This window comes from Neolamprologus brichardi, chromosome 22 (assembly GCF_056152115.1).
Source record: "Neolamprologus brichardi isolate AB-2024 chromosome 22, ASM5615211v1, whole genome shotgun sequence".
Taxonomy (NCBI): Eukaryota; Metazoa; Chordata; class Actinopteri; order Cichliformes; family Cichlidae; genus Neolamprologus; species Neolamprologus brichardi.
Genome location: NC_142124.1, coordinates 24938845 through 25081939, shown reverse-complemented (window position 1 = coordinate 25081939; position 143095 = coordinate 24938845). Strand labels below are relative to the sequence as shown.

Below are 143095 nucleotides of genomic sequence, written 5' to 3'. Positions count from 1 at the left end.
TCAGGGAGCGGAATCGCTTTCCTGACCTCAACAGAGAGAACAGTCTGTTGTTGGGATGGCTGAGGTCCTTCATGATCTTCCTGGCCTTGGTCCAGCACCGCCTGCTGTAGATTGAGTGCAGGTCAGGGAGCTCGGAGCGGATGGTGCGCTCAGCTGATCGCACAACCCTCTGTAGAGCTCGTCTGTCCTGCATGATGCTGTTCCCGAACCAGGTTAAGATGTTTCCTGTCAGGATGCTCTCTATGGTGCACGAGTAAAAGTTCCTGAGCACCTTGGAGGGCAGTTGGAAGTCTCTCAAGCGTCTGAGGTGGTAGAGATGCTGACGGGCCTTTTTCACCACGGTGTTGATGTGACAGGACCATGACAGGTCCTGCGTGATGTGAACTCCGAGGTATTTGAAGCTGTCCACTCTCTCCACTGGGCACTCGTTGATGACGGGAGTCTGGTAGTTCCTCTCCTGCTTAGTGCTGAAGTCCACTATCAACTCCTTTGTCTTACTGACGTTTAGAAGGAGGTTGTTCCTCTGGCACCAGTTCTCTAGATTCCTAATCTCCTTCAGGTAGGGCGTCTCTACTATCTTATTTTCTTATATTCACCTGCTGTGTTCTGACTGTGTTATGACTGCAGTAAAATTGCATCACCTATCTCAGCTCCTCCCTCTTCACAAAGGATGCTCCAGTGTGGCCTTTGCTAAAGGAAACAATAAAGGAACTCCTTTTCTTAGTGTTTGGAAACTGGAACTGCTCTGATTATGGCTCCCACACAGATACACAGACAGGGTCATGTCTCTCAGTGAGGAAACTTCATCAGAAACATGGACTACTCAAACGCACTTTCACACAATGAACAGTAGCAGCCAGACTGGAGTCCGCAGCTATATGCATAAGAGCAGAAAGCTCTAAAGGTGAGCAGAAGCAAAGAAATGTAAGTAAGCACTGAGACAAGAGCAGACTCCTTCACTGGCCGCTGGCAGGGACGAGACACCTCATCAGCTCAGGTTAGAGCTGCAAAGCTGCAGATCTCCTCTCAGACTGAAAGGAAGATCGTCATTCTGAAGGTCACCACCAGGTTTCTCATTGCTGATGTTCTACAGATACTATGATCAGACCGAAGGCAGCGTATCTGATATGGGTCCGTGTTTCTACAGTCATTGGTCCATACCTGTGTTTCTCTGAGCTAAACTCAAATCACCAGCAGATTCTGGTCCAAGTCCATGAGGAGCTCTGGAGACCCAGGATGAATCTGATATTTGGTGATGGTGGCAGTCATCCCCAAAAAACAGTAACTCCAGTGCAGTAAAAGTCGAGGTCAGAGGTACTTTTACAGCAGTAACTGAGTGAGTATTAACAGAAAAGCACTGATTGACAAGTTTTAATGATGCTATTCCTTTTGTTCGTCTTCAAATTTCCAATTTAAAAAAAAACAGACATGAGAAAGTGTTTCTGGTTTACTCGTGTTTGCAGTTTTTAACGGACAGTAAAACCATTTGTCATGTACACACTCATTCTGCTGCTCTTCTCTGAGGTCACTACATTACATCAATCAAAGTAGTCAGACTGAGCCATGAAAACAACAAAACATGGCAGCAGTTTGATATAAAAGTTTTAAATTCACCCCACTGCTACAATAATGAACAGCACTGGCTACTGTTAATGTAATAACTGAAGAACTTTGTACTCAGTAGCTTCATTAGCGTGGGAGGAAAACTGGAAAATGAAATTAAAAAATAGAATTTTCTTTTATGAACTAAATTTTTATTTTTCATTTAAACGAAGTTTCTGTAGTTTTTCATTTTCTTATGAGAACATTTTATCAAACCAAGTTATTTATTTCTGAATGTTTAAATGTTTTGGGAAGAGTAAAATGCTGGAAAAAATCAGAAATGTGTCCTGTGGCCTCAAACATGTTTTGAGCTTATTAGCTAAAAACTTTTAATGAAAGTAGTTGACTCATTCACCCCAGGATTATTTTAGCACATTACCAGGAACTCAGGACTCAGTGGAACTCAGAATAAACAATCCTGGGTTAAAGAACTGGATCCTTTCAGGGCCCTCTGTTTTCGAAGCCCTGCAGGAGCTTTTTTTTTATTGCAAACACCAAAAAACATACATATTTAGGAAGATTTTATTTGGTCTTGTGAAAATATTTTCTGTCTCTGATCAGTTAGTAAAACCAGTACAAACTGGTCTGGACTGGTCTCTACAGCTGCAGCAGCTGTGGCTGCAAAGTGTCCTGCTCCCTGATTGGGTCGTCACTGGCGTCTGCGTGGACCTTCATGTGCACGTCCCGGGAGCGCTTTTCCTGGTAGCTCTTGCCGCAGAGCCGGCAGCTGTATGGCTTCTCCCCACTGTGCGTCAGCAGGTGCTTTTTCAGGTCATTCTTGGTGACGAAGGCCTTCCAGCACAGGTGGCAACTAAACGCGCGTTCCTTCCTGTGGAAGCGGAGGTGTGTCTCCAGGTAACCTTTGGTGCTGAAGCTCTTAGTGCATAGGCTGCAGCTGAATGGCTTCTCGCCTGTGTGTGTCAGCTTGTGGGCATTCAGCCCTCCCACCTGCCTGAAGGCTTTCCCGCAGATGCAGCACTGGAAGGGTTTCTCGCCTGTGTGGATCCTCCTGTGAACCTCGAGGACGTGGATGGAGGCGAGGCTCTTCCCGCATGTCTCGCAGGAGATGCGGTTGGATGGTTTGTCTCTGGTGTGGTTCCTGATGTGCAAGGTGAGAGCGCCGTTATCAATGAACGTCTTGCCACAGAACTCGCAGATATATGGTCGCTCCCCACTGTGGATTCTCTTGTGGCGCCGCAGAGCACCAGACCGCGGAAAGGACTTCCCACAGACACTGCAGTGGTACGGTTTGATGCCGGTGTGACTCCTCATGTGAGTCTCAATGTTCTGGTAGGTTTTCCCGCATACGTGACAGATTTTGCCGGCGTCTCTGTGACTCTGCAGGTGCTCTGTGAGCGTTTTTGATGGCGGCATACTTTCACCGCAGACCCCACAGACAGACTCTGCCGAGTGATTTTTGGCATGTTTTCTCAAACTTACTTTACTCTGAAAAGACTCACCGCAAACTTTACAGCGTGGCGGCATTCTGGCATTCTCTATGTCAGATGTCCTGGTCTGAGAGTGCGCCGGTGACTCGCCATCTTGACCCTCTAATGAGTGACTCTTTCTGTGAGTTTTCAAAGCGCTGCTCTCTATGAAGGTCTTGCCACAGCGGTTGCAAACATGCGGGCGCTCACCACTGTGGATCTTATTGTGGCGCCTAAGCGCACCTGGCCGGGGGAAGTGTTTGCCACAGACCAAGCAGTGGTACGGTTTGAAGCCCGTGTGGCTCCTCATGTGCGTCTCCATGTTCTGGAAAGTCTTTCCGCAGACACCACAGGTCCCACCAGTCTCTCTGTGTGACTGCAAATGTGTTAGAAGAACATCTGGTGAGTCGAGCTGCTGTCCGCAGATGCCACACATGCTCTTTGACTCCCTGCAGTGCATTTGGGCATGTTTCCTAAGGAAGCCTTGACTGTGGAACAAATCACCACAGACTCTGCAGTAGAGCACTGCCGACTTCAGATCTGGCATTGGTCCCTCCCGCTTTGGCTTCAGTGAGTCCGGCTGACTGTCCTCACTCCCGCTGTCTTTCTCATTTTGGTCTCCACCGTGCTCGTGGATCTTCAGGTGCTCTTGGAGAAGTTCACTCTGAGCAAAGCTGAGTCCACAGACGGGGCAAGGGTCAGTGCTCCTTCTGCTGTGAATCTTTTTGTGGCGCCTCAATGCTCCGGATCGGGGAAAGCTCTTCTGGCAGAGGACGCAGCTGAAAGGTTTAACTCCAGTGTGGCTCCTCATGTGTGTCTCCATGTTCTGAAACATTTTCCCGCAGACCCCGCAGGTCCCGCCTCCACCACTCACGGTTTCCATGTGAGATCTCAGATGGTCTGACAAACTGTCTGATGACTCAAAGCGCTGCTTGCAGACCCCGCAGAGATGCTCGGGGGAGTCTGTGTGCAATTTCACATGTTTCAACAGATTCCCTCGATGGCGGAAAATCTTTCCACAGAGGACACAAGGCTGATTTGTCGGGCGCACCAACAATGCCGTCCGCTGTCTCTGCCCACTGGACTTCCTGTCTGTGGTTCTCCTATCTGTCCCTTTAATGCAAAGTGAGTTTTGGCTGCCTCTCCAGTGGTCATCACTTTTAGCTGCACAGGTGATGTCCGAGGAGGCAGGGCTGGGCAGAGGTGAAGGCATGTGGATGGAGTTTGCCTGTGGGCAGAGACTTTCATTAGCAGCGACCTTACAAAGAGCAGATGTGTCTGAAAGAAAAACAAGAAAAAAACATCAACAGTTCATAAAAGCAATTGCGGCATGAAAGACACAGAAAGTAACAGTGAAACAACATGAAATACAGATGTTCAGTGTTTCCACTAGCACCTGAATGCACCACACATCTGTAGCTCCATTCATAATTTATTTATATAGCACTTTAAAAACAACACATGGCCGATCAAAGTGCTGCACAGCAGAAATATTTTTAGATTTTTATTTTTAGATGTATTTTTTGGAGCCATCCATGACTTCAATGACTTTGCTAAGACAAACAAGCAGGAGTCCAACTGAGGAGAAATCAGAGTGATTGAAAGGTAGATAAAGCTGGCAAATGTCAGCATATAGATGAAATTAAATATCGTGTTTTCTGAAAAATCGTACCCAGTGGCAGGAGAAACAATGAAAACAGTACTGGCCCAAGATCAGAGCCCTGCGGTACCCCCGATTGTAAAGGGGCCACAGAGGATGAAGCCGAACCCAACTTAAAACAAAAGTTCTGTTAGAAAAGCCGGAAATTCCCACACAGTGTTGTAGTCCAGAGATTAAAGTTGGGCGATATGTAAAAATTTTCCAACCGACAATCGTCAGTCCAATAACCGACGATTGACGATATATTCATGGATGCACAGACTTTTCGATGGGCAGAGTGATGTAATAATGCACGGACTGATTTGCCCGTTTAGAACACAGAAGAAGTCCAAACATGGACGAACTAATTGCCAACTTCCACACTGCAGGAGAAGGCGCAGATAGAAATGGACTGTTACCTCACCGAGGAGGTCGTAGACAGAGAAGACGATCCACTGGTTTGGTGGAAAATTCATGAATAACATTTCCTATTGATGTAACACATGGCACGGAAATATCTGTGTATACCAGCCACAAGCACACCTTCAGAACGCATCTTCAACACTGCTGGTAATATTGTTAACCACCTGCGCACACTACTAAAACCGGATAAAGTAAAAATGCTTGTTTTCCTGTCAAAGAATTTATAAGTTTTGTTTGGAGGGAATATTTTACCTTCTTTTCTTCTTTGTTTCAGCATTATTATTTGGATTATTCATTCATTTATTTATTTATTTGAGATGCGCCGAATCGCACAAAAGACTAAACTTTACATTGGGGATTCTTTTTTTAATATGTTCGCTGGAAGAGACATTTTGATTTTTAACTTATCTGTTGTTCGGTCGAGTGTGTAAGACAGATAAACACTAGAATGGCCTGTAAACACAGTTATAATGGAAAAAAGAGGCCAGTTTCTCTTTGTTTCCTTCCCGACCATTGTGTTTTTTAATTAAATAAAATGCTTTTCTTTCCTGAACATAGGCTACTGCGGTTCTTTCTTTCTGTTTGAGTAAATGAATCGCTGCTTCATTTGGGTGCAGTTAAAGGAGGGTGCTGTTAAAACAACGCTATTATTTATTTCTGTTGACTGCCTCTGTTAGCTTTAACCGACACTATTAGCAAACTTACTCACGGACAAATAAATAAATAAATGGCCCTTGTAAAAACTTTCGACAATAGGCTGCCCTGTTGTCAGTAGTCGATATATTTGTCCAATCGCCCAACCTTACCAGAGATCAGCACAATCATGATCCATCGTGTCAAATGCAGCAGTCAGATTCAACCAAACAAGCAATGCATATTTACCGCAGTCGATCGCCAACAAAATGTCATCACAGAAAGCAGATATTCGTTTTTTTGTTTCACATTTGTTGAGACTGATTCTAAAAGACACATACATTAAACACATCTGTTTAAACTGCAGCACGTGTTAACAGGCCAATCACAGCTCTCACTGGCTCTCTCTAATTTTCATGTTGCTGTTGCTGAACAAAGTGAAATTCATACTAGTACTACAGTGTGCCAGGACCGCAGAAGTTAAAGACAGCAACGAAAAAGGTGGATGAGGTTAAGTGAAAGCCTTAAATTTATGAGAAAAGAAAAATTATAATTATTATTATTATTTAGCAGATAGACTTATGGTATCAGTTTGAAAGTTCTAGGTGATCTTGTTCTCAGGTTATCACATTTACAAACTTGGGTGTTCATGCTGCCTGCCACCTGAAAGATTTTCACATCATGTTATGCACATGTGCTAAAGACTTGTCCACCATATAGGACACATAGCAACCAACAGTTGCTGTGCAATTGACAGTGTTTATACGCAAATCCATCACTTCCATTCAAACTATGAAGCAGCAATGTTTTAGCAAACAAAGAAGTAACAGGGAAGTAACCAGCAACCTTTCACATCCTGTGGTTGCTAGACGGTCTCAGACCAGTCTGTAGATCTGTGAGACTGAGACGTTTTTATCCTGATCCTAACCACTTGTCAGGTTAACCTGACGTGGTTTTTGACTACGTGTCTATAAGACCTCAGAAGAAGCCTTTGTAAAACAACGTGGTTTTTGTACATTTGCGCCATGGCATTTCTAAGACTTGGTTATTAGCCAATGAGAAAATAGTTTCAGTCAGACTTGCCTCTCCATCTCAAATATGGTTTCTTGAGTACAGAGACCTGATCTGAAGGCTTGAGAGCAGGATGTGCCACACCAGCAGCCGCCACCATGGTACCTACTGTCTCTGCTCTGCAGTGTGCCTGTATAAAGCTATGATGTTCCTCTGAGTATGTGCAGTAGGAGAATAGCCAGCAAGGAAAAAAAGCTTTCAAACTTTCTATTTTGTTTTGTTTTGTTTTAATAAAGTTGGTGTTTTAAAGTAGCTGCCCAGTGGCATTACAAGGATTGGTTCCTGAGCAGTCAGACTGAGGTTTTCTACGAGATAATGACTCTTTTAAACAGTTCATGAAGAAACTGTCTTTGTTTGTCTCTCTGCCATGTGTGAGGCTGATAAGCCGCCCTTTTCCTTTTACTCTCCGGTGCTGTTCCTGAACTACAGTAATACTCTTGTGATGTCACCTCTTCCCGATCAATATCGATTTCTGATTGAACAGCTCCGGTCCTGTTTGCCCGCAGAGCCACGGCAGCAGACACGGAGCTCACCTGTCCGGTTCAGCAGGACCACCGGGCTCAGCAGCGCCTCCAGCCGCCGCAGCTGCCGTCGGGACTCCTCCACCTCCCGCTCCAGCAGCCCGACGATCTGCTGCGCTGCCGCCGCGAGCCGCTCGGCGAGCAGCGGCCGCAGCAGACCGCCGGGTCCTCCGGAGGACCCAGAACCGCTGCTCTGCGTCTCCAACGCGCCCAGAACCTCCTCCGCAACCCGTGCCAGCAGCTCTGACACAGACTCCACCAAAGCCCGGAGTCCGCAGCAGCTTGGCGGGGATTCTGTCAGAGACATCCCGGCTCGGAGCTCTGCGGCTACAGGAAGGTAAACAGCCCGTAAAACCGCTATGCTCAGTATCGACGAGCCAGAGCACGACCCTGCTGGAGTGGAGGACGCATCGCTTCCCGAGAGAGACCGTAACGCAGGAACTATTCTTTGTGGAAAAAGTGTGCTAGTGTTTTTATATTAAGGCGGATAAATGTACCAGCTGAGCTGCTTTAAGTGTGAACCCTGTGTTTAACTGTCCAGACCTCTGCTGTCAATCAAAAGTACCAAAGCACGAAACAAACGAACAGGAAATGAGAAGTTAGATCAGAAATATCAGCCTGTATTTGTTTTCTTATACTTGTTTTTCTACTATATCTGTTGTATTTAGTTTTCTGTTTTCTTTCGGATTTGTTTAAAAATAAACATTTTATACACACACACACACACACCAGTTAAGAGGCATAGAAAAATGACCTTTCAGCTGTGATGACTTCAGTTTCCTCTTCTGGTTATAAAATCTCCAGCTCATCATCAAAGCCACTTCTTTACGTGAAGGTCCGTTTTGTGTGTTAAACGTGAACAGAAGCATAATCAAGTCTTCCTTTCCTGTCACAATGATGGATTTAAAGCCAAACCAAAGAGGACAACTTTATCCCTGGGGGGGAGGGGGGGGGGACTTGGGTTATGAGGTCAGAGTAATAGTAACAGTAATGTGATTACTCTGATCACTCTGATTGTTCCTCAGAACAGAAGATGAAGGTCGTCTGAGTGAAGGAAGCAACTGTACAGACAGGAAGTACTCTGAGCTAGTATTTTGGAAACTCCAATATTTTTATTTTATTTTTTTTTTAAACTTTATTTAACAAACAATGAGTATACAACATACGAACAGATGAAGTATACAAAACAGAACATGAACACAAAAAGCCAGGGGTAAAAGAAAAAGGTAACAATTATAAGAATACACGCAAAAATTCACATACATATATTGTTTTGAGAGCCTTTTTGTTGGTGGAGTCTGATATTGATTGAATGTACATTTCCACATCCTTAAAAAAATGACAGAAATATGGTGTTTTGTTAGTAAACTTACATTTATGGATAAAAAATTTAGCTAAAAGTATTAACAAATTTATCATAAAAAAACATTTTTCATACTTCTTGGGGAACTTAAAGAAACAGAATAAAACATTTTCCCATCGTAAAGAAAACTCCCTTAAAATATGGACAATAACAAACCTGCTAAATTCCTTCCAGAATCTCTGTGTAAAAGAACAGTACCAAAAAAGATGTGTCACAGTTTCTGGATGATCCCCACAGAAAGTACAATTAGTATTTATGTCCCTTTTAAATTTTACCATGTAGTGACTGGCTGGATAACATTTATGTAGAATTTTAAATGAGACTTCTTTCACCTTATTTACAATCAAATATTTATGGGGGATCATCCAGACTGTCTTCCACTTGATATCTGGAACATATCGGTTCCAATAAGATATTATATATGGGAGAGAGACGATATCTTCTTGGAATAAACTACGTATTCTCTTATTGCTGTTACCAAGTTCCTGTGAAAAGCAGATTTTTCCTATTGGTGACTCAGCTGGATCAGGGAGAGTGACTGAGGTAGATATTGAGCTGTCAGTGTTTTTATATAACATTAAAGTCCCTGAGGGTATGGCACCAAGCACCATTGAGAATTCCAACTCCAATATTTAAACCACACTAAAGAACAGAGATCAGGATGTCACGTGTTATCATCATTGTGTGGTGGACCACTGGAGGGCTCCACTCACACCCAGTTCTCAGGAAGTGTTGTTGCTGTGTTTTGGAGGGAAAAGTATTCAGTTGTGTGGTGATGAGTAATAAACGAGGAGTGCTCTCGTGTCGTCTGTGTTTACCTCCACAATTGCAATAATTTCATCTTTAAATACTCTGAGGCCATCACCTTGGTTGAAACATTAACACAACACACATCAGCTCACTCTCAGTCTCAGACACACACACACACACACACACACACACACAGAGCATGATGTGAAACAGCATCTGTGTTTAAACAGATGCACACAGACTCAGTGGGACACTTAGTTTCAGCTTTGAGCTGCTTGGTTTTCAGTCTCTCTCCTTTTTATCAGACTGAAGAGTCAAGCGTCACCTGCTCACAGAGGGAAGCTGCACATGCTCTCTCTCAGTGGCCTGTAAACAGTTTGCTGACCGAGGCCAGGCCTCCTCTTTGCAAACCTCAACCAGAACCAATCCACAGAAGAAAGGTCAGCATTATACACTGACTCTTCACACACATTTATTTCACAATAAAAGTCTCGAAACGTATTAAATCCTTCTGATTACTCATCACGCCAACATAAATTTTTTTTTTTTTAAATCAGCTAAAAAAAAAAAAACTTGAAGCCACAAAGACTGTGGATCAGTTTGAACAAACTCACCTGGTCACCTGTGGTGTTCTTCAAACATCATGTTTTTCCTTCTTCAAATGACTTCAGAGCGACAGCACTGGGTTCCCTTCAGACTCTCCTGACCTGCTGGAGGCATGAACGTGCTGCAAAGATTTTACTGATGCAACAGAGTCAATGTCAAATGTCAAATCAATGTTACCACCAGCACTCTGTTTACATACTCTCTGTTCTATTTTTTAAATCACAATGAGTCGACCTTTAAAAATAGAAACCATTAACCTCCTAAGACCCGAACTCTTCCATGGCATGCATTTTTAATTTCTCTTTGATATTTGGGCTGATTGGGACCTGATGAATGTAAAAACAAAGAATTACCTGATTTTTTTTTTTTTACCTAATTTTTGTTTCTAAGAAAAATGAGAGCCACATATGAGGATATTGATTTAAAATTTCAATAGAACAGTAGCAGTATAATGTCCTCGTAAGTGGATATCAGGCGCTTGTAGAGCAAAATTGAGTATTTTGGTCTACATAACCCAAAATGTGATGTCCACATATGTGGATGCCAGGTCCTGGGAGGTTAATATCATACGCATAAATGGATCTTTTCAGCTTTCAGTGTTTCACATATCCCTAAATTTTATTTACAGGACTTTTTGGTTAAGGTGGACTTTTTAGATAAGGTTGTATAAAAACATACAAAATTTAAAATGCTCAGTTCTCTCCAAAGTTAAAGCAGATTATCGCGAGTTTAGGACAATGGTTAAATATTGAAGGTTAAACCAAAAATCATAACTAGAATTGATGTCTGTGAAGGTTCTCAGTCATCCAGGTCATTGTAGTCAAAGGAGCTTGCAAAGAAAAGCGTCTGGTCTTCTTTAAGTTGCTTGAAGACGTTTCACCTCTCATCCGAGAAGCTTCTTCAGTTCATGAAGAACAAAACTGAAGAAGCTTCTCGGATGAGAGGTGAAACGTCTTCAAGCAACTTAAAGAAGTCCAGACGCTTTTCTTTGCAAGCTCCTTTAACTAGAATTGATCCCACTCAGGGCTGTGGGGCTGGAGCCTATCCCAGCTGCCACAGGGTGAGAAGAAGGGCACACCTGAACAGGTAACCAGGCTGACGCAAGGCTAACGCAGAGAGACAGACAACCTTTACACTCATGTCAGCGGACTCTCCACCAGCTGCTGAAGCAAAAACCAATTGTGGCACCTTGAGGGAAAATACATGTCACTTAAAGGAGGAGGAGTGCTTGATTTATGACAAGAAAAAAAAACTCCATAGTTGAAATAAAGCAGTGTAATACATGTATCCTCATTAACTTCTCTTCCTGGTTCACACACCGATGCTCAGAGCTGAGAAGATTCAAATGGAAGATATCTGACATTTTATTTGAATCAACTAATCTTTAAACTGACTGTTACAGATTTCATGGAGGAAAAAAGGGAAAAAAAAAAAGGTGAAAACACAAATTGGGAAAAATATAGCTACAACATTTGTGTATATGGAATTCCTGAAGACACTGTAAGGGACAAACTATGGGACTTTTTTAGAAACGTTTATTAAATTGGAGTTGTCCCTAAGTGATACGGAGCTGTGAATGCAAAGAAGTCACAGAGCTCTCGGCCGAAGCCGCCACCGAATGCCAGCCCCCGGTCAATAGTAACTTACTTTCTAGAACACAGAATTAAGAGAACTGGTGCTCCAGTCTGCTTGGAAAAATGAATGGAAAAGAAGGGCTTACACACCCAACAGGAAAGTCCTTAAAGAAAAAGAAATTTGCTCTGTGTCTTCTTCAGCGATGGCACCGTAACTTATTACAGCCAGCAGAGGCCACAGAGAATCTGAAGAGGAGGAAGGTTCTGGGAGCTTCACAGGAGAAGAGACCCAATCCACAGAATCCAGAGAAATTCAGTTCCTCTGTCGATTTGACTTTCCCTGGTAAGGCTCGACACTTTAGTTTAACAACACTAAATATAATTTAGTGTAACCATTTCAGTTTAATTTTATACTGGAAGTTACAAATGTCTGCCTTAGAGAGCTTGGAGAATAAGCCGCTGTTCTGGGAGCTTGTTTTCCTGTTTATTTTGACTACTAACTATTTTGTAATACTTTGATTATTCATAACCTTACCGAGGAGAGGCCCCTCGTAATGCTTTCCTCTCCAAAAGATTTTTGGGAAATTCTGATTTTGAGTAGAAACCACCATTCTCTCATTTGTTCTGTTTCAGTTAAAGTTCCAAGTTTTGTCAGATGTGTGTTGTGTTTTTTGTCACCCAAGGCTTACAATGTAAATGCTGTTTCTTATACAAGGCATGTCCTTTCAGCAGTATAGTTTACTAACACTTAATGTCAATGAGTTACAAAACCCAGTTAAAAGATGTAAACTTATTGCTGGAATGAAAGAAGAAAGCCATCATATAATTCTTTGGCAGGAGACCCGCTTTACCAAAAAAGGGCACAAAAACCTAAACACCCCAGATTTAAATACATATTTTATTTATCAAACACAAAGGGACCCAATAGGGGAGTTGCAATTCTAATTTTAAAACAAATTCCTTCCAGCTGAGGAAGGACTGTATATTTTGGTAAAAGGAATTCTAGACTCTATAGTAGTGATGCTACTTAACATCTACAGACCTCCTGGAAAACACAAATCATTATTAAGGACCATGTTTGATTTAGTTGCTACAGTGACATCAGGTGTTCTGATATGTGGTGGAGACTGAAATGTACAATTACACCCTACCTTGGACTCCTCAAACGTATCAAAAAATCAAAATCCTGAATCTCTTAGTACTAAAACAATTTGAATTCAAAGAACAGATCATAGGTTGTTTGAAATTGCTGTACAGTCGTCCAACTGCCCAGATAAAAATTTATGGAAATCTGTCTAGGACTATTACGCTTGAGAGAGGATGTCTTCAGGGGTGTCCCCTAAGCTTTACTTTGTCTGTACTCTTTATAGAGCCCTGGTTCAATAGATTAGAGAAGACAAGGAAATCGAGGAGTGGAGTATAAAATATGCTTATATGCAGATGATGTACTTTTGACCTTGTCCAATCCGGACTCTAGCCTCCCTAAATTGATGACTCGTCTTAAACAATTTAGCCAATACTCAGGTTGCAAATTAAATATACTACAAACCCAAACTCTAACTTACATCTATGTACCAAAAGAAAACATACGTAAAATGCATAATTTCAAATGGAATACTAACAAACTGACGTATCTTGGAGTCACCTTAACAAAGGATTTGACAGAAATTTATAACTTAAATTATAACGCTATCACACAAAATATAAAAGTGGACTCAGGAAGATGGGCACCTTTGACAGTTTGTCTGTATGGCAGAATAGAAATTGTGACCATTTTGTACTCCACAATTTTACCCCGTGTGTTGTTTCTTTTTCAGTCCCTGCCAATTGAAATTCCCCCGAAACAACTTAATGAGTGGAAAAGAATGATCTCACAACTTATTTGGCAAGATAAAAACCCAGGGTACAACTTGAGACTCTACAGTTACCAAAAGACCAAGTTAGATTGTCTTTACCTAACCTGGAGGACAATTACGATTACAGCTTCAGTACTTGGTTAGACTTTGTGATACTAGATACGAAGCAAAATGAAAAGATTTTGAACTTACCCAATTAGACAGGTTTTACAGTCTTTATTGGGTGATATAAGCCTACAGGAAAAACACGTGTACACTAAAGTAGCTTTAAATATAGGGATTAAAGAAGGTAAAAACTAATAATTTAGAAAGGAAAGTGTGAATACTAAGATGGGCAGGATATGATACAGACTTTACACTAGCACATTTGGAATGTGGTGTTTAGAGAAAGGACTTGGAAGGGTATTACAGCATACTGTAAAATCTCAGCCAAAACAGATATGGGCAGATTCTTACCACTCAGTGAAACTTACAGGTTAAATAAAACTGCTTTTTATAGACAATTGAGACACCACTTTAATAAAAATAATAATGTTGTAAGGGAGTGGGTGCCTCATTGACATATTTGTGAACACCTAGAAAGGTAAAGTACATAAAAGGCTAATCTCTAAACTGTATTCATATTTACAATCATTCAGGAAGCACTACACCCAATATGTTAAGACCAAATGGGAGAAAGAAGACAAACAATAGCACGTCAAGGTCCCCTCTTTGGAGGGAATATTCCTGGAAGAATAACATTAGATTTTACATTAACCCTAAAAATAAACCACTTCAGAATAGCAAACCTGAATCTAGTAACTGCTGGAGACAATGTGGCAACACCATGGCTGATCACTATCACATATTGTGGACCTGTCCTGCTATTAAATCTGATTGGAGAGAGAAAACGACGATTAAAAAGGTAAAAGATATTTTTGAAATGAAAAACATTTACCTTTTCTCTAAGACTCTGTAAAGAAGAAATTCAAAGATATGGTCATACAAAATGATTTTCCCATCTCAATCTCTTTTTCATTTAACTTTATTTCTTGGACCTTGTTTAGTGCTCAACTGGACTTTTCTCCATTTTGTGCTGAATGGGCACTTGTGTAGACACATACAACAATATGCAAAGTTTGTATGCATGTAGGTATTTGAAGGTGTGTGTATATGTATGTAGGTGTGGGTGTATTTGTACAGTATGTGTGTATATATGCACATGTATAAAGGAGCAAGATGCACTGTGTATTTCTAAAGAAAAAAAATAAAGTTTGAAAAAACAAGCAGTGGAATTGAGCAAAGGTAGAGGCAAAGATTAAATGGTGGAAGTTGTAGAAAAATAAATGTTGTACAGAGTTCACAGAGGAGGTGAAACAAGCTTTCGGTGGCAGGTAGAGTTAACAGAGAACTGAGTAGTGAGAGGAAAGAGGACAAGGAGACTTAGTGGAAGAATGAGGAACTACAGGAGAGGTTAGCAAAGAAAAAGTGCGATGATTGAAAAAAAAGTAGACAGAAGTACACAGGCTCAGTGGACAGCAATGGTAGAAAAAGCTTATTGTGACCTGTATGTGAGACTGGACACCAAGGAAGGAGACTGGCTAGACATAGAGACCAAGCTGTTTTGAGGTAATAACAAGTGAAGAGGGTGTGATGTGATGTAAGCAGTACATTGAGGACATGATGAATGAAGAAAATGAGAAAGGATGACAGTTAGTGAATGTGATGTTTGCCTTGAGAGTGTTGATGAGGAAGTTTAAAGAAGGTCAAAAGGAGCTTCACTGTGTCTTTGTGGGTCAGAGGGATCAGATGATTAGCTGTTCAGAGAGGAACTGCGATAAGTAAGGAGTGGCAGAGAAGTATATGATGGTGGTGCAGGACATGTATGAGGACAGAGACATTGGTGAATTGAGTGGTAGGAGTGACAGGGCGGTTCAAGGTGGAGGTGGGATTACATCAGGTATGCTCTGAGCCCCTCTTGTTTACTGTGGTGAAGGACCGACTGAGAGATGAGGTCTGTGGACTGCAATGTTTACAGATGACGCCGTGATCTGTAGTGAGTAGGTGGAGGAGAGCATGGAGAGGTGGAGGTATGCTCTGGAGAAAAGAGGAGCCAGTAAGAGGAAAACAGAATGCATGTGTGTGAATGAGAGGGAGACAGATGGACACGAAAGGAGTACAGTCAGTAAAAGTGGTACAACTACCATTATGAAAACATGACCAACTTTATAGAGATTCCATTTTGTCAGACACTTCCTGTCACCTGTAGTTTTCTGTGTTATTAGGAATAATGGGGAGGTGCTATGGTACTACAACTGCGTGAATCCTGAGTAGAAGCTGTCCTCTGCTGTCCTCTGCGGCTCTGGCCTCGAGTCCTCCTGGCCAGCTAAATGCACTTTAAGGTGCCCATTAAGCGAGCGTTTGGCCTGGAAACTTTTCCCACAGACCCTACAGGTGTATGGTTTCTCCCCGGTATGGATCAGCATATGTCTCTTAAGGTCCACATCCTGCATGAAGCCCTTCCCGCATACCTGGCACAGGAAGCGGCGCTCCTTGTTGTGAAAGCGGACATGTGTGTCCAGGGTCTGTTTTTGGGTGAAGCCTTTCCCACACAGGCTGCAGGAGAACGCCCGCTCACCCGTGTGGATTTTCAGGTGTGTCTTCAGGTTGCCACTCTGGTTGAAAGCCTTCCCACAGAAGCTGCAGCTGTAGGGTTTCTCCCCAGTGTGGATCCTCAGGTGCATCTGCAGTGCCGATTGGCCCGGGAAGCACTTCCCGCAGATGCTGCAGGTGCCACCAGCCTCGCGGTGGGAGCGCAGGTGGGCAGCAAGGCTGTCAGAGGACTCATAATGGTGTCCGCAGAGTCCACAGCGGCAGTCCGTGTCTTGCAGGTGAGTCGCCACGTGTTTCACTAACAGGGTCTTCCTATCAAAGGTGTCACTGCAAACTTTGCAGCGGAAGGACGGTATTGAAGTGCGGTTCGTCTTAATTCTGAGGCCGTCGTTCTTCTGATGACTTGCCATGTGTTGCCGCAGACTGTTCCGTTTACTGAACTCCTCACCGCAGACACTGCAGGTGTGCACTGCTGAGCTGCTGTGCTCCTCCATGTGGCGCTCCAAAGAGCTCATGTGACAAAAGGCACGGCTGCACTCTTTACATTTGAAGGCTTTCTCTTCTGCGTGGACACGCAGGTGTGACGTCAGGTTGCCCTTCTGACTGAACTTCTTGCCGCAGAAGTTGCAGCTGTACGGTTTCTCTCCTGTGTGCAACCGCACATGCATTTCCTGCGCCAGAATGGAATGGAAGGTTTTCCCGCAGAAGGAGCATGTTTTGCTTTTGTCCTGGTGCATCTGCAGGTGAGCCTTCAGGCCATCGGCAGAGTCCAGGCACTCCCCACAGTAACCACAGCGAAAGTCTGGGTTGCTGGCACAGGTGTGCAGGACGTGTTTGAGTAGGAAGCCTTTCCCTTGCAGTGCCCGGTCACACACGTGGCAGCTGAAGCTCTGAGCCAGACTCGAGCGCCTCCGGGTGCTTGTGACACTGAGCGCCGGATGGCTACGCTTCTTCCTCCTCAGAGGTCTGAGAGTCCGCCTATGTTCAATCCAGTCACTGTCCGGGTCTCCATCGCTGCTCTCAGAGAGGGGTGGGTGGTAGGATGGCGAGGGCGAAGGAGGTGATGATGGACAGGAAACGTTGCTGCCATCGTGCTCCTCTGGATCGGAGGGATCCTGGTCTGTGGGGTCGTTTGGGTCGTACAGCGTCACAGACTGCAGAGGATCTGAGGAGGAAAACAACAGTTGTCAGCATCAATCAGATCAGAACACCTGAGATGCACCCAGTGATGGCTGAGTTATTGCAGCTAGGGCTGGGCAATATGAGGAAAATCTGATATCACGTTTTTTGGGGGGGCTACATCACGATACACAATATATATCATGCTATGTTAAATAACCTCCAAAAACAAATGCTATTTTCATATAGTGCCCAAAATTGCACTGGTATACTCATTCAAATTGACAATTAAATTATTATTTTTTTTACTTTAACACAAAAAATCTGAATAAATTGAAATATTTTATTTTAACCAGTCAAAGGTTTTTCACAAGTGACTATACATTACAGTATAGGTATGTCATTCATTCATAGGCCGAATAGGACCTGGCCTTCGCGGTCTATGTGGGCAAGGTCCTTTGAAAGCCAAGTAAGCCAGAAGTGAGAGGCTGTTAAATGGGATGGTCTAGCTTTCAGATTTGCGTCACCAGCTGTCGCGGTGGAGTTTATTAAACTCAGCCGTCTGCTCCTTGCTCTCTAATATATAACATGACATTGGAGTAAATTCTGAACAATCTCACATTTCTGTTTAACCATTTCCTGTTTGACGTTTATTCAGCTGTGTGAAAACTATAACTTTAATCTCAGCTAAACCGATTTACTCAGAAACAAATAAAACACTAAAAAAAGGACCCGACCCATCCTTAAAATCTGGGGAAATGAAGGACACAGTTGTTGGCCGCATTTGGAGCAGCCTTCAAATTATGACAACCTCGTCGCCTGGCCGTGAGGTAATTGGCCTTCAAATGCGGCCTCTGAAGGATGCGGCCTATGAATTGGGACATACCTTATGTCTCTTTCTGTGGTCAACAATAGACCTTTAACAAGCAAAAGATCATAGAAACAAAAAAGGACATCAAGCAATAAATTCACGAGACAGTAAAACAATTGAGATGAAAAAGGTGCTCTTTTGTGCTTATAACATATAAAAACTGTAAAATAAAAAACGCGATGACCTCAAATTACAGAAATAAAAGTCTAGAAAGCGACCAAGAACCTTTATAGGTAATTGCAGCTGGTTTATTTAACATTTTCTTTAGTGTGTGGGGAGACGCTGACATGTGGAGTTTAAAACGTTCTTAATTTTGCAGTGGATGACGTTTCAGCTGGTAGAATAAATTTGTGGTACTGCTACCTTTTGCGGCAATATTTTTATGGCATGTTTTGCAAATTGCCGCATTTTATTCAGCATCGTCCTTGTGAAATCCAAATGACAGCGACTCTCATTCCCTCACTCATCTGAAACTCCCGCTGTCGCCATATTTTTTCCTATCTGTATTTTTTCCAACTGGTTTTCCAGTTAGGAGTGGGGATTAATGTTGCATTTGCAGCATGTAAAAACTTACAGTGAGTTACATGCAGACACTCTAATATTTCCATGGCAATTTATACCCGATGATTACGATTAAGTAATTTTTAACCATCATATGTGGAAAAACTTGCGATACACTGAGTATATTCAATATATCACCCATCCCTTATTACAGCATTGAGCATTTTGACATATGTTTTGATCCATTTTTCCTCAGAGGCCGCTTTCAAAAATCAAAACATGTACTGAATGAGTGAGCTTGTTAGATGAAAGTTAGACTGACTCAATGCTCCACCCTGTGGTGGAAACCGGTATTACAGTAACTACAGTAACTCTGACCCCAATGGTTCTTTCTTCATATTCTGTTTTAGTTACATTTACAAGGTTTTCAACTCCTTTTAAAAATTGGAATTTTAATTCCTTTACTCTGATTTTATTTAGGATAGGCCCTGACATCAGCTGGATGAATGCTTTCAGATGTAATGCAGATCGAAGCACCTTTATTTCCAGGTGTTACTCAGTCCAATCCAACAGGTATGATAATGCCGAAATGCCAAGTGTTTGGTCTACAGAGGGTCTTTGAATTTGAAAAAAAAATAAACAGGATTTTCTGTGCTCTTCCCGCCTTCCTCATCTACTTTGTGCAGATCAATGCAATTTACATTAACATATGGACCATTTTCACCCCAGAGCCCCGAGAATCACCAGCTTTGGTCTGAGCATATGCGATCCGATTCCTTTATTTGGAAAAAATGAACACAGAATCAGGCTGCGCGGTTTGTATTAACCTGATGCGGAAGCATCTTTAATTTCTGACTTAACCTGCTAAGATTTCCGGGCTACTTGGAGCATCAAACATACATCATACCCGCAGAGCAGTGAACAGTTTAATGTATATTTAATGTATATTTTTAAGATTAATATTGTCATGGTGATGATTCTGAAATACTTTAATGCACATACCTGCACACTGCACAGTCACTTTAATCTCAGCTGTCCTCTGACTGGCTGTTTGCACAATGGAGGTATTTTCTGTGTGTAGAAGAACCTTAGAGTTAAACCAGAGGAGAAACAAAACACAACAACAAATACACTGGATAATAATATAACAATATGTACATGCAAATCCTAAAATCTGTCCCACCAGCAAAACAAACACATTTTAAATCCCATCTATAAGATGACTGACTCATGAGTGACCATAAAAATCCACATAGGAAAGCTTAAAATAATCTATAGAATGTTTTTCCATGAAAAGCAAAGACATGAAAACGTGTTTTAACCTGATGGAGACCTCCTGTTCTTTAAGGTGGGCCCCTTTTAAAGAATTTCAAACTCCCCACGCAGCTCAAAGCTGCTCTGCTCACAACAAAGCTGTTGGACCTTTTTAAAAGTGATGCAGCAGCATCGAAGCAGCATTAAAAAAAACCCAAGTATGTAAATATCGCTGAATCATCATTGTCATGCTCACGATTTCCACATAGATTTGTGCGTGTGAACTGTTGGTAAATGAGGACCACAGCCTGTGAACACACTTCACCGTGCTATCAGCTCTGTTACACAAAGCGGAAGAAGCATGAACATGCTCCAGAAACAGCGCCGTCTCTTCGGAACCAAAAAAGCGTTTAAAGTGGACTGAAAAGTGGAGGGAACAGCTGATGACCCTCAAATGGAGAGTGTGTGTTACACATGGTGGATCTAGAGAAATTTTCTTAGGGTGGCAAAGAAATAAAATGGGGTGGCAAAATCAAAGCCTTTTTTTTTTTTCAAACACATATGCAGGTGGTTACATATGGTTAAAATAATTCAAATGCAGTAAGTATACACGTTTTTCATATAAATATAGTCTATAACTTGATTATTGTCTGTAGCCCAGATAATTACACACTTTAGTTACATAAAACATGTGAGTTTTGATCTTATGTACTGTATAGCTTGTATAATAAATAAATATGTAGCCCAATAAGTATAAAATCCAGAAAGCTACACAACATGGGGCGGTTCATTTACAAACACAAGTCTAACTTAAATTTCACACTGTTTTTTGTTAGAAAACAATCACATTGTTACAGCTTAAATTACACAAAATGTCAGAAATCTGCACTGTCATGAACAAAAATTTTAACCTAATTTTTCATGATTTGTTGGATTAACCCAGTAAGGTCTGAAATACAACCGGCCATTTTTGACTCCTTTTGAGTTTACGTTTGAATTTCACCCTCAAACATTTTGTAAACACAAACAACTTTTACATAAAACAACAAATTGCCGTTTTGTTTTGTTTTTTTGTACAACCATTTAAAAATATTATTAAAACTAAAATGAGAGAACAATCAGGTGTTGCAATAAGATGCCCCACAAATTATGTGTGCCAGTAAAAAAAAAAAAAGTTTGTCCACCAAAAGACAGAGGAGAACATCACAGGGATAAACCTGCAGGCCTGACAACAGGAGGTGTATCATTCCGCTGGTTTTCTACTTAGTGACAGTGTTTACGATGCAAATGTGCCTTAGTGACATTCACTAGTGCCCTCACTGACACACAAAACAAAACAACGACTACACAACAGAACAACTACACAAGACAACACAACACACTAAGTAAACACTCCACACTAAACGTCACAAATCTCCCACATCTAAAAACTCTCGCTCGCTCTGTCTCGCTGCCGTTACCGTCACTCCCAAAACTCTCAGTCAGTATTTAGAAAAAAAGCGTGGCTTATATATATTATCATAACTCTGGCTTTACTGGCCTGTAATTAAAATATAAAACCTTTGAAGTCCGAACTTTCAATGTGGGCTGAAATAGAGACTCAGCGTGGCTGCAGCTTGTTGCTATGTCAGCTTACATCAGTCATGTGATTTGGAGGTGCAGCGTGTCCGTGGACCACGGAGTGTTAATAACACTCACCTACCTTCCATTTCCACAGTGTAACATCCAACCACCTGTGTAAAAAGCGAAATTCCCATGGTGTTGTTCAAAATGTGCTCTGGCACAATCATAAACATGGCTTGCTACTGAAAACAAGAAAAAAGCCGGTCCTGCTATGGGCTGAACCATTTGTTAATGGTGGAGGGGGGAACACTTTGCAATATATTCAGTTTTAGCATTTATATTCACTGCTGACTGTAACTACACTCAAACTGTTAATGCTATCTTATTTTAATAAACAACGCTGTCATATGCAAAACTGGGGTGGCAAGGGATCATTTTAGGGTGGCACTTGCCACCACATGCCACCCTTCTAGATCCGCCCCTGGTGTTACACGTGCTGGAAAGCAGTGTGAGTAAAAGCATCGGCCCCAACAGACTGAAATAGTGCCAACCGCCAGTAAACCCTATGCAGAAGAAGAAGAAGACTGAAATAGTATTTCTGCAGTGGCGCTTACACTGAACCTTTATGACCGATGAGACTGCAAAAGCTTATTAATTCGAAGATCAAATATTTCATATTTCTGCTGACTGGAAAAAGAGAACGATCAGCTATGTCTCCGTGGAGCCAGTAACTCATTAATCGGTGACAATAACCAGCTGGTTAGCCCATACCGAGGGTCCTGTTTGTGTTCTACTTGGGTCCTGCTTGCGTTTAGCGCGACACTGACCTGCCGCTTGCAGCCGGACTTCGGGCTTGAGCACGGCATCGAGCAGCCTCCTCTGGCGGCAGATCTCCCGCTCCGAGCGCTCTACTCTGTCCTGGTACTCCGCCACGGTCTCCTCCAACAGAGCGACGATCTCCTCTGCGGCCGCCGTCAGCCGCTCGGTCAGCAGCGCTCTCATCGTCGGGAGCTCGGCTGCTTCTTCTCCCTTCTCCAGCCGCAGCAACAAGTCTTCGGCGGCGGCGCTGATCCGCTCGTGGACCGACACTCGCAGCAGCTGCACGGTGCACATTCTGCGGCTTCTCCCTGCCGGGAGCCTCCGGGACAAAGACAGCCAGCGGGAATGTAAACACGCTGCGAGTTCCGCGTCGAGGAGCGCAGTGCGGAGAGAGCGAACAGCGCCCCTGCTGAAGCGGAGGCTTTCGGAGTCAGAGGAGAGTTCCGGAGTCTCCTTGCTACTTTCTGGTTGTGCGGGACATTTTTAGCCAGAAGTTAACAGCATGTGAGTCAGCAGCTGAAGCTGGAACAGATCAGAAAGCCCTGAGAAAAAGGTTTCACATTCAGTGATAGCAAACCATGGTTTACTCCGAATCTCAGCAAGGTCATTCTGGTGATCCACTGACAGGTGCCCCTTCACCTGTCAGTGGATCACCAGCTTCCTGACTGACAGGCAGCAGCTGCTGAGGCTGAGGAGCATCACAATGCCACACACAGACCATCAGCACCGGCCTGCCCCAGGGGTGTGTTCTCTCCCTACTGCACTTCTTCCTCTACTCTGATGACTGCACCTCAGGAGAACCATCTGTGAAACTCCTGATCCAGAACAATGACAAGTACACATGCAGACAGGAGGTGATGCAGTCAGAGCCTGGAGCTGAACCCACTGAAGCCTGTGAAGATGACAGTAGACCTTTTGGAGAGAGTCTATAAACTACAAACTATTTTTAGTTTTCTTTGCTCTTTTTTTCCATTTTCTGTGTCCTCCTGCAAGTCTTTTGGCCTTTTTTCAATCAGCCATTTCCTCCTCTCGTCAGACTCCAGCTCTGTCTCTGTGGGGCTGTCTTCTTCCTACAGCCTTGTGAAGAACAGGTTCAAAGTATTTGAATTTTGGACTGATGTACTGCAGTTGAGTAGAACTACTTACTTACATTTCTCCGCTCTTACTCTCAGTAAATCCACCAGAATAATAGATTAAAATGTTCTTATACACAATAGAAAATTCAAGCAAAACATTAATGGAATAATGCAACATGATACCAGCTCTAGAGTTAAAAAAAAAAAAAACCCCACACACACTGGGCTGAACATAAGACCCTCCACAGAATGTCACATCACCCTCAACTCTTTGTTTCTAGTATATTTTTGTTTGTTTTTCAAAGAGAAACTTCCTTTTTAAACTTTAGCTAATTGATCATGCTTTTTAAGTTAATGAATAATAATGACTGAAGGCAGCTCAGGTCTGAAACCACCAGCTATAGGAGTTTGGTGCCCTGTGGATAGATACCGGTTAGGATGGAGACTCAGCAAGGCTCAGGGAGGGGCAGCTATCTGCTGCAACCAGATGGGGTGAGGGGTTGTTACTGAATGGCATGTTTATTTCTGTTGTAACTTACAATTGCTTTTCAGCAATAAAGCTATGTTGTATCCTGGAACTCTGGCAGTTTTTACCTTCAGGTTTAGATTTGGCCAGTCATCAAAGTCACCAAACAGTCATGTTTCTTACCATCACTGACTAGCTTTACTCTGTCTGCCTCTACTTTACAAAGCCATCTAACCACGATTAACCCTGACTTTGGCAGAAGTCGCCTCTCTTTATGCAGCACCCCCTGGTGATGAATAAACAAAGAGGATTGGCTTTCATGTGTTACTTTTTAGGCTCAAATCCGTTTGATGCTTGGAGGCTCACAGTGACATGAATTAATAACTCCTCCGAAATGCATTAGACCAGGGGTGTGCAACTCGGATGATCTGATATCGTCACAACAATGTGGTTGATCCTGGAACAACAGGATCAACCACATTGTTGTGACGATATTCTTTGGCGCGCCAAGCCATTCGTGCATTTATGAAATTCCAATGTTGCAAGGACAATATCAATTCTGCTTAGTGTTTATCAAAGTTTATTAAAGGGTTAGGGTTTTACGGCGGTTTTTCCCGAAGTCGCAAAAGTATGACGTCACAACATTCTGATTAGTCACTTGCAATGTTGATCCTGGAACAACATTTTGTGGCTGTGTCCCATTTCAGGGTCTGCACGCTTGAAGTACGCATTTTAAGTGCGGTTACGTCACCGCCACGCGACGACGGCTGTCCCAATTCGAAGTGTACTTGAAATGCATACTCCAAATGCGCCGTCGATTTCCCCAAATATCAAGCGTGGTCCGGTGCACGCTTCGTGGTCCCATATATCCCACAATTCATAATTCTTAATTTTGCCGCAAAATACGGCAGAAGGGAGCGGCCGAAAAGTGAACTGTCAAAAGTAAGTACTGAATATGACGTCACTTATTCATGTGCGAATGTTTAATAATGAAGAACATTACAACATTGCTGTTGGCCACATGTCGGCAAAGTTATGTGACACTAGTGATGTTTGTACTTTCAGCATTAACTTGGTTTTAAAGCCTCTACTTCTAAATATACATATAGTCGACCTTAATCTTACAGAGAATCTGATGATTTTATGGATAATTAAAGTCAGTCATATATCCACAAACACAACAAGCTGAAAGTCAGTGATATAGATTATATATATATATATATATATATATATATATATATATATATATATATATATATATCATAATAATCTGACAATACTATAATATTGGCCATATTATATTTACATTACCATAGTGAGATGACTTTAGTCTCATGAACAACATTAACTAATTATTATTTACTAGCTACTCTTAAATGACTGTTCAGTACAGAAATTAAGCCCAACAATCATGTTTTACAGTCCTGTGGTCTCAGCCTCAGATACTCAACTAATCAAAGTGATGTCATGACAAAAATGAATGACCAACAAAACAATTTTCTCCTTCATTTCTGTCAAACAAAGCTGTATGTAACGTGTCTCACGGTTAGTATCATGGTTGCTAGGCAACCTGAACAGCGCGACGAAGCATATACCGTCCCATTTCACAAGCCTCTCACTTCCGCACTTCTCGTACTTATAGTACGCACCGTACGTAGTACGTAGTGCGCGTACTTCAAGCGTGCAGACCCTGAAATGGGACACAGCCGAAGTTCTCCAGAGGCCTGTAATGAACTAATCATTTGATTCAGGTGTGTTGACCTGCAGGACACTGGCCCTTGAAGCCTGGAGTTGGACACCCCTGCGTTAGACCAAAAGAGGCTTTATTGAAAATTTAAGGAGCAGAAAGTACAGATATTTGCTTAAAATATATATGGAGTAAAAGTAAAAAGTATTCAGAAAAAACCCTCAATACTCAATTAAATTACAGATATTTTTAAAATTCTACTTAAGTACAGAAAGGAAATATTTGCACTTCTGTATACTGTATATTTCCCACCCCTGTCCTTGTTGCTAGGATGCTGTCTTTTTCACAGCGTTGCTAGGAAACAACAAACTGAACCGAGTTTGTTTCCTGTTTACAGAGCGAAATTGAGATTACTGTAACGGACGATTGGAGCTGGCTCTTCGGTGAGTTCTCGGTGTTTTAGCGGCAGTATGGAGATCGTTCATGTTTACTCGAAGCTCCGCAGCGAGTTCGGCCGTCAGTGTCTGTTTTCGGATCGGCCTGCTGAGCTGCTGCTGGATCTCCCCCCGGACCCGAGCCTGACCCTCAGCTTCATCCAGAAGAGCCCCCGGGACCAGGCGGTGCAGGCATGTTGGGAGACGTCAGAGCACCAGGTGAGCCTCATCCCAGCGACACATGACCTGCAGCCACACGCGTGGAAACCAGCTTTAGCTCATTTTTACCTACTGTCTCATGTGTGCGTTTGATTTCCAAGCGAAGCCGTAACACTTAAAGTTTAATAAATATAGTTTAATAATAAAAAAGTTGATTTCTGAGGGAGCTGTGCTTTTGACTACTGGTGCTGTACAGCAGGTCAGAGCTTTGAACTCCTCCAGTACTTTATTATCCATGTATCCAGTTTGAACATTCAGAGCGCTTCCTGCTACAAGTGTCTGCCTCGTAGTCACGCATTCATGTAAGCACTACTTTATAGCTATTCATGCACATTAAATAAAGGGCATGATCAATTCACTTACACACTCACTCTCCAGCGATGCATCGACTCAGGGTTCAGAATCTTGCCCAAGGGTACTTTGACAGGAGTAGGACTGGAGGAGTGACATAGAAAAATCACTATAATATTAGTGAAGATATGTTTTTCTTCACTTTTATCAAGTGCATTTGAGGGGGGGTTGGAGCTATTTGTTAAAATGTTGCTTAATGTTTTGTTTTGTTCTTGTTGTTTGTCTTTGCAAGACAGCCAGGACGAACTGTAGGGTTGTTTTCTATAAGCAACAAGCATGCACTGAGGTGGGCCTTTGGGTTGTTTTGGGTTTTTTTTTTACCAGTGCACGAGCAGCAGCAGGAAACAAAACTTTAAAAAAGTCACTTATTACTTCATTCCAAAAAGTTTGAATAGAGGTACAAGACCACAATATGTTACCGTGATCTGCCAGAACTTCTCAGTCCCAGTTTGTTATGTGGCCCCTTGGGAGAATTAATTTCCTGCCCATCACAGACTGTGAGCACGATGCTGATGGTTTCCTCTCATTTTCTACTGCAGTGTTTCTTTGTAGGTTGTAAAAATGGAGATGTTCTATTTTTCTGAAAACATCTCAGGCTATTGATGAGTTTTAGAAATTATTTATTAATTGTGGACACTGTCAGATTATCCTTCTTTACACAGAGAAATGTGAATAGTCTAGAGTTATCTTGTTAGTTTTGGGCTATTATGGAACAGTTAGAGTGCTCCAACCACTCTTGAGAATAACTAAAATGAGTGTTACGAGTGCGAGACTGCAGTAACTGATCACCTACACACATCTTGAACTGGATTGCCAGATGGGTTGAAATTATATACACAGTAAATGGACTGGTTCTTATATACACAATATGTCTCATTCACCGATTCATAAAAGCACCTTTTTTTTAATCTAACATCTAAAGATGTTCACATGCAATGAATACACCAGAAAGCAATTCAGGGTTAAGTATCTTGCCCAAGAGCTGCAGCCTGGAGTAGCCTGGGATTGAACAACCAATCTTCTGATTAGTGACCTGCTTTACCTACTGGGCAACAGTACACCATGTGAATTGCCTGTCTGTGTGAAGCTCAGGTGTTACTTGTTGTTTTCAGGTGAACACAGAGCGCTTTGAGACCGGAAGCTGTGGAATAAACCACATGGAGGGGGGGTGGCCCAAAGACATCAATCCTGCTGAGATGGAACAAACGATCCGTGTAAGAAAGAAGGTGGAAAAGGATGAGAGCTACATCAACAGTGTTCTGCAGCTGGGCAGCGTAAGTTTCAAATGAATCACAGCAGTCTACCGCAGTCTTAGTATTATGCACGTTGGTTGGATGGATGTTTGGGATGATGCATGTTGGTTGGGTAAATGAATGTTGGCGGGCCAGTTGCTGGCTATATGGATGTTTAGGTTAATGCATGTTGGTTGGCTGGATCAATATTGAATGGATGCATGTTGTTTATGGATGTTGTGTAGCCCATAGTAACAAACAGATAAAAGTAGAAACCTTCCGTTGGAATTATTACTCAAGTGGTAAATGCCTTTAACTTTTTCCTGTTCAGTTACACAGGTTGGGCGATATGTAAAAATTTTCCAACTATGATCAGTCCAATAACTGATGATAGGTGATATATTCGCATAGCCACAGACTTTTTGTTAGGCAGAGCAAAGAAATCATACATGGACTGATCTGCGCTTACCAATAAACTCCTCAACATGCACTCAAATCAGTTGTCGGTTGAAAAGCTTTTCCCACGGAATTGTTCAAATTTTCTTCTCCTTCTAAACATTGCTGGAAATTCCTATTTGGCTTATGAGCGCCACTGGTGTTTGGACTTGGATTTATATCCACCTGTAATGTGATTGTCGTTTTTGTCCAAAGGACAGATTAGTGACAGGAAAAGGGCACTTCAGGGGGCCAATCAAATTTCAGCTTGGGTCAGTGCCTCTGTGGCCCTACCCCTAGAACCGTCCCTGGGTCTAGAACATATTGAATTTAATTTTTTCCTGGGCATGGACCTTCTTCCCAGTTTTCCTTAATTAGTTCCAACACTTCCTGGGACTTCCTGCCAAACAGCAACTCAAAGGGAGAAAATCCTGTGGAGCCCTGGGGCAGTCTGTACAATCTGAACAACAGATGGTCTAACCTGGGATCCCAATTGCTTTCATCCTTGTGATCAAAGAGTCTGAAACAGCGCTTGCGCCACACTCTTGCAGAAATGGTCAGTGCTTTGGGATATTGCATTGCATAATCCACCAGAACTAATACAAAGCAATACCCACATGAACTCTACTGAAATGGTTTGACGGGGTCCATGCCAATGTGCTCAAATGAAACCTTCATTAATAGTAAGGTGCAAAGATGCTCTCAGAATGGCTGGCTGGTTTACCAGCAGATATTCCGGGCAGGAAGTTTTTTCATATCCCATGTAACCAGCCATTGGTTTGTAATGAGTAGAGTTGGATGTCTCAAGACCACTTTTACGTGGTCTTGTCTTTGTCTCGACGGACTTTAGTCTTGGTCTTGTCTTTGTCTCGACGGACTTTAGTCTTGGTCTTGTCTTTGTCTCGACGGACTTTAGTCTTGGTCTTGTCTTTGTCTCGACGGACTTTAGTCTTGGTCTTGTCTTGGTCTCGGATCCCTCGGTCTTGTCTTGGTCTCGCTGTCTCGGTCTTGCTGTCTCAGATCGACATAGTGGTCGGGAGATTTGGAGTCAACAGTATCCATGACACACAACGTAACATTCGATAATGTGTCACGCGCAAAAGCATCAGCTCTAAGAGCTGTGCTTAGAGAGTGCTTTGTAGTGAATCAGAAGAGTCTACTCCCATTGAGCGAGAGCCGGCTCCTCACTTAATTTCCTTTAGCTGCTCAGCTCTCACACAGTGGCTTAGCTATGCTCCAATCCCTCCATATTGTGGCCAATCACATGCGAGGATATAGGATAATATCATTATGTGAAAAACAGAGAGGGTGAGAGACGCGACAGTCAAGTGGAGCGTGTGCCTGTCCTCTCAGTAAGTGAGTGAGACAGTAGACAGTGGTGAGGAGGGCTGTGTACGAGTGCGTCGCAAAAACACATAAATATGCCTGACAACCGTAAACGAAGCAGCATCTGGCTGCAGTTTAAAGACTTTTTTTGTCTCGGTCTCGTCTCGACTTTGTCTTGGTCTTGACTCGGTCTGTCTTGTTCTTGTCTTGGTCTCGATACCCTCTGGTCTTGGTATTGTCTTGGTCTTGGTTTAGGCAGTCTTGACTACAAGTCTAGTAATGAGCCACCTGGAAAATAATTTCCCACCAGCTTTTTGGCACCATCAACTGGGAGTGTGCTTGCTCTGTGCAAGCCTTACAATTCAGTTGGTATAATCTATCCCTGATAATCACAAAATAAAATGTTAGTGCTTTGTCAGGACGCACCATTAATTTATATCACTTGGTCAAAATCTGAGCGTAGAGTATCGTCATGGGACTTCTCTGGTGAAAATTCTTCTATGGAGCAAATTACAGGCCCAGCTGTTTCCTCCTTCCAATGGTCAGTGTTGGATGACCTCGTGTCACCACTGAGCGCAGCACAGACATCATGCACCAACCTGTTCCCAAAATTAAGGTGTGCCTTACGAAGAAGCCATTCGCAGCCTTTAGTGTATATATTTTGCCCCTTTGTTTAATTTCCACTGGTCTTTGGCCAGTGTTATAGAAAGTTTGAGGCTCACGCACCGACATCAGTGGACCCACTCCGCTGTTCCTGCCGGGAGCCCCTTCACAAATTGTTGCAGTACATGGAGGTTCGCAGCTCTCGTCTCCTGGTCCCAGCTTGCTACTGAAGTAGGTGGGGCATGATTAGAAAGTGACTGCCAGCCATGCTGGCCAGTCTTCCCCAGAACTGTCCCCTGAACCCACAGCCTCACCCCTGGATTTTGCCTTGCACAGCAGAAGAGTACATAACAGACTGTGACATTTGGGATTTGATTAGCTGAATGTCTGTGTATGATGATACAAACCAATAAACCAATCAGTGAGTGTTTCTGGCTCATTCTATGATCTCATTCTAATGGTATCATTTTGTCCAGGTCATGGAGCACTGCATCAGACAGAACAATGCTGTGGACATCTATCAGGAGTGTTTCGAGGATGAGGAGGTGGTGGAGGAAATTCAGGAGCCACCATCAGCCAAGACCGTCAATATCTTCAGGTATGGCTGACACAAGGGTTACATTTTCACTCTAGTGACTGATTCCAATAAGAGAAGTAATAAAAATTAATGACAGTCATATTTTTTTTTAATGAAAATCATAAAATTATAATATTTCATAACTCTGTAACAATCAATAATCATATGCCCGAAACTCGTGAAAATATGGTGATGGAATAGGCTGGTGAATAGGATGTTTGAAATAGAAATTAAAATGATGGAATAATAATTCATAATGGTGGGCCACCTGGTGTGTGTGTGTGTGTGTGTGTGTGTGTGTGTGTGTGTGTGTGTGTGTGTGTGTGTGTGTGTGTGTGTGTGTGTGTGTGTGTGTAACCATAATAGAAAGGTGATGGGGGTGGGCTGGAGGCTGCATTCCCTACTATTTTTTATTTTTTTTATTCTTAAAACTCTGTAATTTTAAAACTGTGTATATACTATATATTCTGTGTATTTATTATCTCATTCTTATTTCCTGTTTATGCCCTGTCCTTATTTTCAACGTCATGCTGCTCTGTTGTATGTTAATTGCCCCTTGGGGATAAATAAAGTCTCACTGATTCTGATTTATTTGTGTTTGTTTAATTCAAAAAAGGAAAATCATAATCAAAGTCATTGGTAAAGGGTTGGGCCACCTCTATTTTAAATGGCTTTATTGGTGGAGCAGGGAAGAGCCCCAGCTTGGGGTTGGCACCGTGAGTCAGAGAGAATTTAATCTTTGCTCACACTGGCTGATGTGTGAAGACACACCTGACTCTCTTGGGGGGTCCTTGATCCGATACAATCACCTCGTGTTGTGGTGGAGCGTGTGTAAGTCTGACTTTGATTCTGATTTTCCAAACACAAATAAAACAATGCTTTCAGCGGAGCATGCAGCCTCCAGCTCCCGCCTTCCTCAGAGCTCTCTATTGTTCCAAAAATGCCCTTTTTATTGTGATATAACACATCCCCCCCCCCCCCCCCAACACACACACACAGCCCCCCAATAAACTGTTGTCTAAATAGGTGGCCCTGTTTTGTCAAAAGCTAAACCTTTTTGTTTAAAATGACAACAGCCCACCAATATGAAATATTATTCCGTAACTTTAATTTCTATCTCAAACATCCTATTCATCAGCCTTTTCCATCGCCATATTTTCATGATCAGATTTTTGGGCATTTCATAATTGATTATTCCTGAGTGATCAGATGTCATAATTTTATGATTTTCATAAAAATTATGACTGTCATTAACTTTGCTATTTCTCTTATTATGTGCTCAGTTATAAATCACTGGGTTGACATAAGGTACATAATATCCCTCCTGATGTGCCCTCTTGCAGTGTCTGGGGTATCTGGGGAAGTAGCTGAAAACAAAATGAATCTTAACTAAAAGAGAAAAAAGACAAAACCTAGAAGATAATTGCTAAACAAATGTCAAAAATGTTAAATGAAAGCAAATACACTCCTCTCCACAGAGCATGAGTAAATCATCAAAACTTATACAGCCACCACACTGCAAAGGGACGCCAACACTGGAGCTTTCGTAAACACAAAGTTTCATTTCATCTATATGCTGATGATTGCCAGCTTTATTTTCCTTTCAGTCAGTTTGATAGCTCCCCAACTCCCTTTTAATAGGGGTTGGACTGGGCACTCTGACACGCCTGCAACTAGTACAGAATGCTGCGGCACGGTTTTTATCTGGTAAAAGGAAATTTGAGCACATTACTCCGGTTCTGCCCTCCCTGCACAGGCTTCCAATTGAATTTAGGATTCATTTGAAAGTTCTTTTATTGGTTTTTAAATCTTTAAATGGTCTGGCACCTGCATATTTGTCTGATTTGCTCAAGCCCTATGTCCCCACTCGTTCGCTCCGGTCAGCTAAGCAGCTGTTGCTCTCAGTCCCCAAATCACGGCTGAAACTGAGAGGAGACCGAGCGTTCTCTATCGTGGCTGCTAAGCTTTGGAATAATCTTCCTCTTCATATTAAGCAGTCGACATCAGTGCTGGTTTTTAAATCCAGATTGAAAACACATTTTTATTCACTGGCTTTTGACTCAGTGGTTGACTGACCTGTATTTACTTATATTTTATTGTTTTCGCTATGTTTATTATTTTATCGTATTTATTATTCTTATGGTATCTATTATGTTTGTATTGTTCAGCCTTGTGTGTTTTTAAAGTGCTATATAAATAAACGATGATGATGATGATGATGATGATGAGCTCTGCTGTCCCAGCCTAAATGCAGAGGACAAACAGCTGCACACAAAGGCAGGAGAGAGATCAAAAACATGCACTGGGTCAAAATCACAGCATGTCATGCTAGGCCTATAACCCACACACACCTTGTCTGATCCTTGGCCAATCAGCAGTCCGGTTGGTAATTGTTGTACTTTCTGTGTCCTCAGAGATCCTAATGAGATCAAACGTACTGTCACCAGCCTGTCCTGGCAACCTGATGGGGGCAGGAAGCTGGCGGTCGCCTACTCATGCCTTGAGTTCCAGAAATCATCCAAAGACATAAGCCTAGACTCCTACATCTGGGACATTGGTGGGTCAGAGAGGCCACAAATTGACTTAACACCACATCAGGATCAATATGTTCACTGCACAATGTTTTCTGTTTCAGAAAACCCGAACAGGCCAGAGATGATGCTGAAGCCAGCGTCTCCACTTGTCTGTCTGGACTACAACCCCAAAGACTCCCACACTCTGGTGGGGGGAAGCTATAACGGACAGATTGGTGGGTTCAGGTCTACACATAGTCAGAGAGGTGAGCTTCTCTCTGTCACCAGGTTTATTTACCTACACGTGTGTTTTGTTTAGCGTTCTGGGATACCCGGAAAGGGAATCAGCCAGTGGAGTTTTCTTCTTTGGAGCACAGCCACAGAGACCCAGTGTACAAGATCATATGGCTGCAGTCCAAGACTGGAACTGATGCCTTCTCTGCCTCCACCGATGGACAGGTAGACTGATAGATGGTTTGGCAAACCCTTTGAAACCCTTTAAAATAACCCTTTATCTGTCTGTCTGTCAGGTTTTGTGGTGGGATGTCCGCAAGCTAGCTGAGCCCACAGAGTGTCTAGTCCTGGACCCAAGCCGGGAGGGGAACCTGGACCAAGCTTTAGGGGCTATATCTCTGGAGTTTGAGCCCACCATGGTGAGAGCTGTTTCCGTTTTAAGTATTTAACAGTTCTCTACTAATGTGGCTTCAACTTCATCATTCTTACTGAATGCGTTTGGTTCTGTTTGGTAAGCTCCAACAGTGGACTTGTGGGTATCCCCACTGCTGCCTGCTGCCTTTCACACTGGATATCTTCATTCTGGTAGTTCGGTTTCAGTGATGGCGCTATGTGTAGGGTGATCCTAGATACATCCAGTCTGGATCACTCCACTTCCTGCACCATGATAACATTTAAAATGATGTGAGGAATCCTATTATCATTTAAACAAAGAGGAAGATCTGTTCGCTGATTATAGAAAATGTTCTGATACATAGATAGTTGCATCCATTCAGGGTTGGACAGTGGGATGTGTTCACTCTGTGGATAGTTACTGATTCAAAGTTGAACTTCGAAGCAGACTAAAGTCGTGAGTAAAAACAGCTGAAGCCATAATGGCTGTACAGCAGACAATTTATAGCAGTGAGGTGGATCAAGTTTACCTGAGCACTCACTCCTTTTGTATAGTCAGTTTCACTTTCTTATTCTGGACAAAATCCAAGAGTACAGAAGAACAGGCAGTAGAAACAGCTTGGGTTCAGCAGCATCACTCTGTAGAACAAACCACAGCTTTGATATCCTACATGATGCTGTGTGGAGCTTCAGTGTGGTGTGTTATGTTCATCTGCTGTCTGTGTTTGTTTGGAAACTATGCATGTGAGGATTGGTACCTAATCTACTACATTTCATTTCATTTATTTATTTATTTCACACTTGGTACAACAATTCAAACAAACCAACCACACTTTCTATCAAAAAGCACTACAACCATGTGTGAAAAGGAGCAGGAAGAAGAAAATATTTTTATTAAACTCTGCCCCCTATCTACAATCCAATTTATATTACAAGTGGGCACCAAAAATCAGGGAACAAACTAACATTAACATTTATCTCCGGTCCTAACCCAAACCAAACAACAAATTTACAATCAGAATATACCACTCCACATAGTAACAAGGAGAAAAATACAATTAAAATAAATAAAACAAAAAATTATAATGGATCCTTTTTCAATTAACTCCAATTTTATTCACATTCTTCATATTGAGTTATGGTTTTAAGCATGTAACACTACAGATCAGGTCTGCAGTAGATGGGTTTCTTTCAGGATTTTCTTTGTTCAGTCATGAACTGCCAATATAGATAAACTTGCAATTCAGTTTCAATTATATAGAGCCAAATCACAACAACTGTTGCCTTAAAGCACTTTCCTTGAAGATTGTGGGCCAACATGGTTTAATTTTTCTTCAACTCAGACTCCGAGATATTCCAAATCATTCCTTTTAATTGCTCAGTTAAGAAATCTTTAGTAGAATCTGCTACTGTAGGAAAATGTTTTGTAGCACTGTGCTGTCATACTTTTATTAGCTCAGTTCAATTCAGCTTTATTTTTATGGAGCTAATTAACAACATTTGATTTTAATCAACCTGCTGTATAGTGTTGGATACATTATGGCACAGAGACGCTGCAGGAAACATGGTGGTGGAAGTATAACTCCCAATACTAAAACCTCTTTAAATAATTACTTTGAGAAAGTAGATGATAAGCTCCTGAAAGAGGAACTGTGATGGACAGCTCAGCGTCAGATAGGCTGGTTTGAACATGTGCAGAGGAGGGAGAGTAAAAAATCTGGACAAAGGATGAAGAAGATGGAGCTGCCAGGCAGGAGGAAAATAGAAAGACCTCAGAGGAGGTTCATGGATGTAGTGATTGAGAACACACACAGGGTTGGTGTGACAGACAAGGATGCTGGGATAGGAAGACATGCAGGTGACCTGCCGTGGAGACCCCTAAAGGGTGCAGCTGGAAGAAGAATAGTAGGCAAACATTTCAGAATTTTTAAAACCATATTTGCCTGGTGACTTCAAAACATGCAGGTTTTATGTCCTGGTGACCATTTAAATAAAAGTTAATTTCAATAATGCCCAAATAGTTGCCCAGAGCAATAAAGAGTTGTCTGTGAAGTTGTGAGAGCTGCTTCTTTAAGACAGTGTATAGCATGTCCTAGAGGCTCATTGTTGTCTCACAATGTTTTGTCCTAAAGTGAGCCTCCCAGGATCATGGCTTCACCAGTTTTAGGTGTTTCAGTCTCTGTCATTGATGTCTCTGCAGCCAACTAAGTTCATGGTGGGGACGGAGCAGGGCCTGGTCATCTCCTGTAACAGGAAGGCGAAGACCCCAGCTGAGAAGATTGTCTGTACATACGACAGCCACCACGGACCCATCTACGCCCTGCAGAGAAACCCTTTCTTCCCCAAAAACTTCCTCACTGTCGGGGACTGGACGGCTCGCATTTGGTCTGAGGACATCAAAGAGTCATCCATCATGTGGACCAAGTAGGAATCAGTGATTGCAAACCTCTGATAATAATTCAAAACAAACTTCCCCAAAAGTTGATTCTGTTCATCTGGACGTAGAGTTTTCAGTGGGAGAAATGTTTCGTCACTTGGATGTCACAATGATGCCATAAAGTTTCACAAAATAATATGCAACAAAGCATTAATGCATCATTGATGCATTGTTGCTCTTTGATCTTTTCTTATGACCTCCAGGTCTTCCTTCCAGATGGTCATCCTGCTCAGACTCAGCTATATCTTTCTCTTTGTCTCTTTGATACACAGGTATCAGATGTCGTACCTGACAGATGCCTGCTGGAGTCCAGTCAGACCTTCTGTCTTCTTCACAGTGAAGATGGATGGCGTGCTGGATGTGTGGGACATCCTGTTCAAACAGAGCGACCCCACGCTGAGTCTGAAGGTGCTCCGGCGTGTCCTACAGCTGGCTGATGTTGCCGTTTCTTGCTGTTTCTGATGTTAGTGTGTGTTTTGGGCTCCAGGTGTGTGACAAATCTCTGTACAGCCTCAGTGTTCAGGACAACGGGCGCTTGGTGGCCTGTGGCTCTCAGCTGGGTGAGGCCACGCTGCTGGAGATCTGCTCTGGGCTGTCGAACCTGCAGAAGAATGAAAAGAGTCTGCTGGCTGCTGTAAGGAGACACAATGACAAACTGACCTGAGGTCTTCTGACTGCATGACGAGCAGCTGTGTTTCTCAACACTTCTACAGATGTTTGAGCGGGAGTCTAAGCGCGAGAAGATCCTGGAGGCACGGCAGAGGGAGGTCCGTCTAAAGGAGAGGAGTCGCTCGGAGCAGAGCAGAGAAGAGGAGGCGGGCCGTGAGGAGGGAGAGGAGGACCCCAAGCAACTGATTGCTAGAGCTGAAAGTGATTTCTACAGCCTGGTGGAGGCAGAGGTGAAGAGGAGGGAGAAGAAGGACGAGGTGATGAAGGTTAGAAGGAAGAAGAAGAGTTTTTCATTTGGTTCCTTTAACTCTGTTCTGACTGCTTTTTGGTCATTTGTTTTCCAGGAAAAAGATATCTGTGAAGAGAAAGATGAAGAACAAAGAGGAACATCAGAATGAAGGAAAACATGTTTCTTTTTTAAAGTTAGCAACTGTTTTCAAGCAGATTCTGTCACCGTTTTACATTTAGTTCAGTAAATGGTGATCTGTTTAATGAGCACTTTGTAAGTAAGTAAAGTTTATTTATTAAGTGCTTTTCATAGACAGGTAGTCACAAAGCGCTGCACACAAAGATTAAAATAAACAGTACGATAAATAGCAAAATGCACAATATACACAATATAGAGTTTAAATGTAAATTAAAAATATAAAAATGTAAAAAGCATTGGGTGTGTTGGACTGTTTTATACCAGTATTGATAATATTTTGCCTGTCTTCTGTGTTCATGGGGTGTCTAAATTTCCATGAAATGAAGTCTCAGATTTTAAATAATTAACTTAGTGGTGCTGTTGAAGCTTATCAGAGTGAGAACAGTCCACATGTAGTCATGAAAACCATCTCATACCCAGTGCTGTGGACACCCTGAGACTTGGATATGTCTCAGCTTTGGCAGGTGGAGAATCATCTTGTTATGTTTACAAGTTCTGATCCTATACGCAACTTCCTGCAGATCATTATCACATTCAGTCTTTTTATATCTGACTGCACTTCGTTTCTTATTCCAGAATTTACTTTGGGTTCCTATATAAACCAGCTGCTGGATGGGCAGTTTCTTTGTAAAAGCCACATTAATTTAAACACAAGCTGCAGTTTCATAAAGGATCTTAGCTGCTGAGAACACTAAAGGGTTATCAACAATGAATGAATATCAAGGATCAGATTAAGCTGAATACTTTAACCAGATTAAATCTTCAATTTTCATCATCCTGCAGGGCAGCCGGCTGGCCGGCAATGTCACCATGTTTGAGACTGAAGTGGTTTCCATCCCTCCACCCATCCATCCATCAGTTCTCTTCTGCTTTTCCTGGACCAGCTATCACAGGGCAAGGCAGGGTTAACCCTGGGTAGATCACCAATCTGACACAGAACTAAGTGGCGTAGGAGCTTCAAATTGATACCGTAGGTGTATGGTATCAAATGGCATGGTATGGTGTCCTCTTGGACAAGTTCAAATCTCAATGACCACGACCTCAAGGTCAAGTTTTCTGACAGTCTTGTGACTGTGATAACTTGGGAACGAGGTGACATGTGCTCTGATAAATAATAGGACAGTAAGCCAGAAATGGATTTATAGATAAAGTGATACCAATGAACCATCATGCGTAAGGCCAGTGAGGACCAGCCAGAGAATATAAAGTACAGTGGTGATTCGAGCCAGTTATAAATCTTAATGCCCCTTGATAGACAGACTCCAACAGATGAAGAGAGTGAGCAGAGGCATTCATTTAATTATGTCACCGTAATCCAGGAGAGGCAAAAAAAAAAAAGCGGCAGCAACGGTAAAAGAGAAACATGATCCGTTTCTGAAAAAGAGCACGAACTTCGGCCTCAGTTTCTTTAATATATGGTCAATGTGTGACTTAATGAAAAGATTGGAATCAAAAGTCAAAAGCTTTTTATAGATCAATAAAAACAGGTGGCTTCATAGACGCCATTCAAAAGTTTTAAGGAAGCAGTTACAGTACTGTGCAGTTTCCCAAAATCAGATTGGAAAGGAGATAAAATACTATTTTCATCCAGATAGCTTTTAAGTTAATTATTTACCAGCCTGTCAAGAACCTTAGTTAAGATAGGGAGTTTGAAATTTTACCTGTAATTATTAACTATTGAAGAATTACCACCTTTCAGTAGGGTAAGTTTGGTAAGATCCAACAGTGGACTTGTGGGTATCCCCACTGCTGCCTGCTGCCTTTCACACTGCATATCTTCATTCTGGTAGTTTGGTTTCAGTGATGGAGCTATATGTAGGGTGATCCTAGATACATCCAGTCCGGATCACTCCACTTCCTGCACCATGATAACATTTAAAATGTGAGGAATCCTATTATCATTTAAACAAAGAGGAAGATCTGTTCGCTGATTATAGAAAATGTTCTGAAACAAAACAGCTGAAGCCAGAATGGCTGTACAGCAGACAGTTTACAGCAGTGAGGTGGATCAAGTTTACCTGAGCACTCACTCCTTTTGTATAGTCAGTTTCACTTTCTTATTCTGGACAAAATCCCAGAGTACCGGGAGGAGCCCCCCAAGTAGTCCTGGGACACGCTGGAGAAATGAAACCTATTGGCTGGCGTAGGAACAACTCAACATTTCCGTAGATAAGTTGGAGGAGGCAGTGACAAAGAAGTCAAATCCTTCCTGCTGCTGCCCCTGTGACCCGAATTCAGATAAGCAGAAGAAAATAGCCCGATGTTTTATTGTGTTGTTATTTTAAATTTGAACTTTTATTGACCTTGTTGTCATGAATTTTTTAAACAGCATGCATCATTCACAATGCATGGCACAAAAATGGATTGCATTTATATAGCGCTTTTCTTGGCACCCAAAGCACTTTACAATTCCACTATTCATTCACTCTCAAATTCACACACTGGTACAGGCAGACCACAGCTGTAGCCACAGCTGCCCTGGGGCAGACTGACAGAAGCGAGGCTGCCATATCGCGCCATCGGCCCCTCTGGCCAACACCAGGAGGCGGTAGGTGAAGTGTCTTGCTCATCTGTAACGAGCATCCCAAGTCCCTGAACCACAGTCGCCCTAGCACCACACCTTTCAGCCACAGTTTATTAGTTTTTCAGTTATTAATTTGGCTTATTTTAATAATATGCCCACATCTTGAGTAGTAACATGTTTTCGTATTATATTGGTTTATTTTCAGTATATTTCTTTGTTGTTGACTATTTGGAATACAACCTGTAATGTTGATAATGGATCATGAGAGGTACTGCACAGCATCATGATTCATTATTGAAGAATGTGATAAATAAATGCTTTGGTTTAGCGTTTTTGAGATTAAACAGTTCTCAGATTTAATTTATCTGAGTGTTTCTTAATTTTAGACTAGTCAGCTAGCATGTTTCCTGTTTATTTTTTATTTCTTTATTTTTAAACTAAAATTCGAATAAGCACGGTTATATAAGATAATATCGACACACCTATGCATTTCCATGAAGTGGAGTTAACAACCTTCTTTTCCTGTGAGGTCTTTAATCTGTCAGACCTATGATGAACTCACAGAAATGGACAACTCTCCAAATGGAGGATCTGGAACATGGAGAGTGGAATACGGAAACAAATCTAAACAGTTTACCTAGAACAACAGAATTTGAGATACCAGAGAAGGTGAAACTAGCATCACACCCAGCTGTTGCTTCTACAATAACAAAGTGTGGAGGGAGGACTTGACATTTGTTGTTGTTTCAGGTTATTTTACAGAGTAACATGAAAATTAAGTATTAACAAATTACTTTTTCCTGGGAGTAATTAAGTACCGTACTGCAGATTGATTGCAATGTGTTGGTGATATGCCTGCATTTCTAAATTAGACAGCAATTATTTGCAAACCTTCATGAATCAGCCTTCCAACAGGAAATCTCTGTCTTAAAAATGGTCGTCACAACTTCTTGCAGTTGATCACTGACAGCAAAAAAAAAAAAAGTACTAAATGAAATCCACGGGAAACACCTAGTTTGCATGCTGTAACCTAGAAGTATGCTTTTGTTTGACCCAACATCCTGAAAATGCTGCATGTCCCCAGTTGGAATCACGGTAACTTTCTCCTTCTAGTTCACTATCACTTCCTGTAACAGCACATCCACAATAAGCCATGCTACATGCATAAGTCCACTATTTTAAGATTAACTACACTACAACTATTAAAGCAAATCGTGATAGTTGACAAATAATATCAGTCCTATTCTCCAAACCCAAGGTGATATATGGAGCAAATACAGCACACCAAAGAACAAATCAAACGGTACTAAACAAATACACATTTTTGTCACTCTGCAGCAGTATGAATAAAATGAAATAAATCACTGTAGCTGCTCCTTTCAGACAACTCCTGTTTGTAAACTCAAGAAGACAGGACAGTTGGTGTGTTGCATCAGTGACCTCACTTCAGTTATTTTTGTAGTTTAGTGTATTTGTCATTCACAGAAAGTTCCATTTGTCAAAGATCCTTGCATGCACTGAACAACTGAGAAACATAACTATTATTGACTTACTAAACTTGATAATGATATACAAGTAGTAAAGTTTATGCCTAAATATAAACAGTTACTGCTGTACCCATGCACCCATTTCAGTGTTCTGGGTGTTAATTATGCATGTGAATACAGCTGGCTAATTCAATTTAAATTCTCAAAACAAACTTCAAGATGACTGTAACAGAACACGTGTTCAGAGAATCTGATGCAGGCAATCACATCTGAATGTCAATCTGCCTTTTGAATTAATGATGCAAGTCTGCAAACTCAAGAAAAGAATATCAATGTACCAGTTCAGGAACTGATATGAAGCATTTTTGCCAAGGCAATTTCACTGGTCACTGAAATTTAACAAGGAAAACATTGCATCATTGTTCATCGTGATTCACCCACTCTCTTGAAATAGTAATAAGACTTCATTTCTTAACCAAAAACCCTCTTTCAGGTTTTCCAAAGTCCTGTATGCCACACAGTTAGGAAGCCATACAAACACCAGTGCCATCAAGCACCAGTAATGCCTAACATTCAATGCAATTATCACATTGTTGTTCAGACTGCCAGTTGGGTAAAATGAAATAACATGTCAAATTAGGCACATAATGGAAGTACAAGTGCATGCCCATATTTAAACTTCTTAATCAATCAAAAGAAATAAAAAGTAAGTGAACTCAGTGACAACAATAGTGTCCTTTGCTCTACACGTTTGCACTTAAAAACAACACACCGATTTAAAGGCATGATTCAGAATAGAGGGCTCTTTACTGCAAATTACGAAGAGACAACTAAGTAGTGAGGGAATTTCTTACTACAAACTCTCCGTCCCAAGAGACAGCAGCCATAATCTAAAGGTTCTCAGATCTTTTTAACGTTATGAACCTAGGGCTGTGCGATATGACCAAAATCACATATCCCATAACGATATAAATCACAAAAATTTAACATTTTCTGTAAATTCTGTGAATCTCGGCTAGCAGAAGTGTGTCCAGCTGGGCGTCATATACCTGGAGTCCAGTGTTTTAACCGATGCCTGAAACTACACATTTTTAGACCTAAGTTGCAACGCCCACCGTTTTCTTTGTGAGTATTTATTACACGGCGTGCTGCGGGGAAAAGCCTGTTCTAACGTTTGAGTCTAAGGTTTATTTTTTAGCACCTGACGGCTCTTTTTTGCTTCTCATCCGTAAACACTCTGCATACTCTTTCATGTGTTTTCATATCATCATCTGATATATATCGTTATATCGAACAGCCCTATACGAACCTTTAGAGGATAGGAACACCTATGTGAGTTACATATAAATGGAAAAACAAACAAACATCCCCACAGCAGTCTATTAACATTGGGGAGCTTTCACAGTACTGTACATTAATGAATTTTTGGTTTAAGCGAACACAAATGACAAGCTTTTGCTGACCAGCAAACAGTTTTCCACTTTGCCTCAGTTTTTTTTAAATGCCATGACAAAAAAGATGCTAAAGCATTAGCAGCTCTGCTAGCTAAACAGCTGAACCAGTCAAACACAGGAGAACAAGTTTTCACTTCATTTCAAAAGGGAGAGACAGTATAACACTTATTAAACTGTCAAAGCTTCCCATCCAATAAATAAATACATAAAACAGGCAGCGTACACAATAGCAGCTGAGGGCAATGCCAGCTCCATAGTATACAGCTGGATGCTTCACACTTGGTATTGCTTGCCCTTGTAAAGGCAGGATGTGTGAAATGGGTGCCATGTCTTTGTTGATACATATGCCAACATGTTTGTCATGAGAAGACATCACAATACTGAAAAATAAAGTAAAGCTTTTTACTGGCTGTTTTAGAAGTTTGGACAGGGGAGACAGAGATGCTTTTATTGCTTTTATAACTTTGAATGAATCTAATTGGTTTAATTTATCACTCTGTCCAGTTTCACTACATTTAAAAGTACAGTTTAGTGACTTTGATGATGATGATGCACCGAACATGTGCTCAGGAATCAAACTTGGAGTGAGAACATTGTAAACTGCTGTCCTAATATGACATATGTGCACACATCAAAAGGGACTTATTTCACAAGACCTCACTTCTTCCTGGTACTTTTAATATCACACTGCTGACGGGAGTAAAGGCAATCAAAGGGAGGGCACCAAAACTCCACCCGACAGCGCTCTGAGCCCAAAAAGTTACAAAGTAAATATGAAATGGTATTTTAGTGCAGCAGAAAGCACTGCTGAAGAACTCGGCTTACAAGGTCACTTTCTTCAGGGAGAAAATACCCGCTCACTTCTTGTGATACAACAACAAAGTAGTAATTACATCACACGGCTTTTCTGCCCTTTGATGTGTGTAAAGCTGTAGACTGACATTTTTTTTCCAGCAGAGCTGTTTCTAAGAAGGCTTGTCCCAGCAACACCCTAGGCAGAGCTGCAGAAGTCCCTTTGCTAACATTTAATATTTTATACTGTGAGTCTGCTTCATCTTGTTCCCACCTCATCTCCCTTATTCTCCCTCCCACCATCCATTCTCATAGTAGCCAACCAGGGATTACGCTGGCCTCTTTTGTGTGGCCAGTGAAGAGTCTGGCTTGCACAGCTTCATCTCCTGGCTGCTGCCGCAGGATTTCTGGTCAGAGCACAATGTTGCACTCCGGCCAAGAAAAAGCTGGCTTTGTTGTGTATCGCATACTATTAAAACTCGTGGTATTACGCTGCAATCACCAGGGGACAGGTTGGCTGCGTCTAGATTTTTTTTTTAAAGGCAGGGCATGAACCACGCAGGTTTTCAATTCTGCAATGAAACATTAGTGCGTTCTGCTTAATTTTAAGTTTCCTCCTGACTGTTTTTTGTGAGCTGACCTTGATCAGACAGGAAATCCAGCATGGCCTGCAGCAGGAAGGACAGGTGGCGCACAGACAGGGCCGGGTTACCCATGCGACGGGAGGCGTAAACCAGTTCATGCAGGAGGCGCATCTGTACAGCAGCCCAGCCTCTGTGGGTACCTGGGGGAGAGGGAGAGAGATGACAAAATAAAAGTCAGATTTACAAGGCTGACAAAGCTCATTGCTGACATCTAATGTTATGCAGATATCAAATCAGATTAGTCCACATGCATCGGAGACATATTCTGCCTGACGCAGATCAGCTAAATCTTTGTTGTCCCATGTCATACATTCACATTATCATCTCCCATATTGTTTTCAAATTGTATTGAGATCTTTATGCTGATATCTGTCTGCATGGTGTTGAGTTTTATTATACTGATGCTAATTCGTTAATCTTTATCTTTTAACACATTTCCCACCCTGTCTGTATAAGCTCTTTGTAAACATATTCTATAAGATCTCTCCCTGTTACTCAATAAAAGCTGTTTTTCAATCTTTGGATGATCAGCTTTAAACACAAAAGGTAAATGTCATAAAGTCAGCTAGAGTTAGGTCATAACACTGAATCATTTTGTCGGAATAATATCAAACATATCTTGTTATCATATTCCTGTTGAAATTAAGGATTTCACTGGCTATAACTCAATCAATTCATTTTCTCCCGTTGTCCAACTCGGGATTGTGGTTTGGATGGAGGAGTATACCAGGAGGACAGTACACCCCGGACTGGTCGGCAGTCTATCAAAGGGTGAACACATAAAGACAGAAAAACCACATTCAGACTTGGGGCCACTTTAGAATCACCTATTAACCTAATATGCATGTCTTTGGACAATGCACATGTTTTTTGTTTCTAACGCATTAAATCTTAATTTCCCCCTCAAATTTTTCCACCTGCTAAGAGGTACCATGATGAAGAGATAATCAGGGTTATTCACTTCAAGAAAAATTCAAAGTCACAGGAAACAAAAGACCAAAAAGCAAGAAATATTCAATGATTTATTTTATTTTTTTTAATTGTCAAGCAATGTTTTAGGGGTTGTGTCGTGGATGAGAAGGAGGACCCAAACGCTGGACTCACAGGTAGGTAGGTGAAGGTTGGTGTTTTATTATCGATGGAGTGAACAAACAGAACAGAGGAAGGAAATGGCTGGCTGGCTGGCTGGCTGGCTGGCTGGCTGGCTGGCTGGCTGGACGGCTGGACGGCTGGACGGCTGGCTGGACGGCTGGCTGGACGGCTGGCTGGACGGCTGGCTGACTGGAATGGGAAGAGGACTGAACATAATGCACACAGACTAAGGCTTAAATACATGACTAACAATGATAACGATTGGAGACAGGTGAGTGAACAGCTGAACGTAATGAACTAATGATAAATGGGAAGAGGACTGAACATAATGCACACAGACTAAGGCTAACACAATAAAACAGGAAGTGGAACAGGCAGTAGATAAACGGTGAACGTGAACTGAAAATACTTACACTATGTTAGAAATATTTTTTTAAGTTCTTTTTTCATAAACCCGTAAAGGCTCGTTTTGGGTAACAATCAGAAAGACAGAGAAAAACATGCCTGTGTGTGTGTGTATGTACAGTGGAGCATCTACCAGTCAGTCAGCAACTGGGGAAGCACAAGAACAACTACGCCAACATCTTTTTTTTTTTTTTTTTTTTCTTCGCCTGTCCCATTTGGTTCTTTAGCCGTCAGAATTGTTGTCTGAAGACCAACAAGGATACCCAATGGATTTATTTTGCCAAATGGATCATCATGGCATTGCTATATTGGTCCATTTGATCGACCTTTGTTTTTATTATTTATTTTATTTTATTTTCAGTTGTTACAGACGGGACAGACATGAGTGAGGGATAGGAAAGGGAGAAAGAAAGAGGAAGGAAAAGAAAAACAGAAGGGGAGAGGGACAGTGAGAAAGGGGGGAAAAAAATATCTCCTGGATCACCTGTTGAGAGAAAAAGAATAGAAAACAAGCAAAAAAAAAACAAAGCAAAGCAACATACTAAACACAACACCATCGCATTAATCTAGCTAAGTGTAAACAGCAGTAAATACTAAATATTGAATGTTGTTGTGCAGCACGCAGGACAGACAGCGCACAATGTGCTTTGAAGTAGCAGCCAAGAAAGGTGTGATTTAAGTCTACTACACCAACATCTGACAACCAATCATCCAAACAAACTTTAACTCAGCGTTACACTTCCTCGCGTCCCAGAAATACACCTGGCAAGTTTCAAGCAGATTAGTCAGTTGTCGAGATACATGAGGAACAGATGGTCACGCTGACCTACTGAGATGTCTGGAATAATTAGTAATTAGCACTCATTTTGAGCCAAATTCCTCCAACTCTGATCTGATCACAAACGTCTTGTACAAGCACAAAATTAGCTTAAACTAATTCGCTGAGGCCATCAATTCAAAGTATTCATGTGTAAACTTTGGCTTGCTAACTTAGCTGCCGGTGTTTTGTTTCTGCAGAGCACCACAGGACATCTTAATAGCATTCTATCTTGACACCAACAGTTACATAAGGCCCTCAGCCCCCCACGAGATGCCCTGCTCCACTCCCAGCTGTCTACTGTTGACTCACTGAGTGGGAAAGAAAAACTAGAGGGTAGATGCACTGGAGAGGCTGTGGGGGCCAGAGGGAAGGAAGGAGGATATTTGGTAAACACTCTGATGTTTCCTCGGCTTAAATACCACTTCCAGTAACATCAAATCGTGCCCATGACGCTTTTCACTTATCAGCGTTTTTCTACCATGGCTGTTATTCATCCTGACTTCTTCTGCCATCTGAAAAAACTGCAAATGCCATTCCTTCATAAGGGATTTTTTTTTTCTGTCATGAAAACTGCACCCACTAAGCAGTCTAAAAATAGCTGACTTCCACCTGTCTGCCAAAAAACGCGCTTATCTGGAGGACAGTAATCCAAAGGACACATTGGATTTTCTGAGCATGTCGCTCTCGCTCAAACACGAAAAACGTGTTCATTTGTGGTATTTTCAGTGCTGAACTGGAGGTGTCTGGCAATCCAATTAACACACCACCAAGATAATGAGTGTGGTGCCACGGCCAAGCAGTCACACTGACTCAAAAGGCACTGTACTCTCAAGCTGCCTCAGATCTACCGTGTAGGGTGATGAGATGGCACATAGAGCCATTGTTCTCCTCAATTATAAGCATCCAAATTATTACAAACAGAGAGAACTCCAAAAATTCATTCAACAGAATGACAACAGAGCAGCGAGAGGACAAAAGATGACAGAAAAATGCAGTGTCCCCATTACTGCCAGCAGAAAGGCGTGGTGAGAAAGGGCATATGAACCACTTACAAAGCCATTTGCTCCACTGTGTCTCTGGGCACAGCAGCCTTATTGCAATGCACTATTGATCCCCATTTTCTTTCTCTTTTGAACTTGCAACTCTACTGTATTGCCTTATAAACTCTCATCTGATCCCTTCTGCTAAAAGGCTTACTTCCATCATTTCCTACTTTCCCATCAGCCTTGTGGGAATTGGTACGTCAGCTGGGAGAGTATAGCTAGAATATGTAACGGTACTTCAACAAATCCGGCATCCAATCTGTGTGTTCAGCCGTCAGCCATTGCAGCAGTGGCAAATCATCTTGAGGTGGTGATATCTACTCAAAGTTATGCGAGACCAGAGCGTCATCAAACGTACTAACAAAGACACTTATGTTATGTTATGAATAGCCAAATTATTGCATGTTACATTTTAAGCAATGCCACTTTTAGTTACCAGAATTGCTGAACTTGCCCTTTCCACCGTGTTTGTGCTATCGGTGGTTTTAGGAGGATTTTGATGAAACAGTCTTTGATGAAATTATCTGATAAATAATATAGCCTGCAGCGTGATAGGGCTAATCCAAAACGTTCTAATACACGTCACTACTCCCAAAAGTTTTAGTACTTACTACTTTAGTATTAGTTCGATACTTAAAACAAATGATAGATATCCACGTCCTACTACATTTGTTGCATGTATTTATTCATTGTATAAAATGATTACATCAATAATATCATTAGAAGCCCATGCTGCATCACGATCAATAAATTAATCTTAAATGTTAAAGTAGGCAGCTGCACACTACCATAGACTTTGTATAAAACGTAAAGTGCCCTCCATAATTTTGGGGACAAAGGCACAATTTTTGTAGTTTTGCCACCATATTGTGAATCAAACGGATTGTAAATCAAACAATCAAGATGATTTAAGTGCAGACTTTAAGCTTTAATTCAAGTGGGACAAACCAGAACTCAGCGCTGGCACATCACCAAATATTGTTCTCTTCAATTTCTCCACTAGACCTTCGGTTGCTGTTTTCGTGTCTTTAAATGCAAAATAGTTCCTTCTTCCACAGGGAAAAAATGAATCCTGAATGTACGGAAGTACTAATTAGCAGCACAACATTTTTGTTAATTTCACTAGTTACACACAGATTAATTCTACTTTCACAGTTGATTCTAAGAGAAGTTAAATAACCATGTTTCTAAGTATTTTCCCATTTACAAGAAATCCTAATTACTCCCATTATACCTGTCCTCCTGGCTCTGTGTGTAAACAAAATGAAGAACTTTTCTTTTAATGAGTTACTGTTATTGATGACAGACTACCTAATTCAAAGTATGACTTTAGTGCCAAGCAGCAGCGTTGCAGTGCAAGAGGTGTGACACATGAGAAGTCAAATTTAAGCACAAAAGTAACTTAGGTGGTGTTTTTCCTAGGAAATGTTAAAAGTAGAACCATAGATGGTATAAAAAGTGTACATAGCTGTTGTAACATCTCCAGGTGGTTTGCGATCTGTTATTTTGAAGCCTCCAGGTGAGCATGTCCACCAATTCCATCTTGGTTTAAAAAAACTTGAATATTACTAGAAAAGCTGTTTACAAGTTACGGCTCTTTGTTTAATGTGTTTAAGCCCGAAGTCTGGAGAGTAGCTAGTTCAAGTTCATTGATAATGTTGAAACACAGGCATAGGTTGATTTAATGTTTTACAAATATAATGTCTCAAGCCCAAAATATAAATGTATCTAATGCAGTCCAGTTGCTCATACAAACTTCTGATGGTGGACACAGATGTTATTAAAACAATTTATTTGTCAGTGAGATCATTTTTTGTTTTTAGGCTTTGCAAAAAACATTCTTATTTAACAATCAGCCATCTTCATACTTGCAAATGGGATGGGCAAAGCATTAAAAACAAACATAGGGTTTAAACTATTGAAGTCTGAATTCATGGGTCATGGATTGCACTAGACTGTACAAGTTTAACCAACAGGGTAGCCACAGTGTTCATGTATCCATGAAATTCATAGATGTAAAATCAATAATGAAACTAAATGAGAAAAAAAAGTCCTTGTTGTGTTGGCGCAATGAAACATAGACGAGACTTTATTTGCAAGACCTGTGTAGTTTGATCCTAATTTCAAGACTTTTTATAACATTTTGTAAAACCTTCCAAGGTATTTTGTTTTGTGATATTTTATTTATTCTACTGCATTAAGATGTTTTCCAAGTTTTGGCTGGTGTAACACAGTAATATGCCAACGTTTAGGATAAGTTCTTATCGCATTTGGTAACACTATGAAGTAATGGATCTGTGACTCAAATTTCTTTGATCAAATGTCTCGATGGCGACATACCCCATCAATACTGCTGTCAGGATTAGAAGATTATTCTGTCTTTATCCTTTATGCATTGGAAAACATGTCTGATCTGAATTAGTTTATGTTGTTTTCTTGAAAACAAAGAAAATCCTTTCAAATTATTCCCATTTCATTTTCAATTTTACATCTGTTTATAAAGATCTTGTGATTGTAAAGAACCCTTAATTTGTTTCCCCACTTTTAATAATTTTTTTTTTTTATCAAATTAAATTTCTGTTGGAATAATTTTGCTAGCAAACAAGCCAAACAAATTACGTTACTCTTTGGCACTTATTAGCAATCTCAGCAGCCTGTACTACCTGGTGGTGATCACAACAGGATGTGAAATTAACTGTCTGTAGGAGTCTGAAGGGAAAAATCCCAGCTTGTGCCCACTTGGCTGGAGTGGAAGAAAAAAATCCTCTAAGTTTCAATTCTAGTCAGTAAATCTGTGGCTTTCAAGTTTTCTTATAAATGCTTAATCGTGTCCCCTTGAGTAACTATTTACATTCCCAGTACACTCAGCCTTGTTTAACAAGGCAGACTGAGGTGACGTAATGACTGCATCAATCCCTAAAAGCAGACACTACCTCACTAGAGAGAAGGCTGCCTAAAAGCTGAGCCACTGAGGTGCCACTGCTGTGATTTAAGCGCTTACTGCTTTCACTTCATGACATTACAAGCTTTTTTTAATAGCAGAAGCATCAGTGATAAGCTACTCGAAACAGCTGATCTGTTTTCTGCCTTTAAAAGGTTCATTAGCTTGTTGCATTAACAATAACAAACCAGGTGAAGCATAGTGAGCAGCACTGTTTGAGTTTTACTAACAGAATGCACTTATCCCTTTTGATTTGTCTCATGTCACTATAGCATGAATATTATTTGTGATTACTTTGGCAACAACAAACGTTTTATAACAAAAGCCAGACAGCAGACATTTCTATTAAATTTGCTTTTTTTCCGCCATGACTGAAGAAAATGATTAGTCCATATTTATTACAACTATCTGGGCTGACCTAAGCTGAGTAAATGAAAGAGAAAATAAAAATCAAAACGAGTCATTTTAACAGAAAGCAAACAGATACCCAAACTTGTTTGTTGAAAGTATGAAAGAAGCATCTGATGGTGACCCCTCTGAAAATGAAAAGCTGGCGGTTGTAGTAAAAAGCACCACTTTAACGGAAAATCGATAAAGCACAAAGCAAAGCTGTGTGTTAGCGCTGAAGTCGTGTGGTGACTGAGAAGGAGAAGCTGCCTCGCCAACCTAAAGGGTCACCTTGATGAGAGAAGAAGGAAAAGTGACCCTGTGTGTTTGTGTGTTTCAGAGAGCTGGTTTTGTACAGTGGATAAATGGTTGTTCTAGTGTACCGACAGTCACTTTGTCTGGGTTACAGGGGCGCTCTTGGCAGCTTACGTCATTCTGTCTGTCTACCAGCGTGACTCTACAACACCACCTAAGGTTCCCAGCTGCCATGGAGATGTGAAAGCTTCAGTCTCCATCTGTGAACTGATCAGTTTACCTGTAGGTGGGGAGGAGATGGTGGCATATCTGACCTTGTCTGTGTGACTAATTCACCTTACAACATACTGGCATAGTAGCATCTTAAACCTCTTCCCTTGGGCTTTACACAGCTTTTTGACATTATAGAGTAGGTAAACACAGGTGTTACCAATCACATTAATGCAGAACCCTAATTAATATGGTTAGTAACAACTGTGTTTACCTAATATTTCATGTTAGACATAATGGCTCAACACAGCTCCATAACCATTTATTGAAAAAGTAAAATAAGCACTTACAAGACATTTTTGACACTTCTATAAATAAACTGAAAACTAAACAGTGTTAAAACAATGGATTTAGCCAGGCATCATTATGCAACAGTAGTTTGCGGCAGGAAATTTCAAATGCAGAGTTTCCGAGCTCAACAAACATCAGCAAACACACAAACTGTTTATGTGCAGTTTGTCTCATAGTGTGTTGCTTAGCTAAACTACAGCAGCTCGTCTGTTGCCTCGGAGCCTGCCTTCGCTCTCCATGTGCATTTGCTGCCCATGATCTGTGTCTGGTTTACCTCTGCTTCTTTCTTGGACCACTTTTGATAGACACTGACCACTGCCCATTTTTTCTGCATTCAACACAACCCTCTGAGGACAAAGGTTTTAGTTCAACTTGAATATATCCCACCCCCTAACAGGGACCACGATATAAATATATAATAACAACTAGGCTTCTTGGCACATGATGATTTGGTATTGCACTGCAGTATACAGTTCAAATTTCAAACAGACTACAAAATAACCAACGCACAATAGCACACCATAAAGTGAACACTGAGTGGTCAGTTCAAACACAATACATAGTACTTAGTGTGCACAAAAACACTCATGCTATTAAAATTATTGTGCTTGTTTGACTCTAAGCACACAATTTAACCCACAATTCTGACTGAAACTGTGACTTTTTTCTCCTTTGTTCTTCCAGTTTATCTTTAATATACCATCTTTATACTTCACTGAGGAGGTTTGAGGGTTTAGGAATCATCTGTTGGATGATAACATAAATGTGTATAATGTTTTCTCCTATTCCAGAGTGATGCTGTCTTTCCAGATATTTGAATATGGATTCCTCCTGGAATCAGCAGAAAGACAAAATGATTATTATTGTGATAATAATAATTTTTGTCATATGTTTTTTTTTTTTTTTTGTTTTTTTTTTTTTTTTTTTTTTACAAATGCACACAACTTTGTATTTACTGTGAAAGATTATATAAAACTGGGGGCAACAAGAAATGTTGTAGTTCAGCCACCAAATGTTAATGATCTCTAACTTTAAAGTTTCTAAAGAATGAACTGAAGAAGCCTCTTGGATGAAAGGTGAAATGTCTTCAAATAGCTTGAAGAGTCCAGTCACCTTCTGTCATTATTAAAAGCCTACACAGACTTAAAGATGCTGATTTAGTTTAGGGTTTTTGTTTTCAACAGTATGGCATATCTTAAAAGTCGGTGTAGAGAAATGATATTTCTCAGACAAATATTTGGCTTGTTACACATAGAAATGCAAATTCAGGGACAAGTGGACTGTGACTATTCCTCGAGTTACCAGATGTTCCAAACTGCAGGTTGTCTGCGTCTCCTGTAACAGCATGTGCCATTATGTGTTGATGCAGCATGGCTAAATCAACCAGCAAGACTTGTCCAAGTCTGTTTGGCACCAGCTCTGAGATGGCCTCCGCAATTAGGAGTCCACTGTCACTGCTTACGCTCTGTCACAAAACTTTCACGGTAATTTGTTCTCGACTTTCCAAATAATTAAAGCAACATCACTTTTGACATGTAATGCATTGTGTACACTCCTATATGCCACTGCTATCTAACAGCATAAAGCAAGGCTTTCCCCTGCTGGCCTTTTATCAAACCTTCGGATTGCTTTGCATTTCAAGGAGGTCCCACATCACTGCATTCATAAACAGAGACAGCAGTGAGCAGGAAGAAAAGCAATTTATTGGGAAATGTTTTCCACCCCTTGACTTGATAAAGTGGCTTAACATGTGTGCATGAAAAAAAGCAAGCGTGACAACGTTTGTAAGTTAGAAACGGATGTTGAAGACGTAGAGATCTATGCATGAGCTGGAGATACATTGACTATTAAATATTAAACAATCTGGTTAAAATGGTCTCTTTTAAAGTAGAAATGAAACCCTGTCTGTATAAAGACATCATGGTGTCTTGCTCTCTAAAACATACACATATTTAACGCTGTCTGTGAAGCTGCATTTAAGAAATAAGTGCCTAAAGTTAGACTTACATTAGTTTAAGCACTATTAGCATCAACCAGCCAATAAACACAATAGTTGGCTGGTTGACTGTGCTGGTTGGTTAAAACCTTGAGCACTGATTTCTTAAATCCAGCTTCACAGGCAGCGTTAAATATGTGTACATTTTAGAGAGTATGGCTCTATAGTGTAAATTAGCCTTTATATATGATATGTGTTTCATGTCCACTTTAAAATATTTTTTTCTCTCCGTAAAGAAAAGGAAAGGGAACGGTCGACCTCTGAAAGGATGGTGAATAAAGCAATACAAGCATCATGAGATGGATCTCTCACTGGAGGAAGAAGAGCTCTCACAATCAAATGCAATCATTCCCAAACTCATTTAGAAACTGTCAGAAAAAAGAAAGATTTTAAGGTAGGATAACTAAGCAAACAAGAATAACTGAAAACCAGTATTATTAAGAACTTATTACTATAGCAACTACTTTCTGTGCTTTGATATTTACCATGATTATGGTACACTTGTTAAGGTTACGTGTCATAAATCAACCTACCATGTTTTCTACACGCAGTTCATAAGGCATTGGGTTGTAGACCATGAGCTGCACTTCACAAACATCCCCTTGAACCCACTGGAAATCTAGGGAAAGATGGACATAAAAACATTAGATTTTAGCGGTTTTAAAACCCAGGTGCACTTAATGGTAAAATCCACCATAACACTATGACGCCATTCATGATCAAAGGCAACAATCACTGTTTAAAAAAAAAAAAACCAAACAACCAAGACTTTTCCATTCCTGCTTGATATACGTTTTCAGCTGTTCAAGCAGTTTGTTGCATCTAGGGATGCAACAATACCAATTTTTTCAAACCGATACGATACCAATACTTGGATCTGAGTACTTGCCGATACAGAGTACAAAAACCGATACTTCTACCACACACACACACACACCGGCATTGGCTGGTCATCCAGAGCGATAAAATGAGTCAGAGCCTCTGTTATTTTAACTGCCCGTGGATTTTCTCTTGACATTTTTCATTGCTTTTCCAAAACCTGAGTTAAAGTTGCCTGTTCCGGTCCACACTGCTGACATTTTGTTTAGCCTAGCTACAGCAGCCTCCAGTTTCTCTTTTTTATCTGGAGCCGCCAGTCTCACTCGCCTAACCCTGTGCCTGTTTAGCGCGGGATGTCCCCCTAGTGGCCAATCTAAAAAAGTACAACAGAAATGACAAGCCACCCTCTGATTAATGAAATAAGTTGGTATCGGTTCATGGTATCGGTTAACTTTTATGAGTATGAGTACACACATATTTTACAGTATCGGCCCCGATACCCGATACCAGTATCGGTATCGGCGCATCCCTAGTTGCATCTTTTTCTTTCATTACCAAACAGGAAGTTAATTAAAAAAAACTTCCTGGATTTTTCAGCTAAGCAGTGATGACGTATACAATGCCACACAAAACGTATAACACTTTTTTGATTAGATGACAGATTACAAAAGGAACTTGTTTTCTTTTCATATGCTGTTAAAACCTGTGATTCCCCAACAGTAAGCAATCGGTGCCTAAAACTAGCTTGTACGCATTTGCTTGGATCTAATGGTTCAACTAATTTCCATGACCTCTCAGTAAAAGGGGGAGAAAACCTGTAAGAGGCTGACAATCGGTCACACTAACCATGACAAATGGGCAACAGCTACGCACTGACACATTCCAATAGACAAGAAACAGGACAGAGCAGAAGAGCAGATCCTCTTGTTGAGCTTGTAACACACACCTTTAAGTGTACAAGGACCCAGAGTGACTCTAAAAAGGCTGTAAATTTGATTCCTGTGGCCGTCAAAGCGGGACAGATTTCCTGTTCTTCCCTTGACCTTCTGAGTGACCAGTGATGCTCCAACCACACTTCTACATTTTCAAACATAATGATAGCGAGTTTGGTAAACTACAGTTTTGCAAATATTGACAGTATAAACTTTAATTCATAGGTTTCCATTTCTAAAAGCAATTAATTCTGTTTACTTACTGGTTTGTGAGTTATCAACATCATTCTGATGGTTACTTAAGCTGCAAGTAATGTTTCAAAAGCTTTGGTAATGCTTGTACTGTGTGGCACACAGTATTGTAAACATCATTATGAAAATGATGTTTACAATACTTAACATGAAGCACTAAACTCAATAACTTGAGTTTATTATATAATATTACACTACAGAATATTTCTAATTAACTAGGCAGCCCGTTCTCTTGATGATACTTTAATTCTGAGGTCAAGTTGAAAGAAAGGCAGTTGTGAAATGTAAAAATGAGGTGACCAAATATGGCATTAAATTTCAATGCAAACTATAATGTCATATTTAGAATCCCCATATAGCATTCCTCTATATACCTCAATGTTATATAAACAATAGCAGTAAGAAACAGCATGTAGCATTATTATATTTTTGACCTTTTTATTAGTCTATTGACTTTAAAGTAGACTTTAAAGGAGAGGTCAGAGGTAAATGTGTCATACATCAAACATCAAGTGTTTCAGCCCTTCCCATGAAGGTGGCACGGATGATTTATGAGTGAGAGCTTCTTCCCGTTGCTGCAATATACACAAGTGTCTCTGAGATACCAGCAGCTTTGACTAGACTACAGTATTTGAAAGAAACAAGAAAAGAAATCCTTGTGTGTTAATGTTATCAGAGTGGACCTGTTAAGGACTCTTTTCAGAAACCGCTACAGCTGTGTAACACACAACAGTAAACACCCTGTGGGCCATGTTATGAATACAGATTGTGTGGCACAAAATCCACAGTAATTTGAATTGATGCACGCGCTCTTTAAGGCTTGATAGATTTCTTTTTCTTTTGTTTTAAATGGATCATTGTTAATTCACAGAAAGAAATTTATTAAGCTGTTGTGATGAGCTACCAGCAGTGACATTGAGATCAAATTACACTAGAACTTAATTAAAAAGATTCAAGAGAAAAGGGTTTTTAAAGGGCAGGGTAAAAGGTGTGCTCGCATTATGGTTTCTGAAAAAGATTTTCAAAGTACCAAACAGTCAGGAAATGAACAGAGTAATTGATCAGGCACTGAGAACCTGACAGAAAACATTTCTCCAACTTTGAGAGAAAAGTATCCATGATTCCTGAATAAGATATTTAAAGTATTGGGGGTGGGGGGTTAAACGCATTGAAATGCTACTGCAGTAGTCTCATCTCCATTTTGAAATGTAACACATTCTAGTCCATTTGGAGAGCCCTTTGCTGTAAATAGACTTGCAAAAGAGGGCCTTAAAATCCTACCTCAGAACCTGGCAGGAAAAGGGATTTATGGAAGGCAAACTGCAGCCATGCACCCTGGGAAATTAAGCTAGTCAAAAGAAAGATATCTATAACATGAATGTCTGGAAAGTCCCACACAAACTCAGGTCTGGCTCACAGGCATACTCTCATAGCCAGCCAATTAAGTGTGAAATACACCTCAGAAAACGGAAAAAAAAAGTGGATTGCTTCCATCTTATTTGTGTTGCTTCAGTCTTAGCTCCTCAAGTGACCATTGATATTCAGCACATATCTCTTTCAAAACTCTTTTTACTTCCCACCTCAGCTGCTTGTAATGAAGTACAAATACTTCATATTACTGTACTGAAGTAGAGTTTTTAGGCATCTGTACTTTTCTTATGTATTTATTTTTGTCAACTTTCTACTTTTACTCCCTACATTTTTAAACACATCTGTGCTTTTTACTCATTACATTTTCAAAACAGACTTACTTGAGGGAAAGTTTTATTTCCCATCACTGAAACATCAAACTAATTTGAGACTAAGTGGAGGGGGCAATAGCCCATAAGACCATACACGCCAACCCTCCCGCTTTTTCTGGCAGAATCCCGAATTTCAGTGCCCCTCCCGAAAATCTCTTGGAGCCACCATTCTCTCGAATTTCTCCTGACTTTCCTCCCAGACAACAAAAATGTAAAACCATATCCCAGAATTCATATCGCGGCCTAGCCAATTCCAGTTTCCAAAAATGGCAGCAGCTATTTCATTTTAATATTACTCTTATTACTCTTTCTGGGTCGCAAAATAAACTTTTAGCATATTTTCAGGCGAGAATGTAGGTGTGTAAACTTCAAATGTAGCTGAGCCGACGAGAACAGCGAACTCCTGGCACATCCTTTTCAAACCCCCGCGGTCTTTCGCTACTCAGGTTAAACATGATAAGTCACTTAGATAACCTAAAAATGTTATTGTTTGACTTTTTTCAGTTTATTAGTTCCTGAGTAAATTGCTGTGGCTGAGATTAAAGTTATTAGATTAGATTAAATAAAACTTTATTAATCCCTCTGGAGGGTTCCTCTGGGGGTTTTCACACAGCTGAATAAACGTCAAACAGAAAACCGATTAAAGAGAAGTGCGACACGGTCGAAAATTTACGCCAGCGTCCGGTTATACATTTTGTTTTTTGTAAGGTGACCTTGGGTTTCTGAAAGGCGCCCTCAAATATGCAAATATAATAAATGCATTATTATTATTATTATTATTATATTTTAGATAGCAAGGAGCAGACGGCAGAGTTTCACTCCACCGAAAGAGGTTGTGACATAATTCTGGAGGCTAGACAGTCACAGTCGCTCACTTCCAGCCTACCCGGCTTTCGAAGGACCCGGCCCACTTAGACCACGAAGGCCGGCTCCTCAGGTAGATGCAGCCTGTGTATTTGGACAGCCCCAGCTGGAGGACAGCTATAACGGTGACATTTAACTTACTTTAAATAAATAATTACTGTAAAATTCAAGTTGTTTGTATTAGAGATGGACCGATCCGATATTAGTATCGGTATCGGTCCGATACTGACCCAAATTACTGGATCGGATATCGGCGAGAAATAAAAAATGTAATCCGATCCATTAAATATCAAAAAAGCATCTCACAAAACTTGCTACACGGCGTAACTCGGCTCATAACCATAGCACTTTGCAGCAGTGTGCATCACGTGATAGAGCGGCTGTGTGTATTTGTAGCATCCTACCAAACCAGCATTTCATCTCCGAGGAAGTTTTCCCAGGGAGAAGTAAAGCAAGTGTGTAAGTTCATCTCTGAATGTTTGTAAAGCTTATGGAGCGACTGCCTCTCTCTCTCTCCTGCTGCTGCTTCAATCGTGAAACTGATCAATGATCAGCTGATCGGCTTTTCTGTCGCGAGTCTGTCTTTCTTCTTAGTTTTTGGCCCACTTCTCACCAGAAAGAGGAAACCAGCGGCTGAACAACAGCAGCACGTTTAAGCTTGATAAGCTGTTGTTAGAATTTATTTATTAATACTTTCTACACCAGGATCCTTTTCTACATAGCTGACTGCTGGTAACTGTGCAGGGGCGGATCTAGCAAAGTTTAGCCAGGGGGGCCGATAGGGCATGAACAGGGAAAAGGGGGCACAAAGACATACTTTTCTTTCTTATTCTCATTTAAAATGTCGAGATTTTAATAAATAATTATCTGACTCTTACACCCAAAGTTTTAATCTGATGTAAAATATATAGAAGTCCATTACTGTATATAGTAACTGTTAAGTCTAATATACCCTAGTAAGCTATAGTACTTTTTCCTTTGGGAAGGTACCATCTGTGCAGTCTGCAATTCTGTTGAAGAAAGATGTTGAATCTATTTAATTATTCTTGAAAAATAATTTCTTTCTGTGCATTTTTCCCCCTGCATCAAATTAAATTTGATTACATCGATTAAGCATCATGAGCTGGAGGGTGGGGGGGGTGGTTCCCTTTTTTTTTTTTTGCTGGGAGTTTGCAACCCTATTAGTTAGGTTGCTTAATATTTCTGCTAAGTACTCTTTAAAATACCAGAATAGGGAGGATGGAACAGGTTTAAGGTTATTAGTTTGATCAGTATTGCTGAACTATAAAACATTTTGGGCGCAGTGTATTTTTTACATACAGGTATAACAGAATAGCTTTAGTGTTGTTATTTATTTAAACTTGAGTATGAACTTATACAAAATGCAGTAAGATATTAAAAAAAACGTTTTATTGATTAAAAAACACACTATATCGGATTCATATCGGTATCGGCAGATATCCAAATTTATGATATCGGTATCGGACATAAAAAAGTGGTATCGTGCCATCTCTATGCAAAATATAAAAAAAAATGTACCAAATAGTTATTTTTAAAAAAGGTGCTTTTAATACTGAAACATGAAGACACTGATGAAGGAGGAGCTGATAGTTTGGTCTCCTGAGCATTACATGTCATTGCTGCTGAAGTTCATCCCAGCTTTAAAGAGCATTTGGGAATAAGAAGGTGCTGTTTTGTGATCTGTCTGGCTGAATGGCACAGATCAGATCTCATCTCTTTATTCATGAGATCATGTGCTACATTCCAGCCTGGCACAGCAGCTCCTAAGACACGAATCAGATGAAAGTTTCCATAACTGCAGATCTAGTTTGATATGTTTTTTTTATTACTAAGCAGTCTAGTTTCCTACCAGAAATAATTATCAGAGAGAAAACTGTTCACAAGCAGCCTGCTGAGCATTTGTATGAATATTTAAACTGCCCAAATGTGTGACACAGTTCTCCCAGAATAGCTGTTCCTGTAGATTTCTATATCCCTGCTTCTAGATGACACTCCTAAGAGAATTCTGCCCATGAATTCACTTCACCTGCTGATCCCTCATATTGTTTTCATTCAACCTCCTGTTTTTCAGACGTCTCAAATGTCTTGCACAAGGCAGCTAAGTTCCCTGTGTGTCCTGGTAAAGTTGTTACCTCCTGTGTGTTCTTGTGCAAGGCTAAAGGCCAAGGGGTGGTAGGACAGCTCATACTCTGTCCTTGTCTTGTTGCTCTCTTTTGTTTTTGCTCTCCCTCCTAATATATCCTCATTGTAGAAGACTCCCCACCCCCTGCTGACATAGGAAATTACAACAGCATAAGTCAGAGTTGTTTTTGTATTCAAACAAATCAATTGCCAAAAATCGAAACATTTATTCCAGATTGAATTGACACACTTGATCCACCCTGCTGTTGTCTGAAGAAGTTTTTTGTCCTTCCTCTTTCTACTCGTTTCCCCTCAGGCATTATAAGAAACGATGTCTGGGACGGATGAGGAAGCACGTTGGGGACTTGTGTCTCCAGGCAGGCATGCTGCAGGACGCGCTGGTCCACTACCACATGGCTGTGGAGCTGCTCAGGGGAGTTAATGACTTCCTCTGGCTAGGTGGTAAGTTTGGGAGGAAGCAGACTTAATACTACAGTTGTTGACGAGAGTAAATACTATAGCCTTTGCTCGCCTTACAGGCAGATCTCAAAACTTTGAAGCAAATAATCATTAGTGCAAACTGATCTGAGTGTGTTGTGTGTGTGGTTTTTTTGTTTGTTTTTTTTGTCTGCAGCTGCACTGGAGGGTTTATGTTCAGCCTCTGTCATATTCCACTACCCTGGAGGCACAGCGGGGAAGATGATGGGGCGCAAACAGAGTATCTCCCAGCCACTAGATGCAGGGAAACACCACAGAGCAGGTGAGCACATCGCTCTGTAACCGTGCTGTCAAGCGGTGGCCTTGATGACTGTTTTCTATGTGTGAGTTGTAACTGAGTGAGAATATCTCTACTGATCAGCAGCGCAAACACTGCTAAGCTTTGCTTGCTCAAGAAAGCTGCTTACTTTGTGTGTAGAGTACCTCCTCAAACCTCCAAAGCTTTTCTCACCTAACCCGATGACTGCTAATTTACAGTTAACATCATTTATTCTGCCTGCCCTGTTATTAACTTGCTTTTAACTTGCTCTAATTTTAACACAGCGTTGTGTATACCTTAAGTTAACTGAATCTGTAGACCGTCTGCTAAACACAAAGACTATTAAAACGCATTTGTCTGAATGAATCTGAGGATGTGTGGATTTAGGATTGGAATTTTTTTTTTTCCTAACAATAAATTTCCAGATAGTTTTAAGTATTTATAAACTACATAAGGCTGTACAACAACATTAAATGAATGATCAAATTAAAATAACTAAAAAAAGGGAATTTCAGTGACAGTAAAAATGTAACAGCAAACAAATTAAAGCTAAATGTTCAGTAAAAAGGAATTCAGCTATGCACTAGGGCTGCACAGTTTTATTGAATTTGAATCTTGAACACGATTTTAGCTCTTAACAATTAAATAATTGTGATTGAGTACTACTAAAAATGTATGCTCCGCAAACAGAACGTAAAGGAAAATGGAATCGGAGAGCTCCCTAAATGAGCGTCTGAGTATTTGCCTGCCTGTCCCCTGCACTGTGCAGCTAGAAGTTTCCTGATTGTTGACTGGATGAGTAACACTGAATTAAAGACAAATGCACAAGAAAGTTCAAATATCTGGCACAGCAGAAGGCAAAGAGCTTGTCCTGCGAAGCAAAATATCATCTATTTGGCAATACTTCGTATTATTTAGTTCAAGTGATGTTAATCAAGAAGTATTTTAGTGTTTGTGCCACAACTAACTTACTCAAACACCTGAAAACTTGCACTCTGGGGCCTCTGGATGTCTGGGGCCTGGATCTCCCCCATGCCTGCTTCATGCCCTGGGGGACAGGGCTATGGCTCTCTACATCCTCTTGCAGACCATTACATGGGGAAACCATTTGAATACAAGCGCGCCGATCCACACAGGTGTGGACACAGGTGTTCGCTGTTCGTAGACTTGAATCACACCTTTCTTGGCTGCTACTTCAAAGCACATTGTGCGCTGTCTGTCCTGCGTGCTGCACAACAACGTTCAATATTTGGTATTTGCTGCTGTTTACACTTAGCTAGATTAATGCGATGGTGTTGTGTATAGTATGTTGCTTTGTTTTGTTTTGTTTTTTTGCTTGTTTTCTATTCTTTTTCTCTCAACAGGTGATCCCGGAGATATTTTTTTCCCCCCCTTTCTCACTGTCCCTCTCCCCTTCTGTTTTTCTTTTCCTTCCTCTTTCTTTCTCCCTTTCCTATCCTTCACTCATGTCTGTCCCGTCTGTAACAACTGAAAATAAAATAAAATAAATAATAAAAACAAAGGTTGATCAAATGGACCAATACGGCAATGCCATGATGATCCATTTGGCAAAATAAATCCATTGGGTATCCTTGTTGGTCTTCAGACAACAATTCTGACGGCTAAAGAACCAAATGGGACAGGCAAAAAAAAAAAAAAAAAAAAAAAAAAAAAAAAACCACCTGAAAACACTTTACAAACTGCATGAAACCATTTCCAGAAACAGAGAGGGGTCTCATGTCGCTATGAGTTTTAGTCCCGTCCCTCTGAAAATGTCTTTTAAATAAAAGGAATGTAATGCAATGTAAATGGCCTGTATTTGTATAGCGCTTCACTTAGTCCCTAAGGACCCCAAAGTGCTTTACACATTCAGTCATCCACCCATTCACACACACATTCACACACTGGTGATGGCAGCTACATTGTAGCCGCAGCCACCCTGGGGCGCACTGACAGAGGCGAGGCTGCCGGACACTGGTGCCACCGGGCCCTCTGAACACCACCAGTAGGTGAAGTGTCTTGCCCAAGGACACAACGACCAAGACTGTCTGAGCCGGGCTCAAACCGGCAACCTTCCGATTACAAGGTGAACTCGCAACTCTTGAGCCACGATCGCCCGTAAGAATGAAAGTCGTACCCCGCGCTGATTTAATTTTGTGTTAAGTTTGGTGATGATTTTTTTTTTGTATGTATGTGTTAGGTTGATAAGGTGGAATACGTTTATTTTGACGCAAATAATTTCACACTACATTGGCGTTAATATGTTTTGTTTTTGGCAATAAAATGATTGATTAATCCTGAGAAATCATCAAAATATCAGTGTTGTAAGTAATCATGATTATCATTTTGAGCATAAGCGTGCGGCCCTGATATGTACAGTATGGGCCAGAATTATTCTAGGTTTTGTACTACTTAAATATTTTGTTTTCCGAATTTGTCAAAAGTAGAGTTCTTCTTTTCAGTTTTATTCAGATATATTTCTTCATTTTTTGAAGATGATCAGTTTGGGTTTATTAGTTTCATTAATAATATTAAGTTGAAGTTTGTTTTGATGATGATGATGATGAATAAAATGGAATTGGGAGAGGATTTGCCATAGTCCTAAAACAAAACTTTAATTATTGACAACTCAATTCATCACAAGAGTTAGAAGCCATTGCTGTACAAGTATTGGTGAATAAAGGGAAATAAATAAATAATAAATAAAATAATGCATTTGTATATCCCATGTAGGCAATTAGAAAAAAAGTCTCAAGTATTTTGCAGACTCCAAGAGGTTTTCTTCCAAGATTGCCCTGTATTTGGCTCCATCCATCTTCCCATCAACGCTGACCAGCTTCCCTGTCCCTGTTGAATAGAAGCACCCCCAGAGCATGATGCTGCCACCACCATATTTGACAGTGGGGATGGTGTGTTCAGAGTGATGTGCAGTGTTAGTTTCCGCCACACATAGCGTTTTGCATTTTGGCCCAAAAGTTCCATTTTGGTCTCATCTGACCAGAGCACCTTCTTCCACATGTTTGCTGTGTCCCCCACATGGCTTGTGGCAAACTGCAAACGGGACTTCTTCTGGTTTTCTGTTAACAATGGCTTTCTTCTTGCCACTCTTCCATAAAGGCCAACTTTGTGCAGTGCACGACTAACAGTTGTCCTATGGACAGATTCCCCCACCTGAGCTGTAGATCTCTGCAGCTCGTCCAGAGTCACCATGGGCCTCTTGGCTGCATTTCTGATCAGCAAAAATGTTTGGAATCATGTATGATTTTCGTTCCACTTCTCACGTGTACACCACTTTGTATTGGTCTTTCACATGGAATTCCAAAAAAATTTATTCATGTTTGTGGCTGTAATGTGACAAAAGGTGGGAAAGTTCAAGTGGGCCGAATACTTTTGCAAGCCACTGTATAAGGAGTTGGTAGTTTTAAATACTGGATCAGAAGATCAATAACAGTTCCGAGGACAAAGGTATAGAATAAAAGGGTCAAGGAAATAAACTGATAATTTATGACATTAATTAAACATACCTTTTCCCACTTATTTCCAGACAGGACTTACAACACATCCTGCTGATATCCCAGCTGCACATGAGCCCTACCAAACAAACGGTGCGAAAAATAACACGACACTGCTACCCAGGGGCGGATCTAGAAGGGTGGCATGGGGTGGAAAGTGCCACCCTAAAATGATCCCTTGCCACCCCAGTTTTGCATATGACAGTGTTGTTTATTAAAATAAGATAGCATTAACAGTTTGAGTGTAGTTACAGTCAACAGTGAATATAAATGCTAAAACTGAATATATTGCAAAGTGTTCCCCCCTCCACTATTAACAAATGGTTCAGCCCATAGCAGGACGGCTTTTTTCTTGTTTTCAGTAGCAAGTGATGGTTATTATTGTGCCAGAGCACATTTTGAACAACACCATGGGAATTTCGCTTTTTACACAGGTGGTTGGATGTTACACTGTGGAAATGGAAGGTAGGTAGGTGTTATTAACCCTCCGTGGTCCACGGACACGCTGCACTTCCAAATCACATGACTGATGTAAGCTGACATAGCAACAAGCTGCAGCCACGCTGAGTCTCTATTTCAGCCCACATTGAAAGTTCGAACTTCAAAGTTTTTACATTGGATTTACTGGCCTGTAATTAAAGAGTTATGATAATATATATAAGCCATGCTTTTTTCTAAATACTGTCATCACGTTTTTGTGTGTGTGTTTTAGTTTTCTAAGGACAGCTCGAAAACAGTAAAGAAAGAAATAAAGCCACATGTTTCCTATCGGTGGAAAAATTTACCATGTCAACCAATTTTAAAAAAAAGTCAACACGTGGAATTTGGTTGTTTAGGAAGAGAGGAAAGTTTTGGGAGTGACGGCAGCGAGACAGAGCTAGGGAGTGAGAGAGTTTTTAGATGTGGGAGATTTGTGACGTTTAGTGTGGAGTGTATACTTAGTGTGTTGTGTTATCTTGTGTAGTTGTTCTGTTGTGTAGTGTTTTGTTTTGTGTGTCAGTGAGGGCACTAGTGAATGTCACAAAGGCACATTTGCAACGTAAACACTGTCACTAAGTAGAAAACCAGCGGAGTGATACACCTGTTGTCAGGCCTGCAGGTTTATCCCTGTCCTGTTCTCCTCTGTCTTTTGGTGGACAAACTTTTTTTTTTACTGGCACAGATCATTTGTGGGGCATCTTATTGCAACACCTGATTGTTCTCTCTTTTTAATTTTAGTAATATTTTTAAATGGTTGTACAAAATTTAAAAAAAAAACAAAAAAAAAACAAAAAAAAAACGGCAGGTGTATTGTGCATTTTTAGATAAATTGTTGTTTATGTTTACAAAATGTACATTTTATATTTGCATTTCAAGTTATAAAAATTTACTCAACATGTCTGTGTTTTGTTTTTGTTTTTTTACAGTAAAGAAATACTACTAGGATTTTAAGTTCTTTGTGTGATTTCAGATCAGTAATACTAATAGAGTATGTCAGTGAAAAAAACAACTAAATTCAGTTGAGCTTAAAAGATACCAAACAAGGCAAGGGGGAAAAAAAATAAAATGAAACAATTTGAGGGTGAAATACAAACGTAAACTCAAAAGGAGTCAAAAATGGCCGGTTGTATTTCAGACCTCACTGGGTTAATCCAACAAATCATGAAAAATTAGGTTTAAATTTTTGTTCATGACAGTGCAGATTTCTGACATTTTGTGTAATTTAAGCATCTAACAATGTGATTGTTTTCTAACAAAAAACAGTGTGAAACTTAAGTTAGACTTGTGTTTGTAAATGAACCGCCCCATGTTGTGTAGCTTTCTGCTTTCGGGGAGCATAGTTTTTGCTGATATTTTTACATTTTTGAAAGAGACAGGAATTTTAATAAGAAAATAACGGTGGTACTGTAGGTTCTGATAAAAATTACAATCTAGTACGTGGCGCTAATGCACCTAGAATTTGTTTGCCAACCGCCATGAAACTGAAGAAGAAGAAGGAGAATTACGCCGCTCCACACGTCACAGTGAGGGCGCCGGAAATGTAGTTTTTGGAGGCAGACTCGTCTGACGTTGTGGCGGTAAGTTAGTCTGTGCTGCACCAGACCATGCCCGTTATCGTGTGGGTACCGAGAACGGACAATAAGGCCTGCTGCCCCGTGCACTCTTGAGCTGGATCACCCCCGCGGCCCACGGACCTCTGGGGCTAACGTTAGCAGCTAGCCGGCGGGAGGCGGGACGAAGAGCCGAAACGGCTAGCAGGTAAACACAGGTGAATTCAGGTAGTTTAGCACGGTGGCTACTGGTTCCTTGTCTGCCCATTCCTCTGCTGGTTCAGGTCTCATGTCTCTCGGTCTTTAACAGCATGTTCACACCGACAGGAGCTGCGAAAAGAAGCAGATAACCTTTTAGATTTGCTAAAGGAGGTCCACCCTGCTTGCCTGCACCAGGGTCTCCTTCTGGGGCTCAGTTCAAAAACAACTGTTATTGATCTTCTGATCTTGTTTGCTGTGATTGGTCAACTTTTGGAAGCCTGCTGAGGGGCAGGAGTTACAGCTTGGGTGTCCCTTCAATACTTTTTATTCTAATCTGTATAAGTGTTTGAGTCTGATGTCACTGTTTCAGAGGTCATGTTTCTGCACGATGAACTCGGGCCGAAAGTGTCTTAAACTCAGCCTGTCCGGCCCAGCTCCTGCTGTCACTGCTACTACACAGCTGCAGTTCGCCTCCCATGATGCTTTGCTACAGGAGAAGGAGGAGGAGCAGCGTTACCAGCTGGCGGAGGAAGACACCACTGACTCCAGACTCGTCATCACCATGGGTAATGCACACATGCACATACGCTGGTGGCTTTGTGAGGACCTGTGTCTCTGATGGACCGATCTCTCCATCAGAGGACAGCCAGGAGGAGATGAAGGCTGCCAAGAAGAAGGCCGCCAGAAGGAGGAAGAGGAAACTGGCTGAGGAGGAGGAGCCAAGGGATGGGGCCTCAGAGAGCGAGGAGGAGGCAGGAGTGGAGGTGGAGATTGACAGACAGCTGGATCAGTCACTGGAGACAAAGTCCAAACAGCACAACCTGACCACAGTGAACGTGAAAAACATCATCCACGTGAGTGCCTCCACCCACACGCCTGGAGAGGGAGAGGGTGTGATCACGATTTTTGATTGCATTCAGGTTTTTAAGCCTACTGTCTTTGAAGCAGTTTAATTTGAAGTATTTGTCCATGAAGTGTCATGTGACTTACCCTTTAATGATTTGGAGTAGGATGCCTGTTAGATGGTAACGGCTTATTAAAGAATACTGTCAGTCTTTGACAGTCTTTAGTACATTCAGTTCTCTGAGGTTACTCTGATCTCTTTTAAAGATATGAAGTGTAACAAACTCAAAGGCTTTCAACAAGAATATGGGAAACTTACAGTTTAAACGTTGGCCTTTGACCCACAGGAAGTGATCACCAATGAGCATGTGGTGGCCATGATGAAAGCTGCCATTAATGAGACTGAGGCTGTCCCTCCATTTGTGAGTCTATCATCCAATCAAAATCAATCATTCACTGCCATCATGTGAGTCCTGACCCTGCTTACAGACTTTCTTTCTTTTCTGCAGGAGCCCAAAATGACTCGATCTAAGCTGAAGGAGGTGGTGGAGAAAGGCGTAGTGAGTCCACTGACAGCAGCCAACACACATGCACACACACACACACACACACAGAGAGCACTCTGAACTTTTTGTTTTCTGTCAGGTGATTCCAACCTGGACCATCTCGCCCATCAAGAAAACCAGTGACATCGTCAAGGTAAAGGTCAAACCTGAAATCCTGACTGCACTCTTTATAAAGTCTTCAGCTAAGTGTAACTTTTCAAAATCATCTGAAAAACATTTTAATCCCTGCATTTTTTCGAAATGTTTTAAAATGACGTAAAAGCTTTTAATGGCATTTTGTCAGCATTTGACTTGAATTCAATTTTTAACACCGTAAAGTGTTTTAAATTTTTCATTGGCATTTTTCATTTATTTAATTTGGGAGAAATAGCCATCAAATTAATTCAATTACACATTAATTCAGTTCTTGAAGGTTAAACAATTCAGATTTAAAATTCTTATTTTATTTTAGTTACATCTCTAGATATTAAAAACATTTAAAACTAACATAAAATGTAAAAAATGAGTTTGTAATTTTTTCTTTTTTTTTTAAGTAGATTATGTAATTGTTTTAATTTTTAATGTTAGTATTTTTAAAAATATATATTTTTAACTGTGTTCTTGACGATTTGTAAAAACTGCTTTTATACCTTTCTTCATTTTCTCTTGATGAGCCTCATGAGGTAGTCATCTGAAATGGTTTTCCAACAGTCTTGAAGGAGTTCCCAGAGATATTGAGCACTTATTGGCCGTTTTGCCTTCACTCTGTGATCCATCTTGTCCCAAACTATCTCGATTGGGCTTAAGTCGGGTGACTGCGGAGGTCCGGCCATGGCGCAGCACTCCATCACTCTCCATCTTGGTCAAATAGCCCTTACACAGCCTGGAGGTGTGTTTGGTGTCATTGTCCTGTTGAAAAATAAATGGTAGTCCAACTAAACATAAACCGGATCGGGTGGCATGTCGCTGCAGGATGCCGTGGTAGCCATGCTGGTTCAGTGTGCCTTCAATTTTGAATAAATCTCCAACAGTGTCAGCAGCAAAGCACCCCCACCTCACACACATCACCCCTCTTCCTCCATTTTTACGATTGGAACAATGCATGTAGAGACCATTCGTTCACCTTTTCTGTGTCGGATGAGAAAGACACGGCGGGTGGAACCAAAGATCTCAAATTTAGACTCATCAGACCAAAGCACAGATTTCCACTGGTCTGATGTCCATTCCTTGTATTTCTTGGCCCAAACAAATCTTTTCTGCTTGTTGCTTTTTCTTAGTAGTAGTTTCTTAGCAGCTATTATAAAGGCCTGATTCACGTAGTCTCCTCTGAACAGTTGATGTACAGATGTGTCTGCTACTGGAACTCTATGTGCCATTTATCCTGGACTCTAATCTGAGATGCTGTTAACTTGCGATTTATCCTCCGCAGCGGTCCTTGTGTGTGCCAGTTTCATCGCAGGGTTTCGTGGTTTTTGCCACTGCACTTGGGGACACATTCAAAATTTTAGCAATTTTCCAGAGTGACTGACCTTCAACTCGTAAAGTAATGATGGACTGTCGTTTCTCTTTACTTAGCTGATCGGTTCTTGCCCTTATATGAATTCTAATAGTTGTCAAATAGTTATGTCCGCTGAGTACCAACCTGACTTATGCACAATAACACAGTTGGGGACCATCAGTTGTAAGAAGACAATAAATGTCACAAATGAACCCTGAAAAGGCTCACCTGTGGTGAAAACTTTTTCAGGTGACTACTCGTGAAGCTCATTGAGAGAATGCCAAGGGTTTGCAGCGCTGTCAACAAAGTTTGTGTCTATAAGGCATATTTAGAGTTATTTATTTTGTTTTGCTACATTTCTATATATCTTGCTTTATATATTTGATATCTTCAGTTTGCAGTTACAATGTAGAAAGTAGTTCAAATAAGCAAAACCATGAAATGACAAGGTGTGTCCAAACTTTTAACTGGTAGTGTATATCTGAGTATGAACAGTTTTAAAGCAGGTTAGCAATTTAAAAATAATTAAAAGTATAAAGAGGCATTTTTAAAGTCCTTTTTTCTCCAACTCTAGTGTTTTTGTAGTAGTCATAAAGTGTGATTCTTATTTCTCTGCTGAACGCTGAGACTAACGCTGTAGGATGTGTGTGATCTCCTTTGTTTTCTGTGTGCAATTACAGTGTCAATGAAGTTTCAGCTACATGTGTCTGTCTTCAGGCTCCGCAGTTTGTCGACATCCCTCTGGCTGAGGAAGACTCCTCTGATGACGAGTACCATCCTGAGGAGGAGGAGGAGGACGAGACGGCTGAAGACGTGAGGCTCCAAGCGTCTGCAGCGTGCTGTGATGTTGATGATGACTGGCTACTGATTTTTCATTGGTTGTGTGTCTGTGTAGACGTTCCAGGAGAGTGACATGGAGAGCACAGCTTCGTCTCCTCGAGGGACTCGGCTGCCCCGAGCTGAGGAGGACAGCTCCAGCCCATGGCAGGTCCTCAGAGTGTGATCATCGCTGTCAGTCTGCTGATCAGTCAGAGCTTTAGAAGTGAAAATGTGTGAAACAATCAGTGTTTGGCTGGTCCCTCAAACGTCAGCTTGTTAGAAATGAACAAATTCAAAAACTTTATTGATGACCAAATGGCAAAACTACTGATCAAATTATTTCTGTTGATCTAATGGTAAAACATGGAGATCTGAGTGAAAACAGGAATGTTCAGCAGTTTTAAACACACCAGTTTATGAAACCCGAGTATAAAACATTGTTTTTATTTGCTGATTTTCCTAAAAGCTCTGATTTTACTTTTTTCTAAACCTGTGAATGGGACACTGTCTACCTCAGGGGTAGGGATGGGTACCAGTATCATGGCACCGGTTCTGACATAAACGGTAGTAACCAGACCGAAAAGCAGCGCACATTTCGGTGCTTTTTTTTTTCCTGAGATGTCACACACTTTGAATTCTAGCCAATCATTTTACGTTTCCAAGGATAGTAGGCGGGTCCAGGTACATACGTTCTTTTAGAGCAGAGCTACAGATTAAAAATGCCCAAGGCGAAGTGGTCAAAAGTCTGGCTGTACTTCACAGCAAAAGATGCAAACTTAGCAGCCTGCAACAAGTGCTTTAAGGTGATACTGTCAAAGGAGGTAACACCTCAAATCCGATGAAACACCTGGCGATGCATAGCGTTTTTTTTAAAAGCCGAGAAATACGCCGTATTTGATAGCTTGCTGCGAGACCTCACACAGAGAGCATCTACTGCGGGTGTGGTGCCTGTTATCGGACCCGGAGCCCTGCTAGTGTAGCAGAAATGATGAGGATGATGATGGCAGCAGCAGCCGTTCTTCTCTGCGTGAGTAGCTTAATGTTGTTCGTGTGTAATTTACGTTGAGTAGGCTAACCACGTTATTACATTAATGCATGTAAGGTGAACTAGCAAACACCATCGTAGTTACATGCAGCTGTCTTCTTGTTTGATGGCAGATACTCCCTTCACCCTGGCCAAAAAGGCTAAAATGTCCAAAGAAAAAGTGGAAAACAGCTAAACATGAGAGGTTTTTGGACAAAGTTTGTGTTTTTTCCATTGATTAAGCACTGCTTCCAGCCAACAGTGATACCATATATGCCCCATAGCTGCAGAAAAGGCTAACATTGCTATCTTTTTACAAAAAAAACAGCTGAACATGAGAGGTTTTTGGACCAATTTTGTGTTCTCCATTCTTTAAGCACCAGTTTGAGCACCGTTTAAGCACCAGCACCGTTTCAAAAGTACCGGTTTGGCACCGGTATCGGATAAAACCTAAACGATACCCATCCCTACTCAGGTGTCTCAAACTCCAGTCCTTGAGAGCTTCTGTCCTGCAAATGATAGATGCATTCTTGTTCCAACACACCTGAATCAAATTAAGGGCTTTGCCAAACTTGATGGCAGTTGAAGAAGTAGCTCAACCATTTGATTCAACTGTGTTGGAGTAGGGATGCATCTAAAAGCTGCAGCACAGTAGCTCTCGAGGACTGGAGCTGGAGAGCCCTGGCCTACCTAAACTTTAAAGCCTGCTTCCTGTCTTCCGTCCTATCAGAAGTCGCGGAGTCGGTCCAGACTTGTGAGGGCAAGGTCTGTTTCCATGGGGCCGCCTCCTCCCCCCAAAGCTCCACTTCCTAAACCTGTGACTGACAGGACCTTCCTGGAGAAGCTTCATGCTGTGGAGGAGGAGCTGGCTGTTTGTATGGAGCCCTATCAGGTAACCATGGAGACAATCTGGTCATGTGATGCATCAATATACGATAACGATATAGATAAAACGACAGATCAGTATGGATCATCTCTGTGTCGTCAGCCTCTGTCTGAGTCGGAGGATGAGGCCGGTCTCATGGCGTCTCGGACTCGGTCCAAACGTCCTCTCAGGGATGTCCCACTGGGCCGGCTGGAGGCAGAACTCCAAGCTCCTGACATCACACCTGATATGTACGACTCTAGCTCCACCCACGAGGACAGGGAGTGGACCGATTGGCTGAGAGGGCTGATGAGCTCAGACATGGACAATGAAGGTGAGGGTTTATAACAGAGCAGGGATTCGAGTTCTGACTGGACTCAAACTGATCAGGAATCTTTTTCTGACAGAGGAGTGTGATGATGAGGATGATCCAGAGTACAACTTCCTGGCTGACATTGACGAGCCCGACGTAGAGGATTACCGTGATGACAAGGCTGTCCGCATCACCAGTAAGTACACAAACACACATGTGTTCAGATTTTCCCTGAATTTACAAAGGAGCTGCTCAGTCATCTGTTTAAACTCAGTGCACACCTTCGACAGGGAGCCTCAGGTAATCAGCCGTAATATCTGAGAAATCAGTAATCAGTGGGCGGCTAACAATCAAAGGTCCATGGATTTTTAATTTTTTTTATTGTATTTTTTTATCCTCTCCTCTCCTCTGGTCTACCCTCACACACACTCTGATGGATGCATCAAGGGTGCATCCATAACATGGCCAATATTAAATGTATCATAAGCGAGCAATAAATGTGATTAATACCTGCTGAAAATGATAATTTGTGTTTATGTCTTCAGAAAAGGAGGTGAACGAGCTGATGGAGGAGCTCTTTGAAACGGTATAAAACACCTTCAGGTTACCTATCTCTTCACCTGTCTCCTCAGTGTCTCCTCACCTGTCTCCTCACCTGTCTGTGTGTCTCAGCTGAAAGAGGACCTGGCTGGACAGGAAGTGGATGATGAAGGCCACGAGGAAGAGGAAGAGCCACAGGAGGAAGCACAAACATTTCAGACCCACACACCTGAGGAGCAGCAGGACAGGTGCGTAACTAACACATGCACACAGTCGGGTACTCATATATTGTGGGGACATCTAATTGCTTTCACTAGCAACGAACCCTGACCATCAAAAATGAATGCCTAAACCTAACCTAACCATAACACAATTGTAACCCTGACATTAAAACCACATTTTGATTCTCTAAAAGGCCTTCAAACTTGTGGGTACTGGGATTTTGGTCCGCATGAGGGCTGTTGGTCCCCACAAGTATAGTAAACTTCCGATTTTTGGTCCCCACAAAGACATGAATACATGCTCACACACACAGATACATCACTGTCTGTGTGTTTTCACATCAGAGAGTGTCCTGATGATGAGGCTGAGGATGGACCAATCGCAGAGCTGCGCACGGTGAAGCAGCAGCTGGCATTGATAAGAAGGAAACAGCTGACTGGAGTGCCACATGACACGCACACAGAGCTGATCGTGTACAAGTTGAACGCTGAGCAGAGGAAATGCCTGCAGCAGCAGCTCCAACAGGTAAACTCTACTCTTTCAGCATGGCGGCTGAGAGCTGTTACCATGATAACAGCAACTGAACTCACCTGTCGTCTTTCTTTCAGCATGTCCAGCTACTTACTCAGGTTTACCTGCTGACCTCACTTGTGCCCAGACTGCACAGCGAAGCGGAGACCTGCCGGCAGTTCCTGGTAACTCACCTGGATGTGTTGTGATGTACTTCCTGTTGTTAATGCACCCATTGAAGCTCACTTCCTGTCTTTCAGTGTGAGCTAGACTTGCTGGCGCAGCGGGCCGAGCTGATTGGTTTGTTGGCTCTTCCTGGTTTCTGTAGTGTCTTCAGAGCATCCAACCTGCAGGTGGCGCTGCAGCTGCTGGATGAGCTGCGTCAGGCTCCCATCAGCTACCAGCCACAGCTTCGCCCCCGCGATGCCCGGGGACGGAGTGAGTACAGGTGGGGGCGGGGCTTCCTGATTGATCGACTTGAAACTTTGATTGAAACTTGTTTTTACATGCTAACAGTGCGCTGCTTCCCCGTCATGCCGGCTGAGCTTGCCTGGCTCTTTGCCACACGGCCCGTCTTCATGTACCCGGAGCTGCTGCCTTGTGCTAGCCTAGATCCCGCGCTGTACTGCCCCCGGAGGACAGCAGCCTTCACTCCGGCTGAGGACTGGTGAGCACACACTCACTGTAACACAAAGAGGCCTGAGAAAAACCTTCACCATGCCCTTAGTGTGTGTGTGTGTGTGTGTTTCAGTCTGTTGGTGCTCGGCCTCAGGAATATGGAAGGGTCATGTGACCCGCCCAAGCTGGTGTCCCAGTTCCTGCTGAGGAAATCTCTGGTTCAGGTTCGACGAAGGATCCTGCAGTGCTGCCGGCCAGGTTTTCCTGACAACGTTGTCAAGGTAACGCAGACATACATACACATACATGGTGCGTCCCAATTCATGGGTTGCATCCTTCCAAGCACCTGGCCTTTTGAAAGCGAAAATTATGTGGGTTTTTTAATTAGATTTTTTTGGTTTGTGAAGTATCTGAGGCTAAGACCACAGGACTGTAAATACAATATTGTTGGGCTTCATTTCTGTACCCAACAGTAATTTTAAGATTAACTAGTTAGCTAATGTTGTTAATGAGACTAGTGTCATTTCAGTTTGGTAATGTAAATATAACATGGCCAATTTTAAATGTATTGCATTTAATTAAAAATGTACAGCAGTGAACTTTAACTCTGTTTCAAATCAGAGAGACAAATATTGTTCTTTTAATATATTGGCAATACCAAATTTGTCTGAAAGCTTACCTATATGGGTAAAAAGACAATTTACGAGTTGTGATAACTATGTGTTTGTTAGATAAAATGAAGAGTAGATTGATTTATTGATTTGTCAATTTTGTGAAAAATTTATTTTGATTTTGAGAAAATCATCCCATAACTGTTTTAAGTCATATTGAATAGATATCAGAGCCTTAAACAGACTGACCTGGCAAAAATGATTAAAAAAACATAACATCCTTATAAATTATAGCACTATAGATCAACTTACCCCAAAATACATAAAGCATATAAACATCTACAGCAATATAATTCAACAAACAGCAGTACTACTAATCCAAAACACTCTGTTTCATATAACTGAAAGAAACACAGACTTTTATTTTCAGGTGCATTCTGCTGCTGATATTTGCGTACTTTAAGTTTCTGAATATAGAACTTTTTACTGCCTTTCATAGTTTTTACTTGAGCGCCCTGAGTACTTTCTTCCACACTGAAAACACTTTGATAGATTTAATGATGACTTTACCTAATAAGATTGATTTAGGACAGATAATTAGTTATTTTAAACTTTTTTTTTTTTAAGTAGTCCCTCTCATAGAGAGAACAGTCTGTCTGTTCTCTTCATCTCTCAGCTGGTGCTGGCTCTTCCTCACACACTGCTGAATTTGTCCTGTATCATCAAGGGTGGAAAGCCTCGGTCTCATCAGCTGTCCCTCAGAGATGATCGCAGATGATCTGAACACTTGCAGTACTCAAACATGGAAATCAAATGTGTGCAAAGCTACAGGATTAAAACACGAATTTAACTTAACAGCTCATTTAAAAAAAACACAGACACCACCAAACCGAGCCAGCAAAATAACCGAACTAACATTAACAGTGCTATGAATCCTGCTAGTACTGTGATATTCAGGTTTGAAAACCAGGCAGCATTCAAAGATTGTCTACATTTCAGCATATTTTGTTTTTGGATATGTTACTGACTTTAATTATCCATAAAGTCATCACAATTTCTGTAAAATTAAAGTCAGTTTTTGAACAATATGCCTTTTACAGTAAAGGCTTTAAAAGCAAGTGGAACCTCACTAACATCACTAATGTCACATAACTTTGCCGACATGTAAAAGTAATGTTTTCATGTTCTTCAGTATTAGAACATTTGTGTCGCTGCATAAATGAGTACTTATTTAAAAAGTTTATTCTTCGACCGCTCCACTTGAGCTATCCTTTATTTTTTCGAAAAATGATCTGCTTTATCACACCTCTGTACATAAAAACACACAGTCCATCTGTCTGTCTTCTGCAGACCTTCCGGTACCAGCGGCGGGTTCTCCCAATGCCAGTGGCATGTCGTCCTGTGAATTCAGCAGACTGGCGACCTCCTGTGGAGAGAGAGGAGAGCGTCATGCCTCTGTGGCTGCTGGTAGGAAGGCTGCTTGTGTTTCCTTTGTTCCTCTCTGCATTTTTCCTGCCCGTCTTCTCTTTATGGAAAACTAGTTCCAGAATAAACACTGATGACATGGTGTCAAACAGTTGACGGAGGAGACCCAGGTGACACTGGAGAGATGAAGCAGGTGCCGGGGGAAAGGGAGGTCTGGGAGTCTCTGCTTAGACTGCTGCCTCCATGGAATGGATTATAAGAGAAGAGGGAAATAGCAAACGTAGTTAACTAGTCAGTAATCAGCCTTGTGGTCCTCCCACTGTCTCCTCTGTGTTATCGTGCAGCTCAGCAACCAGTTCCCCATCAGCTGCAGGTTCTGGTTAGAGTGTTAGAGTGACTCGTCATCAGCCAAAGTCCATCGTGGAGGAGGAGTCCATCTGCAAATGAGACATGTCACAGGAGGGGTTAGCCACATCAGAACTGTCAAAGAGCAGTGGTATTGTTTGCATTTAAATAAAGGTGGGAAGTTCTCCTGTGTGTGAAACAGGAAATGTGAGCCAGTCCAATCAGTGAGGCAGAGATGTGATGGTTAGAAGTGACGTGCAGGATGGCGACCTCAGTGAAGAAGTGTGTATGTGTTGTGTGTCCAAGTATGAAAAGCAGCAAACACTCAGCTTTGACATCACATGAGGGAGAGTAGCTGAGTGGGGTCAGTCTCATTTTACAGTCACTTTGTTGTTATGTGCACCAAGTATGACGTCACCACTTCCCCAGTTGTAGCTTACTCTGCTGCTTGGGGTGTGCCACAATCACTGCGGTCTTCTTCTGAACCTGAGGTGTCAGCACTGAGAACAACCCTCCCTTTCAGTGCTGGTAAAGGAGTAGAAAAGGAACAGGAAACAAAGCGATCAGTTTTCCCCAGAAAGTTTTCCCGCTGTTGCAGTTTCTCCCTCTGTGTAATCTGAGAAGCACTAGTTCTGATAGGTATGATGTTCACCTAGAGGTCATAAAAACGAACAGTATTTTAGATTCTGAAGAAAGGATGTGATGAGGATTATCTGATGCTGCTGTCACAGGCCGTTTGTGATGGAAACAAAACCAACTGTGACCTTTGAACTTTTTGCAAACCAAACAGAGAAGTTCCACACTTTATTTCACACTAGATCCTCCTGCAAAAATGGAATATTTTCTTTGAACTACCAAAAAATCTGTTTTGTAATTGGAGCGTTTCTGTGACTTATTGCAGCAACTTTTCCTTTTCTAATGTGGAATCTTGACACACTTTGTTGAAACTGCATTTGTGTTTGTTGGGATGCCTCAGCGATTAAGAATGTGCTTAAACAGATTTTACAGTGAATCAGAAGAGAACACTGCTTTCATGTTTGTAATCTGTTTGAAGTCTGAGTATGTATGTATGTCCATATATAAAAACATCTCTTTTCTGTCTTCAGCGCTCTCTCCCCGTCATCCATCCAACCATTAGGCACTATAATAGCTCCGCCTCAAACATCCCCACCCCCTCCAGCTCCTACAGCGTCCCCCCTGGGACCCGATACCCACCCCGCCTCCCTCAGAACCTGGACTTCAGACGGATCGGCTTTGTATTGCTGAATCAAAACCACAACCCCCCTCATCCCCCCGACTCTGCTCCCACTCCTCCTCGAGTCCTCCTTCACCGCCTGCTCCTGACCAGGACCGATTCCCCCACTGACATTTGCACTGCCACTGTGTCCATGGCAACCAGAGATCAAATTAGACGCTATAGTCAGAAACTTGCAGCCCTGAGGAGGGAGAGGGAACACAAATCCTTTACACCTCCTTCCTGTGATGACCCCACCTCCCATCAGGTGACAGGGGATGATGTCATCAGAACTGATGAAGAGGAGGAGGAAGAGGGCGACATCATCCTGGTTCTGTCTGAATCTTCACCCAGTGCTGCAGGAAGTGTTGCTGTCAGTGACGATGTGCAGGAGGTGGGGTCAGAGAGTAAAGAGGACGGAATCTTGACACCACCTAGAGGAGCAGAAGAAGACAGTGGTGATCCTGATGAAGATGGAGACAGAAAAACTCAGCAGGTGAAACCTTTAGTAGCCAAAGTCAGCTCTCAGTCAATCAACCAATTGATATCTGCAGATATCTGATTTCCTGTTTGGTTTCAGCCACTTTCAGAAGAAAGTGATGAAGATGATCAGAGAGAGTCAGAAGACGTGCTGTTCGCTCACGATTATCTCTACAGGGTGAGGCTTTAATTCTGAAATTGAATTGTATTTAGAAAGATTGTGTAACCGCAGTTGTTTGTATTTCCTGTTACCTGGTCAGGTTTATGAGGCGGTGCAGATGTATCCGGGCTTGTGGGAGGAACTGATGTGTGTGTTGGACGAGTTCTCAACTGCTGCAGTTGATGTCCTGTATGACAGAATAAGCAGCGTTCTGCGGCCGTGGCCTCAGCTGCTCAGAGACTTTGCCGCCTTCCTGAACCGCAGACAAGCTCGCCGCTGTGGCCTGGTGGGTGCCATCACTGTGACCTCGCAGAGGTGTGCTGTGACTTAGGTGCAACTCATCAGCTCTCTTCATCTCCGCAGCTTCTGGAGCAGCAGCTATTTGAACGCAGTCGAGTGTTTCTATGGAAACTGAGATGGAGCCTGGGAGAAAGCTCCTCACTCTACCAACAGGTGGTGTCAGTACTGCAAGGAAGCTCCGCCCCTTTACCTGAGGACATAAACAAGGTAAGGTAGATGACATTTGACCCCTCAGCTGATCTGACCTGAGGAAATCTGTCAATTAAATCTGTCTTCTACTGATGAAATAATTCAACACTGATTATTTTCCTCCGGAATGATGGGTTTATCAAGTTATTGATAAAAAATGGAACAGAGAGAGACAGAACTCTGATCCTCTCTTTGTTTTGTCAGCTCTCTTCTTTGCTCTGCCATCATCCTGACCTGCAGCAGGAACTCCGCCAGTTCTACCAAGAGTTCCACACCACAAACTCTGCTGCCCAGAGTTCCCCTGACAGGAACCAAGGCACCGACAGAGAGGAACAGGATGAGGGGGAGCGGCAAGCGGTTTGTGCCAAAAACATCACTTTGACAGCCACTGGGGAGAAAGTCGTCATGTGGACACGGTCAGAGAAACATCCAGAAGCACTCAGGAAAACACTAAAAAAACATTATAACGATGAAACATCATTTCAAGGTTCTGAAACTATTAGAGACAATAAACTCCTGAAAAAGTGTTGGCAGGCATTATTCAGATGTTGTAGAAAATATCAGAAAGTCATCAATAAGTGTTGCACCAGCCACAATCACACACTCAAAATCTGTGTTGCATAAAACATTACACATCCTGCAAATGTTCACGTGCTCTGGAAACGTGTTCTAAAAACAATATTCATTAAATGCTCCATAAAAAATCCTTAAGGAATAAAAATGAGACGGAACATCTGTAAACCCAAACAATAAAACTTCTGAAGCATACATCTTCTAGTAGCAAAGACATTTGTATTGTATAAAACTGTAAATGTTGTAGAAATGTTTCATTTGAAATGTTCTACAAACATAAACGCTGATCTTGAAACATTGTGAAAATAAAATGAATTTAAGCATCGAAGCTTTCAGAGCCAGATGTTTTAAGATGTTTCTAAAAGTAGCATAAGAAAAGAGGAAAAACTAACTCTGATTGTTCCTGTTCCAGCGAGGTGGACCGAGCTATCCTGACTGCCTGTCAGGAGAGGGGAGCCACCTGGAAAACGTTCAGACAGGTGTCTACCCACCTGGGAAACAAGACTGCCCAACAGGTGAGATGAGGCAACGCCTCAGCATGCAAGTGTAGAGCTCTGAGCTCTGTCTGTGTTTTTCTTCTAATTATTAAATCCGATGTTTTCTTCAGGTACGCCTTCGGTTCCTCGACCTGATGAAGCTTTTCCACTCTGCAAAGTCCACTTCCTGTTCCTTTGAGGCACAGCCAATGAGCAGGCAGGATGCTCCAGACTGAGTCCTGGACCAGTTAGAGACCTGCAGATAGACTACAGAGTCCAAAATGATGCGAATCCGCCGCTGTCCAACTTTGAGAATCCAGAGTTTATTTAGATGAAAGAATGGAGTCTTGCAGGAGGCGCTCTGCTCACCTCTGCCAGACTGTTTAGAGAACGTGTCTAGAATGTGTTGAGACGAGAGGATCAAAGAGTTCCATTCTAGATCAGAGATAGAATGATTCAGGATACATGTGAACCTCCTTGGCCGGCCTTTGGTTCTGGACTTTAGGTTTAGAGACTTAGCTGTGGATTTAAAATCTAGAACCAGCCTCAGGATAACACTCTCTTCCTACAATCTGGGTGATGGTGGATTCTTCAGACCTTTTTTCTCTGGAGCGGATTTGAGGCTAATCAAAGAGTTCATTTGCAGGACTGTAGCTTACTGTGAAAGAGTTCAGAGACACTTCCTGTTTATACTTCAACTCCGATTTGTTAACCAATCAGAGCAGAGCTTTATTTAAAAATTATTTATCATTAATTTATCTCCTCTAGAGAGGGAGGGGCCTCTGTGGTCACATAATACAAAGAAGGAAAGTAGAAACCAGCTCCAGTTGGCGTAAACTGGGTCATGTGACCTTGGTGATGGGCCTGTCTTCTGGTTTCCCATAATGCTCTGCGTTGAGGGCACCTCGTCGCTCCCATGATTCCATGCTCTCATGTTGGTGAAGGAGACATTGTGTGAAGCTTTTGTACAAATGTTTATTCACATTGAATGAAAATAACTCATTAAAATTTTTTTACTCCTTAAAAGTGTTTGTAAACAAAGTGTTTGTTTGTGAAGGCTAAAGAAAGAAATCTTTAAGCTTTAGGGAGGAAAGAAAGTACTGATATAATGAATTGCCCCCTCTATTGGAGAAATGAAAAGAGCTCTGGGTAGAACCAGGATAGTGCTCCAGGGAAAGATGAGGTATGTTATATTATGTTGAAACATTTAAGTAATGTAGCGTTAAATAAATTGTTAATGTTATTTAATAAGATATGACAAGTAGGGCTCTTCCCATATAGATGCAAAAAGGCAATAATTATGCCAATAAAGAAACCTGGAAAAGGCCATAGTAATCCTGGGAAATATAGAACCATTGCTTTGATTTTCAATATGTGTAAATTGATGCAAAGGATGGTGAATGAGTGGTCGGTGCAATTTTTAGTCAAGAAATATAACAGCGCCTTATCAGAGTAGTTTTCATAGCAATGGATCCTCTTTTATGTCTGGAAGATGATATTAAGAAAGCTCAGAATAATAAAGAAATTGTAGTTGCTATGTTTTTGGATGTAGAAAAAGCATATGATATGCCTTGGAGAAAGGGTTTACTGATTAAATTACATCAGTTAGGAATAGGAGAAAATATGTTTAGTTGGTTAAGGGATTTTTTATGTGACAGAACTATTCAAGTTAAAATAGGATCACATGTGTCAGAGCCAAGAAAAATAGAAAATGGAACTCCTCAAGGAAGTGTAGCAAGCCCAACATTATTTTCAGTTATGATCAATGGTATTTTTAAAGATATGTCTGTAGATTATGGTAAATTACTTTTTGCTCATGATGGAGCATTATAGGTAAGGGTGGGAAATGTAGACCATCTCATTAAGAAATTCCAGGAGGGGATAAGTAAAGTGGAAAAATGAGGTGTAGAATGGGATTTTAAAATTTTTAGTTGAGAAAACTAAAGTCATGTTTTTCACAAATAAAAAAAAAAGGGAGAAAATAAACAGTTTTACTAGTATGGGAAGGGGCTAGAAAGGGTTGATTGGTTTCGTTTTTTGGGTCTAGTTTTTGATAAGAAATTAACTTGGAAAAATCACAGAGCACATTATGGGGAAAAGTAAAAAGGTACTTAATATTATAAGGGGTTTAGCAGGGTTGACATGGGGTGCAAATTTGATGCCACATTAATTCACTCAAGAATAGATTATAGGTGTATGGTATATTGGTCAGCGGCTAAAACTTGGATATTATCCAAGCTCAACCACTGAGACTTTAAGCAACACCAGTATGTGTCCTACAAGTAGAATCAGGTGAAGTGCAAATACATTAATGTAGATAGATCATTATCAGATAATAAGAAGACAAGGCCTCCCACTGAAAACGCTACGTCCAGATGAACATATATATATATATATATATATATATATATATATGTATGTATATATATATATATATATATTTACATATATATATATATGTATATGTATGTATATATATGTATATGTATGTATGTATATATATATATTTCATCTCACTGTAGTCCTGTTTGTATAAAAACAAGCCCCCAAGGCACTTTGTCCTTATTTTGGCTTCCTGTACCACTTGGGCTCAGGAATAACAGTAAAGTTGACCCAGCTTGGACACAGTATAAATAATGTTTATCCTATACATAATAACCATATATATATATATATATATATATATATATATATACATACATACACACATGGTTATTATGTATATATTGTGCTATTCTTACTTAGTGTATTGTCTTTCTTTGTTACTGTTTGTTTATACTGGAGCACTTTAACCACTTTAACCACTTTAACCAAAAATAATTTCCCCTAGAGATCAATAAAGTATTCTGATTCTGATTAACCATTCTAACAAAATCCACAAAAATGTATTTGCTATATGTATGTATGATATATTTTTGGGGTTTTTTTTATCTTTTATTTTTGTATTGCATTTGATATATTGGGCATTTTGGGCACGTTTTGTTAACAATAATGTTAATTCTAGACAAAAAATGAGTTTTTGAAATTATGGCAAGTATTTATCATGTTGATGAGATAGCGGTCTCAGAAACTCATGCATCAAAAATAGGATACAAAGGGTAAGGTGTTAAGGAAATAGAAGCGATGTAGCAGTATAAGCCAAGAGAAGGCAGTAGTACAACTATGTTGAATGCAAGCTGCCATTAAAACGAAAGAAGAAGACGACACCGGAAACTACCGAATCTGCAGTAACCAGACCTTCATGTGTTGCCAGGTTTTTCCTCTGGATTAAAATGGCGTGGATTGGTGTCTGTAAAGGCTCTCGTTTTACACATATTTAATTTCCCAATAAAGATGTTTGATTTTAGTTATTACACATTTTAAATACTATTTGTTACGGTGAAGCGTTTTAATTTGAAGGAGGTCACCGGAACACCGCCTCATTGTAAGAAGTCTCCAGTAACGATCACCGGTTTCATCCTTCGTTCTCTCAGCTCTTCTTCTACTTCCGTCATGGCGCCCACTTTGGGCTTTTTTCCTGTCGTCACGTTGGTGGTGCTGTCCGGTTTTCCCGCCGCTGTGTCCACGCGAAGGGACGTGCTCGAGCTCGGGGACGCGGACTTCGATTACCTGGCAACAGAGCACGAGACCATGCTGGTGAAATTCTACGCTCCTTGGTAAAGAAGCGGCGTTAGTTTAGCCCGGCCGGCGGCGGGAGATTTTTCCTGAGTTTTTTAAAAATGAAATCATTCCATCTTTATTGGTTTTCTGCTGTTTTTAAATCGTGTCTCTACTGTTAAGGAGGCACTAACAACCTGCTTGTCCTCTTCCATCTCTCGTTCCATTCCTCCACCCCTTTCCTTCGTCATTTCCCTTGATTTAATTATTTTGTATTTATTATACTGTGGCTCTTATTTCCTTCATTCCTTCCCTCCCCTCCCGTCTTTTCCGCATTCCTTCCTTGCGTTCCAACTTCCTTCCTTCCCTGTTTCTTTAAACCCCTTCTTTGTTTATTTCTCCTTCCTTTCCTTAATCCCTTTATTTTTTCTCCTTCCTTCAGGTGTGGTCATTGTAAGAAATTGGCCCCAGAGTTTGAGAAAGCAGCTAGTCGACTGAAAGGAAGTGTTCAATTAGCAAAGGTAATGTGTCCATCGTGTTCATTACTGTTGTGAACACCTGTTTTACAACAGTCTTATCTGTTTGTCTCACCTGTGCGGCAGGTGGACTGTACGACAAACTCTGAGACGTGCAGTCGTTTTGGGGTCTCAGGTTATCCCACCTTGAGAATTTTTAGGTATGGCAAAGATTCCGCCCCCTATGATGGTCCTCGCACTGCAGGTAGGAAACACTATGAGTCATCCCAATCCTGCTCTGTTACTTGAGTCTGTGATGTAACCTCTGTCTGTGTGTGTGTGTTTGTGTTCAGAGGGGATCTACGAGACCATGAGGAGGCAGACTGGTCCAGACTCGATGCACCTGAAGACCAAAGACGATCTGAAGGCCTTTGTCAATAACCATGACGCCAGCATTGTAGGTATGAGGTCACGTGTTGCCAGTGGCGGTCCTAGCCTGTTTGGCGCCCTGGGCGAACAAACTTGACAAGCTTGTGTGTGAGACTTTAAATCATCAAACTGTAAATTTTGCTCCAGCCAGTCAGAAAATCCCCCGCCGCCCCGCCCTCTCCTCTTTGCGCCGCAAGCAGCAGGCGCACATCGCAAACGAAGGGCGCCCTTACTCCCAGCAAATGGGCGATAGAAAACCGATCGGTGCTTATGCCATTCCCAATATGCGCTGGCTGACGTCGGGGCAGCACGAGTACGAGCATCTTTTTTTAAAAATTTATTTTATTTTTTTTGCCAATGCCCGTGATGCCGCCCCCCCACCACGATGCCGCCCCGGGCAACCGCCCGTGTCGCCCGTATCTAAAACCTCTACTGCGTGTTGCTGTATGCTGCATCATGCTTTAGGCTGAGTGCTTCTTATTTGTCAAAGTCAAGTTATACAGACATTAAAGAATAAAATCAGTATAAACAAAACAGCAGAAGACGAAACAAACGACGAGGAAATGTAGCTGTTGCTTGGTCACTGGTGAAAGTTCCAGGCTCTTGTTGCCTAGGTAACCCTCAGTTCAGCTTAATTCAGTTTTATTTATATATTGCTAAATCACAACAACAGTTGCTTCAAGGTATTCAAGTTGCTTTATATTGTAAAGACCCTACAATAATACAAAGAAAACAGAAAACCCCAACAATCCGATGACCCCTATGAGCAAGCGCTTTAGCGACAGTAGGAGGACAACCTCCCTTTTAACAGATAGAAACCTCCAGCTGAACCAGGCTCCTGGAGGGGTGGCTAAAAAAAGAGGGATGTAGTCTTAATCTAATCTTGTAAGTATTTATTTACCTTAAACAGTTCAAACAAAACATGTACTCCTTCAATCAGAAAACCATAGTCTTCAAGCAGCTAGCTGCTAAAACATTCCCGCAGTTCAAATAGTTGTTGCGTGTTATCTGGCTTGATGGATAGGTGAAGTTGGGTGTCATCTGCTATGCCTTTTAAGGGAAGCAGGTATAATGCAAACAGAATTGGTCCTTCCACAGAACCCTGTGGTACTCCATAATTAACCTTAGTGTATGAATTCTTTGTATTTTTTTTTTTGTATTTGTAACCTTCACTAAAGCCATGTCTGTATGGTGATGAGCTCTGAAACCTAATTGAAACTCTTCAAATAAACCATTTTTGTTGAATTTGTTCACACTGTTGCAGTCTGGATACCTGTACACCTTTGAGGTTTTATTGCTTGCATGGCATGATCACCTTAAAGTAAACTTGGCCATGCTAACTTCAGGGTCAGACAAACACATGGTGTCTATGGTCCTCTGACTCTCCTTTAGCTCCCTTACCAGTGCATGTGTCTGCATCAGGTGTGTTCTCAGGTTCGGACAGCCCCCGTCTGGCTGAGTTCCTGAAGGCAGCCACTCTACTCCGAGAACAGTTCCGTTTCGCTCACAGCACCAACCTGCAGCTCGCCGAAGAGCATGGGGCCAACTCAGAGTGAGTTCACACCTAAGTGATGTCACATTTTAAAGGTGTTATTCTCACTTCTGTGCGTGTGTGTCTCTCTCTCCAGATGTGTGCTGCTGTTCAGACCTCCCAGACTCGCCAATGCTTTTGAGGACAGCATTGTCATCTTCAGAGACTACCTGACCATCGGCTCACTGCGGCGCTTCATCAGAGATCACATGTGAGTCTTTAAGAGATAAGAGATAACTCTTTATTGTCACAGTCATATATAGTACAATGAAATTGGAAAACTGTCCTACGTCATTAGAGGAACCACAGCCTCATTCTATCTGTGTGTCCACCTATGTGCAGCTACGGTCTGTGTCCTCACATGACAATAGAGAATAGAGACCGTCTGAGAGTCCGGGACCTGCTGACGGCGTACTACGATCTTGACTACCATCACAACATCCCCGGCTCCAACTACTGGAGGAACAGGTAACGCAAGCACACAGAGGGGATGTGTTCCAGATGTACAGCTTGATTGACTAAAGTGTTTGTGTGTAATCCTCTCCCCTGTGTGTTTTCTTCTCAGGGTAATGAAGGTGGCGTCTAAGTATGTTGGGCGGGGTCTAACCTTCTCTATAGCCAATAAGAAGGACTTCCTGTTGGAGCTGGAGGAAGACTTTGGAATGGGGACGTCAGATGGAGGGGAGCTGCCCTTTATCACCATCCGGACCCGACTGGGTCACAAGTACACCATGAGGGAGGAGTTCACGTGCGTAGCCAAGTCATACCACTATGTCACCTGTTCTGCAGGTGAGGGGGTGGGGTCACAATAAACCAGAACTATCTGATCCAAGTCTGTTTCAAACTTTTGGGGGGGCTGACCCGCATTTCTCAGCTTTCTGACCTCATTCACAATGAAAGCACCAACAAGTAACTGTGTGTGTTTGTTTGTTTGTTTTAGGAGGGATGGTGCGTCTCTGCAGAGGTTCCTGGAAGATTACTTTGCAGGTCGACTCAAACGTTACATCAAATCAGAACCGATACCTGAAAAGAACTCTGGGGCTGTCAAAGTGAGTAAAACAAACACGCCAAAGCCTCTTGTGTGAGTATCAATGACGTTGTAGACCTCTTTGTAACCTCTGACCTGTGTGCCTCAGGTGGTGGTAGCAGAGTCCTTTGATCAGGTGGTGAATGACCCGGATAAAGATGTTCTGATCCAGTTTTTTTCTCCGTTGTGTCCTCACTGTAAGAAGTTGGAGCCAGTCTATGGAGAGCTCGCTGAAATGGTACGCTCACTCATATACTGAGAATATAATGTCCACTCTCGCACTCTGTCGCTTTAGCAGTAACTGGGTGTTCGCTGTTTGGCTAGCTTCACTCAAACAGGAAAATCCAACTGTAGCCGTAATGTGCGGATTTGTAAAGCACTTTATAAATAAGCACTGTGTGGTGAAGACCCTGTCTTAGTCACCAGACCAACAAGCTTGAGTCCACACTCTAGCTTCTCTGCACCAGGTGTACCATCCTGTGCAATCAGCTGGCAAAGCAGATGTTTGCGAGGTGTGATCAATGCTATTTTACACAATAAAATATTCTCTCTTTCACCAAACACAACCAAACAGATTACTACAACACAGGTTACTTACTGCATGCGTATCACACCAAAAACACAACTGCTTCCTATCAAAGATAATTGCAAATCCCATCATTCATCAGCATTTCTGCAGGAAAAAAAATCTAATCTCCACGTTACAGTCTCCTTCACTCACATTTGAGCTCCTTCCTCACTTCTAATATGAAGTAATCCAGTCAGTGAGATGATGTAAGGATAAAAGAAAAGATCTCCAAAAAGTATAACATCTCTTTCTCAGAGTGTCTGCTTTTTTTTTTTCTTTGTACACTTGAACCTACTTGCCCCGCAGACTTGCCGATGGCATTCCCGATTGTGCTTCAGTAAGAAACTGCATTCTGTTTGTGGTGTGGTGTGCGTTAGGGCTGCCACGATTAGTCGAATACTCATGATTACGTTGACGACTAATTTACTAGTCGACGCGTCATTTGAAGCTTTGTAAGATCCCAAAAGACGCAGGAATAAGTAGTAGGATTTAAGAGTGTAATAACAGACTGAAACAGAAGATGGCAGCACTGCATGTACAAGGATGCCAGCTGCCGTTAAACCCCGAAGAATAAGAAGCAGTGTCCGGTATCGTAGCTGTGTCCAAATTCAGGAACCGCATCCTCCTGTGCCTGCATTTGTAGGCCGATTACGTTACAGCGACACGACGAAGACTGTCCACATTCGAAGACTCCGACAAATTCGGCCGACAAATGCGCCCTTCGTTTCCCCAGATTTGAAGGATGGGTCGGGTCTACACTTCGTGCCCCAACCTATCCCAGAATTCATAGCGCGGCCCTGCTCAGTTTCCAACAATGGCGGCAGCTAGTTAGTCTTAATATTACTCTTATTATTCTTTCTGGGTCACAAAATAAACGTTTAACATATTTTATGAGTCCCGGCAAATCGTTTTCAAACCCGCCGCCGTTTTTCGCTACTCAGGTTAAACATGATATATAAGTCACTTAGATAACTTAAAATTGTTATTGTTTGGCTTTATTCAGTATTTTATCTGTTCCTGAGTAAATCGGTTTGGCTGAGATTAAAGTTATAGTTTTTACACAGCAGAATAAACGTCAAGCAGATTATCAGAAGTGTGAGATGCTCAAGAATATACTCCGGTGTCCTGTTATATTTTAGATAGCAAGGAGCAGACGGCTGAGTTTATTAAATTTAAATGAAATTTGCAGATTGTTTCAGTGGAGTTTAACAAACCATCATCTTGTCTTTATTTTTAGTTAGCACATACCTTAAACACTTAAAGCTGTAAGCTAATGATAGTTATATAAGAGCAGATGCTGCTGGCGCAATAAGCTGTACGTTTTATGTCCAGTGGATACATAATCTGATTAGTCAACTAATCGCAAAAATAATCGGTGACTAGTAAAATAATCGTTTGTGGCAGCCCTAGTGTGCATGTACTGGGCTGTTATGTTCTATCTCAATTTGCTTGGGAAGAGAAAGATTATTTTATGGGGTTACATAACTAGCTGATGATAAAATGCTAACTAATTGAAAAAGAAGTGTATATATTCAATTTGATTGTATCAAAATAATATGATATAATACATTATGTCAAATAGAGAAATTCCAAAAATCTTTTTTTGATGAAGTGTAAATTAAGAACGTCTGCTCTGGCTCAAACTCCCATCCTCAGATCTCAAATCTCCCCTAGAGATTTATTTGTCAGTCACATTTTATCTCTGGCTCATGTTACAGCAGCTTTCATGTCAAAATGTGTGCAAACAATGATGTTGCTAGGCAACCCACCATGCTACACTTGTGGTTTTACATTAATTTCTATGAGTTAAAAATACCCTTCTTGGTGGTTCGAGGTAAAAGTGGTCATATTAAATATCAATATTTGATGAAATACCAGTCAGAAAAAGTCATGAAATCTGAGATGTCTGTGAAGGTTCTTAGTCATCCAAGTCATCGTAGTCTAAGGAGGTTGGAAAGAAAAGCGGCTTGAAGACGTTTCGCCTCTCATCCGAGAAGCTTCTTCAGTTTTAGGGTAAAATGGTGGAGAGTCCCAGTTTTTTCTTTCCAAGCTCCTTAGAAATCTGAGATGATGGTGTTTTAGATTTATCAGAATCAGAATACTTGAATAATCCCTGAGGAAATTATGTAAATTATTTAACAGAGTTACAGTTGACATTTAAAATGAACCCCTTGGCGGTTCTACTATTAACTATACATTTAATCTTCAGTATAAGAAAAGTGCAGTTTGAACAGTTTCTCTACACAATAAGGAAATGGTGCTAGAATAAGAATGGGCTGGGTCTTAAACAGGTAGTATATTTGTGTGACATGGCCTTCCTGCTCTCAACACCAGCTGAGCACCACAAATAAGCAGTCGCACAACAAACCACACAAAGCTGCCAGCTCATGCTTCTGTAGCATTGTGTGTGGTATTATGAACTACTCTCACACTGCAGCTGCATTTAGGCTCTGCCCCTCTGCCCCTTCCTGACTGTGTAAAACATCTGCAAAAGGTCACATGACATTTTAGAAACTCTGAAACATCTTCCGTCTTCCTCAAATGGGGACTTGTCTCAGACCTGGTGCTGGTTCCTGTTTGCCTATGAGGTCTTGTGTGCTGTAGCTCCACCCACTAAAATGACTTGTTGTACTGAAGGAGATGTTACTGGTTTATTTCTGTGTGAAATCATTGTCAAACCTTTGTGTTCTTCAGCTGCGCTCTGACCCCAAAATCGTCATTGCCAAGATGAACGCCCTGACCAATGACGTCCCTCTGGGTTACGACGTCCAAGGGTGAGATTCAGGTTTCCCGTGACATGCTTCAGTCATTGCCAGGTGTGAGTCTGATGTCGCTGTGTCTGCCTGCAGGTTTCCCACCATCTACTTTGCTCCAGTAGGCAGGAAGGACGAACCCGTCAGATACCAGGTAAGACACCTGAGTGCATACCCAAGACTTGAGGCTAGATGGACCTCAGCTACAGTTTTAGATGAAGTTGCTTCCTCTCAGTTTATCTAAGGTCAATGTTATCTGCAGCAGCCCACTCCCCTGTGCTGTAGTTTTCCCTCACAGCTGTTTGAGCTGCCTTGTCACGGGGTTTTATGGGTAGTTAATTATGCTCTGTGCTCACCTATGTGCACCAGCTCAGGTCCACACCTGTGGAGCAGTCTGCAGCTTCTCTCAGCATATGTCAATGGGATTTAAAAATTACATTTTCTCATTTACATACATCCTGTTTGTCAACACAGAGTCTGCCCATTCATACTTCACATTTAAATAATTTTCTAACCCCCTGGGTCAGTGTGAGCACTGCAAAGTACAGACACTCATTTTTCTCCACAGCCACTCATGGTCAGCTTAGAAGAAACACAGGACATAATTTGGTCCATTAAACTGCACCTGCTTCCACTTGTACAGGCTCTTGACTGATATGATACAGGTACAACGACATCTGTGCGCAGATCAGAAGAGGCGTTTTCTCAAAGTGCTGAAGTGAGTCATTCAACGATTCAGTGCAGAGAGGTCTATTAACACATAGTGAGTGAGAAAGGTGAAGAAGACTCAGTGCATCATGGGAATCCCCCAGCAGCCTACACTTATTGCAGCATAACTAAGGGAGGATTCAGGGTCACCTGATCCAGCCTAATGATATGCTTTAGCAAAAAGGAAAGTTTTAAGCCTAATCTTAAAAATTAAGCAGCCAATAACACCACTGTGCTTTTTACTGCTCTCATTTATCATCCACAGGGCATACGGACACAGTACCCTCAAGGTCTGCCGACTGGTGCTAAAGTCCTGATTTTATACTAATTAATTAAATCCATTTAATTATCCTTATTATTCGCTTATCCTTTTCAGAGTCGCGGGGGGCGCTGGTGCCTATCCCAGCTGTCATAGGGCGAGAGGCGGGGTACACCCTGGACAGGTTGCCAGTTTGTCGCAGGGCCAACACACAGGGACAGACAACCATTCGCACTCACATTCACACCTAGTGGCAATTTGGATTATCCAATTAACCTATCCCCACAAGCTGCATGTCTTTGGACCGTGGGAGGAAGCCGGAGTACCCGGAGGGAACCCACGCAAACACAGGGAGAACATGCAAACTCCACACAGAAAGACCCCGGCCTGATGGTGGAATTGAACTCAGGACCTTCTTGCTGTGCGGCAACAGTGCTAACCACCGTGCCACCTTAATTAATTAAATCCTCATCTTATTCCTCAGCTGGTCTATATAAATAAAAGTGTGTATTTATAATAATAACTAATGTGAGCCTGTAAAGGGCTGGATGTTAAAAATCCTTCCTGGTGACAAATATTTGCTTTGATTACACTGTAACTTCAGGCTGTGGTCTTTCCTGAAAAACCCAACGTGTTTATACTGTTTGACTCAACATTTATTGTTCAGAAACAGCACTACAGCTGTTTCTGAACAATAGGCTCATACACCACCAAAGAAGAGCCTACAGGGATTATAAATGAAGAATTTTACTTTGAAAGTCTGTTGTCATTTACGTACACACAGCCACATTTCCTGCTCGGACCAGTCTGTTTTTTAATACACCCTCATTCATCCAGAGCTGCAAGTGTTGGAAGTGGAGCTAAAGTTCAGTGTTTAATAGTTGGTAGTTTGCTGAAGCTCACACAGACACTGTGAACACTGCAGTTTGTGAAGGCAAGGCTTCACAGCAGGGGTGGGCAATTCCAGGCCTCGAGGGCCGGTGTCCTGCAGGTTTTAGATCTCACCTTGGGTCAACACACCTGAATCACATGATTAGTTCGTTACCAGGCCTCTGGAGAACTTCAGGACATGTTGAGGAGCTAATTTAGCCATTTAAATCAGCTGTGTTGGTTCAAGGACACATCTAAAACCTGCAGAGACACCGGCCCTCGGGGCCTGGAATTGCCCACCCCTGCTTCACAGTAAGGGTGGGGCTTGAGCCACTGACAGGTTTTACAAGATAAAGTCTTTATGTTAACGTCCTTCTGGGGTCACATGACATCTCCCATGTGCTTTCAGGGCACCCGCGAGCTCAAAGACTTCCTCCGGTTCCTCAAGCGAGAGGCGAGTCACAGCTTGGTGTTGAGTGGCTTCAAAGATGAACTCTGACACCCCCAACAGCAAGGAGGAGAGCCTTAATCTGGAGCGCCAATACCGGACATTACATCAGGACACTCGTTGCATCAAATCAAATCGCTCACTCATCCCTGAAACACACCGCTATTAATCATGCCATTGTCAGCCTCGTTATTTATTTATTTATTTTTATTTATTTATTTATTTACTTATTTATGTGTTTGTTTGTTTGTTTAACTTCAGTCGACCTCCTTTCATGCACAAACAGGTTGCAGATGTTTTTCTTCTGTTTTTTGGGACAATAAAGTTTTGTATGAATTTCAGAGACTTGGACAGGTTTGTGCTCGTTCAGGCCCACAGCTGCTTTAAACCAGTACAGCTTATCGACCTGTCGTCCCAATATGCTTTAGGCACATGTGATGTCAGTGGACACAGGTAAACACACTCATGGGAATATCCACGTGTGTTTTCAGAATGCAAATCAGTCAAAATTGATTCTCAGCTTGGTGTACAAATAAGTCACAAGAAATGCAGAAAGTGCTACATGAGCACAAGTCCTGAGTCTCCTCAATGAAGGAGACATTCACAATCAGCCTGTTAGATATAAGCATAATTAAAATCACATATGACTGCTCACATTATTTGCCACATTTAAATGACGGTAATCCCACTTTTTATTGTATTTATGATTGGTTGGTTCTTGGAACCAACTCTCTGATGCATTCATGAGTCTAAATGTTACATAGAGTAGAAAAGCACTGTAGTCCATTTTCCTTTGGTTTCTGCTTTGAGAAGTACTTAATAAAAATGTTTTGGGAACCCCCGGTCAAAAACACCCCCTCCTCCCATGCAGCTTCAATAAATAAAACTATTTATTCACCTCATGCTTGCCATGGATCCTAAACTAAGGTATCACACAATATCAAAGGTGGTGGGGCATTCTGTCAGTCATTTTAAAGAAGAAAGGCTTCATTGTTTCATGAATCACCTGATCCAGTCTAGGAATTACCAGAACACTGGAGATGTTACTGCATTAACCTGAGACAGCTGGGTCGGTTCCTGGTCATGAAACCCATGAAAGGGAGACGTGATGCTGCTACAACCCTGCTGGGAGTGAGGAAGACTTCTGATGTGACTGCCCACTGCTCAGAAAACGAGCTGAAAAAAAGTGTAACCTTTGCTCCTTAACAGACAGGAAGGGAGAAAGTGGTAGCGCCTGATGTTTTTGGTTGTTTCCGGTCCTGTAGAAAGATTGGTTTGCATTACCAGGACTAAGGCTGATTTAATAATAATACATTTTATTTATAAAGATCCTCAAAATTACATTAGTAAAACAAAATAAATGATAAAAATAAGAAGACCAAGTGATATTATTTCTATGTGCCGTGAAGGAAAGAGTGCTGTCAATGATGACACCAACACTGTTAACCTGAGGGGAAGGTATGACAAAAGAGTTATCAATGGATAATGAAAGATTTATGGTCCCAACTTTAGTCAGTATAGATTTGGTGCATATTTGAATGAATTCTGTTTTATTACCATTAAGTTTAAGAAAGTTCTGAAACCTTGATTTCACTTTAACGATAAGAAATAGATGTGGGTATGAGAGTATAGGTTTGGAAGTAGATTTGGGTGTCATCTGCGTAGCAGTGAAATTGAATGTTACATTTCTTGAAAATATTACCTAGAGGTAGGAGATAATAAAAAGCAAAGATCCCAGGACAGAGCCTTGGGGTACACAGGACTTAACTGGAGTAGATGGTGATCTGTGAATAAGTAATTGAAAAAACCTGTGTACGGCCAGAGAGATATGAGGTAAACCAGGCGAGTGCTATATTTTTGATGCCAATAGATGTTAATCTATGAAGAAGGATGCCGTGGGAGATTGTATCAAAAGTTGCCATAAGGTCAAGGAGAATGAGGATAGTGATCAGTCCAGAATCCGCTGCAAACAAAAGATCATTTGTGATTTTTCCTAGAGCTGTTTCTGTACTATGGAATGAACAGAAGCCAGATTGAAACGGTTCAATTTTTTCAGTTTTATGTATACAGCACCAAATCACAACAACAGTCAATTTTAAGGTAGACCCTACAATAATACATACAGGAAAAACAACAATTAAATGACCCCCTATGAGCAAGTACTTTGGCAACAGTGGGAACACGTGAACACGTAAACATTCGGCCCATTTCTCATGGGGCGCTACTAGCTTGAGTGACACACGTGTCTAAGATGGACTTTATACAGTTTATTCCTCTGCATGACAGACTGCTCTATTCAGGTTACAGGGCACGCCTCTGAGCGCATCTGTCATTAATGCTACTGTGCATAAAGCTCCGACAATGGTACAGACCAGCGGTTCATTACACTCCCACCAATCATGCTATGATTTACAAACTAGCTAAATCATACATGATTCTGAACAACAACAAAAATGAAACCACTTCAGCCAATATAAAGGTGTACAGACCATGATAGAGCAGTTGCCACTTGGAATGTTACATTGTTTATGTCAATATGTCAGTTCATCTCAGACAATAACATGTTTGTTGTTATTCTCTTTCAACAAGAACCACCAATTTTTGGATAGGCTGCTCGATAATAGGGGGCTTGAAAGCACGGTCCTGTTTTTTGGTCCGACTTTGGTCTCCTACTTGAACCTTGACCCGACGGACTAAACCATCATCCCCTTCGATAGTTTCAACTATATGTCCCAGTTGCCACTGACACCTTGGTAACATACCTTCTTTGATGATAACAATGTCATTCACTTTTAGATTGCGGCAGATTTTGTGCCACTTCTTTCTTGTGGAGGCATTCATGGGGTATTCTCTTTTCCACCTACCCTAGAACTGCTCAGTTAAGTATTCTACTCTATGCCACCTCTTCACTGCATACATGTCTTCTTTCACAAATTTCCCAGGTGGTGGTAGGGCAACCTTGGACTTCATCAGTATAAGCTGGTTTGGAGTAAGAGGTTCAGGTGCTTTTGGGTCGCTGATACTGTCCACAGTCAATGGGTGGCTATTTACAATAGCCATGGCTTCATAAAACAAAGTTCTAAGAGAGGCATCGTCTAGTCTTCCTGCACACTGAGCAGTAGTGGCATTTAGCACATTACGAATGGTCCTAATTTGGCGTTCCCAGATGCCACCTGCATGACTTGCAGAAGGAGCACTGAAAACAAACTCACACTGTTTGTCTGCCAGGAAAGCTTCCAGTGCCTGCATGTCACACTGCTTGAGAACCTCTCTGAACTTATTTCTGGCAAACAGTTCCTCTTAGGCTGATGAAGCATCTAAGGGCATTGATGAATGCATCTGTTGATAGGTCTTCTAGCATCTCGATATGGACAGCACGTGAAGACAGGCCCATACCTTTTGTATTCCTTACGGCCCCGCTTGATGTAAAATGGACCAAAGCAATCCATACCAGAGTACAAGAAAGGAGCAGAGGCTTCAATCCTTTCCTTCGGGAGCTCTGCCATGCGTTGCTCCTCGGTTGGGCGCCGAAGTTTTCGACATTGTACACATTTATGTATTAACTTGGCAACTGCTTTGCTTCTCGCGAGCACCCAAAATCCATTTGCTCTGAGTTCTGCTTGAGTTTGACTGTGACCTTGATGACAGATGGTGGCATGATAATGAGACACTATTAGTCTTGTAATGTGACTTTCCTTTGAAAGGATAACTGGGTGTTTTAGTTCTTGACTAAGCGTTTCCTTTGTCAGTCTTCCACCGACACGAAGTAGTCCTTTGTCAAGAGATGTATTCTAAAGACACTTCTTCAGCTGAGAGTCAGAGAGTAGAAACACACACGCTGCAGTTTTTACTTGCAAGGGCAGTCACAGAGCACTCGCACCCGTGAGTGTGGCTCAAGGACTCGCGCTCTGCCACTGCTCTGGTCTTTATTTATATACAAAGGTAATACAATAGTAAATACGTCTGTTCGTAGACAGAGGAATGTTGATGTGTATGTGTGTGTGTGTGAGAGAGAGATTCTGAAGGAAGCGGCCCCTCTTTTTATTAGGGAGTGAAGATAAGAGTGTTCAGCTCTCCTCTTCCTGGTAGGGAGTGAAACTGCTTGTTCAGCTCTTATTATCGCTGTGGGAAGAAACTTATAAAAGAGAACAGAATAAGTCTTGTAGTGAACAACAGTCTAAGTCATCAAAAGGTCATCATGCAGTATTCTATCATATACAAACTTATTTCATTAAAAAGTTTATACTGACTACTAAGTACAATTTTCTATTGACATCCTTGATCTAAGATGGGATCAAGGCAGCTTAGGGGGCTTGAGCTTGGAAGGGAGTTGCCCTTCTGAAGTGTCTTTATGTCTTGCAAAAGGGCTTGTCGCTGAACCAGACTGATTACTAGCTCAAGAGCCTTTCTCCTTTCCTCCACCGTCACAATGCTGCTGACACGATCTGACTTCATACCTAGTCTCTTGCAACTACTCTAATGAGCGTTGTCCAGCTGGAAAAGCGGCTTAGACGGTTCAGGATGTCATTTTGTTCATTGACATGGGTGGCAATGGTTTTCACTGATTTAACTTCAGGGTCACAGACAAGCAGATCTGGTGAAAAATGTGGTGTTGGGACTATCTCAGGTTTCCATAGAAATTTAGGACCCGATAACCAGTTTGTTGACAGAATGTCCCCTGCACAAAGACCTCTCGAAGCGTGGTCAACTGGGTTTTCTGCAGTATCCACATAGTGCAACTGAGCAGGGTCTATGGTTTCTCGGATTAGCTGAACACGATTTGCGACAAACACATGGCATCACCGTGCCTCATTGCTGATGTAGGCCAATACAATTTGGGAATCATTCCAGTAGAATTCCTCGTCAATCTGCATGTCAAGCTCTGTTTTTAACATGACACTTAGCCTTGCGGAGATTACTGCAGCCGAAAGCTCCAGCCTTGGGATGCTCATGAGCTTTGTTGGTGCAACTCTTGCTTTGGCTAACACAGACCTTCCCAAAGTGTGGGGCCCGCCCCCTAGGGGGGGCGCAGAGCCATTGCAGGGGGGGCACGGAATGAAAAAGGTGTGGGGGGGACAAAACGCTTGGACACTGCTAGCACGGGGCGCCCACAGAAACGCAAAGCAGGAGATGAAGCATTGCTGAATATGTTTCCAAACCAACTTCATTCTAAGCCAAAGACTAGAAAATATGGTGAAGCATATCTTCCCTTTGGTTTCACCTGCACAAGTGCCGAGGTAGGTCTCCCTGCATAATAGTTCACAAACACTTGTTGTAATAACTAACTACTCCTGACATTTTGGAGATGTTAGCTCTTTATACAGTAAAGTTACAGTGGTATACAAATAATATCAGGCTGATCCTGCTACAATTTGTTCCCCCGGTTCAAATCACGGACAAACAGTATCCTACAGCTGTTTATGTTTTTAAACCCATTTTGCACAGAGAGGCATTTTTTGAAAAATGTATTGATAGCAATGTTGAATATTATTACACAGGGAAAAAACAACTACATGTAAAATAATTACACCGTGACGCCTCTGCCTTTCTAAACGGAGAGACAGTAAGTGCATGTGTATATGTAAGTGTGTAAAACCTGAAGATAGTCAGATTAACAGTAACAGTATTTTGTCTCTATCTGCCATTCTGCAATTCATCTCATGTAAACAATAACGTGCGCACAGCATGACTTGAAAAAAGGCACATACCTTTGACGTTACGTGACGAACTCTGTATTCCTCGTCCACACGTAAACGCAAAAAAGGAGTTTTAAAAAATCTCAGTTTTCGGTGATTCGAAACGCCGTTTATGTGTGGATGAAGCAGCTGCGTTTTCAAAAATACCCGTTTAGGTGTGGACGTAGCGTAAAAGAGTTAGTAGTTTACTTTCTTACTACCTGTAATTTATTGCAGATTACTTGTATTTGCTTAATTGCTTACTAAATGTTTGAGGTGTGAAATGGATTGGAATGGATTGCATTTATACAGCGCTTTTCTAGGCACCCAAAGCGCTTTACAATTCCACTATTCATTCACTCTCACATTCACAATGTGAAATAAACCACAATGGAGCAAAATATGGGTGTGTGTGGTTGGAGGCCCCGGGGGGGCACGAACATTTTTCTTGTAAAACAAAGGGGGGCCCAGCAAAAAAAGTTTGGGAACCACTCCTGGAGAGTGTTGTTACACTTGGTTGACTGTTGTGATGGGTTCTCTCTTCACCATTGAAATGATTCTGCAATCATCCACCAATGTTGTCTTCCTTGGACACCCAGGTCTTTTGGGTTGCTGAGTTCACCTGTCCTTTTTTTCCTTTCTCAGGATTTACCAAACTGTAGATTTTGCCACTTCTAATATTGTAGCAATTTCTCGGATGGGTTTTTCTGTTCTCTTTGACCGCGTAGTGTCTGTTCATAATAAAATTTTCCAAATGCAAGCACAACACCTCAAATCAAATCCAGGCTTTTTGTCTAATTAATTGATAATGACATAACGAAGAAATTATCCATACCTGCCTATGAATAGCCGTTGAGTCACTTGTCCATTAACGTTTGGTCCCTTCAAAAAGAGGGTGCCACATATTAAGAAGAAGAAACTCCTAAACACTTCATCCACATTGAATATGGATACCCTAAATTAAATGTCCTTTCTATAATATGACTATAATTAGAATATATTCCAGTAAACAGGTAACAAAACAAAAGTTGTCAGTGTCCAAATAGTGACCTAACTGTAGGCTACTCTGAGTGCTCAAAGCACTTTATACAGCAGATCACATTAGGTCTGTTGCATTTTCTAAGTCTAGGATACCAAGTGATTCCAATTAATAAATAGATGCATAAATGCGGCTGCGGTTGTTGTTTAAGTCTCGGTTGAAAAGCTCAATTCTCTGGTTGTGCACAGAACTTCCCATTAAGCCAGAGCCTTCAGCCCTGCTTGTTCACATGTCCTCCCAAATGTGAGACTTCTCACGTAACCCCAGATATGCAGGGGTCTGCCAAACTGTCCAACAGCTGCAGTAAAGAGCGCTTTCACAGTCTCAGCTCTGATATCAAACATCAACACCCCGCTGTATCCATCTATTGCACCATGAAAAACAAACTTCCAACAAATCAGCTTGTGATTTGCATCTGTATGTCATATGAAATTTGGATGAGGCACGGCATATACTCGCCAAGCAATTGCAGCTCTTCTGGATAGAACACCAGCCGAGTCCACTCCCCCTAGTGACTCTCTTAGACGCCATCTTTGAACCACTATATTTTTGGAAGGCAGGTGTCCCATCAGCATCATTTCTCCAACAGTTGGATGCTCCGTTTTTATCTGAGACACTATCTGATGATTTAAATATAACATTTAGATGTAAAATTTGTATTTTATATAGTATTTAGATTAAATATATTTTGAAATATAAAAAGTTTGAAATATAAAACATTACAAATATTTTCGTAAATGTTGTAAAAAGTGACTCGAAAAAAATGTTTTCATAAGGTTTGGAGCTAAATGTGGAAAACTTTTGCCGCTAATCTCAGCATTTTCAGTTTACAAACGGCGCACCATAGGCGGGTAGGATGAGGGTTAGAAAAAGCTCTGAGACGCCCATGCTCCTGAGCATAAATTATTTCTTTAAAAAAAGCAAAAATTGCCATTTTAGAAGTTCAGTCCAAAACTCTGAATTCTGATGGTGCTTATTGTAGAAGCTGCTCTATTTTTAACGGAAACAGTTTTTAATACACGGAAATAATATGAAACTAAAGGCTGATTTTAGTTCCCATGAAAGGGCGACCCTTTTGCCTCATTCAGTTTATTGGTGGATCTGCCTATCTGTCACGCAATGTTCTCTCTGATTAGTCGGACCCGGGCTGTTTGCCCGCCCCTGTGGGTGGAGCCTTCCTCTCTCCTCGTGCCACCCAGAAGCTTCCAGGCTGTTGTCCGGCACGCGCTGTGAAAATGATCGGCCAGCAGGTTTTAGTGCTCAGTGAGTATTCTTATTTTCTTCCAAAGCTTTTACAAAAGCACCGACAACCGTACGCAGGCCGTTCGGAACTGCCTTCGATCCGCTAACAACCCGGAGACGCACAAAGCGGGGCGCGGCCGGCGTTAGCATGTTAGCCCGGTTAGCAGATGGATGATAGGCTAACTTAAGCTAACCCGTTACTCAGCATGAACACGGAGCTAGCAGGCTAACGGTTCCTTTGAGGCTAAAATCAGGCGTTCATGTGATGGAGTGAAGGTGGAATCCTCCACCTGTGTTAGTGTGAACTCACTTATTGATTATGTCATTAGGAACATGTCATTGTGTTTCTGATCATTGTGATTGAGCCAGAGAGAAGAGTCATCATCAGTACTGATCGTTTTCTTTTTCAGGCCGAACCTCTGCCTATTGAAAACGGATCATCACTATACGAATAAGAATAAAGAGTAAAAGCACTGCGTGTATGCGGGCAGTAACTTCCTGTGTGTGTTTGTGTCTCTGCAGACCAGAACGTGAAGAGGGAGTCTGGACGTAAAGTCCAGACCGGGAACATCAATGCAGCAAAGGTGCGTTTGTTCTACAAGGCTCACTTCCTTCTGTGCTCTTTAGGTCACAAACTGAATAACCTGCTTTGTGATCCAGACGATGTGTTGGTGCTGTGCACAGCGGTCCCCACACCACTGCTGACATATATCTTGCCTATCAAATTTGTTACTGTGGTAACTGACATGTCCAATCTGGCAGGTGCTCCAGCTGTTGGTTGTAGTCAGTCTTGGCCTGCTCCTCTTCTTGTAGGAGCTGGGCTGGGTAAAAAACATTGAATCATGACCGGATTGGTCTCATAGCACAATGAGCTTCTTGATGAGCTTCACACTGTCCTTAAACTTATTGGTTAGTTACTTAAAAGCAGCTGTGTCCAAGTGCACTCACAGAAGGCAAACAAACATTATGTCCTGTGTCTGAGCAAAAAACCTCAGGTCTGGCTAATCGAGGAAATCCACCAGTGATAGTAGCCTGGGTTAGCCAGGGCCTCCTCTGCTCCTCTACTCTACTCATGCTTTTAGCTTGGTTCTATGTAGAACCCATAGTACCTGTGCAGTGTGTCCCCATCCTTTCACCCTGTCATAGCTTGGATAGAGTTTTTTGTGTTGTGTTTTTTAACTAAAATAAAAGCATTGTGTTTGGACAGCTGTTTAAACTATTTGATTGTATACATTTCTAAGATTTAATCTCCTGAATATTTAATATTCCTAATTAATAGGATGAACGTGTTTATTTGTCACTGAGCAATTAATAGAATACTCAGTCATTGAATTTATACATATATTTCCTCATAACTGAAGAAGAGTAAAATTTGGACAAGATAAAAAGGGTGTTTAAATTTGTGTGCTTTGTTAGCTTTCTGTTTAGAAGCTGCAGAAAACATCTGCCAAAGGATGTGTAGCGCATTCACATGCGGTATTAATTTTTTTTAATATAAAACATTGTCCTAAATGCAAAAACAAATTGGTTAAAAATGCACTTATCAGTAAGGTAAATGTTACTGTCTGAAGAAGATTTCTGACAGTCTTACACTATATGAATGTGTTGTGTGCGTGTGTGCGTACATAACAACCCTACAGACCAGCAGAGAGTTTGTGCAGAACGGGTCAAACTCAGATTTAGATTTTAGTGTGTTACACACAGCCTGTGCACACTGATGACTTACCTAAGAAACACCTGCAGAGTGCAGTTTACAGTGCTAACAGTGACATAATCGTGTTCACTGATTGGCTGATAGTTCAGTCTGAAACAATGTGTACACGGGTTTCATTCTGCTAACAGCGTCAGACACTAACGGGGAGCTGTGTGTTTCCTCTGAATGCCGGACTGGCTGTGGCACAGAAAGCAAAAAGGTGATGCTCAGAGACTGAGTCGGCACATAACTAGACCGGTTCAGGCTGGTCCAGGTGCTGCTCAAGGACCAGGAGTACCATCACAAACATCTCAGCAAAGAGCCAGCTCCTGTCTGCTCCATTATTGACCATTGTCACACACACACAACCTGCTGAAGCTCCAGCTTTTATTGACTTTTAGTTATCGTGGCAGAATATTGGCATCCTGGTCTCTCAGTGCTCTACATAGATTCACTGCAGGAGGATAAATGAACTCAAATTGTGTGTGACAGATAAAATCTGATCATATTAACACAGACCAGTGTGATCAGCATGACTAAATAATAATCAATAAGCAGTTGTACACCTGGCTCTTTGAAACATGTTACAGATGTGATGCTAACTCTGAGATCCCCAGTGGGTCGCGAGCACAGACTCGCCAGAACCTTACAGGTGATCGGAACTATTGATCTGACCCGCTGGGATTGATTGAGTGATCGATTGACCCCTTGATCTGTGCGTTTCAGACCATCGCTGATGTCATCAGGACCTGCCTTGGCCCAAGGGCCATGATGAAGGTCAGACCCTCTGTACATGCACAGCACAGCAAGAGAAGTGTTGTCGGCATGCTAATATGCTAACATGTGCCCCTGTGTGTGTTTGTGTATATGTAGATGCTGCTCGATCCCACTGGAGGAATCGTGATGACCAATGATGGAAATGCCATCCTCAGAGAGGTCAGTCACTCACACGCTCACACTCATTCAACATCTAATCAGGCGTGTGATTCCTCACCTGCTGCATTTCCTTGGCAACAGATCCAGGTACAGCACCCAGCAGCGAAGTCGATGATTGAGATCAGCCGTACACAGGATGAGGAGGTGGGAGATGGAACCACCTCGGTCATCATACTGGGTGAGGAAGAGGATGAGAAACGTGGCACACGATCACGCGATCTCTCAGTTGATCTAAAACCTGTCTTTGTCTCTCTCTCCCCCCCTCTCTCACTCTCTCTCTCTCCCTGTCACCTGTGTGACCTTCAGCCGGTGAGATGCTGGCAGTGGCTGAGCAGTTTCTGGAGCAGCAGATGCATCCGACTGTGATCATCAGTGCTTACCGCCGGGCGCTGGAGGACATGTTGGACACGCTGAAGGAGATCAGGTAACGGCTGTTCCAGCTGCGATGATGTTGCCATGTTCTATGCTATGTGTAACTCTGCCCCTTCCCCTCCTAGCACCCCTGTAGACACGTCAGACCGCTCCATGATGCTGAAGATTGTCCACTCAGCCATTAACACCAAAGCTCTGAGCCGCTGGTCTGAGCTGGCCTGTAATATTGCGCTGGACGCCGTGCGCACTGTGGAACTGGAGGAGAGCGGTCGCAAAGAGATTGACATCAAGAAGTACGCCAAGGTGGAGAAGGTACGAATCACTGTGGGCCAGTCGCTTTAAACTAGGGTTGGCTCGCCTGCCTTCAGGCTGTTTGTTAATAAAGTTTTATCTGTCCCCTTTCCAATGATGGTGTGCTGCTTACAGGTTCCTGGTGGAATCATTGAGGACTCATGCGTGCTGAGAGGAGTCATGATCAACAAAGATGTGACGCACCCAAGGATGAAAAGGATGATCAAGAACCCACGAATTGTCTTGCTCGACTGCTCGCTTGAGTACAAGAAAGGAGAGAGTCAGGTGATCCACCCACTACACACACACAGACAGACAGACAGACAGAGGTAGTTACACTTGTTTGCGTGTGTGTGTGTTACTTGTGTTAATGTTTGTCTGTGGCTCCGCCCCCTGCAGACAGATATTGAGATCAGTAAGGAGGAAGACTTTGCCCGGATCCTGCAGATGGAGGAAGAGTACATCCAGCAGATCTGTGAGGACATCATCCGCCTCAAACCAGACTTGCTCTTCACCGAGAAGGGCATCTCAGGTACATGTCAGCTGCAGCTCAGCAGAGAGAGTGGAGGTTGGAGCTGGTGCAGAGCACCAAGATGGTGAACAAACATGAAGGGAAAGCCCTCTGAGGTCACGTTTAAGCAGAGATGCCTGAAACAAAATAACAGCGTAGCATTTACTTCCCGTTTCCTGTCAGATCTCGCTCAACATTACCTGGTGAAAGCTAACATCACCGCCATCCGTCGCGTCAGGAAGACCGACAATAACCGCATTGCCAGGTACGCAGCAGCCAATCAGCGTTCTGCTCCTCAGACAGGAAGTTTTAGCGAGCTGTAAATAACTGTTTCTCTCTCAGGGCGTGCGGCGCACGGATTGTGAGTCGGACGGACGAGCTGCGTGAGGAGGACGTGGGCGTTGGAGCTGGGCTGTTTGAGGTGAAGAAGATCGGAGATGAGTACTTTACCTTCATCACTGAGTGCAAAGACCCCAAAGCCTGCACCATCTTGCTGAGGGGGGCAAGCAAGGAGATCTTGGCGGTGAGCGGTGGTCGATCAATCAATCAATCAGTCAGTGAGGTGATTGGTAAATCCAAGGATTGGTTAACACTGTCTCTGTCCACAGGAAGTGGAGAGGAACCTGCAGGACGCCATGCAGGTGTGCCGTAATGTGTTGCTCGACCCCTTCCTGTTGCCAGGCGGTGGCGCAGTGGAGATGGCGGTGTCGAAGCACCTGACGGAGCGTTCCCGTGCTCTCACCGGTGTCGAACAGTGGCCATACCGTGCTGTAGCTCAGGCGCTCGAGGTTATCCCCCGAACATTGATCCAGAACTGTGGTGCCTCCACCATCCGCGTTCTGACATCACTGAGGGTAAGCAAATGAGGTAACAGCAATAAAACTTTATTTAACGTGTGTGTTGTTGAGAAGTCAGTTGTTTGTATTTGTGTGTGTGTGTTCAGGCCAAACACACTCAGGAGAACAGTGCGTGTTGGGGTGTGGACGGTGAGAGTGGCTGTCTGTCCGACATGTCAGCTCTCGGGATCTGGGAGCCACTCGCTGTCAAAGCTCAGACCTACAAGACCGCCGTCGAGGTCAGAACTTCCCACACAGCAGTACATCCTGATGTGTGATTGATATCAATGATTACTGATCAGTAGTGTGATTGATACTAATGATACTGCTGTGTTTGTAGACGGCCATCTTGTTGCTGCGTATTGATGACATCGTCTCTGGTCACAAGAAGAAGAACAAAGAGGAGCAGATGGGAGGACAGGGAGCTGAGTAGACCCACATCTGTCCGCATCATTCTAGATCCACGTCAGTCTCTCTTCCTCTGTGTGTGTGTGTGTGTTTGTGTGTATGGATGGGGACTAGTTGACTCAGTGAACTGTAACAACAGTTAATAAAGTTACCTTTGAAACCTGCGTGATGTACTTTTATGTTTTTTATGAGACTGTAAACCTGGTTTAGGTTTATTTTTCATTCTGCCAACAAAGAAGCTTTACAATTATCTCTGCCTTTACATGCCTAGCTGTAAAATAATTTTCTCATACTCAGGGGCTTCGGTTTTCACACTTTAACACCATCCCTACCTGATGTTTCGATAAACAGTTGAACCTAGGTGCAACATCTTTAGCTTGCTACTGAAAAGCTGAAGGTAATGTTTTTATTTGAATCAGCTTTTTAAGAAGTGTCCATTTAAAAAAAAAAAAAGATTGCGTGAGCTTTAAATTTTAATATTTAATCATTTCATTATCACTTGCCTGAGTTTATAAACTTTTGTAATGTTTAAGTTTTTTATTATGCCATTTTGTACCTATTGTTTAGAGTGGGATTGTTTATGGTGTGTAACATGCTCTGTGCCATGTGTGTTAAGGAATTGAAAAAATGAAAAGTTGAATGCACACTGTCGAATCGGTATTTATTATACAAGAGAACTTTTAACATAAGCTAGCCTGCCATACATCCAGGGACTGAAAAACACAAAAAGGCGCCGTGGCTGAGGTTTGACGCGGCTAGGAAGGAAAGCTTAATTACATGGAAGGCAATAAGGAATAGGAATGAATAAAGTTAACTCAGATATGGGCTGATAGTTGAAGTTGAAACAAACACACAGAAGACTTCTGCATCAAAGTTTTTTACTCCACCTCCATTAACTTTTTCAAAGACTGTGTTTTGTAATGCGTTCTGTCTTTCAGTTAAAAACTTTTATTTCTTTTAAAACAAGAGGACGTAAGGACTCCATTAAGTGGAAGGCTGTTATTCTGTTTGTTAAGGACCAACAAAAAAAAACTTGTGTGTGACAAGGTAGATAAAGATGGACATTTGGTTCCCTGTGTTTTGAATATTTTTAACATCCATTCTAATTAACATTTATTTATGGGTACAACAGTGAACAAAAAAATATTTTTTTGCATCAGACATCAATTGTAATACGGGAACTGTAGACAGAATTCACCACTGATTATGCGATGATACGATGTGATTTTTAATTAGCTTGTGATGAGATTTTATTAACAACAAACAGATATCTAAAAGGTGCGGAATGGGGTTTAAATGGTTTAGCTGGCATAAATCTAAACCTAGTTGGGTGAATCTACTCTCTGTATTCTCAAATCTATAGTTCTTGGATAGGTGACTAAGGTGCTGACAAGTTCATTTCTAAATTGACTGAAGTTGTCGCCGCACTCTGAGTGAAATGCCTTCATCCAACATCAATCTCGTGGTCACATCAACTCCTTCAATGCATGAGAACATTGCACGGATGTCTCCTAAGGCATGCATTTCTCCAGCTGTGTTGTCTTTCAGAGCTGAAATCCAAGCTGAAGCTCCTTCTGTCAAAGGTGGGAGTTTGGCAATTAGTCCTTTCATGTCGCAGTGGCTAAAAGGATTATACACAAGCTGGCCAGTGGGTGCAATTCCCAATGGCATCTGTATTTTGGGAAGAAAGCTCCAAGCTTGTTGTTCAATCTGTGTCTGAGATCTTGTATAATATTTTCATGGTAAGGCAGCTCCGTCCTCTTCATCCTCTTCTGATGATAGAGATTCAGAATAACAGTACTCTCTTTCAGAGTCCTCTCTCAATCAGCAGTTTTGTCCTCGTTTAGAAGTTTTCCTTTCAAGGTTCCAGAAAATCTCCCACTCACTTACATTCCCACAGACATAAAGTGGTTCTTCTTCTTGCTTCTTCTATCTTTTCTGGTTTGTTTTGAAATCTCATGTTGCTTTAGCCAGTTGTACATTTTTTTTCTTTTTCTGTGATTCTTTGTTGCCTCAATGTAGTTGCTATGTGGTTGCTCAAAAGTTGTACCTTGATATGGTGGAGGTGAGCTTGCTGACAAAGATGGATATAAAAGTGGAGTCATAGGTGCAGCCTCTGCAGCTGCTGGTCTAGTCTCAGTTGCTTTGAGATTCTGGCTTTGTGTTGCATAATTCTGCCTCTTCCCCTTTTCCATTGTTTGTACACAGTTTAATTCTTAAACAAAATAAAGAATAAAGAAAGCACTCTGCACCCAGATTGTACTTTCTTATGTATGATTGTGCTCTATGTTCAAATAAAGAAAGTTTGAAAAGAGGGGGGGGGGGGGTTAGCAAACATGTTCATTAAATTATGAAACAGCAAAATGGCGTAAGTTACAATGATCTGATGCAGAAGTATAACTCATATATAAAACGTGAACCACGGTCGTAGTGCAGAAAACCTGGGGTTAACTCTGCAGTATAAGCCTTTGGTCAGTTTCACAGAGGTGAAACTCTGACTGGAACAAAAAAGCCGGAGTTTCAACTCAGGATCGACAAACTTAAAGCTGTGAGATAAACCTGCTGCCTGCGCAGTTCAGAGGTGAGTCTGAGCTCAGCTCTGGTTGGCTGATCTCTTTCTGACACTACGAGCAGCCAGGTCAGCTGACTTCAGGGAACCAGCGGATCATGTGATCAAAGACCGAGCAGAGACGATGGCAGCGGGGAGCGCGTGGAGTGGCGGACTGTACGTGGTTCTCGTGCTGTGGATCGTCACTGTAACGTGCTCCGCGGAGCCCGGACGCAGAAAGGTGAGTTCACAAGTGAAGCCGGAACGGGCTCCGAACCGGCTGAGAGCCCTATAGGAGCGCGAGGGCCAGAAGGGGAAGCCGGAAGTGACGGAGGCTTGTTTGGTAGCTGCTCAGCTCAGCTGAGAGCTATAGACCCGAGATTAAGGTTGTATCGTGTGATCTATTAGCTGTTTCCCGATTGTTTTGAATAGACTCGTAAAGAGGCGCAGCGGGTAGAACCGCCTGTGGTCCTCCAATCAGAGAGCAGTTGGAATCCTTTCAGTTACTGAGACATCTATCAGTCTTGATGCATGCTCAATCATCAAGGTAAATAAATCTCAGAAAGTTTGATTTTGTTCATCTGGACGTTTTCAGTGGGAGAAACGTTTCGTCACTCATCCAAGTGACTTCTTCAGACTCAGCTGACTGCAGGTTTCCCCAACCTTAAACAGTACATTTGCATAATGACTGAAACTAGCACCATTGGCAAGTCATGGGCTGTGAGGTCAGTTCCTAGGTTTTTAATCTCATGACCATTGATCAACAACCACTGCTCAAAGCCCACTGATCAAAAGCTATTGATAAATGGGATCAAGCTAGAAAGGCACCTAAAGAAAGCTCCAGCCGATCCAGGAGAGAAGGACAACCATTGCCTAAGTGAAATCCCATAGTGATCCTGCATGTGTCAGGAGTATTAAACAGTTGAGGCGCACTTTTTTCTTAAGGCTGTGTCTTTGTGTAATTTATGTGAAAAGGGAAAGACCATCTCTGAATCCAAGTGGGGGGCAAGGGTACATCTTTTGCCATCTTACAACGCAGTGATTGCAGCCATTCCCCCAACTCTTTGTGAGTGGTACTTATGGTCCCTTTGATAAGTGGCCACTGATCAAGGCCCTTTGATCAGTGGGCCTTGATCAGTGGTTGCTGATTAATGGTCATGAGAATTTACATATTAATGATCAAGGAACTGACCTCCCAGCCCATTGTTCTTTCAGTGGGCTGGTTTCAGTCATTATGCAAATGTACTGTTTGTAAGATTGGAGAAACCTGCAGACAGCTGAGACTGAAGAAGTCACTTGGATGAGTGACGAAACGTTTCTCCCACTGAAATGCCACGTCCAGATAAACAGAATCAACTTTTGGGGAGACACCTATCAGGTTTTTCTTTTCTTAATGAAACTTCCTTAACTGCTTGTCCTGCAGTTAAAATAATAAAAAAAGTACTCATAATCATCTCACGGACGTAACATGTACAGCTACTTTCAGTGCCACTGATATTTATTCTTTTCCTTTTTCTGAGTTAACTTCAGTAATTACTTTCTCCAAACCACCAACATGTCTTTTAGACCACATTCCTACATGATTGCTCCTATCATTAATTAATGTTTCAATTTTAAATATAATCAGCAAACCACAGGCCTTCAAGCTGGCAGTAGGTACACCATTACTTAAAAAGTCATCTTTCGACCCGCTGTGTTAGCTAATTACAGGCCATTTTCCAAGCTTCCTTTTATCTCCAAAATGTTTTAAACAGTAGTTGTAGTTTCAGTCAGATTTCAGGGCTTATCACAGTACAGAAGTGGTGAAGGTTACAATCTTTGTGTGTTATGGCCTCTGACAGTGGACTCATTCTGTGCCTTTCCTGCTTGGCCTCAGTCCTTTATTCAATATTGTTGATAATAATATTTTATTACAGCGATTAGAGCATGCTGTAGGTGTTTATATACATTTTTAACATTATGCAGATGACACCCAACTTTATCTATCCATGAAGGCAGATAACAAACACCAATTAATTATACTGCAGGAATGTCTTAAAGATATAGAGACCTGGATGATCTCTAATTTTCTGCTTGTAAATTCAGATAAAACTGAGGTTATTGCACTTGGCCCTGAAAATCTTAGAAATATGGTATCTAACCAGATGACTACTCTGGATGGCATTACCTTGGCCTCCAATAACACTGTGAGGAACCTTGGAGTCATTTTTGGCCAGGATATGTTCTTTAATGCACATATTAAACAAGTATGTATAAATACTTTCTGATTTGTGCAGTATCTCTAAAATCAGAAATACCATGTCTCAGAGATGCTGAAAAACTTGTTCATGCATTTATTATTTCTAGGCTAGACTATTGTAATTCGTTATTCTCAAGATGTCCTAAAATCTCCCTGAGAAGCTTTCAGTTAATCCAAAATGCTGCAGTAAGAGTACTGACCGAGACCTGAAAGAGAGCATATTTCTCCTATATTGGCTTCCCTTCACTGGCTCCCTGTTAAATCCAGAATTGAATTCAAAATCCTGCTCCTCACATGCTACACGGTCTTGAATAATAAGGACCCTTCTTAATGACCTTATAGTACCATGTCATCCTACAGACTGTGGCTTACTTGTGGTTCCTAGATTATTTACAAGTAGAATGGGAGGCGGAGCTTTCAGCCATTAATGCGTGGATCTACCTACTATTAACATTGAATATAAATTCTAAAACTGAATATATTGCATAGTGTAACCCCCCTCCACCATTAAAAATGGTTCAGTCCATAGCGCGGACTGGCTTTATTTCTTGTTTTCAGTAGCAACCGATGGCCATAATTGTGCTAGATCACATTTTGAATCAACACCATGGGCATTTTTACATTTTAACACAGGTGGTTTGACTGTTACACTCTGGAAATGGAACGAAGGTGAGTGGTATTAACCCTCTGGGGTCAACGGACACGCAAATCCAAATCACATGACCGATTTCAGATGACATGGCAGCAAAGAATGATGAGTATCCATTTCAACTTGTGTTGAAAGTTCGGACTTCAAACTATATAGCAGTAATAAACCAGAGTTATGATAAAAGAATATATTCTGTGTATATATACACAATGCTCTTTACTGAATACTATCATCATGTTCAGTGTGCGAATAAAACGGTAAAAAATGTCTAAGCACAGTGCAAAAAAGAAAAAGAAAACCCTTTCCTATTGGTCGAAAAATGTACCATGTCGACCATAAAAAAATTATATATAGTTGTTTAGGAAGAGGGGAGTGACGGAGGTGAGAGAGCGAGCGAAAGAGAAATAATAATAATAATAATAATGGATTGGATTTATATAGCGCTTTTCAAGGCACTCAAAGCGCTTTACAATACCACTATTCATTCACTCTCACATTCACACACTGGTGGAGGCAGCTACAGTTGTAGCTACAGCTGCCCTGGGGCAGACTGACAGAAGCGAGGCTGCCATATCACGCCATTGGATACTGAATTTGAGATGTGAGAGATTTCTAAGATTTGGCATATTTGGAGTGTGTAGTTAGTGTGTTGTGTTGACTAGTGTAGTTGGTTGTTTTGTGTGTTAAAACAATGAAGGCACTAACAAACGATTTTTTGGAGTGGCACAAATAAAACAGTGATGCGGACGCTGAGGATCCTGCACAGTATCTTACCTGTTCCTAGGACTGCCCTCTTCTGGATAGATATCTCGGGTGTTGTTCCTGGGATCTGCTGGATCCCCTAGTCTAGCTTGGGAGTCAATGCACCTAGTTCTCCGCTTACCACCGGGATGACTGTTAACTTCACCGTCCACATCTTCTCGAGCTCTTCTCCTTGGTACTCCTGCAGCTTCTCGTGTTCCTTCTTCCTTATGTTGCTTTCATTCGGTATCGCTACATCTATCACCATGGCCGTTTTCTTCAGTTTGTCTACCACCACTATGTCTCGGCCTTTCTCCAGCACCCTAGGGGGTGTCTCCCATTTTGAGCTCGGAGCTTCCAGGCCATAATCGGCACAGATGTTTATCTCATCAAAAGTACAATTTCTTTTTTACACTTAAATTAAATAATCAAAAACAAAATAAATTGGGCCTTCCATGGTTTTATCCCATAGTGATTACTTTTTCATTATCTTTTGCTGTTTGCATAATTTAATGAACATTTTTGCTAAAAAAAAAAAAAATGCCCTTTTTTGTACTCAGTACTATTCAATAAAGGGAAAAAAATATTCAGCAAGATGAGACCAATGGCTGTAGAAAAGATGAAATGCTCTGAGTAGGTTTGCTTCTTCTGTCTTGCAGATTTCAATGCAGTTTTACCCCAGCTCACATTCAACCCCTCAAGCTGGTGACCTGCTGCATGTGAGAGCCGTGGGAGACAATGACACGCTGCATTATCTGTTCTGTAGCCAGGGGGCGCCAACGCTGCTGCTTATCCACACCAACTCTACTTCTTCTGAAGTGCAGGTATGGACAGGAAGTCCGTAAACTCAGTGTGATGTCATCGGACAGAGAAAAGTTTCAGAAAGGGCTTAAACAATCAAGTGAAACCGAGTGTGAACGGCCAGCTTTGTGAGAATAAAAAATATACTTCTGATAAAATGAAAAAATGGATGAAAAGCCTCAGCCTACTGAGAGGGTGTTTTTTTTTTTGTTTTTTTTTAAATCTTAAGAGCTGCATTAATTTTAATAAATCTGTCCCTGACAAACACTGTTCACTTAATAATAATGATTAAAAGATGATGGAAGATCTGCTCTACCTCCTGAGCTAGAGGATCTACTGATTGGAAGGTTGGTTGTTCGATCCCTGGCTGCTCCAGTCTAATTGCTAAATATCCTTGGGAAAGACCCCAAGTTGGTTCTGATGTGTTCATTGGAGTGTGAATAACAGATAGAAAGCACTTACGCATGTATGAATAGGTATTTACCAAATAATAATTAGGCCCAAATTCCAAATTATAGACGAACTGAGATCCACATCGTGGGTGGGGCTCGAAGTCAGAGCATACAAACTGTACAGGTAATCAGTTCTGAACCTGGGAACACGAGCCTGTCCTGCATTATCCAGTGTGCTTCAGACTCAGTGTCCTTTTTGGTCCTGCTGCCCACACACTAAGCCACAGTTAACAAGCCGATAACATCAGTGTGCCTTTTATTTCTCTCACTTATCAGGCATTTTTATGTTTCATTAGCAGACGCTAGGATTTCCTTTTTACTGATTAATGTGAAAGTATATCAGGAGAACTCAGCTGAGAGGGCACAGAGACTTCTTGGGAACCCCAGGGTCTGTCCATAAGCCTGTTATTGGTGGGGCTCTGGGGCTCTGGGCTCACAGCTGGAGGTTAAATGTTGCCGAAAGAAGGGGCTAAACACTTGAGCCCAACCTTTTAAAATAAAAAAAGCAATTAAATTAAAAATTAAAATAAATAAATTGTTTAAGTAATTTCTGTTGTTTGTAACATTCTTGACACCCTAATGTTGATATATGTGTGACAGTCACATGACTGTTCGTAATATTCTGACCTTGGGTGTGCTTTGCGTCCCAGGTGAACTGGCCTGAGTTTGTGGCTCGTAACACCAGCGGCAGCCTGAAAGTGGAGCCAGAGAGCAGCTTGATGTACAGCAGTGCTGTCGTCTTCAGCCGGGTCAGAACAATCTCAGTCCTCCTTAAATCTTTAGAGTATGTCTGGATACATCTGACCTTAAACTTTTTTTTTTCTCTCAGCTGTTGGAGTATGACGATGTGAACGACACGGCTGAGCCGACCTCTGACCTCTTCCCTCCATACGACCTGCAGAACTTCACCTGGAACCCCATCAACCTGTCCGAACCCATGGCGCTTCTCTGTGGCACCGATGCCTCCTTCACCAATGGCTCGCTCTGCCTTCAGGTCTGTTGCCAAGCACAGTGAAATCAGTATTCAAAAATGATCGATACGCTGACCGTCATTATTTTTATTTCAGCTGTCGGTTTTTGACTCTGAGGGGCGGGGAGAGGCATGGCCGCACCTCCTGCACTCTGTTAACTCTTCCCAGTTGGAGGTGTGGTTGGATGGCATACCGGCCCGAGCCACTCAGTCCAGGTTCCTGTTGGAGATGCATGCAGTAGGGGAAGCTTATCCTTTAAGCACAGTCGACGTTTACCAATCAATCGACGATGAGTATACGCCATCGATATTCAAGGTAGCTTTGTGCTGTGCATTATGTTCTTCTTCTTGTTCTGACATCATTTTATTTTCTTCTTGGAGGAAATCATCCTCATCAAAAGACTTATCCCTAAACCAATGAATGATAAGGACCCTTTGTTAAATTCAATAAATGTACCACCCAAAATTAGAAATCTGGCCCATCATTAACTACATTTATTTTTTATTTTGAATTAATGTGGTCTGAATTGAGTATGGTGTGCTGTTTGACGACAGACCCAGTCAGTGATTAGACATAAACTCAGCAGGACATCCAGTGTCACGAACTACTCAACCAATAACCTGCCACATCCAGGGTTGTGTGCGCAGATGGACTCCTTTAGTCTGGGGGGCTGGTTTGGAGGTTTGCTTCACCTTGTTTTAAGCTTCCCTGCAGAAGAAAAGAGTGCTCTATCCTGCTGAAATGCTGCTGAAAATGGGTTTTCTCTTGTTGGACAAACACAGATTGGATCTTTGAATATTTTCTCACATCAAATGAGGTTTTGATGATGGTCACGTGAGTCACAGAAATATAATCCGATAGATTTTTTTTTTACTGTAGACAGTGGCCCTGTTGGTGTGGGCAGGAGTATGACTTTGGTTTTTCTTCCATATGTTTCTGCTACAGGTCCTGCTCATTCTGTCTACAATGTAGTTTGAGTAAAGTTTGACTGAATGTCCTGTATTGACCTCTGACCCCTCAGGTTTCTCAATGGGTGTCATCAGTGAATGGCAGTTCTGATGTTCTGGGTTACGCGCTGTGGAAGCCAGTGGCGTACCGTCAGGCACGGCCGGCTCTGGAAGATGCCACGCCATGCCGTCACTCGGTGCCGCGGGCTCAGAGTGGGTCGATGGTGACGGCTTCGTCCGGTGTGATCCAAGGCTTCTTCTCAGATCCAAAGAGCATGGCACTGAACGTGAGCTTTGGCCTGGCGGGGGAACCATTCTACAACGTCACACGCTTCCTCAGCTGGTAGGCTTGTTGTTATTTCTTTGTTGTTTTATCTCTTACTCTCAGCCGATCAGCTCTCATCTCCTCCTTACTCCTCCAGGACACTGCTGGTGGGTGTTGGGTCACCGCCTGTTGACTCCTTCTCTCCTCTGGTTGTTGCCATCATGGCAGTTGGTCTGGGAATTCCCATGATCATCCTGCTGGTTGGTGGAATCTGGCTCTGCATCCGTAAAAGCAAGGGAGCATCCTCAACCTCCTACGAGCCAATCAACTAATCATTTCACTGCGTTGCCAGAGACAGTTTTAATGTTTTAGAAACAGATGACGTCACAGTGACATTCCAGCCAGTCAGGACACAGCAGAATCCGCGTACCCATTTGTGTTTTTAAAGACAGTCAATATGTTTGATTGGTGATTGGATAAGATCTTACTCTGTCCTCATCGAATTCTTGCTGAATCAAACCTCCAGGCTCACCGCTTGGCAGCCATCTTGAAAAACCTGTGGACTCTTATGCTCATGGTTTTTCTGAAGCGTTCTTTTACTTTTTCAGTAGGTCATAAAAAATATAATGTGTATAAATAAAACTTAAAAATCCTTTTTCTGAACCCTCAGTCATTGTTACTGAACCCTGACAGGTTCATGTCCCTTTCTGATGATGTCATATTCCTACTCTAAAGGTCTAAAGGGTTCATTTAAAGCAGCTGCTCACAGATGAAGAGTCTGCCACCTTGGGGCCAGTCTTTGACTTTCAGATTAAAAGATGTACAATTTGAATTTTTACTTTGAAACTAAGAAGCAAAGTTAAGTTGATTGTTAATAAAATATATCAGAATTGCCTGATTCAGTTTCTTTCTTCATCAGATGTCAGCTGACATGTCACTGGTGTTTTTTAATAATTAAAAAAAAAATCAACTTTCATATTACAGGATGTCTCACCTGGATTTGTTTGACACCTAGTTGTAATAAGAAGTAAGTTTTTTTTCAGATGGTTTCTCTAATCTAACATCATCAGTCAGGACAGGAGGTCACATGAAATTGGTTATCAGCTTAATAAATCAACCCAGGATTTATTAATCTGGCTACAGCACATTCATATGAATGGGCTGGTGTTGGCAGCATGTTGTAGAGACATGCACAGGTGTGCTGAGAACAGAGCAGCTGATTTTACTCAGAAACGTAATTATAACAGTCCCCTCAAGGTGCTTCATATTGTAAGGTAAAGACCCTTCGAAAAAATAGAGAAAACCTAAACAATCAGATGATCCTTGAGCAAGCACTTGGTGTGGCGGGGGAAAGGAAATACTCCCTTTTAACAGGAAGAAATTTTCAGCAGAAACGGGCTCAGGGAGGAGCGGTCATCTACTGGATTCTTCCACAGAAGAAGCTGAAAGCTCTGTTTCCCATTCTACTTTTTAAATGTCCATTTGCGGTGGCTGTAGCTCAGGTGGTGGAAGAGCAGGTCACCTACTAACTGGAAGGTTGGTGGTTTGATTACAATCTGCATGCCAAATATCTTGTTGCTCCCTGAAGGATCCATCTGAGGATGAATGAGTGAACATTAGAAAGTGCTTGGGTGAATGAGGCAAGTTGGGTAAAGCACTTTGTGTGCTCAGGTACAGTAGACAAGTGCCATATAAGAACCTGTACATTAACCATTATAAGGTGGAGCCTGATTATTTTAGACCTTTGTATGTAAGGAACAATTTTAAATTTGATTCTGGATTTAACATTGAGCCAACGAAGAGAAGCTGGTATGGTAGACATATGGCTCTCTTTCTCAGTGCGAATATTATTTATTTAATGTGCACACTGAAGGACATAGCCTGGTCAAAAACAACTCCAAAATTCCTCACAGTGTTACTGGAGGCCAATTTAATACCATCCAGTGTAGAACAAATGGTCAAATAATGCTTATGGAACAATAAAAATGGTTTACAGTGCAAAGAAACACAGAGCTGTGTCTAAGTGTCGTCAAATCAACACAAAGACTTCAGATGGTTTGGAAAAATTTCAGACTTTCCTACTGCTCACAAATAGCCTGGATCTTCCTGGAATGGATGTTGTTTTTGGGAGCAGTGATTTGAACACTATCAGGGCTGCATCATCTTGATGCATACTCAATCATCCAGGTAAGTAAATCTCCAAAATTGATTCTGTTCATCTGGACGTAGCGTTTTGTGGGAGAAACGTTTCGTCACTCATCCAAGTGACTTCTTCAGTCTCAGCCCACTGCAGGTTTCCCCAATCCTATAAACATAAGTGCCAGGAGGATTGCCAGGATTTATACATCGGGGAAACCAAACAACCTTTGGCAAAGCGGATGGCACAACACAGAAGAGCTACCTCGTCAGGCCAGGACTCTGCAGTCTATTTACACCTACAGGCCAGTGGACACTCTTTCAAGGATGAGGATGTACACATCTTGGACAGGGAGGAACGCTGGTTTGAGCGTGGAGTCAAGGAGGCCATTTACGTGAAAAGGGAAAGACCCTCTCTGATTCGAGGAGAGTGCCTAAGGGTACATCTTTCACCATCTTACAATGCTGTGATTGCAGCCATTCCCCAACTCTCTGTGAATGGTTCTCATGGCCATTGATCAGTGGGTTTTGGTCAGTGGTTGTTGATCAATGGTCATGAGAATTTGCATAATTAAGATTAAGGAACTGACGTCACAGCCCATTGTTCCTTCAGTGGGCTGGTTTCAGTCATTATGCAATTGTACTGTTTATAAGATTGGGGAAACCTGCAGTCAGCTGAGACTGAAGAAGTCACTTGGATGAGTGACGAAACGTTTCTCCCACAAAACGCTACGTCCAGATGAACAGAATCAACTTTTGGAGATATCAGGGCTGCAGCTTAAAGAGTAAAGCGTGTCACAAACCATATACATTTTTTTCTTATTAATTTAACGGAGCTTATCTACAGTCAGAGACTTCCGTGTCCTAATGATGGTGGCTTAACAGATGACTGGGTAAGTACAGATAAAGTGCTGAGGGAAACTGCTATGAAGGTGTTTGTAGTATCCTTTGGACAGAAGAAAGAGGGCAAGGAGAACTGGTGGAGGAATAAGGAAGTACAGGGAACTATTCAAAGGAAAAAAGTGGCATCATTAGGAAGATGAAAAAAGGAAATGGCAATGGCCTGTATTTGTATAGTGCTTTACTAGTCCCTAAGGACCCCAAAGTGCTTTACACATCCAGTCATCTTATGAAAACTAATATTTGTCATTCTCAAAACTTTTGGCCAAAATTGTACATTTCAATCCTTAATCAATCTAACCTGCTTCAAATCCTTTTTCTCTGTCTGGACAGTCGACTGACTGAATTTTATTCATTTTTGTTTGACTTGTTTTTACTAAGCAGATTGCAACATTCTTGAGTATTACCAAAAATTGCAATTTTTGTTGTCATTACTTACATTACTATACAATTTATATACCTTCATTTCTCTGTTTATTATATTTAGCTTACTCTCACCTGCTAATTATTGGGATGTGTACAACATCTTTGTTCTGTAATGTTCTTTGTTTGAAATCAAGTACGTTTTAAAAAAACAAACAAACAAAAAAACCACATGCAAGAGTGTTGTATCAGCACATGCAAAGCAGACACTTTCCATGCGCGATGGCTTCTTTGTGCGCTCGTTGGATTTAAGCGCGAGGAAATTAATCGCACCGCGAAATGAAAATATTTTCGGATTCTTTTTTTTGCGCATTTATTAAGGCATAACTATAACTCCATACATTTTGTAGAGGTTATAGGAGAAGCTGTGACAGTTTGTCCTGAAACAACAACAGCGATCTCCATGCTTTGAGTTTAATCTCGAAATTTCGACTTTATTCTCAAAATTATCAATAATATTTTTGTCTTAATGTGACCCAAATACTCATTCACACATCAGGTATATGTATTCATGTAATGTTTAACAAACACTTTCAATTTAAAAAAAAACAAAAACACAAAACCCACCGACTCTCTGATGTGACGCAAATATGACGTGCGCAAACCCGGAAGCAGCTGAAAGCGCACGCGTCTTTCTCGCGGAGCACAGTGAGTTATTTTTCTCTAAAACTTTGGTCGTTAATTCAAGTTAGCCTCGATGTTATCCATTAGATTAGTGGCGACTGGAATATCACATTCAGCCACTGTGCTAGCTGTTTCCGGTTCATCTCTGAACACACACCGACATCTGTTAGCTCTTAGCAGCCGCGGCTAACGGTCAGTTTACAGTCAGTAGCAGCTTCCGGTTACCGATGGAAGGTGAGAGTGAGCAGCTTTGGGTCTTATCCGATTTTAACCTGGTCACATCCAGATTTAACCCGTTTTATCCACGGAGTAAAAAGGGTCAAATAGCGCCTTAAAGTTTCAGAAGGAAACGCATCCTCGACCCCTTTAGTCTCATCGCTTCAGTAAACACTCGAGTCCTGTTTGTGACTCTGCAATATTAAATCCTGTGACGGCACACTGCACAAATACTCGTCTTTTTTGCACAGAGGCCGGGGGGTGGAAGGAAGGAAAACCTCAAAGGAGGTTCATAGATGTAGTGAAGGAGGACATGCAGAGGGTTGGTGTGACAGAGATGGAGGCTGAGATATAAGGAGATTAAGGCAGATAAGCCGCTGTAGAGTCTCCTGGGGAGCAGCAAAAAAAAGAAGGCGGCAGGCTTACTGCATCCTACAGTTTTCCAAACCAAATTAGTACAAAGGTGGAAGTAAGCACACATCACCAAAGAACATCCTCAGCTTCCACCACCATTTTAACTGTTGCAAACTACACCCATCAATTTAACTTAGGTCAGGCCCAGGGTAGCAACAATCTGTGACCCAGTGGCCATACAACAGTCCGCCCTGAAACAGTCCTGCATCCATCACTGTAAACTGCATTACAACGTGGTGACAACCCAGTTTAACCTGCACTTACAGTTCTATGTAACCTTTGAAATTTTTGTTTTTAATTAGTTTGATTGACCCAACATGTAGGCTTTAAATTTCCAACTTCTGAAAGGTTACTGAGCAGTTTTTACATTAAAAAATGTTAAATCAAATTCCAAATGATATCAGATTGTTAAGACAGATACCTCTATTTGGTGATCTGAAAATGCAATATTTTAGTGAATTGATGTTTTCTTTTTTTAACAAAACTTAAAACATTTGTTAACATATCTCTAATATTTATTATGTGTAGTTATTTATGAGAAATTTCATTATAGAAAACTCCGATACCAATCAGGACCATCAGACTGTAGCGCATAAGCAGTGATTAATACATTGTAGTTTTTGACATCATAATGTGTTACTCTACCTTTCGGATATAATGGGTTATTAAAAAAGGTAAATGGATCACGTTCGGCATTGTTCAGTCAAGCTGACATCACTAATTCTCAATAAACTCAACATAAAGCTTCATCAGATCAAACTGATATTGTTTTTTTCTCTCCTCCTCTTCCTCCAATTTTTTTTCTTAGATGGAGCTTCAGTCTCATCAGACAGAAACGATGGAGGAGGCAACACAGACCAGAGGAGCTCAGCAAGAAGAGAACTCGGGGATGAAGAGGAAGCATGTTGAAGATGAAGAGGAGAAGATGTCACCTAGCAAGAAGCAGGTTGTCAAGTTCATTTTCTTTTATATTTCTTTAAAGCAGTTGTCTGAAGGCTCTTCTTGTTGTGAGATGAAGTCTCGGTTTGATGTGAGAGGATCAGACAGCACTTTTAAAACTATTTACTAAAAATATATATAGTTTAGAAGTTTAGGATAATTTGGAAAACATTTGTAAACTCAGCGAACAGCCCAACATATTTAAAAACTCAAATGTCTTCAGTGTTTTACGGTCTGTACTTTACAATATAAAGCACCTCGAAGCAACTTTTGCTGTGATTTGGCGCTATGAAAATAAAATTGGACTGAACTTTCTATGCTATTCTATGATACTGCCTGAGGGAAAACATGCATAATGTTAAGAGAATCAGTTAACCTTAGTGTGTGAAGAGGACTCTGTTAGATTGAATTGATTCAAACCACTACAGCGCAGTACTTTTAACACCTACAGCATGCTCTAATCGCTGTAATAAAATATTATTGTCAACAATATTGAATGAGGCCTAGCAGGAAAGGCACAGAATGAGTCCACCCTCAGAGGCCATAAGACACAAAGTTTGTAACTTTCACTAAAGCTGTTTCTGTACTGTGATGATCTCTGAAACCTGACTGAACCTTTAGTTAAACCATCCCTCTGCAGATGATCAGTTAGCTGTTTTACAACTACTCTTTCAAGAATGTTTGAGATAAAAGGACGGTCAAGTGGTGGCTTTAAGTAACAGTTTAACTACTGCCAGCTCGAAGAGATGGGTTGATCATATTTAAGATTTATAATTTTTGGACTTCTTTGAGTAGTCTTGTAGGAATGAGGTTTGATTGACACGTCGTTGATTTGGAGGAAGTTATTATTGAAGTTAATTCGGAAAGATCAGGCAGACAAAAACAATCTAAATATTTATCAGCAGGTATTAAAGCTGCTGTGAGGCTGTCATCCTTATTAGTGATCCCTATAATTGATCTCTCAGGTGCTTGATCACAGTGTGAAGGTGGCAAGTCACTACAACCAGCTGCAGGAAGTTGGCCTGGCAGCTCGTAGCAGAAGCCGAATCTTCTTCATGAGGAACTTCAACAACTGGCTGAAGAGTGTTCTAATTGGTAACTGGCTTCTGATCAACACACCACACTTCCTCAGTTTTAACATATCCATAGTGATCTGTAAGCAATTAACACCCATCCGGCAATCGCATGCATAATAACACGAGAGCGTAGTTTTGTTTTTGTTTATTTTTTGCTATAAATTGTCTCTGGGGCCAAACATCAGATCCAACATTTAGAAAGCTGATTATCAGAACAAAATGACAATGCAGTGATATTTATCCAGCGAGTATAATACCAGTCACTAATACAGATTATGTTTCATTTGGCAGCCTGTTGTCTTCATGCTGATCAATGACCTTCATCTTTTAAAAAAAAAGTGTTTTATAAATGATCAGAAACTTTTAAAAAACAGATTTAATAGATTTAACTAAAATAAATGGTTAAAGAGGCTGGTGTAAACTTTTTACAGGAAGCCAGTTTATTGATTTTATTTTCACATGGACCAGAGAACTCATCCATTTTCTACAGTTTTATCGAATAGAGAAAGGGACTGATTATTTTATTTAAAAAGGTTTGCCTTTATGTTTCACCTGTGCCTTGTATGAACATAGAGGTGACTGTAGTTTAGGAGGTAGAGCAGGTCATCTGCTGATCGGAAGGTTGGAGGTTCGATCCCAGGCTCCTCCAGTCTGCATGCCAAGTATCCTTGGGCAAGATACTAACTCCAAGTTGCTCTCCGATGCGTCCATCGGAGTATGAATGTGTGTGAATGTAGTTAGAAAAAGCACTAAGTATAGATAAAGTGCTTGTGAGAATGGGTGTGATTGGGTGAATGTGGCATGTTGTATAGAGCGCTTTGAGTACTCCGAGAGAGCAGAAAAGCACTATATAAGAATCAGTCCATTTACCATTTAATCATAAGGCTGTTGATTCCAAAACTGGCTGCTCCAGTTTGTGTGCCAAGGTGTCCTTGGGCAAGATGCTGAACCATGACTTTCATGGGAGTGTGACGCTGTGTATGAATGTTAGATTAAATGCACTTACAAGCACTTTTTTCTATGTCTATGATTGGTGTGAATGGATAAGACATGTTATATGAAACACTTTGAGTGGTTGAGTAGAAAAAGACTATAAAAGAACACTTTTCTATTTGCCATCCTGTAACACAAAGGACCTACGCAGACAGCATTGTAAGTTGAGTGATTGTTTTATTTTTAGTAGTCTTTTTTTGCTTTTGGTATGACTCTTCTATTACTCCCATTTTCAGCATTTCAGCCAATTCCTTCTCAGCAATTTGTCTTGTGTGTTCAAGTATCTGGTAGTGAATGCACCATCACACTAGAGTGTGCTACAAAACGGTGCTCTGTGAGACTGGTACAACCAGACAAAACGATGTTGCACTGCAGCACCATCCACTCTCTGGGCCTGTGCAAGATGGTCATCACAACAGAAGGAGGTGGAAATGATAGAATTTGATACCGCTGGTCCCAACTCGTCTCTTTCCTTCACCAGGCTCACCAGAGAAGTAATTTCAGCCTATCTTTGAGCAGGTTGAGGAGATAAATCTTTGATTTAGGCACTGCTGACGTGCCTGGAACAAATTCTCTCATGATAACCTCCTCCTTATCCTCATGAATTAACTTACGAATCATGGATTCTGTCTTACTTAGCAGTTCCACCAGCAGTCTGAAGGTCATAGACGCTGGCCAAACAAAACTTAATACCCAGTAATTAGTACAGTTCTCTTAGTGTGTGCGTCATGAACAAGGTGGTTAGTCAGGAAATTGCATTGTATAATCCTCCAGAATAATACAAAGGTTCACCAGTTGACACTCAGAGCAGGGCATGCACTATTTGAACCTGCTGCTCCACCCCTCCATTGCAGCTGAGCCACAAACCACCCTCTCAATAAAGGAGGTGTAGCCTAGTTATAAGGTCAATAATAAAAATCATCCTTTGTGATGATAATAAATAATCATTACCTTCACCTCCTCTGAGTCATAGCCAGATCTCTGACTGATCCTCTTGAACTGAACTAGGACTACCATCACCAGCTACAGTCCAACACTGGGGGAAGAATAATTTTTATTCCGAGTCTACTGGACTGTATTTTAACCATTTTTATAAACTTTTTACTTTTTATTCTTTCACCATTTAATAATTATATTTTTTTCTGATTTTACCTATTTTCTTTCTGCAGCACCTTGTGTGGAAGCAACTTTAAAAATAAAATATTTACCTCCTCTTACAGTTTAGTGTCTTTTTCTATTGACAGGTGAGATGTTGGAGCAGGTAAGAGGGGCGGGATCTCAGCAGGTGTCTGTGTTGGACCTTGGTTGTGGAAAAGGAGGAGACCTACTGAAGTGGAGAAGAGGAGGAATCGATCACCTGGTCTGTGCAGGTATTGATTCATTGATTTTTATGGTTTATGAAACTCGACATCACATTTCTACAGACTCTTTTCATGCTTATACAGCTTTAAGGACTGTAAAGGACCAGCAGTGAAATCTTCCTCTAAAGACGTACCTCATCCTGCTGTTTAACCTGAAACAGTCAATGTTAACTTTGTGTGAAATCAAACCTGCCTTCCATCCATCCATCCATCCATCCATCCATCCATCCATCCATCCATCCATCCATCCTCCCTCTTCTGTTTGACTGGGTCGTTCTTCGCATGAGCACAGACGACAGTCAGGACTCTTTCCCCAATCTGAAGGCGTAGGGAAACAACACTCTCGCTCACAAAACCCCCGGGGGACAGGAGCAAACTGAGGGCATACAAAAATACCCACCGCCTGCCTGCCTGCCGTCCCTCACTGACTGGGACAGAGTCCAGATTCTCTCCAGGACACTGGTTCCAGTTCCCAAACTGTGCAATGACGTGACCCCAACTATATCTAGTCAGTTTCCCTAAACCTCACACTCTAGCTTAGGCTCCCTCCAAACTAGAGGGGACAGGTTCCACATCCCTGTAGCCAGCTTTGATAGCTGGGTATCGGGCTATCAGGGCCCTCGCCCTTGACTGCCACCTGACACACAATATACCTGACCCCGACGGTATCTGCTACGGGTAGTGGGCCCAAGGAGTGGCCACCAGTTGCTCTTTGTCAAGCTCCCTACCAAGCCTGGCTTCAGGGTGGGGAGAAATAACCCTGGAGTAACCCAATCTTGCGCAGGTTACTCAGGTGTCTTGCTCTTTTTTTTTCTCATGGGGGTCCAATGAATTGCTTTCATCCAGGACCAATTTGCCTTGGGAGAGACCTACCAGGGGACAAAGAAAAGGATAGCTGCTGGGACTACTGGGGCACACAAACCTCTCCATAGCAGTAAAGTGGTGGCATTGAATTGAAATGAATTATGTCAAACATCACAGAGATCAAATGAGAGCACCTGGCACAAAATCTCACCTATGTATGAGCTAATACTTGTGCTTTACTTTTGATTAAGTAACTGGCTCTGGGTCCTCTATAACTGGTCATCACGTCAATTCAGTTCAGTGTTATTTACATTGGATTAAAAAAAAAAAAAAGGAGTATTGAACGCGTCTTATATTTACTTAGAATTTTTTCTAAGTAAATATATTTCTACAGATGCCATTGACATGAAATGTCACATGAAATGGAGCAATCCACTCAATGATTCCAAGAAGGCTGTATACCAGGTTTTAGATGTGTCCTTGATAAACACAGCTGGGCCTGATAATGAACTAATCATTTGATTCAGATGTGTTGACCCAGGTTGAGATCTTAAACCTGAAGGACACCAACCCCTGAGGCCTGGAGATGGACACCCCTGCTGTATACTCTAAGCTTATGTTCTGTTATTCAGTTCATAAGCACAAACAACAGTCAGAACCTTCTCATCCACCACCGAAAACATACTGGAAACAAACTGAGGGGATACATAAATAGCCACCCCTCCACACAGCTGCAACCGTACCTCCTGGGGGCGGTGGATCGACTGGAGGGTGTCCCATATCATCTCTTGCCTCTTTAACTGCCCCTCAGCTCAAAAGGCATTACAACTGAGATGAATTGTTGCATGTTGCTGGAGAATTTTGATGATTAAACATAGATGTTTATTTTCAGATATTGCAGGAGTTTCTGTGGAACAATGTCAGATTCGTTATGACGAGATGAAAAAAAAGAGTCACCGTAACGAGAAAATCTTCACTGCTCAATTCATCACAGCAGACTGTTCAAAGGTAGACCTGCAGCACACAAAAAATAAGTCGAGTATTCGGTGATAAAAGTGAACATATAAAATCAGGATTAAGTAGAAAATGAAAGTGAGGTTTTTCTCAGTCTGGATTGTTTGATTTGTTACTGACCTTTTATCTCTACCTACAGGAGTTGTTGTCAGAGAAACTGGATGATGCTGAGCTCATGTTCGACATCTGCAGCTGTCAGTTTGTGTATCATTACTCATTTGAGAGTGAGCAGAAGGCTAATATGATGCTGAGAAATGCCTGTGAGCGTCTTAAACCTGGAGGGTACTTCATCGGTACAACGCCAGATGCCTTTGAACTTGTGTAAGATAAACAATTAAGTGTAATGAAAGGTGCTTTTTTATGGTAAATTGTTTATAGTCACATCTGTCCACATGTCAGGTGGACAACCTTCTTCACCTAAGGTTGTCCACCTGGCGTTGGAGCTATGAAAACTCCAAGTATTAAGATAAGCTTAATACTTGGAGTTTTTATAGCCTATTTCCATTAGTATTTCTCTGTGTAGCTTGGCTCAACCGGACTTATATTCTGTCACTTTTCATTATAAACAAGTACCATGTAATGTGCGTGGGGTCATTACAGCAAGGATCTGAGGCTGGATTGCCTCAGATCGCCCTGAACCTCAGCCAAATAGGTACTAAAAAACTACCTGGTGCCAGGTACGACCACCTAATAAAAAACCTTAAAACTGAGTCAAGCTGTGCTGAGCCGACCTTATTAGACATTTTGAAATGTTCAGATGTAAAGACTGAATCACTGAGTCAGTATCTGCTTCATCTTCACTATGCTCCTTGTCCCCCCCCCCACAACAGTAAACGTTTGGAGGCATCTGATTCGCTGTCATTTGGTAACGAGGTTTTCAAAGTGACCTTTCAGTCCAAAGGTTCCTACCCTCTGTTCGGATGTCAGTATCACTTTAACCTCGAGGAAGTCGTCAACGTTCCAGAGTTCCTCGTCTACTTTCCTCTCTTTGAACAGTAAGAGTACTCACAGTAACATCTGCTTGTGTACTCTGATTTTACTATAAAAATATTTCATGATACTCTGTTTCCACTTCTTATGTCCCAGCATGGCGAAGCAGTACAATATGCAGCTGGTGCAGAAACAAAGATTTGCAGATTTCTTTGAGGAGAAGGTGAAGAAGGAGAATCATCGCAGCCTCATGATGAAGATGATGGCTCTGGAGGTAGAATATTAATTAAAACTAAAATACTGACTATGATTTCTCAGTTCATTTTTCTTATTTTTACAATAATGATGTGACCAGAAGACAAACTAGATATGGAGTTAACACAACATTTAATCATGTTATTTTTGGACACAGATCCAAATGGTGACAAATGAAAGGAAAGGACCCACTTATCCTTTCAGTGAGGCATTTCACCTTCTCAAGCCTTAAGAATAGCTTCACTCCTCTGCACACAGTGGATGAACTGTTTTTTTTTTTTCTTTTTTGTTTGCTTTGTTAAAAAAAAAGTTTACTGCTTTACTGTTTTGCTAGATGTGTGGCGATATTTTGCTCCAATAAATCCACATAAACATTAGTGTGGTCCTGTGTCTTGTGGATAAATAGAACAATTCATCTCATAGTAGTGTTTGATCAGAGGATAAAGAAAACACATCAGAACCAGCAGAATCTGTCACTGTAGCTCAGAGGTCCAGGTTTTTCTTTTAACCTGTCACCACTTACTGTCTTTTTAAGAGTTTGTTTTGCTTTCAGCCTTTTCCCAGTGAGGATGGTCTTCAAGCCTCAGACAGTGCAGAGGAATACTGTCATGCTAAAGAGCACTGTGACCGAGCCGACGTCAGAACTCCCCTGGTAAGCGTGCTCAGATGGTAAATGTTAAATGGAGCGGTTTTTATAGCACTTTTCTACTCTACTTGAGCACTCAAGTGCTTAATGCCACATGTCTCATTCACACATTCACACACATGCATTCAAGCACTTTTTAACATTAACACATGGATGCATCAGGAGCAGCTTCGGTTTCAGTATCTTGCCCAAGTGTATATATAGCATGCGATTGAACAACCAACCTCCTGTGTCCCACAGGGTTCAGTTTTAGGTCCATTACTATTTTCTTTTTATATGCTTCCTTTAGCTGGTATCATTCAATCTTTTAGCGACCTGTCTTATCATTTTTATGCTGATGACATTCAGCTCCATATGTCCTTTAAGCCTCATCAGCTGGATAGGCTGTCCACCCTAGTCCAGTGCTTAACCCAGGTTTCTGATTGGCTTTCAAGCAACTACCTTGTTCTAAATACTAACAAGACCGAGACCATGATCATAGCTCCTCCTGAGCTACATTCTAAAATCAGTCAGGTTCTTGCCTCTTTCTGTCCATCTGTCAAGTCAAATATTCGAAATCTTGGAGTAATATTTGACTCTTCTCTGGGCCTTGACTCCCATGTAAAATCTTTGTCTCGTTCCTGTTTCTATCATTTAAGAAACATATCTAAACTGCGACATATGGTTTCCTCAGCTGAACTGGAAAAACTCATTCATGCATTTGTGTCATCACGCTTAGATTACTGTAATCCCCTGTTTACTAGCTTGGATAAATCATCTCTCTCTCGCCTCCAGGCAATACAAAACGCAGCAGCCAGAGTACTAACTCGCTCTACCAAGCGTGTTCACATCACTCCCATCTTATATTCTTTACATTGGCTCCCAATAGAGTTTAGAATTCACTTTAAAATTCTTGTTTTAACATACAGAGCACTAAATGGCCAGGCTCCAGATTACTTATCCAAGCTTCTTATAAAATACACTGCTGCTCGTCATCTCAGCTCACAGACTCAGAGTCTCTTAGTTGTTCCCCGTACACGACTGAAGACAAAAGGGGACAGAGCCTTTCAGTCTGTTGCACCAAGGCTGTGGAACAGTTTACCACTACAATTATGTTTGCTTGACTCTACATATTTTATATTTTTTACATTATTTACATTTGATCTTTTACATTGTATGTAATGTCTATTGATTTTATTGTTTATTTTAATATTTGTGTACAGCGCTTTGTGATTGTCTGTCTGTGAAAAGCGCTTAATAAAGTTTACTTACTTACTCTCCATTAGTAGATGAGCGACCACATCTACCCCTCAAAGCTCAGTTTAAAAAAACAAACCCAAAACAGTTTCAGGTGTTCGGCCCAGTTTTACAACATTTGTCTGTATTTCCATGTGTGCAGGGAACGCTGAGCAGATCTGAGTGGGAAGCTACCAGTAAGTCTTTCTGATCATCTCCATCAGCTGTTTACATGACACAATTAAACTGATGCTTGTAAAAACATTTCAGTATTGTTGTCTTTGATCTACTTTTAAAATATGTATTCATATTTGATCTACAAACTGTTGATCACTAAAACCCTCATCTGTCTTTGCTCTGCAGGTATCTACCTGGTGTTTGTGTTCCAGAAGATGTCCTGATGCTGCGCTCGTCTGCTGCTGTTTGTCTCACTGTTCTTCAGCTCATATTTGTGTTTCTGTTGCTTTAAGTCATTTTTGATAAGAAATGATTGTTTTGTTTGCAAATGAAATAAAACGTCTGTCAAACGTTTTTGTGTTTTGTTCTTCTGAATTATGGAAATGTTTAAAGCGTGTATTTCCCTGGATTACAGGATAGTTACAATAAACAGAGAATTTACTGCCATTTAATGCAAACAGATTATTATACTGTAGCTCTCCTTATGTTGATGGGTAAATTGGTTATTTTTGATTTGTTAATCTTTTAGTTTGGCTTAAATTTTTTTTTTCATTGTGATGTAACTCTGAAATTTGTTCTGTTGCAGTTCCAAAGTGCAAAATGTAACTGGCAGATTAAACCCCGTTTCCTTCCCCTTTGTGATACCTCTGGTATTCATTGAACCTCTGTTAAGTTTATGACAGGCACAGATTTAAGTATTGTGGATAAAACGAGCTGTTAAGGATCAGTTTATTCTCACCTAAAAACCTGAACCTGAACCTGAACCTATAACATATGAACGAAAGTACTGGGCCATTTACAGCTACACTTACAGGAGCTACTCAGCCATGACACTCTGGTACTGGTACCATACCATACAAATTTTATTCATAAAGCACTTTATCACAGCCACAGCTACACAGTACTGCACACTGAAGCCGGATAATAAAAATGCATAACATACAAATAATAGCCAGTTAAAAAGGTAAAATAACTAAGAGAAACGGAGTCTTGCTGGGGTAGAAAGCCAAAGAATAAAAGTGGGTTGTAAGACATGTTATAAAATTTGGCAGTGAAGGGGTCTCTCTAATGTACAAGGGCAAGTTATTCCATAATTTAGGAGCAACAACAGAGAACTCCCTGCTCTCTCTGAGCTTCTTCCTAGATCTCAATACTTCCAGAAGCAGCTGGTCAGCTGACCTATGCTCTCTATTCTTCCTTCTAAGAGTTGTGCAGCAGCATTTTGAATCAGCTGCAGATGTGAGAGTAATGATGGACTGACTCCCACATAAAATGAATTATAATAATCCAAATGCAATGAAATAACTTCAGTAATAATAGGTTTAAAATATACTTCGGGGATGCAAAGTTTTTGTGCTGTTGTTAATAAAAGAGATTTTGAGATGTTTGTGACTTTACACACTTGAGCCTCAGCATGCAGTGACCCACTTACGTGGTCTGAGACATCATGGCTTAGCTGCTGTGTCCTAAATTGGTTCCACTTTGCAATAACAGCACTTACAGCTGTTCCCAGAACATTTAGGACGGACGAAACTGAACCGACTTGTTGCAACAGCAGCATCTTGTTATAGTGCTACACTTAAATTCAGTTAGCTCTTTGGAACAAGCTATTCTTTCATAAATGTCTGTAAAGGCAGACCGGAGGTGTTGGATTATACTCACCTGTGATAATGGGACCGAGGCTGTGTTAACGTTTGAACACTTCTCTGCATATATGTGTATCCTGTATACGGTTATCCAGCAGTTATTTATGATACTTACATGGACTCTTAATCAAAGCTTAACCAGCTGTACAATGATGTCATGAGGTGTTTATGCAAAAGAAAATGAAACTATATGTACTTTTTAAAAATTTGAAATGCACAGTGAAGCATAGAAAGTGCTTAATCATAAATTACGCTTACCTCCCCTCTGATGTGGACATCGGGTCAGTTGGAGGCGCAGTCGAAAGATTGCAGCGGTCCCAGATCAGATGTACACACTGGAACTCTTTCCCATGTTGCTTGTCTGTGTTTATTGTGCTTTGGTGTGTTGATATCTGTGCATTCCTGTATTATCCTTTTGTGTTACACATTTCGATGTTTTTTTTTTCCTCGCTACCTGGCCTGACCTGCCTGTTTGTGTATTGTATGTACAGTTGGCAAGGTCTGTCATCTCGGTTGTGGGCAAAAGATCTGCAACTGACAAATAAAGGCTATCTCATCTCATCTCATCTCATATGCTGAAAGGGACTGATTCTCCTCATTTTCACCTACATATTCTCTTGAGCAGCTTTTGATTATTCACAGATCAAAATAGTCCTAGTTTATCTCACATTGGGCATAGCTGTGTACACTCAGTTAAAAGCAATTTTAGCACCTCTGCTTTTAAGACAGTTGGTTGCTCCTTACATACAGGTTTAAAAAACAGGTGGATCTTCTGTGTCCTCTGTACGACATCATACAGGTCCAAGAGTAGAAAAAAATGATGAAATTAGGGTTTAGAGCAGTCTGCAGCCTTATCATTTTGTGCTGGCCTCATTTTACTGCTGGAGTTGTTCCATATGGACATATATACTCTGTAAAACTTTAAACACTAAAGCTGATGTGACAATTTTTTGTGTATTTTTCAAACTCTGGTGTAGTGACTGCAAACCTCCAGTAGGTGGTGCAGTGAACCCTTCACAGCTGTTCAGAATCAATTGTCTGATACTTCGGAGCTCCATTGAGTTAAAGAGTTAAAACATCTTGTTATGTGATTAATTTAATTTGAATTTACTTAGAAAATGAAAGTATTAATTTAAATATCTGATAATGATCTGTTGGCTCTGAATGCTGCTCATGAAAGACCGATGAATAGAATAGAATGAAAACATTAAAGTTCCTTTAGAAGGAGAAGAAAAATACAGTTTAAGAGGTGCCTACACAGGGAATGTTATGTAATAACATAGAATCTACACAGGTATGTACAAGTTATATACAAATTATATATGCCATATAAGGGAGCAGGTGCTATATAACGAGCAAGTGATCAGTGGTAGTGCACATTGAGTAAGAGGTATGACTAGAGGTAAGAAGGAAAATTTTTGGAGATATTTGCAAATTAGACACTGTGTGATGTCGAAGTTCAGAAGGGGACATGAAAATCTTGTTCTAAATTTTATAAATATGCCTCAGGAGCGCCACACAGCATCATGTTTTTATAGGTTGGTAAATGATAATAGAAGTGGGGAATGTTCGAATATTAAAACTTTGTGGCAGAAAGATTTAAATGCACCAATTCCAAACAAAAAATGGATGGGGATTTTGGCGAAAAATGGGACTTATGCTAAGGAAGCGAGGAGCAAATGCATACAATATAAAATTCTGCATAGATATTATCATACTCCAACAAGATTACACCGTATGAAGCTTATGCCTGACAATCTCTGTTGGAAATGCAAAAGTTGAGGCGGGGACTTTCCTACATTGTTTTTGGGAATGTTCCCTTATAGCTCCTTTTTGGAAGGAAGTCATCACACTTTTAAAAGGTTGGTCAGGATTAGAAGTGACCTTAACTCCTGAATTGTGTTTGTTAGGAGACCGTTCTCATATTCCAAGAATTTATAATAATATTTTCACGGTTGTTATGGTTGAACTAGTAACCACATCGAGGATTATCCTTAGGCACTGGAACTTTTTTGTTGTTTTTTCTTTCTTTCCCTATTATACAGGTTTAAGTATACATTTCCAAAAAAACTGCAAAATCAATAAAAACTTAAATGTCAAAAAAAGAGAAGAAGTACTTGACTCCGTGGTATAATTCTCAAACACGTACCCTAAAGCAGATGACTCGTAAGCTGGAGAGGAAATGGCGTGTCACAAATTTAGAAGATCATCATTTAGCCTGGAGAAATAGTTTGTTGCTTTATAAGAAAGCCCTCCGCAAAGCCAGAACATCTTACTATTCATCACTGATTGAAGAAAATAAGAACAACCCCAGGTTTCTCTTCAGCACTGTAGCCAGGCTGACAAAAAGTCAGAGCACTGTTGAGCCAACCATATCTTTAACGTTAACTAGTAATGACTTCATGAACTTCTTCACAAATAAAATTTTTATCATTAGAGAAAAAATTACCAATAATCATCCCACAGATGTAATATTATCTACAGCTACTCTTAGTACCATTGATGTTAAGTTAGACTCTTTTTCTCCAATCGATCTTTCTGAGTTAATTTCAATAATTACTTCCTCCAAACCATCAACGTGTCTTTTAGACCCCATTCCTACAAAACTGCACAAAGAAGTCCTGCCATTAATTAATGCTTCAATCTTAAATATGATCCACCTATCTCTAATAATCGGCTATGTACCACAGGCCTTCAAGCTGGCTGTAGTTAAACCTTTACTCAAAAAGCATCTCTAGACCCAGCAGTCTTAGCTAATTATAGGCCAATCTCCAACCTTCCTTTCATATCAAACATCCTTGAAAGAGTAGTTGTCAAACAGCTAACAGATCATCTGCAGAGGAATGGTTTATTTGAAGAGTTTCAGTCAGGTTTCAGAGCTTATCACAGCACAGAAACAGCTTTAGTGAAGGTTACAAATGATCTTCTTATGGCCTCTGACAGTGGACTCATCTCTGTGCTTGTCCTGCTAGACCTCAGTGCAGCGTTCGATACTGTTGACCATAATATCCTATTAGAGCGATTAGAGCATGCTGTAGGTATTACAGGTACTGTGCTGCAGTGGTTTGTATCATATCTATCTAATAGAGTCCAATTTGTACATGTAAATGGAGAGTCCTCTTCACACACCAAGGTCAATTATGGAATTCCACAGGGTTCAGTGCTAGGACCAATTCTGTTTACACTATACATGCTTCCCTTAGGCAGCATCATTAGAAGACATAGCATACATTTTCCCTGCTATGCAGATGACACCCAGCTCTATCTATCTATGAAGCCAGATAACACACACCAATTAGTTAAACTGCAGGAAAGTCTTGCAGTTTCCTGCAGTTTCTGCAGTTTCCAGACCTGGATGGCTGCTAACTTTCTGCTTCTTAATTCAGATAAAACTGAGGTCATTGTACTCGGCGCTGAAAAGCTTAGAAATATGGTATCTAAGCAGATTCTTACCCTGGATGGCAATACCTTGGCCTCCAGTAACACTGTGAGGAACCTTGGAGTGATTTTTGACCAAGACATGTCCTTCAATGTACATTAAACAAATATGTAAGACTGCTTTCTTCCATTTGCGCAACATCTCTAAAGTTAGAAATATCCTGTCTCAGAGTGACGCTGAAAAACTAGTTCATGCATTTCTTACTTCCAGGCTGGACTACTGTAATTCATTATTATCAGGAAGTCCCAAAAACTCCCTGAAAAGCCTTCAATTAATCCAAAATGCTGCACCAAGAGTACTGACAGGGACTAGAAAGAGAGAGCATATTTCTCCTGTTTTGGCTTCCCTTCATTGGCTTCCTGTTAAATCCAGAATTGAATTCAAAATCCTGCTCCTCACATGCAAGATCTTAAATAATCAGGCCCCATCTTATCTTAATGACCTTGTAGTACCATATCACCCTATTAGAGCACTTCGCTCCCGCTCTGCAGGCCTACTTGTTGTTCCTAGAGTATTTAAAAGTAGAATGGGAGGGAGAGCCCTCAGTTTTCAGGCCCTTCTTCTGTGGAACCAGCTTCCAGTTTGGATTCGGGAGACAGACACTATCTCTACTTTTAAGATTAGGCTTAAAACTTTCCTTTTTGCTAAAGCATATAGTAAGGGCTGGACCAGGTGACCCTGAATCCTCCCTTAGTTATGCTGCAATAGATGTAGGCTGCCGGGGGATTCCCATGATGCATTGAGTTTTTCCTTTCCAGTCACCTTTCTCACTCACTATGTGTTAATAGACCTCTCTGCACTGACTCATACCTGTTAACCTCTGTCTCTCTTCCACAGCATGTCTTTTATCCTGTCTTCCTTCTCTCACCCCAACCGGTCGCAGCAGATGGCCCCGCCCCTCCCTGAGCCTGGTTCTGCTGGAGGTTTCTTCCTGTTAAAAGGGAGTTTTTCCTTCCCACTGTTGCCAAAGTGCTTGCTCATAGGGGGTCATATGATTGTTGGTTTTTTCTCTGTATCTATTATTGTTGGATCTACTGTACAATATGAAGTGCCTTGAGGCAACTGTTGCTGTGATTTGGCGCCATATAAATAAAATTGAATTGAATTGAATGTGTGAGGGTTGTATGAAGAGGTGTTAGCTGTTATTATGAAGAGTTGTTATCATGGCATCCTCCGTCAACGATGTGATGTTTTGGACATTTGTATTTGTTGCAGCGTGAAAACACAAACTGCCTTAAAAACTGTCATTGTGACATTTGAATCTTTTGTCTGCTTGTTTACAGAGAAACGTGTGCACGAAGACGGAATCAGAAAGATCAGATGTGTTTTCGAACAGAGGTCAGTTCAAATGTCCACACAAGCCTTTTTGGATCAAACCACACAAAATTACCCACAATCCAATATTAATGGATTATCACACAGCAAATTATATGACATTAGAGCTTTCTTTCTTGAATAAACTACCTCAGGAACATCCTCAGGGAATTTATTCAGATGTGGTGAAAGCGTCTTGGCCTCTCGGAGAATGCACTATTCAAAACTTATTTTCACACAAATGCTGCAGTGATGACGACACATGTAAAAGGTCAGAGGTCACCTTCACTGAGTAGCTCATATCAACCTGTGTCTATGCTAATGTGTGTTACTGATGCAGCTTGTGTTTTGAACATGACTTTCAGGTTGGATGAATTGACGCAGACAGACACAGTGTGCTTCGGGTTTATATCAGCTGATCTGGGATCAGTTTCATGTAGTGATCCTGTCTGGTATGCCTGTAATTCATCCTGCTGATGGCGATCTGAGAGGTGAGACTTATTGCTGTGCTGGCTCTCTGTCATCCACCTGAACTTTAAAGATCAGTTAGCAGTAATCCAGGAGACTAATAACAGTCTGAATTCTTCACCCTAATGAAAAGAACACACATCCTTATAAGGTCAGTCTGCTTTTGTCCTGTGACACACAAGTTAGCCCCAACATCCAGCTCCAGGAGTTGACATGTAACCTCACAATGAGACAGAAATGTAACCTCACAATGAGACAGAAGAGGGACAGTTTTCTGAGAGAGAATGTGGAGAAAGGTCTGATACACAGGAAACATCTAATGAGGACTATTGAAAATACAGATAGCAGTAGAGTTTACCAAAGCTGAAATTGAGGGCAATTCAGTTTTATTTAAATAGCCTCAATTCATAACAGCATTCGCTTCAATGTGTTTCATATTATAAGGTAAAGACCCTACGATATAAGAAAAATAACAAACTTACAAAAAACAAAAAAACACCTTGTCATAGTGGCAAAGTTTGTGTGCTCCTGTGACTCCAGGAGCCTTCCAAATATTATGTTTTTGGTATTTTTGCCTTTAATAGAGACAACTCTGGCCCTTCCTGTAAAATGCAGTGGTGTTTTTAACCCAGTCCAGTTTATTATCTGTATACTCTAAAATATTTATAGTCCTTCACAATGTCCACATTGACCCCGTGGATTGAAACAGGGGTCAAAGTTTTCCTGGTCTTCCTAAAGTCCACAATCAATTCCTTGGTCTTTGCCACATTTCTCTGTGCAGTGGCTGAAGTCTGTGGTGTAGAGGGTGAAGAGGAAGGGGGAGAGGACGGGTCCCTTGTGGTGCCCCTGTGTTACTGATTACCTTGTCAGATCCACAATGTGGAAGACACACATGTTGTGGTCTTCCTGTCAGGTAATCCACAATCCAGGACACCAGAGAAGCATCCACCTGCATTGCTGTCAGCTTATCAAACAGGAGGGTTGGCCTGATGCACTGGAATAGTAAATAAATCCTCCAATCCTCTTGTGGTGTCTCCCCCTTCTATGTCTCCCCCTTTTGTTTGAAACGTATTACTTTTGGCCAAGCAACCAGACCCTCCTGATCTGTCCTCTTTATGTCTGTCCTTGTGCTCTCTCATTAAAATTAAATTAAAAAGTTAAACCCAACCAAGCTTTAATGTCATCTAGATGTCAAGAGAGGTTTTATGGAGATGCTAAACTTTTGCTTTGGTGGAAAAATAAATTTAGCAGTCATCAGCATAACAATGAAAAAAGATCCCATGCCTTCTAAGGATGGAACCCAGAGGCAATAAATACAGTAAAAACAGCAGTGGCCCTAAAATTGAGCCATGTGGGACGCCGCATGACAGAGAAGCAGAAGATGATTCGGAACTGAGAAGGCTGACAGAGAAAGTTTTATTTACCAAATAAGACCTAATCCAATACCCACTACATGCCACGTAATTGCTATGTGCAGACAGGAAAAGACGCAAGTGCAGACTCACAGAAACAGAACTAAACTCAAAAATAACTGCTTTATTGCAGACTTAACGGCGATACAAAGTATTACACTAAACTGAGGAATGATAAACTGAGACAAGAAGAAAAACAGCGAAAATCACAAAGTTCCAGGGATGAGACACCGACGACCCGAAACTAAGCACAGAACACAGGGCTTAAATGCAAAAGGCAGTAACAAGGAAATGAGACACACAAGGGGAGCAATCAAACCTGACGAGACTGAGGGAAACAAAACAGAATACATTAACCTGAGACACAGACTTTCAAAGTAAAACATTGAAATGCACAGAATGGACTTACAGACACAGACTAAGGGGGAAACACAGAGACATGGGACCAGGGCAGGCACAGAGACACAGAAAGAGCTCAAAATATAACCAAAATCCAACCCCAGAGAACATGAAAACAAGAATTAACCTTAAACACAAGATAATAATAACCAAAACCACTGAGTCACAGACTCAGGACCATGACACTACATCATTTAATCGAGATATTACAATATTGTGGTCTACTGTGTCAAAGACAGCAGCTTTGACTTGAGAAAGCAAGACCAGAACAATGTGGTTACCAGAATCACATGCCTGAAGAATGATTCGGCACTGATTCGTTTTTGTTTTCCATTTTTAGACAAAGTACACTCCACAGAGGCCCGGAGTTACTGTTAAGATCAAAAATGTAATGTGATTCTTTTAGATTTTAACATAAGAGTGAGGATGATTTAAAACTGAAGATTTAAACTGTTTTCGATCTATTACACTCACAGAGCACTCTATAGTCTGGTAACTTTAAATTAAAACAACAGCAGCAGGTTTCATAGAAGTGTAATTAGTTCTTTTCATTTAATAATTGAGTGCACATTATTATCAATAGCTACATCCACCCTGGGGGAAAACTAGTGAGGGGGACCATGAAGACCAAGCTGAGTTTTGTGGGTCCAGGGGTTTGGAGAAACTTCTTCCCTTTCTTTCATCACACCTGTCCTGTGCCAGATGTTCTGTTGACCCACTGAGAAAGGCATCACTCCATAAACATCAGGAAGACTGAAGCTCATCGCAGGGATCAAGCAGGACTCTCCATCTTCACCACCATGACTCTAAATTACTTTATGGTAAATAACACAATATCGGCAAAAACACAGTGATATAATTCCAGATCACAAGTTTTGAGCGCACCATACAAGTGACAACCTTTGACCTTCATTGGGTTTTATTTAATTGTGTCAGAGAAAATCTCATGTGCTCTTCATGCGACTACATTCAGTGTTTAAAACAGAAGCTCTGCAGGTCTGAGATAAGGAGCTTTCTGAAACACTAAACTGAGGTACTGTTAATGCTGACATATAGTAACATAGTTACATTGATGATTAATCCCTTTGACTTTTTGTCTTTAACTTTATCAATGAAACAGCTGCAGCGTTCACTGACAGCACATCATGTGGTACTTGTTATGGAACGGCTGTGTGCAGACAGGAATAGGACCCAAGGTGCAGACACTCGGAGGCAAAACTTAAACTCAAAACAGCTTTAATGTTAAACTCAAATATAACATAACTGGAAATATCAAAATAAACTTACACCGGAAGACTGACAGAACACACAGCTAGCTAAACGGTAGATCACGACACGGACACAGAGAAACACAGGGCTTAAATACACAGAGGGAGCAATCAGGGAATGGGTAACAGGAGGGAAACACAGCTGGGGCAAATCAGGCCTAACGAGACAAAGGGAAGCGAAACCAGATACATTAACATCAGACAAGGACCTTCAAAATAAAACAGGAAACATGACACAGACTGAACTAAAGACACAGACGAACACGCACGCACTGCAACAGAGGGAACAGAGACGTGGGACCAGGGCAGACACAGACACTGACTGGACACAGGGATATAGCAAACAGGGGAGACAGCAACTAAGGATTACACAGAGACAAACCATAAGACATAACTCTAACGAAGAAACCAAAGAATAGAAAAGATAAATAATATATAAACTCAAAACCCTGGGTCAATGACCCAGGCATCCTAACAGTACTTTTGTGGTACTCAGTACATTTGTACTGTTTTCATCAGTTCGTTTTGGAGTTATTACAATGAGTGAAGATATTGGATAGCTAGCTAGGTCTCATGACCTAGCTAAGGACCTTAGTTATGGATTAGCTTACAAACACATTTAACTTACTGAAAAAGTGCACACTTTTTGAAGAACACTTCAGGCTCTCAGTTTGAAACAGTTGGTCGTGGTTTTGTAACGTAAACCCTGGACCTCTCAGCATCCCCGCTCAATCTGCCATTCCCGAACAGAGATACACAAGTTTCTCCGTGACTGCAGCTGCCAGTCTGTCAAGTTATGATGATGTTGCACCCCAATTTCAGTTCAGTTCAGTTCAGTTCAGTTAATTTTTATTTCAAACATTTCAGACATGAGCCTTCACAATCATTACAAAATATTATTCCATTATTTGTTTGAAAAGGAGTAGGCAGAAGTATTTACTTATTTGTCCCTACCCCCTCAAGTTTTACCTCTCATTCATTTAATTTTTTTTTTTTTTAGTCTTAAATTAAACAAACAACATACGAAACAAAAGTAAAGCAAAACAAAACAAAACATACATAAATCAAAAACAAGAAATTAGCAATCCCCACCACAGTATAGTTTCTTTCATATGAAAAATACAGAAGGTGTATATTTGCAGATACACAAGTTATGGGAAAACAAACAAACCAAAACAAAAAACCCCCCCAAAAAAGAACCACAACACCATTACCAGCAACATTACCGTCCTGGGTTAACCCCGTTTTCTTCATTCTTATACTTATTTAAAATTAGGTTTTTATATCTTACTTTAAACTGTTTTATGTTTTTACTGTCTTTTATTTCTTCTGTTAGACTGTTCCATAATTTAACAGCATTATGGTAGTAAATAGAATTAAAATTATGAGAAAGGAGACCCCTTGAACATAAATCAGTGCGATGAGAACTACTGATAAAAGCATCTTTGCAAAAGCATGAAAAGCTTGGAAGTACTGACATTACTTTTAGTTTGATTCCGAAAAAGTGACAAAACATTGGCGTCCACTGTACACTCTGCGTGGAAAGAAAACAGCAAAAAAAGCAAAAAATGATCACATACATAAAGGGCCTGGCATTCAGAGGATGGTCCGTTTATCCAGCCTCACCTCTGGTGCTGGTGTCCACCTCTTAATTTTAAATACATCTAGACATTGAGGGTTCTCGGGAGTGGCCATTCAAAAGGGATAGAGCAGGAGAGAATTTTCAGCATCCTGACAGCCTGATGGATGAAGTTGTCTCTCTGTCTGCTGGTTCTAGCCCGGAGGCTCTTTAGTCTGCGAAGGGACTAGAGTTGTTGTTGTGCTTTACTGACCAGTGATGCCGTGTTCTTTGACCAGGAGAGATCTTCTGAGATGTGCACACCCAGGAAGTTGGTGCTGCTTACCCTCTCCAAAGCAGCACCATTAGTTAGTGGGGTGTGCAGAGTGTAAACTCTCCTGAAGTCTATGATGATCTCCTTAGTCTTCTCCACATCCAGGGAAAGGTTGTTGTCCCTGCACCACTCAGCCACCACATTTAAAAGACATTAAGTGTCGCCCAAAGCACTGAACAGAGGGATAATATAATCAGATAAAAAAAGAATTAAAATAGATAAGATATAAAAACATTGTAAAAATGTATGTGAGACATCCATATACACACACACGCAGAGGCAGACGCTTATATAAACTTGTTTGTAGAAATATATATGTACACGCACATACATATACAAAAGTGTACACATTCACACACAAGCACACATACGTGAACTTAAAGTATATGTATACGTATACACATGCATATATCATCCAATGAGATAAAACACTGGAATAGCTAAAACTGAATAAAAGTGGTACAGAGATACAAAAGCCTTTGAAAATACGTAGGTCTTCAAATTTGTTTTGTAGATTTCCAAAGAGGAAGAGGACTTTATAAAAGAGGGAAGACTGTTCCAGAGTCTCGGAGCGTCACCTCTAGATTTTAACTGGGAGCGTGGAACCAATAAAAGCATCTGACTGGAGGAACAGAGTTATAGTGGGTAGGTGCAGGCTAAGGAGATCTGAAATGTAACCAGGAGCCAAGCCATGGAGCCATGGAGAGTATCGGAGTAATATTCTCTCTCTTTGTGGTCCCCGTCAGGATCCTTGCGGCTGCATTTTGAATGAGTTGCAAGCGGGACAATCATCAGTGACAGATGCCTAAATAGAGAGAGTTACAGTAGTCAAGACGTGATGATATGAAGGCATGGATAACTGTTTCCAGGTCTTTAGATGACATTTTTGAGTTTAGCAATGCTCCTGAGTTGGAAAAAAAATTGCAATGAACAACTGTTGCTGCTGATGTGACCTACCACAGTTGTGTCTTTGGCAAATTTGCGGTCTTCCTGTCAGGAAATCCAGCAGCCAGTACGGGTGGGCAGCAACACCTCCAGCATAAGAACAATGAATACAGGGGCTCCCCTAGGATGTGTGTATAAAGTGAGGTGCTGATCCCCACCAGATCCAGTTTGTGAATGAGTTGGTGGGGAATGATCGTGTTGAATGCTGAACTGAAGTCTATGAACAGCATTCTAACATATGAGTCTCGTGTCCCGATGTGTGAGGACTGAGTGAAGGGGTTGAAAATTGCAATCACTGGAAATTAAAATGGTCCTGTAGTCCTGCCTTTTCATCTCTCTGCTGTCACATGACAGGTTTACCCTTGCTATTTTTAGGCTCACCTCATCCCTGACTCTGTAGGTCACATTTCTCACCCTCAGAAG

At 41.5% G+C, this 143095-nt stretch overlaps 8 protein-coding genes and 1 pseudogene across 11 annotated transcripts; 6 read left to right on the top strand and 3 right to left on the bottom strand.

Annotated features, from left to right (window-relative positions):
• Positions 1–1937: 1937 nt before the first annotated feature.
• Positions 1938–7634, bottom strand: LOC148096781 (uncharacterized). The gene is made up of 2 exons (XM_087834583.1): positions 7329–7634; positions 1938–4307 (listed from the first exon to the last, which is right to left on the bottom strand). Exons 1-2 carry the CDS (start codon positions 7621–7623, stop codon positions 2200–2202), a joined length of 2403 nt encoding a protein of 800 aa, XP_087690709.1. The 5' UTR covers positions 7624–7634; the 3' UTR covers positions 1938–2199.
• A 4878-nt stretch (positions 7635–12512) lies between these two features.
• On the bottom strand, positions 12513–22553 carry LOC102793468 (uncharacterized). The gene is made up of 3 exons (XM_087834584.1): positions 22193–22553; positions 19551–19619; positions 12513–17222 (listed from the first exon to the last, which is right to left on the bottom strand). Exons 1-3 carry the CDS (start codon positions 22476–22478, stop codon positions 15754–15756), a joined length of 1824 nt encoding a protein of 607 aa, XP_087690710.1. The 5' UTR covers positions 22479–22553; the 3' UTR covers positions 12513–15753.
• A 3185-nt stretch (positions 22554–25738) lies between these two features.
• Positions 25739–37234, top strand: dnai2b (dynein, axonemal, intermediate chain 2b). Its single transcript, XM_006795234.3, has 12 exons — positions 25739–26066; positions 27530–27691; positions 30490–30611; positions 33005–33147; positions 33226–33339; positions 33423–33562; positions 33634–33756; positions 35931–36154; positions 36440–36575; positions 36655–36801; positions 36881–37102; positions 37181–37234. Exons 1-12 carry the CDS (start codon positions 25884–25886, stop codon positions 37232–37234), a joined length of 1770 nt encoding a protein of 589 aa, XP_006795297.2. The 5' UTR covers positions 25739–25883.
• A 29457-nt stretch (positions 37235–66691) lies between these two features.
• gon4la (gon-4 like a) lies at positions 66692–81520 on the top strand. Of its 3 annotated transcripts, none has more exons than XM_087834891.1 (26): positions 66692–66922; positions 67286–67481; positions 67555–67769; positions 68106–68180; positions 68268–68318; positions 68404–68457; positions 70519–70614; positions 70697–70789; positions 72375–72536; positions 72633–72843; positions 72917–73018; positions 73368–73408; positions 73495–73610; positions 73929–74109; positions 74193–74279; positions 74355–74532; positions 74611–74761; positions 74846–74993; positions 76674–76790; positions 78200–78823; positions 78908–78985; positions 79068–79253; positions 79331–79474; positions 79661–79872; positions 80442–80544; positions 80637–81520. In XM_087834891.1, the coding sequence occupies exons 2-26, from the start codon at positions 67304–67306 to the stop codon at positions 80739–80741; spliced, it is 3708 nt and encodes a 1235-aa protein (XP_087691017.1). In that variant the 5' UTR covers positions 66692–66922; positions 67286–67303; the 3' UTR covers positions 80742–81520. The 3 variants fall into 3 exon arrangements, with proteins under 3 accessions (XP_087691017.1, XP_087691018.1, XP_087691016.1); XM_087834892.1 differs by having other exon boundaries at positions 66692–66932; XM_087834890.1 differs by having other exon boundaries at positions 66692–67481.
• Positions 81521–83922: 2402 nt separating this feature from the next.
• Positions 83923–94035, top strand: pdia8 (protein disulfide isomerase family A, member 8). The gene is made up of 13 exons (XM_006795233.3): positions 83923–84161; positions 84545–84623; positions 84705–84822; positions 84911–85018; positions 86409–86538; positions 86615–86728; positions 86860–86985; positions 87083–87265; positions 87458–87566; positions 87654–87782; positions 90807–90886; positions 90962–91019; positions 93112–94035. The coding sequence occupies exons 1-13, from the start codon at positions 83998–84000 to the stop codon at positions 93199–93201; spliced, it is 1488 nt and encodes a 495-aa protein (XP_006795296.2). The 5' UTR covers positions 83923–83997; the 3' UTR covers positions 93202–94035.
• Positions 94036–99921: 5886 nt separating this feature from the next.
• Positions 99922–100752, bottom strand: LOC148096780 (uncharacterized; annotated as a pseudogene).
• A 281-nt stretch (positions 100753–101033) lies between these two features.
• On the top strand, positions 101034–106317 carry cct3 (chaperonin containing TCP1, subunit 3 (gamma)). The gene is made up of 14 exons (XM_006795232.3): positions 101034–101127; positions 101629–101690; positions 103526–103576; positions 103673–103735; positions 103817–103913; positions 104042–104159; positions 104233–104419; positions 104534–104683; positions 104798–104930; positions 105093–105174; positions 105252–105432; positions 105518–105763; positions 105853–105984; positions 106086–106317. The coding sequence occupies exons 1-14, from the start codon at positions 101100–101102 to the stop codon at positions 106176–106178; spliced, it is 1623 nt and encodes a 540-aa protein (XP_006795295.1). The 5' UTR covers positions 101034–101099; the 3' UTR covers positions 106179–106317.
• A 2498-nt stretch (positions 106318–108815) lies between these two features.
• glmp (glycosylated lysosomal membrane protein) lies at positions 108816–116659 on the top strand. The gene is made up of 7 exons (XM_006795231.3): positions 108816–108942; positions 112990–113154; positions 114234–114332; positions 114413–114577; positions 114651–114869; positions 115576–115844; positions 115924–116659. Exons 1-7 carry the CDS (start codon positions 108847–108849, stop codon positions 116096–116098), a joined length of 1188 nt encoding a protein of 395 aa, XP_006795294.2. The 5' UTR covers positions 108816–108846; the 3' UTR covers positions 116099–116659.
• A 3165-nt stretch (positions 116660–119824) lies between these two features.
• Positions 119825–130243, top strand: rnmt (RNA (guanine-7-) methyltransferase). 2 transcript variants are annotated; one of them, XM_006795229.3, is made up of 11 exons: positions 119825–119873; positions 121288–121425; positions 122384–122513; positions 124732–124857; positions 126545–126660; positions 126806–126987; positions 127497–127661; positions 127753–127870; positions 128405–128503; positions 129876–129909; positions 130076–130243. In XM_006795229.3, the coding sequence occupies exons 2-11, from the start codon at positions 121288–121290 to the stop codon at positions 130111–130113; spliced, it is 1146 nt and encodes a 381-aa protein (XP_006795292.2). In that variant the 5' UTR covers positions 119825–119873; the 3' UTR covers positions 130114–130243. The 2 variants fall into 2 exon arrangements, with proteins under 2 accessions (XP_006795292.2, XP_006795293.2); XM_006795230.3 differs by lacking the exon at positions 119825–119873 and adding an exon at positions 119903–120083.
• The last annotated feature ends 12852 nt before the right edge of the window (positions 130244–143095 follow it).

Coding starts and splice junctions, on each gene's coding strand:
- LOC148096781 (XM_087834583.1), bottom strand. CDS start 7,623: ATGTCTCTGACAGAATCCCCGCCAAGCTGCTGCGGACTCCGGGCTTTG. Junction 4,308..7,328: donor GGTCCTGCTGAACCGGACAG/GTGAGCTCCGTG, acceptor TTTTTCTTTCAG/ACACATCTGCTCTTTGTAAG.
- LOC102793468 (XM_087834584.1), bottom strand. CDS start 22,478: ATGTGCACCGTGCAGCTGCTGCGAGTGTCGGTCCACGAGCGGATCAGC. Junction 19,620..22,192: donor AGTCCGGCTGCAAGCGGCAG/GTCAGTGTCGCG, acceptor TTCTACACACAG/AAAATACCTCCATTGTGCAA. Junction 17,223..19,550: donor AGTGACTGTGCAGTGTGCAG/GTATGTGCATTA, acceptor TTTCCTCCTCAG/ATCCTCTGCAGTCTGTGACG.
- dnai2b (XM_006795234.3), top strand. CDS start 25,884: ATGGAGATCGTTCATGTTTACTCGAAGCTCCGCAGCGAGTTCGGCCGT. Junction 33,148..33,225: donor CTCCTACATCTGGGACATTG/GTGGGTCAGAGA, acceptor TTTCTGTTTCAG/AAAACCCGAACAGGCCAGAG. Junction 36,576..36,654: donor ACCCCACGCTGAGTCTGAAG/GTGCTCCGGCGT, acceptor TTTGGGCTCCAG/GTGTGTGACAAATCTCTGTA.
- gon4la (XM_087834890.1), top strand. CDS start 67,271: ATGTCACTGTTTCAGAGGTCATGTTTCTGCACGATGAACTCGGGCCGA. Junction 68,319..68,403: donor AGGTGGTGGAGAAAGGCGTA/GTGAGTCCACTG, acceptor GTTTTCTGTCAG/GTGATTCCAACCTGGACCAT. Junction 80,545..80,636: donor GAAACAAGACTGCCCAACAG/GTGAGATGAGGC, acceptor TGTTTTCTTCAG/GTACGCCTTCGGTTCCTCGA.
- pdia8 (XM_006795233.3), top strand. CDS start 83,998: ATGGCGCCCACTTTGGGCTTTTTTCCTGTCGTCACGTTGGTGGTGCTG. Junction 84,823..84,910: donor TGATGGTCCTCGCACTGCAG/GTAGGAAACACT, acceptor GTTTGTGTTCAG/AGGGGATCTACGAGACCATG. Junction 87,783..90,806: donor ATGGAGAGCTCGCTGAAATG/GTACGCTCACTC, acceptor TGTGTTCTTCAG/CTGCGCTCTGACCCCAAAAT.
- cct3 (XM_006795232.3), top strand. CDS start 101,100: ATGATCGGCCAGCAGGTTTTAGTGCTCA. Junction 101,128..101,628: donor CCAGCAGGTTTTAGTGCTCA/GTGAGTATTCTT, acceptor GTGTCTCTGCAG/ACCAGAACGTGAAGAGGGAG. Junction 104,420..104,533: donor AGTACGCCAAGGTGGAGAAG/GTACGAATCACT, acceptor TGCTGCTTACAG/GTTCCTGGTGGAATCATTGA.
- glmp (XM_006795231.3), top strand. CDS start 108,847: ATGGCAGCGGGGAGCGCGTGGAGTGGCGGACTGTACGTGGTTCTCGTG. Junction 108,943..112,989: donor CGGAGCCCGGACGCAGAAAG/GTGAGTTCACAA, acceptor TCTGTCTTGCAG/ATTTCAATGCAGTTTTACCC. Junction 115,845..115,923: donor GTCACACGCTTCCTCAGCTG/GTAGGCTTGTTG, acceptor TTACTCCTCCAG/GACACTGCTGGTGGGTGTTG.
- rnmt (XM_006795229.3), top strand. CDS start 121,288: ATGGAGCTTCAGTCTCATCAGACAGAAACGATGGAGGAGGCAACACAG. Junction 121,426..122,383: donor TGTCACCTAGCAAGAAGCAG/GTTGTCAAGTTC, acceptor TTGATCTCTCAG/GTGCTTGATCACAGTGTGAA. Junction 129,910..130,075: donor ATCTGAGTGGGAAGCTACCA/GTAAGTCTTTCT, acceptor TTTGCTCTGCAG/GTATCTACCTGGTGTTTGTG.